Consider the following 136,453-nt stretch of genomic DNA (forward strand, 5'->3'; position numbering starts at 1 on the left):
TGTAAGATTTAGATAACGGCCTTCAATGCACCATCAACTTACTGCATCTCATTTCTCACTGCAGCCCAGTCCTTCGCTCATTCAGAGCTTGTGAGTAATTCTTGATATTACTGGTTTTGATATGCCAACTCTTGCCAAGAATGTTTTACACATTTGCAGCTTTTTTTTTTTTTTTTCCCTGAAGGCCACTTATAATCTCAGTCAAGGTTTTTGAGAGGATTTGGAGGCTGAAGATCATGTTTATTCTCTTGAGCTTCTCCATGTGTGACAATGGTAACATTGTTTCAAATCTATCATCATTTGTCGTAACTGCCTTAATGAACAGTATCCTAAAACAATGCCTAAATTGCTAGTTGCTTATTAGATGACATTATTTCAATATTAAATACAGATTATAAAATTGCAGTGTATATTGTAAAATGTATAATATAAATAATGTTATAATAATTTTGTCTTATATAATTATCTTATTAGAATTCATATATTATACAATTTTTCTTTTCAAGTGGTATGTTTCTCTGAATGTTTTGATTCATGATATACATAGTTTAAAATAAACTACAAAAACATTGTATATATATTTTTTTTATAATAATAATTATGAATGTGTATAATTTATACATAAAATAGTACAAATATACATAATATAAAAAAATTATATTATATAAGATATATAATTACTGCGCTCACATATGTATCTTATACAGTAATTCATATATTGAAATATAGAAAAAATCTAGAATATAGAAAAATTTACTGTGTGTGTGTATATTTATATATATATATATATATATATATATACATAAATACATACATATAACAAATATTTTATATTATAATATATAATTTTTTTCTTTCCAAGTTCGTTTGTCTGCATGATTTGATTCACGTTTGTCATATTTGTATTATTTTTTTTTTCTGAATTAAAAACAAAAATTTCTGTTTAGAAAGTAAATATGGTTATTTTGATTTAATGTTTCCTTTTAAAATCAAACTACTTAAATTATTAAAATATTGCTATCTGTTGATAAAGGAACTTTAAATTCACCCTCTCCTTCTCAAAGGCTTTTTTTTTTGTCCTTTATTTTGAATGGACTTGGAGGGTTAGCTTTGTGTTGTGAATTTCAAAAACAAGAAACAAAACCTTGTTTCATGATATGGCCCTTTAAAAAAATCCCTGGCTGTGTACCTGCCTTAAAAAGTGCAGACTGACATATGGAGTGACTGTTTGACCAACACAAGCTTCACAAAAGTCTTTTCATCCATATTTGATGATAAACAGCAGCAGCAGAGAACTGTACTGTAGTGCTGGTGACAGTTTGTTTGGAGACGGTTTCCATAAAGGAAACTCAGAGAAAGAATGAAAAGGCCTGCAGCATATGTGATTCCCCTCGTGTGGTGCAGGACTGATGTGCTTCTTTCATGATTATGCTGCATGAGCTCAAATGTCCCTGACCGTCTCGCCCTCACACATGCTGCGCTGTTCCACTGCCCATGTGGCCACTCTAGGGTTAATATTTCATGTTTTATTTTTAGATTTCTGCTGTGAGTAGGACATTTCCGCATATTAGCTACATTACCTCTTTGACCATATTACATATTATGTAATATAAAACTGAGATTCTAATTGCGCAGTTTTCTGTCTGTGCTATATTGTCGGTATAGTCATAAAAATGCATTTTTGTTGCAGTTTTTCATTTGAATCTATTACAGTGCAATAATGCATCATGTGCAATGAATTTAAACTTGCAAAATGAGTTTACTCAGTCCATTTGCATTGGGACTGCATTCATAATTGTAATCATATTAATGCATATACAGAAATACATATCCAGAGTGACTCAAACTTATTGGAAATTGATGCAAGTGACAATTTTTAATCTAGCATCATCTGTCCATGTAGTTTATTCAGTTGTAGTACTACACTCTTAAAAATAAAGATTCCAAAACCTTCACAGCAAAAAATAAGCATATGTAAATTTTTTATACACGGGGAAGTTGTAGCCTAATGGTTAGAGAGTTTGACTCCTAACCCTAAGGTTGTGGGTTCGAGTCTCGGGCCAGCAATACCATGACTGAAGTGTCCTTGAGCAAGACACTGAACCCCGAACTGCTCCCCGGGCGCCGCAGCATAAATGGCTGCCCACTGCTCCGGGTGTGTGTTCATGGTGTGTGTGTGTTCACTTCTGTGTGTGTGCACTATGGAGGGTTAAATGCAGAGCGGGAATTCTGAGTATGGGTCACTTTCTTTCACTTTCAAAAAGTTTTCAACACCTGGCTCTTAATACATCGTTTTTCTATACTCTTATTTTGATAAAATAATTAACATTTTGCAGATTCTGCAAGGGGGATGTAAACTTTTGACCTCAACAGTAGTTGGTTAAGTAACTAAAAATGTTATTATTATTATTATTATTTTATATGAATTTATTTTAGTTGTATATTCTATAATTTTATTATTTAATTTAAAATTTTACTATTTAATTTAAAATTTATATATATATACTGTTATATATATATATATATATATATATATATATATATATAAATGACAATAAAGTTGAATCTAATCTAATCTAATCTAATATACACACACACACACACAGTGGGTACGGAAAGTATTCAGACCCCCTTAAATTTTTTAATTTTTTTTATATTGTTTATGTTTGCTAAGATCCCCATATTGACAGAAAAACATATTTTCTTTACCTCTCTCACCAAGGCTCTTCTCCCCCGATAGCTCAGTTTGGCCGGACAGCCAGCTCTAGGAAGGGTTCTGGTCGTCTCAAACGTCTTCCATTTAAGGATTATGGAGGCCACTGTGCTCTTAGGAACCATAAGTGCAGCAGTAACCTTGGCCAGATCTGTGCCTTGCCACAATTCTGTCTCTGAGCTCTTCAGGCAGTACCTTTGACCTCATGATTCTCATTTGCTCTGACATGCACTGTGAGCTGTAAGGTCTTATATAGACAGGTGTGTGGCTTTCCTAATCAAGTCCAATCAGTATAATCAAACACAGCTGGACTTAAAATGAAGGTGTAGAACCATCTCAAGGATGATCAGAAGAAATGGCCAGCACCTGAGTTAAATATATGAGTGTCACAGCAAAGGGTCTGAATACTTAGGACCATGTGATATTTCAGTTTTTCTTTTTTAATAAATCTGCAAAAAATGTCAACAATTCTGTGTTTTTCTGTCAATATGGGGTGCTGTGTGTACATTGAGGAAAAAAAATTAACTTTAATGATTTTAGCAAATGGCTGCAATATAACAAAGAGTGAAAAATTTAAGGGGGTCTGAATACTTTCCTTACCCACTGTATATATATATATATATATATATATATATATATATATATATATATATATATATATATACATATATACACACATACTATATATATATATATATATATATATATATATATATATATATATATATATATACTGGGACTGGATTGATTATTTTTCGTTAATTCTGTTCAGTCGTTTTCATTTTTATTGCATAGTATGTTACTAAATTGAAAATAAATTATTATTAAAATGGTTACTTTATTGCATGCTTATTTAATTTTCGAACCGGAGAGTGAAGTGTTCAGAAGAATTTACTGAAAAAAATCATTATTTTTGCAGCATCGTCTGATGATGCTATATTGGCTCTAAAATGATGATGAAGGTCTCTGAAGTCTTGTCTGATGTCTTCAGCACTTGTTGGCCATGAGCAGATGTGTAATACAGTGCAAACAGACAGTATCAAAGGATTGATGAAGAAAAATGGAGGCAATCATTTGCTTGTCTTCAGCCTGTCACAACGAAATATAACTCAATTATTTCTTGTCAACAGATGAGAAATGTTGAACGTGACATCAGAGTGGAACGGAGCCTGACTTTCACACTGAATGTGCAAAAAATAAGGATGCGTGTTGTGCCAGCTAAGATCTGCTGGTGTGTGTGTTAGGCTGAAATGTGTGGACAGATCGGTCACAAGCTGTTGCTGGAGAGTGTGTCAATGCGGGACTTCCCAATGTGACAAAATGTCATTTGATTCAACATTTGTTTTTGACTTCTTTCTCAGGATGGTTGTCTTTCATTATGTGTTATGTAATATTATATGATTTCTGATTGAAATTTATATATTTGGTGAGTATACTAGCCCCGGTATCCCCCACACATTAAGCACTTGTGGTTAATTAGTTATTGAGTAGCTATGTATGTAAATACACTGTACATGAAGACTTTAATGTCAGTTGTGACCCAGTATCCTTCACCTAATACTGAGCTTGAACAGGCCTTGATTTCCTTAAAGGAACAGTTCACCTTGAATATAAATAATGTCATTCCATTTATTTATTTGTTTATTTATTTTTTTTTAAATATATTTATACACTACTGTTCAATAAACTGGGGTTGGTATTATTTTTTTTATTATTATTATTAATTATGCTCATCAAGGCTGCAGTTATTCAATTGATAATACAATAAAAACAAATAACATTGTGAAATGTTATTATAAGTTAAAATACAGTTTCTCTATTTGAAAATATTTCAAAATGTAATTTATTCCTGTGATGCAAAGCAGTGTCACATGACCATTCAGAAATCATTCTAATATGATTTGCTGCTCAAGAAACATTTTTTCTTATTTTTTAATCAGTGTAACAGTTAAGCAGCATTTATTTGAAATGTATATTGTTTAATAATAATAATGTAAAAGTCATTGCTGTCACTTTTGATCAATTTAAATTCTTACAAAAAAAGAAATAATTTTTTACTAACCCCAAACTTTTGAACATTAGTGCATATACAGTAATAAAGATTTAAAATTAATTTTTTTATGTTTCATATATTTATTAAGAATTTATTTTATTTATTATTTTGTAATATTTAACTGTGTATATAATATTTTCCTTATAGAGTAGTAGTTCATATACCATGATTTGAATTGAATTTTTCATGCTTTGAATTTCAGTCACTTTTTAATTTCATTTTCATGCTTTGATTTTTGGTCGTCTTAAGTTTAATTGAATTGAATTGTTATTCTTTGAATTTCTGTCTTTTTAATTTAATTTAAAATATGCTTTGATCATTTTTATACTTTGATTTTTATTTCTACATTTCAGATTTTATTTTAATTTATTTTTGCTTTTATGAAACCTTAAAATATAGTGCCCGATTTCTTCATTTTATGAAGTAATATTCAGCAATTCATAGACTGTCTGTCAAGCTCAAAAAAGACCAAACAATTCTAAAAAGTAAGAAAAGAATCTGCTTTTAGTGGTGCAGTGAAAAAATAACCCCATATATGTTTACAACATGACGTTAAGTAAATAATGATTTGAACTGTGACCTGACCGTTTACACTTGTATATTTAAATCCAGAACACTTACTGTCTGAACTTAAGGAGGTGATGTTCTCCACCATGTGGACGTGACGTAACCCTGATGCTATTTTAAAATGTGTCTTATACGAAGTGTCTCCAGTCTCCTTTGGACAGACATAACAGAGACGGGAGAGGAAGAGCAGAGGCAAGGAAAGGAAAGGTAAGAGAGGCCTGAGAGATTGGAGTCTTGAGTCACTAGTTTTAAAAATTTACTAGTTTCTTGATTCCTTTTTGCTGCCATCTATAAATAGCTTCTCCTCTTAACCTTACAAAGGAAGCTAACAACATGGGACAACTGTTCAAGAGGACCATGTCTGCATCTCATCTCTGCACTCCCATGAAAGTATTAAACTACACAGCGCATGCTAGTCTTTTCCCGGATGGTCTGAGATCAGCTCCCTTCCAGACGTTCATTACCTACTGTAGTTCATTTCCCTCTCTGAGTTGTGCTAAACATGTTTGCCAGAGGTTCATAATTACGCCTGCATTATTTTTTAATGAGACCGTGAGTAGTGAAAAAAAAACACATCCTGTGATGTTGAAGGCATAGTTCATCTGAAAACGAAGGTTCTGACATCATTTGCTCATCCTGGTGATTTAGTTTCTGTGAAAAATTCAAGGAGATGTTAGGCAGGATGTTGTGGTGCTCTCTTCCATAGTGAAAGTAAATGAGGACTGAGTTTATCAAGCTCTAAAAATGACAAAAGGCACTACAGAAGAACAACAAAAAGAGTCCACACAAGTTGTACACTATATTTCACTTCCTCTGAAGCCATGCAATAGCCAAATGTCATCGGTTCTCGCATATCTTGAGATGTAGTTTTCACCAACCTTTCATGTTTCGCCACTCCATAATTCCACTGGTATTGTGATATTCAAATTTAAACCAATTTATTTTCCATTTAATATCATTTTAATTTAATTTATTTAATTTAAATTTCAGTGTTTTAAATGTATTTTACTTTAATTTTAGGCAAGGCAAGTTTATTTATATAGCACATTTCGTACACAATGGTAATTCAAAGTGCTTTACATAAAAGAAAGTAAAATAATCATGAAGAAAAATAATAACAAAAATAAAAGAAGCAATTTTAAAATATAAAACAAGCAATTTTAAAACATTGGAAATAATTTAAAAATTGACTTATTTAAAATTAATTTAAAACAGTTAAAAATAGAAAATGATTTTACATAGAATACAGTGAATACGTAAAATACAGTGCAAATTTTACCTTAATTTTAACTTTAAATTACTTATTTTTATGCTTTGAATATCACTCTTTTAAATTGAATTGAATTGAATTTTGGGCATCTTAATTTGATTGAACTTAATTTGAATTGAACAGAATTTAATTAAATTTTATACTTTGAATTTGTCATTTTAATTTTATTTTTTACATTTTATTTAATTATTTTATGCCTTGAATTTAGCAATTTTTTTAAATTTAATTTTTAACCTTTTAATTTGAATAGAATAAAATTTTTATACTTTGAATTTCAGTTTCTTTTTTTAAATGAAATAAATTTTTATTTATTTGAATGACTTATTTTATGCTTGGAATTAGTTTTTTTTTTAATTAAATAAATTTTTTATACTTTTCATTTTGGTCTTTTTAATTGGAATTGAATTGAATTGAATTTTTATGCTATTTCTGTCTTTTTAATTCAATTTATTTTAATGTATGTTTTGAATTTCAATTGAATAAATTTTTTATTCTATGAGTTTAATTTTTTTTATTGTTTCAGAAAGCTTTAAATGTAGTGCCTGAGACCTACAGACTATATTCATGGTGCTTTTTTATCGACATCCTTAGTCCCCATTTACTTTGACTGTGAGTAAGCAGCATGAACAGTTTTTAAAATTGCTTATTTTGTGTTATTTTGTATTCTTGAAATAACATGAGGGTATGTAAATGATGACATGAAATACAAATGTGTAAAAAAAAAAAAAAAATCTAATTTCACTTACTCTTCCCACATTTCAGTGTAAACCTCCATCAGGGATGTCTTACAAATGAGTTTTGGTTCCAGCAGCGATTTTGTTTGCTGTGCTCTCCTCCTTTGTCTTTGTGCTCTGGCAGGTGTAGTGTAAAGCTGTAAAAGGATGTATTGATTCTCCTCATCTGAACGTCAGTGTGTAAGAAAATCTGCCGGATGGGACACAGCGTGTCATTGCAGCAGTGTGATAGGACACAGGAAAAGGATGGATTGGATGATGAATCGAGGTACTGTAGGTTTAAATCCGTTCCTGGAGAACTGTTTATCTGAGTCTAAATCAAGAAAGAAGACTAAATCTATCCTGAAACAGCCCCATTTTTTGCAACTGATCCTGTACGTCAGTCCAGAAGAGATAGCGGGAGGCTTTTTCTCCGAGATTTGATATAAAGACAGTCTTAACAGTCACACACAGGTACATTTAGTTGTGCATAAAAGCCAATAAGGTAAAAGTTCAAAGTTCATTTTATGTGGATCACAGGCTCATCTTATGCTGCTTTCCTTTCAAAGTCAGATGTGGGATTTTATATATATATATATATATAGTAGTGCTGTAGTTTGATTAATTTTGATTTATTATTTTAATTGTGAGTTTTTGTTTGCATAATATATGTGTGTGTACTGTGTATATTTATTATGTATATATAAAGACACACACACGCATGTATATATTTAAGAAATATTAAAGAATATTAAATATATTTATATATGATATAATTTATATGAATATAAATATATACATGTAAATATTTTCAAAATATATGCTGTATGTGTGTGTCTTTATATATACATAATAAATATACACAGTACACACACATATATTATGTAAACAAAAACTTTTTTTGGATGCGATAAATCGTTTGACAGCACAAATATATATATGTGTATATATATATATATATGTGTGTGTGTGTGTATATATATATATATATATATATATATATATATATATATATATATATATATATATATATATATATATATATATATATATATATATATATATAAATACAAATCCTGTTAAAATGTATCTAGGAAAATATATATAAATGTATATAGGAAAATTAATTTGTTCATCTCTCAGTCATCATTGTATTCCATTGCATTATGTTTATAAAAGAAAAAAAGATTATTGATTATGAAACTAAACATTTAAATATCATCTTACTAAGGTATATTATTAGGAGCTATAGGGTCACAGCTGATATTTATATGCATTTTATATTAGTTTGCTATACTGCTTTAATGATCTAATTGATTTACATTACAAGCTATCAGAATTTCATCTTACTTTCTGTCCATATAAAAACCAGCATCTGCATCAAATTGCATATTTTTGCTCAGTTTGTCCACAGTTTTCATACATTTTTTCCATATTCTCCTACAGTATATCATGTGCCTTAAAAGCTTGGTGTATCAAATATGATTCAATGGGTTGAATAAACTGCTTCATTTCAAAAACATGGCATTTTCTGACTATAATACATCAGGCTGTATATAATACAACATATAATACAACAGTATATAATACAATATATAATACAATATATGCATACAATATATAATACAATATATGTATACAATATATAATACAATATATAATACAACAGCTTCAAAATAATGTTTATATAACGTTATTAAAAAACATCTCACACTCACAACCTATTCAGTCAAAATACAATAGACCACATTTATGAACATGTTTGTTGAAACTTTTCCTGTTTGCTCCATGATCCAGATGGCGTTTTTTGTGTGGATCCTGTTGGTTAGAAATGGGCCGTTGAGACAAAGACAGCCCGCACACTCACCGTCCAAAATGAATAGCGACAATCTGATTCAGCTTGATCTCTGAAGCCCAAACCCACACGCTCCGTCAGCAGCTCTGGAAGTGTCAGTCTTTGCAGCATCTTCTAATCCTGGCTTTTGTGCACCAGCGGTTAGCTTGCTTGTAGATGCCGCTGTAAGGATGCTGTTGAATGTATTTCGTTCTCTTTACAGTGCTTTGTGAAGGAAGGAGGGCCTCATGGCAGGATGGAATTTCAGCTCTTGGCTTGTCATCTCAGAAGTGGCCAGAGATGATCTGTTTGTTTGGGGTATCGATCAGTCACTTCAGCCCGCTCGGTGGAACTGTCCCATACACGTTCAGATGGGACTTTCACTAGGGTTAATTTCGGACCTCGGAGGCACCCGACAGAACGACGGCCTTTATAACTTAATGACAAGTGTTTCAGAGTCGGTACGGGATGACTAATTCACCTCGATGGTCAATTTTACCACGCAGAAGTGCACTCTTCACTTCTCCTCTCCATGTGGGATGCTCACCCTGTCCAATTCATTAGCTACTCTGGGTGCTTGTAAAACCGTGGCCTAAGATGCACCTGTGCAGAGCTTCTATTGATGGTGACAGTCCATTAAATTCTCCATCAAGAGTCGGTTCGATGCCCAGAAGTCCTCGGTTAAACATAGTACTGTCAGGCCAGAGCAACTGAGCTCTGTTTACCTTTAAACCAAACAGTGTTTTGTAAGGGTGCACTTCTACTATTTTACAAATACCGCTTACATTGCAAAAATAGCTTCTTAATACGTTTTTGATTAGGCTTTTTTTTATTTTTTGATTACAGTTTAAATAACTAATATATCCTTGTAACAAGATGCAAAAGATGTTAAGATTTGTTTTTGGAGAATGTATCTTTAATGCGAGTTTATTTCGTCTTACTGCACTGGCAGATTTTTGCACTTGTTTTACATATAAACAAGTTAAAACAAGTGGAAAAGACCTGCCAGGGCTATAAGTTGCAGTCTGAAAGCAAGTATAACACTTAAAATATTATTTAGATACTGTTATTGTATTTATTAATATTTTGAATTAGCTCTTATTTTAATTTTAGTTTAAAGTAGTTTTTTAAATAAAGATTTAAGTTTCCAAGGAAACATTTCTATTTTTGTTTTTTTATAAAATAAAAAACATCATAAAATTTCAGCTTTTTAGTTAACAAAAATGTTTTTAATAGTTTTAGCTGTAGTTTTAGTTTACAGGGCTTCTTCTTCACTAAAATTGAAACTATAAACATAAAAATGTAATAAATTTAATTGAATTAAATGTCAACTTGATGAGGAGACAGGATTCTCTGTGCAACAGAAATCAGACCATGTGAGTGTTCGGATCTTATGCAAACGGTCATTATTTTTGCATCTCATTTAATGACACTTCAGTATTTCCTCTTTTGGCTCACACTGCGTCCCGGTGCAGTGCTACATTGAAGATCCCTTTGAACAGATTCAAAAAAACATAACCCTTTTTGCATCAAAAAGCAGCAGTGGGAAATTAAATTGCATTGTGGCAGTGGCGGCACACTCAGTCCGTGGCTTCATCCATTATCTATCATCTACTCGAGGCTTAAGAAAGGCTGACATGCCACAGCCAGACATTATAATGAAAGAGATACAGGATCGGTGCTGACAAGAGGTCAGAGAACTGGCCTGAATGGGGTTCATATTGATTTCACCACCAGATCCGCCTTTTCATGCAACATCGTGCCGTCCTGATAAAGCTGATGTCGCACTAGCTTAGACCAAATGTCCAGTGCAAACAAATAAAGCTCACGATTCTTCTTTCAGTCGGATGGATGGATGGATCAGGTCATGCTACTGATGCGCAACTGGATGCTTCAACCCCACTGACATTCATATAATGGACATTATTCCAAAACAAATCATGGCTTGACCAGAAACCGCTCTCAGATTACTAAGCCATTTAAACAATCAAAGTAGCTGATATGTGAGCCTCTACAATACTTGACCCAGCTTCAAATGGCGCTATGAATATGTGCACAGATTTTCCTCCATGCATTGTTGTGTCTAATTGCATCAATGGAAGATTCTGGATGATCCAAAAGGTCTGTGACCTGTTTAAAGGACTGCTATCTTTATATGCGTGTTTAAAGGAGAACCCTCCGTAAATATCCAGAGCTTTTTGTAAACAGTTGTCAGAAAAAATCAAGTAATTGGGCCTGAAACTTCCATACTGGCTGATGTCATGGAGTTGAATTAGCTTTATCTTCTGTGGAGCCTTTAGATTGGTTCATCTCGCAGATAGAAGTGGCTGTTTTTATCTGTTGCCCACTAACAGTCTAAAAAGCTGGCTTTCTCAAACAGAAGGTTTTTCTGCAGATTTCAAAATGATTATTTTTCAATTAATGACTCTGGAATGTGGGTAGATGCTTGCTCGGTTTGGCAAGGCCTTGTTTAACTCTTTATGGTTTGATGTTGCTATATGTTTTATTCACTTTCTCACTCACTATAAAGAACTAAAGGCATAATGCAAAGCCTTTTGTTGTTTTCTATCCCAAGATTTTTGTTTAAACACACACACACACACACACACACACACACACACACACACACACACACAAACACAAGTTTTAAATTGAGATTGTTTTGAAAGTGCTGTGATGCATTTCTTGTTTGTAATTTTTATAGGCAGTGGCATTGACTATATTACTGCAGTTATTTGTTTGGAACTGCTTATAGTAATATGATTGTATTTATGCATAAATGATTTCTGATTTATATTTTATATCTTTAGAAAAGGCCAGAAGACAAGTTGCACAATTGATTCGAATAATGTGGGTGAGTCAGGCTTTTAGGACAATTAATTATAAATAATTGATTATGACTCACTTAGTTTGAGTTTAAAGGAGTTCCAAATTCCAAAAGAGTTTTAAATATATCAGTTAATAAACAAGTGTGAATTTCTGTCTGTCTGTCGGTCCCATCCATCCATCCATCCATCCATCCATCCATCCATCCATCCATCCATCCATCCATCCATCCATCCATCCATCCATCCATCCATCCATCCATCCATCCATCCATCCATCCATCCATCCATCCATCCATCCATCCATCCATCCATCCATCCATCCGTTGTTCTGTCTATATTGTTTGTTCATTCGTTCAATCCTTGTTTCTATCAGTTGATAGTTCATTTGTTTGTTCAGTGTATATATTGGTCTGTCATTTTGTCTTTTCTTTTATGCATGCATGTACTTATTTAGCTTTTTTTTTTTTTTAATTGGGCTTTATATTGTTTCACTGTGAATCCAGCTATAAAAGATATGTTCAGCAAATCAATCGATCCGGTTGCAACCTCTGATTGGTCAATACAATTTTCCCACTAAGCTATATAAAATAAATAAATGCCAAAGTACATATAAAGAAAACATCTGTCACAATGCTTATCTCTTCTAACAACACTGACCTCAGTTAGCATTTCTTCAGAATGAGCTAGGATGTCTATATTTCCCCCTCTACAGAATATTCCTCACCAGTCCAAAAATAGAAGCAACAGGAAAAATAGCAGGACTTCACAGTGGACTATTACCCAACAAACCGTTTTGAGGAGGATTGTGAAGGCAGATAATGGCGTTTGGGACCAGGTAGGATACCTATGATCACCTATTACTGTATATGTCCTATGTCAGATTTACCTAATCCTAAATTTATTAGAACTGTTCTAGATCAATTTACATCCTGCTTTCTGCCTTACTGGGCATTTCTTAGTCAGAATAAGCTGCGATATGGACCAGACCTCATGGTTATACTGTATGATACTGCGCTCTCAAACTCTAGAACTGTCCGCTGTTGCCGCATTGACGTTTTGCTGTAGTGAATAAAAATGATGGAGGAGAAATATAGAGAGGGTAAACGAGAGTGGCCATTAAAAGAAGGCAATCTATGGGGTAATAGGAATCATTATAGAGTCATCATGAATAAATAATGTGTCCTGTTTCTTTCCTTTATATTCAGCTATCTCTCTCTCTCCCTCACTATCTCTCAGTCAATACTCGACTCAGCAGGGTTTCCTCTCGCTAGCTTTATGTCCATCCTGGAAACAGGGGCGAGGGTGGCGTAATTGAAATCTAATCAAGTTGATGAGTCAAGAGAGGAGAACTTGCATGAGGGAAACACTCCTTTGCATGAGAAAAAGATGGGGTTGATGGGAAAGCAGAGTGATTTTTCACTGGAGTCAGTATGGAGGAGTGTGTGTGTTTAAAGCTGCTAATGTACATCATTATAAAAGCATCTGAATCACTGGAGAAGAAATAACCCTTGTTCTCTTAGAAAGATCTGAACTATGGCAACTAGAACCGACATCTTTAGCAGCTTAGTCTGTATACTAAGAATAAATGTGAAGGACCATAATGTCTTATTTTTCTACATTCTCTGAAGATAATTTGCACATTTAGGCGAAGGAATGGAGCTAAAGTTTATGAAGGTTTACTTTCCTAAGTTTTGTTATAATTCTCCCTGGTTGTTGTTGTTTTTTTTTTTTTTTCTAAATGATTTAGTTGAGTTGCACTCAAAGCACTTTCCATTGCTTTGCCATTAACAACGGAAATATTGCTGTCAAATGTTATTAGGCAGGGAGCTTATCTGCGCAATAATCTGTAAAATATCCCAACATCTCAGAATGTACATCATCTCTTATGCTAGCTTATTATGCTTTGTTCATATTATGAGGTATCTTACAACATTGATATTTACATTTACATTTTATCCAAAGCGACTTACAATTGGGGAATACATGAAGCATTTCTTCTTAAAGAGGCAAACAGACACAGGAAGTGCTTGTAATTCCAAGTTGGGTTGTATGGGTTCTACCAAAATGTTGTCTGCAATACAACTGTGTGTGTAAATTAAGTCAAGTTGGTTGCCTGATTTGTGCGTACTTGTAGTGTTAAGGCATTTGAGATCAAATAAAGCAAGGAGTGAATGGAAGTCTGTAGCATAAGGCTTGTCCAGATGAATGTTGAAGTCACCAAAGACTAAAAGTGGACTGCCATCCTCCATGAATGAGGACAGCAGCCCATCCAGCTCCTCTAGGAAGGTGTCTAGAATGTGCCCAGGAGGATGGTAAATTATCATAACCTGGAGTTTTATAGGAGCTGTTACAGTAATCGCATGAGATTCAAATGAGTTATAATTGCATAGGGGGGAGTAGGTTGAGTATTTCCAATTGTTTGAAATGAGCAGACCAGTGCCCCCACCCTGGCCAACCTGACGGGGGGTGTGAGAGAAAGAGAAATTGTTAGATAGAGCAGCTGGGGTTGCTGAGTCTTCTGGACAAATCCAAGTTTCAGTCAATATTATGAGGTATCTGCCAGCATACAAGTTATTGATACCTGTTTTTTTTTTCTTGTTTTTTCAGATCATACAGTTAATACTGAATTTTGCATTTATTGTACCCCACCCTACCCTACACTACCGTTAAAAAGTTTGGAATAATTACAATTACTTTGATGTTTGTGAAAGAAGTCTCTTCTGCTCACTAAAGCTGCATTTATTTAATCCAAACTATAGTAAAAGTAGTAATATTGTGAAATGCTATTACAATTTAAATAAAATAGCACTTTTCTACTTTAATACATTTTAAAATGTAATTTATTCCTGTGATCAAAGTGGAATTTTCAGATTCAGAATAATGATTTTACAATACAATTTCGTCATTACTTTTTTTTTTTTTTAACAAAATGAGATTTAAGACAAATTATAAATGAATATAAATCTAAATGATCTGTGCTCTTTCCATTTATAATTAGAGGCAACCACTGCATTTTAATTACGATCCAAACAAAGATGCTGCACACATATAGCATGAGCAGTTTTTGATTTGAATTCGATTGTATAATTTCTAAATCTGAAGCAAAAAAAAAAAAAGGGTTTAATTTTAGCTTTGTGAAATTATGCTACATAAATCATTTGTCAGAAAATAAAAGCTGCAGAATGAGAACAATAACGCAAATTCACTCTCTGACAGCAGGTGGCACTTATGGAAAAGCAGCAATACAGTGTTTCTTTGGTCAATGCTGTAAACAAAGCAGCGCTGATCTTATAAATTCTACTTTAATATGCATTATACAGAGGCAAGATGAAAATAAAATAACATCTAAACTTTTTTTAAATCAGAGATGCTTTCATATAACCCTCACCCCCAAATATATTGCAGTTTGTTTAATATCTCAACCAACTCAAATTATCAGTTTTTTTTTTTTATGGATATTCAACTGGCTCGGGTTGCATCGTTTTATCTCTACACGTGATCCTCCAGAAATTATGCTCAACATTAAAAAAAATCTTAATTATTAAAAACTTTTGACTGGTAGTATACACACAAATTATCTCAAATTATGTATCATCAAGTAACCATATAGCAACATGGCAACTTACTTAAAACACCTTAACTACCACATGGCAGCCACTAAGAATATGTGGTGTATTTGGAGTTCTGCATAGTTGAACACCCAAATCACATTTTCCACTCACAGAAAATACAGTTAAAATCTGGTAAAATACATACAGTACAAGTTTTATGGAACTCTGGTGACTATGGTAAATTTTGTAGGTGTTCATATGTAATCATGCTCTGTGCTTTAGCAAAGCTTCCTGTGACAAGCAAACAGTGCTTGTGTAAAGAGCCGGCCCTCGAATGAAGAGTCCCTTCAGGGAGGTAAAAATGTGACATGCAAGCGAAAGTTTATGTGTTCCCTTGCTCCCAGAGTCCTCAGTGCTGTCCATCGCTCATTCACAGCACACGATAACAGTCCCTGTAATAACATCAGCAGCGGGCCTGGCACTTTTTATCTGCATAAAAGTGTGAACTACACACATCCATCAATTAGATTGTTTTGGAGGACAGAGAGAAACTCTCCAGCGGCATTGCAGCAGAGATTAAACTTTTATGCACATTCATTGTATTTGTGCCTAAATTTATACTGCCGGTCAAACTCTGAGATTTGTATCTCTGTTTAAGTGCTCGGATCATCATTGCTAATTCTATTTACATAACATTGTATGAGTTCACTATCACATGCTGTTTTATTCAGTCACATTTTTATTCTTTTAGTCTTTATATAAATAATTGTAATAAATAAAAAAGATATAAGACAAAAAAAAAGTAAAAAAAAAAAAGATAAAACATATAAAACCTGGAAAATAATATAAATGTTTGTCATACCCATCCAAAACATGTCATATATTGTTATGCTATAAATATATTATATATTTTTGATGAGTCATACATTGAAAACAATTGACATTTATAAGTTTACTGCTTTTAATCGCTGTATCACATGCCATTTTATACTGTCACATTTTTATTCTTTTAATCTTTATGCAAAGAGTTGTAATAAATAGGATCATATAAAAGATTGTATCAATAAAAAAACACTAAAAATAAAATCAGTGTTATAGGCTATAAATATATTGTTTGTTTTTGATAAGCTGGAAAAAAGTAAAAGTGACAAAAAAAAAGACATTTATACATAAATTTACTGCTATATCACATGCCATTTTATCCTCGTCACATTTTTATTCAGATCTTAGTAAACGGGGCGTGATGCAAACACTGGATCCAGCATTTATCAGGTTTTGGACAAAACTTTTGTAATTTTACTCAATTTGACAACTTGAACCAAAACTAAATGGTCATTCAACAACTTTCAGATATTTTGTCTGAATCCTTGTGCTGAAATCATAAAAACATCAGTAAATGTGAGAATATTTTGCAGACTATTTATAAAGAAGGACTCAATATTTTTAATAATATTTCAGTAGCTGTGGAAAATTATTTTTTGTGAAGGCTTCTGAATAATCTATTGGGTATCCAGCACCAGCTCAGAATGACAAATACATAGTCAAATACAACTGTACCTTGCTTTAAAAGACCAACACACTTCACTGGCATTCATTAAGCTGGGTTTTTTTGCTGGTGCTTCTTCTCATCTCTGTTACTAATATTTATCTTGGCCACGGTGAGGACAGTCTGACTTTTATAGAGTGAGGGTTGAATGTGTATTAGTGGTAGACTTCTGCAGTTGTCGCATAAATGGATCCAGTGTTGTGCTGGTTGTCTTCCCAGAGGACTAGTAGATTTAGAAGGCTGTGCTCTGAATTTTAAGCATACCGTCAAATGCTGCTCAACCACATTCCCGATCCCATATTCAGGGCTTTTAACTGGTAAGTTGGCAGAATTTTTACCCTTTCTGAGTCGTGAGCTTTCACATTTCATTTCTCAATAGTGTCTGCACTGATGCTCTGAATGCCACACAATTATGGACAGTAAACTGGGTTTGAGAAATGGAGGAGAGTATTTGCTTCCCAAAGAGCAATTTTGCTCAACCTTATATACATATTTATTTTATTACACATTTATTTACCCCCCCCCCCCCACACACACACATATATAGTATAAATATATATAATATAATATAGTGTGTATGTGTATGTAGTTAAACTGTTATTATAAATAATTTTTCATTGTGCAACAATTACACACACATCTATATTTTAAGTATATTTGATGAATTATATATTTATATTGTGTTATTATACCTTATTATTTAGCATTTTGCAGCACTTTCTTACAGTGATTATGCAATGAAACATTTTAGGAAGTCACTGGGTATAAAAAATCATAATGTTTATGCATATTTCTTTCAGGGGTGAATTTTAGAAGGTTGCAAAAGGTCATCACTGTTATAATTAAATATTTAATTGCATATGCTTTGATTTTCTTGGTTTAGACTTTAAGGAACCTTCCCAGCTACAGCAGGAGATTGAAATGGATGTATTCACCTGCTTCTCTCTAAAGTCTGACAATCCTGAACTATTCCTGCACCTCACTGACCAATAAGGTATGAAAATGCACATTTACAACACAGCACCGCACCTCTATAAAAGCTTTGCTCTCTTATAAATGTTATTTTCACTCTGCTGTGATGGATTTCAGAGTGTGAGCTGCTGTTATGTGTAGTTTTTAAGCCAAAGTTATTGAAAAATTGGCATTTAAAAAAAGTATTTTGCTATGCAGTGGGTCTCAGAGAGATATATAAACATAACTGTATACTCAGTCATATTTCTAGGTTTGATTTCAGTTGCATTCAGGTACATTTTGGGCACATTTTTAGCGTCTTACAGTATTTTGGCCCATTGTGGAGTGAAGTATTGCAGTAAAGTGCAGAGACCTGCAGGAAAGCTTTTTCCCCATCTTCTTCAATCATTTATAGAAAGACTCCAGAAGTATGACGCAATGGCACTCACTCTCCAACAATAATTCATTTCTCTGTGTGGAGCAAGTGACTCAATGTTGTATTTTTGTTGTTTCTGTTATAAAGAAGTAAATATCCTCATTGCGCAGAAGTCTCGATTTGATATATTTGATGTCATTTGTGGAACATATAAGAAGAAATTAAGTTGGTTGCAGTGAGCCCAACCTGTCTAGTTTCAAAAAGGACTAAATGTGCATTTGTGCTTTTAGTTTGAATATATATGAGATTTGAATTCAATGAATAAAAACATAAATGTTTGTTCTTATTTTCCCACAGATCAATCCAAAGACTTAAGCGCAGTAGTCATTTAGACCACTTTTTGGCGTTGATGGTGTGCTTTTTTGATCTTAAGAGTCCTAGATAAACATTTCTACCTGAATGAATATTTGAATATGAATATATTTCTACCTGGTGAATATTTGATGACAGAATTTTATTTTTGGGTGAGCTGCTACTCTAAGTTTGAGAATCTGTCAGGGTGTGACTGAAAACGCAGAGAAACTGAGTAATTAGAAAAATATACAAAACAAGCCCAATTAATATAGCATTGTCATTCATCAATATGACGTTGAAGGCAGTAATACAGTGCAGTGAATGCATGATCAATCTGTTTGCTTTAGTTAATGCAGACTTTTGACCATTTCAGAGACGTCCCATGCGACTGACAGGAAGTGGAAACTTGTGGAAGTGGAAATTCAAATCTACTCAGTAAAATACAAACAACCCTGAGGTCCTGTTTATGTAATTTCCCCCCTTTTCTTTTTCACCGTTCTTCTGGGTTTCCACCTCATTGCTTTCTTCACACAGAGGATCTTGGTAAAATCAGTGAATTATTGATGTTTTTGTACTGATCTGCTCTTGTACTCCATGCACTACCACTCTTCTGTTCTCAGTGTGTCCCTACGTGAAGCAAAATTTCATCATTTATTCTTTAATAATCTCCTTCTGATGAGGCACAATGTGCAACTCTACATCTGAAAATATCAACATTAAAATAAATTGCATATTTTGCAGTTATTTGTTACTCTAAATAAGACCGCATGAAACTAGATGCACGATAACACTAACACAGCTTTGTTCTCTTTATTTTTAAACTAACCTCTTGCATTGTTGACCTGCTTCGCTCCAAGGATTCCTTTGAAGACTCAGCTGTAACACATCCATTGATTTGAGCATCCAGGAATCAATTCTGCCATCATCTTGGCTTACTTCACTCTATTCCAGTGTCCTGGAGTTCCTCCATGTGAGACTGGTTGTTTTTTCCACTTCATATATATCGAAACGGCAATATTTACACAGAATCGATCATTACGCCCTGAAAACTCCTTTAGTTCAATCCTCATGACAGATGCTATCACTGGGAATTACAGTAGCAACTGTTTCTTCGCTCAAGTTGGCTTTTGAGGTGGCCAAGAGAGTGTTTGATTTTAAAGGATCGACATGCCAAAAAACACTATAAATTTGCCATTGAGTTGATGTGTGTGATTTTTGTGCCACTAGTGGATCCAAATGGAATTGCGCATCCCGTCAATCTGTCCCTAACGTGACACTTTGCTGAGAAATTTAATGCCTGCTGTATAATTGAAACCAGACAATGTTTACGTGCATGTGTGTAGCGTATGCTATTACATTAAATGGTTAATTCCACAGGGTAAACAGGACAGATGTAATCAAATCCCTCTATTTTAGGGGGAGCACAACAAGCCATCGGAGACCCCAGTCGCATGTGTGTTGCATCTGCAAGACAGGAATGGAAAAAGCAGTTGTTATAAATGCTACTTGAATGATTGTCAGGCTTCTGAATTCAGCCTTTGTCCTCATGAATAATACAGTATGTAGACTAAAGAACAGTTTGTGAATGTAAACTATTGGTTGCCTGATATGGGTTTTCAATGGATTATGCCGATACTGATATCTAGAGATCAAGACGGCTGATGGATGATTATATACTACCAATGAAAGGTTTGGACACGCCTCCTCATTTATTGATATTAATGTTCCCATTTCCATTTTTACATTTTAGAGTAATATTAAGTCAACTATGAAATTATACCAATGGAAGTATGAGAATTATGTAATGACACCCCCTAAAAAAACATTCTAGCAATGGACACTCTTTCTTTTTTGTCTAAATTCCAGCTCTGCACTTTCTGAACTTTCATCAGTCAGCTTCATGCTGTGAATGATGGGAAGTTTTGATATGGAATGTATATGGCACACTGCTTTTTCTTCGCTAACCTTAACAATTTGAATTTTAGTTTTGCAAAGAAATATATTTTTAGGAACAATTTATCTCTCATCATAAATGCCAACCCCGAAATACCAAAAAAATGCTATAAGTTTAATTGCAACATTAATAATTGCTAATAGTATAATAATTATAATAATTGCCATAATAATTAAATGTCTTTAATTGATTTTTCTGTACATGTCTACAATATGTACATTAACTGACAGTCACCATTGATAAGCTACTACTAAATATATTGTAGAAACTTAATTTTCTGTAAAGCTGCTTTGCAACGATTTGTATTTTGAAAAGCGCTATACAGATATTTTATAATAATAATTTGTACCTGCTTAATTAGAGCTTGGCCAAAAAAAGAGAGAGTTTTTAAGATTGTTTTGACTTTTCCAAACAAACAAAAAAAATTGTGGCAGAGTGATTTAAAATCTTGATTTTTAGTTGTGTTAGCTTATTTTAATACTTGTTTTATCATAATTTTAATTATTTTAACTCATCTTAAGGGCCTCTTGGGTGTTTACTGAGGCCCCCTAGTGAGCCGGCCTCCTGTTTGAGAACCATTGCTTTACGTCAAAAAATGTAACACAAATTCAATTTAGTGTGCCCACACTTTTGACTGATAATCTACTGTATATAATACAATTTTATGATACCAAACAAGACTTTCCCAATATTGCTGAAATGAAATTGGACAATGCTGTATATCATCAATGTAAACCTCCCAAAGCATCTCCCAGAGGTTTCCCATCTTCGTCAATGATTTTAATACATTCTCCACCTTTCAGAAGTGTGATGGCACCCCATTGTGCTTGGAAGCAGTTGAGGAAATTGAAATAAGAATGAAATTCTCATGCTGCTCCCACTGCCGAGAGAGGTGGAGCAACATGAAACGATCTGTTGAAAGAGGAGAGGATGCGATGTGTCTGAATGCAGTAAGCTGCAACAAAGGGCACAAGAATATTGTGTGATCTAGTATTGTCAGGTTGTGTGAAACCTGAGCTATTGCCTCGTTCTCTATGACCCATTGTAGGGCAGGATGCATTTGCAAGAGATATTAAGCTTTAAATGGATGTGTATAAGTGTAGAGAGAGAGAGTGTGAGAGAGAGAAAGAGGGTGGGGAGGTTGAGCAAGCAAATGAGAGTAAAAGAGAGAGAGAGAGGCAGCGCACGAATGCAACAGAGCAACGGAGGAGAGGAGAGAGAGGCAAGGAGGACTAGGCGTTACGGTCGCTCCTTCACAAGCTGCATGCGAGATGCCAGGACTGCTGCAGAGAGATTGCTGTTTCTTTCCTTTTTGTTTCTTTCATCAGCTTTCCCTCACATTGAACTCTTCCTTCTCTCGTCTGTCTCAGAGGTAACAAGTCTTAAAAAAAAAAAAAAGTCATTACTTATCATTACTGCTGGCAACTTGCTAGACATTTTTTTATGTCATTTTATTTACGACTCTCATTGATTTTGGGAGTCACTTTAGGGATGTGCATTTAAGGAAATTTTAGAAGCACCTACATTTGCGTTTATACTCTCGTCTGATGAAAAATAGGAAGAATAAGTTGGTTGATGTGTTTTGGTCCAGAGCTGCATTAGTGCTAATTTAAACTCAGAATTTACTGTTTGTCTTCTACGTGCATGTTCTTGTGCATGGTGCAGGAGGTGTAGAGTAATACATTATTGATTTTTGATTGCGGGAACGTGTTGTATGCATTATGTTGGGACTGGGCTGGGTCACCTGTCCTCCGACAGTTGTGTGGTTATGTGATGATGCCCTAAAAAGTTTGTGTTGGTTTTAAAATCTGATTCTGGGTTAGGGAGGTTCTTCATACTGAGACATTTAGATGCAACAGGAAGTTGCATTAGCTAAGAAGTGGGGAAACACATTATTGATTGACTTCATACGTTGCATATTGATTGTTGTGAACCTGAAAATTGACTTGTGCAAAATAGTATGATTGCACTGAAAAATGATAGCTCTCTATGCAAACTTTTTATTGTTATTTAAAAAGTAGTATAAATAGATATATATTTATAAGCAATTTATGAATATATCTCTGTCTATCCTATGTAAAGTGTAATGGCACATGTTTTCTGTGTAGCACAAAGTGTGGGAGAGCTCTCATAAACAGACTGTGAAGCTTGTTTATTTTAACAGTCTCTGACGTAAAACAAGCTGGCGAAAGTAGCTACTGTGTTCCATGTTGCTTTAAGACATCATCTAAGGATTTGTTGTGCTGTTTTGTGACAGGTGCATGAAGGGAACAGCCATACTTGGAGTCCAGGTGGCTACGGTTCTGAGATCTCCATTTGAAAATCTTCTTAGCCTCTTGTGAGATTGAGTAGCCACTTGAAGCTCGAAGAAAGAAAAGAAAAATTAAAGGCAAGAGTCTTGAAAGTGCATGAAAAGGAGGGAGAATGCCTTCAAATGAAAGAATGGATGGAGTAGAAGAGAAATAGTCTTCTTGCTAACTTCAAAAAGCCTCATCACAGACTAATAAAAATTTGAAACTGCACAGCGCAGCAACAAATCAGTATTCTCCGGCAGAGCCTGCAAGAAATGGCCAAGAAGGTTAACCCTTTAAATGGCTGAACTGATTGTTTGAACAGCCACAATCTGCAAACAAAAGACTTGAGCTGAGGAATTTGAATGGGTCATTTCAGAATCGTTTTTGATATATGGAGATCCTGAGATTCAAATGGCTTTGACACTCTGACAGCCCCAAATTTTTAGTAGCAGATAATGAAAACATTCGCCTACTTCCATTTACCTCGCAGTGTTCCTTCTTAGCTTATTAAATGTACAGACAAGGCAAGGAACTAGTCTGAGATCCTCAGCTCGGATGATTAGTTTGGAAAAACTCTTTCTGGTCCAAAAAGGTTCAGAAAAGCTTCTCAGGTCTGACTGGTGCTCTCCCCATTGTCATATTTGATTCATTAGCAACGCTTAGCCTCCAAATTAAACATGGCTGCTGGAGTGGCAACATGGCTACCATTTGCCAGGGCAGCGGCCGTCGGCTGGCTTCCTCTGGCCAAGAAAACCATGCCCAAACCGCCCGTTGACAAAAAGAGCCGCAACGACGAGATCCTGTTCGTAAACGTGAGCGGGCTCCGCTTCCAGACATGGAAAAACACGCTGGACCGCTATCCCGACACTCTGCTGGGCAGCTCGGAAAAGGAGTTTTTCTACAACGAGGACACTCAGGAGTATTTCTTCGACAGGGACCCGGAGATGTTTCGCCACATTTTGAACTTCTACCGAACCGGCAAGCTTCACTACCCAAGGCAGGAGTGCATTCAGGCCTTCGACGAGGAGCTGGCGTTTTACGGCATCGTGCCGGACATTATCGGCGACTGCTGCATGGAAGAGTACAGGGACCGCAAGAAAGAGAACCAGGAACGTTTGGCTGAGGACACGGAGGCTGAGAATGCGACAGATACTCCACTTCCGCCACACAGCACATCTCGGGAACGTTTGTGGCGTGCCTTTGAAAACCCCCACACAAGCACCATGGCTCTCGTTTTCTACTACGTCACGGGTTTCTTCATCGCCGTCTCGGTCATAGCGAACGTGGTGGAAACCGTCCCCTGCCGACCCCCCAAAGGCAGCAAGAAAGACTTGCCATGCGGCGAGAAGTACACGCTGGCATTTTTTTGCATGGACACTGCCTGCGTCCTCATCTTCACATTCGAGTACCTCATGAGGCTTTTTGCCGCACCCAGCCGCTGCAAATTCATGCGCTCGGTCATGAGCGTCATCGACGTTGTTGCCATCATGCCCTACTACATCGGCCTGGTTATGCCTGAGAACGAGGACGTGAGTGGCGCATTCGTCACGTTGAGGGTTTTCCGCGTCTTCCGGATCTTCAAGTTCTCGCGTCATTCTCAGGGCCTGCGGATCCTGGGTTATACTCTGAAGAGTTGTGCGTCTGAGTTGGGCTTCCTCCTGTTTTCTCTCACCATGGCCATCATAATATTTGCCACAGTCATGTTCTACGCCGAGAAAGGCACCAAGGGAACCAACTTCACCAGCATCCCAGCCTCCTTCTGGTACACCATAGTCACCATGACAACACTTGGGTAAGTCCATTCCCTTCTATCTGCAGCTCGTGATGTTTTGAATATGCAACAGATTGTTTTTCTATATGCAGAGAGGTTTTCTACGACTGTCAACTGGTGTTTGTTTGGACTGCAGTGAAACTGGTTCCATGGTAGCATTTAAAAAGCTAAGGAAGGCGTAGATGAGGTCCATTAAGAACTTTCTGGAAAATTCCCATGTGATCCAAACCACTTACAGCTTCATTGCACATTAATGATGCTGACAATGTTCTTATATAGAAGTTCAAATGAAACCTTTGCAGTGAAGAATGAGTTTGAATATGAACATGGTTTTGTCGTAAAGTTATAGCTATAGCGTAAGCTATTGTTTTTTTGTTGTTGTTGTTTTTTTTGGATTTTTCGATGTATGATTGATTTTATTTTTATTTTTCAGTTTTATTTTAGATTTTAGTTGTTAATTTCACTGTGTATTCAGATGCATATATATAATAGATATATATATATATATATATATATATATATATATATATATATATATATATATATATATATATATATATATATATATATAATGAAATGAAAGAATTCAAATGAAAATTAAATATAATTACTGTGTTTTATTATTATATCTAAATAGTAAATAAATAAAATAAACACTAATTTATATTATTGAATTATTTTATAATATTAATATTATTATTTCTATGATTTTTTATTTGTGTAAATTTCTTCTTGCTTAAATTTAAGACACCTGCCTATATGTTAAAAAAATGCAAGGTCAGAGAAACTTAAATCATCCCAGGTACAAAACCAGTATATGTGCCTTTGATTTCACCAGTTATAACCTAAAACCTCTTTTATGGTTCTCATAAAACTGAGCTGTGAATGAGTAATGCGCTGTTTCTGCACAATAGTCTTTAGCCACATCTCTGGCCATTGGTTTGCTGTCAGGCTTTAGGGAAGCAGAAATGACAGAGTCCAGTTTTCTCTTGTTCATTGATACAGTTTAATCCCTCAGAGTGATAGATGAAGAGTGGAACGCTGTGACACTATGCTCCAGAGCGGAGGATGAGGAGGATAGATGAAGCTTAATCATTTTATGTGTGTGTTTCTTCTAAAACTTTTTCCTGAAACATTTGGCTGTTTTGCAAAATATCTCAATATGGTTTCTTTTTTTCCATGTTGTTGTTGGGTAGAAAACACCCACACAGATGCAATGAGAATAATTCAGATGTTGCACAGTACTGTGATGCAGATTATAGCACATGTAGGCTGTTTCCAATGTCATAGTATCATACAGTTTTACTATTTTTGTTCAGTATGTAGTAAGTATACTGCACAAAGTGTGATAGTTTTCTGTATGCATTTGGCAAAAAGTGTGGTATATAACCATAGCACACTGTGAAATAATGTACAATGTAATGTGCTCGATTTGACCTTCCATTTCAAGTGTTATGAATAAACTGGCAGCAATATCTATTCATTTGTTTTGTTTTCAAACAGATTTCCCTAAACACTAATGCCAGTGGTTGAGCCAATAATCAGGTTCTGGAAATAAAATCTCCCTTCCTTAGCTTATAAAAACACTTCTATTGAAGCCATCAGTCAGTGTAACTTCAATTTAATGTAAGTTTTGTATTTAAAAGTTTGAATTTAATTGCCGAAATTCCAGGTGAAGACTTCTAATGTGCAACCTAAATTCTACCTATGCATCATATAATACAATAAAAATCTATCTATCTATCTATCTATCTATCTATCTATCTATCTATCTATCTATCTATCTATCTATCTATCTATCTATCTATCTATCTATCTATCTATCTATCTATCTATCTATCTATCTATCCATCTATCCATCTATGCATCCATCCATCCATCTATATAGTCAGTGACTAATATTAAAATGACTGAACTATCAACATGTTTAAATCAAAGTTTATAATGTTATGAGTCACACCTTCAGATTGATTCATGACTTTTTATTCTTTATTAAAGAGCTTTTCAGAATGCCTATGGAGAAAATGTATTGGAAAAATCAGTCTGACGGTTGCACTTTGTATCATAGTGACTTGGGGGTTATGATCCAAACTCATATTTGTAATGTATATTGTTGCATACTGCATATGGTTTCACATACTTTTTTTAGTTGCAGCCAGTATAAGTTGGACACTTTGATACATGGCATTGTTGTAAATTTGGTGCAACTACATTTCTGTTGCTCTTGGTTAGAGGAAAAATGATGGTTTGTAACAACAGTGGACAGGTTTAGATATCAGATTCACATTAGTGTTAATGACAATCTTCCTGTGCGTTATGCAAATGTAGGAAATAGCACCATATTATTCATAATATCTGAGCTTATCGTGCAAATGTCAGGAGCTGCGTATTAACACTCTTTATACATTAATCTTTGGTAAGATGGTAAGAACCATATCTGAGCAGGGTTATTGCAATCTAGAAGTCTACATATTTTATATAAAACTAGGGGTGCACGGTAAATATCGGCCAATAATTAATGCACATCTCATCAGTAAAGCCGGTTTTCTAATCAGCGGTAAATTCCATCAGGTGAGTGATTTCGCTGATAATGAACGTGGATTTGCGCAGCTTGTCAGTTAACAACAGCTCTGTGTAGTAACAGCTGCTCTATGTGAAATGACGCACCTGATGGGATTTACCGCAGATTAGAGAACCGGGTTTACTGACGTGATGTGCATTAATTAAATATATACAATATAATTTAATTAAATATATACGATACATACGATATATACGATAATTATCGTGCACCCCTATATAAAACTGTGTATTGAACTGTGTGTATAATATGATCTCTTCCACTTAAATGTATAATCTGTATTATATTATTATATTTTCCCACTTCATGAAGAGCAGCTCCCAAACAGATGGTTCTCATTAATGTTAGAGGTTCAGATGTTTAATCTAACAGTATCATTGTTTCAGTCTATCTGTATATATGCCATCTAGAAGCCATCTTTAATGTGCTTATTACTACTAATAAGCACATTATAGAAGGAGAATAAGTCTGTGATGCCATCCTGCAACTTTAAAACCTAATCAGTGACATTTCATCCTCAAACTAATTAATTTTACATAGACCCAGCTATGTGACCATTGTATAGTCTCCAAAGAAAATCAAATCTGGAAGCAGTCATGTTGGAACAGCAAAAGTAATGTTCAGTTTTCAAATTCAGTACTTTCTGTTTGCATTTACATGTTAATATGCATGAAAAACAAAGCAAAGAGAAGTATGGCATTATAAACCCTTTAAGCATATTTTCCAAATATAATTATGCACTTCTGTGGTTTGGAAATCCTGGGCAATGAAAAAGCAAATAACTCCATCAGGTTGCATGCTTCAGCGTGCTTATTAATGATGGTTTGAATTGAATAAATGAATATATTTGTGGCTGTTCAGTACAGAGATCACCTGATGCATTAATGTTTTATTCTGGGTTGGGTTGACTGGCCATGTTCCCTCTGGAGGAGCCGGATAAATGCTCTGCTTTAGCCTTACTGTGCAGAAAGAAATGCACGTGTGCAGATCAAAGGAGCAAGCAAAGACACTTAGCGAGTGCAAGATTCGATTGGTCGGTCTGTGGCGGCAGCCGAGTGGAATTCACATTACCAGGACTTAATATCCAACTTTACACTTCCTCTCCTTTGACCTTGACAGGGCAGCGTTTGGAGCAGGAGCTGCTGAATTAAGATGTCTGCTTCATTCCATTTAGATACTGTGTTAAATGTTTAATGCACCCTCTAAGTTTTTATTTAATACAACCTGGGAGAAAGCAGGATACAGTAGCCCAGTGTAAGACATTACGGAAGCTGCTCTTAAATGAGGTGATCTTGGCAAAAGGAGTTACCTTGACTGCTTTGAGTTAAAAATGTGAGGAAGTGAAGAGGAAATGTAATTTGAATTGAGTTGGCAAACAGAATGCAGAATTGCAATTTGAATTTGACACAAATTTGGGAAGTATAATTAAAATAAATTGAAATTCAAAGGAATGAATAGATGGTGACTGTCGTTTTCCATTTAAATGAATTGAGTGTTGAGGTGAAAGTTATTTATTAATTTTTTTTAAATTAAAACAGCTGAAAATTGAATATTTATAGATTAGATGATGGACAGATTGATGGATAGATTGAAGATATTTAGGCAGACAGACAGATGGATAGATAGATCCTATTCTTGTCATTCCAATTCAACGTTATTCAATTAATTAATTAATTAATTATCTTGCTTATACTGAGATTAATAACTATATATAATATTTATTTTTGGCCTTTCATTTTAAGGAAAGTGGAGTGTAGACAAAATAGGAAAATGGTATTGGGACATGACCCAGGTCAAACTTAAACCTGGGTCCCTGTGGGCGAGCGGCTCTTATGTCCTAACATGTGCACAGTGCACTGTACTGCAGCGCAGACTCTAACCGTTATATTTTTCTGCACTGAATATATAGTGTATTTAAACATTTACATTTTTTTTTTTAATTATTGCTTTCAAAGAGCATATTAGGGAAGATATGGAATTGCATTTTTTTTTTCAATAAAATATAGGAAATAAAATCTGTGTAATCCAAAGAAAGATTTACAGATTAATTGGTTCTCAAATGAGTTTCAATCCTACACTTTACGGTACAACCCCAGTACTCCTTACAAATTTTAATAGTTGTTTTATTTTAGTAAAGTGTAGTAACCACGTTTTTTGGCGTACTGATTACTTTTAGCGTAACCAGTTTTACTACAAATACCATGGTTAAACTACGGTTAGTGTAGCAAAACCATGGTTAATTTGTGGTTACCATGTTTTAATTACTGTAACCTTGGTTTTTTAATTTATTTTTTTATTTGCAGTAAAACCATGGTTAATTTTCATATGGGACATTTGTTAATTGTTCTTTGCTTGTTTTAGCATTTATCAATAACAGATCTGATGGGCTGTTCAAAATATTTCCAGTCGGGGAGTAACGTTAATCTGTCCCTTTACAAGAGGACAAAACTTGTTGTCCCAGAGCGTCAGTGTCCCTCTCTAGAGTCCACACTCACCATCTGCTGTTGGCTTATGTAAGTGTCTTGTGGGAAAAGCGTTGTCCTTGAACAATGCTAGACCCAAGAGACCTCACAGTAGCCGTGCTAAGCACTAATGTCTGTGACAGAAACCACTCAACTTATCACTTCATTGAAGCTGTCAGGCTGCATGATGGGATTGGTCCTCTTATTTTATTAATTTATTTATTTTTCTCCTCAGACTGATGATCTGTCAGAATTATGTATTAGTGATGTAATGTGGTTCTGGTCTTGGTTCAGTTCACATAATTTATCTCGTGCTGGAGGCAGCGGGAACCACATGCATTTTTTTTTTTTTTTTTTGGTGTGTAAAGGTTGACCGTGATTGGCTGGGGGATTTGACTGTGGCATAAGAGATAATGCTGGCTGAGAACAGATTGAAATCCGGTGTGGATATGGTGCAGATCAATGAAAGATTTCTGATTTCTACTCTTTTTAACATGATGGGTCAGATACTTTTATAAGTGTGAATCTTGAAAATACCATACCCTAGCAACCATCCAGAACACCTTAGATACCACATATTAACACACTAAAAGCTAAAAAAAACATCCAAAACACCTTATCAACTGCATCACACACACACACACACACACACACACACACACACACACACACACACACACACACACACACACACACACACACACAAACAAATCAAGCAAAAACTTAGAAACAAAAAAGTACAAAAACATAGAAGTAATTGTTTGGGTTTCAGTTTTTGTTGTGGTATATATTTTTGGTATAAAGGGGTGACATAGTGGTGAAGTTTTTATATTGGTTCTTAATGTTTCTAAGGTTGGTTACATGTCTATCTGGTGTTTTTAATATGCTTAAACACAAACCATGTGCAAATTCATCAGTCAGCCTTGCCAAGTATTTTCTCCTTAAAACTGCAGTTTACCACAATCTCAAAAACACAGTTTTCTGTTTGTAACCAATCACATCAACATACAGAACGGGGCTTTTCATATCTTATGTGTTTTTGCAGCATTGAGTACTATAGCCAATCACAGACATGTCTGTTGATATCTTGAACACAATGGCTATTCAGAGGTACTGTACGTGTTTAAGTTAGTTAGAATAAACTCTGCACTCAGATCGCTGGAGTTTTGCTCAGTGCTGAATTCTGCACTCACGGATCCTCTCATTATAACAGACAAGTTGTAGACGCAATGTAAACAAGAGATTCATTGTGCAGTGTACAACTTCATTGATTATAATGGAATGAGACTGCGATGAACTAAGACGAGTGATCACTTTTTTAGTGATTATAAGGAGAGCGCTCTTTGTACACTTTCTAAGCTAAAATCCATTCAGAATTTGAATACATTCACTCAGGGATTCATTCTCGAAAATGTAACGAATGACACAGTGATTACCATTAATTTGCAATTGCCACTACCATTGTGTAGTGTTTACTACTGCGCCTATGTGTTGTACCAGATTTGATGTCAGTGATGCCACACTGCACTGATTTTCACATCGTGCATTGAATATGCAGAAATGCAAATGAGATTTGAGAAGTTCAGCGGAAGGGAAGATTTTAAGTAAATGATGACTTTTGGGTTCCTTCCTCACACAACTATGGCTTGAGAAGGCTTGGTCTTAGACTGTTGCTTTTTGGACAGTATTCTTCTGTATTCTTTCAGTATGTTGTTTAACATCTGCTTTTGTGTTTTGCAGAAAAATCTATGTGAGGATGATGACTAAATGATAACAGAATTTTCATTTTTGGCTGATCTCTAACTTTAACTTAATTCCTCCAAAGATAAGTCTGTTGACCTTTTCGTTGACAGCTGGCACATTGTGTGTTTTATAATTTAGTGCAATGTCACATACTGATGGTTGTTTAAGTAAATTTATTCTGCCATTTAATCAAAGCAAACCAACTTCCTCCCTGCAAATGAATTTGAACTCCTCTGATCTGGAATAAAACCAATATCATCAGCTGTCTGTGGTCTTTCCGTCTGTAATTATGGTCTGCCTGTCAGGAGTCTCAGGCTGTCTGACTTGTAGAGATTGCTCTTAAAAGCACAAGCAGTGTCTCAAATGTTCTGCCAATTCCACCACACTTCCAGGTACTGCTGAAGAAGTGATCAAGGTTAGATACTGTACGCTTTTAATGGCACAGTCTTTGTGTGATGTGTGTGGTTTCTGGATAAAAGTGTTTGGCTGCATGACTGTAAATATAACAGTTTGAATATTTGCAAAAGCTAACAAATGCACAATTGAGTAAGTCACCAAGTCCATCTGTTTTCTAGCCACCCATCTAGAAATATTTTGCCATTTTGTATGTCATTTTATACTGTTTGTCTGTGATTCATAGACTCTAAGGCTATTTTTCCTACTGCCAATCCAATTTAGTCATCAGATCGGATCTTTAGGACTGCACTGTCATTTGCAGTCAGTTAAAATCAGTGCAGTTAATATGCATTTTTTATTTTAGAATTTCTTTATCTTTATATATATACCATTTTTTATATATTAATTTAATTGTGTTATTTATATTTTTCATTAATATTTAGTAATTCATTTTTTATCTTAAGACTAATCAGATTTGATACAAAAACTCCAAAAAAGTCATATTTTTATGATGATGATTGTAATTACAGCAACATTTGAATTATGTATATTTATTTTTTTATTTTATATTGTTATTTATTTATCTCTCTCTTCAGACTAATCATATTTTGAGTTAGACACTCCAAAGATGATTTTTTTTTCTGCCTGCCTGAACAAAGCTTAAAGGACTTGTATTGAACGCTGTAGTTCACACTCATGCTGGCTTCCTGACAGCTCTCAGGGTCCAGACAATAACAGGCAATTCATAATCTTACAGGGAAAAGAGATCACACCTGGATTGGCTGCAGATAAAGAGATTTGTTGAGGTCTAGAGAGTCATATGGTGCTGTATGATGGATTAGAGTGAAAAAGCCTCTCAGCAGTATCCCATGTTGATTATTCAACATTTCATTCAGATGTTTAAAATGATATACAACTTTACAGCATAAGGAATAATGATTCAATGAAATTTAGAGGTCTGATTTTACTTTGCCTATGAGGTTGCAGGTTATCACATACACGAGAACAGAAAATTAAATGTCAAAATGTCATGTGTAAAAATCGTATTTATTGTGGGGAGACAGCAGAGGTAATGACACAAATGCAGATATCCTTGGCAGAAAGGTGCTGAGCATGTATTATCCTTCTAGTTTAGTAAATCATAGGATAAGGGTCAGTGGTCATGAAGAGGGAGATATTTTAAATCCTTTTGACAGTGATAATAATAGCGGGCCCAGGACAGAGCCATGAGGCACTTCCATCAGAACTAGCTTTGTGTTGTAATACTAGGATTGAACGATAGCTTAAATAGAGGTTCCCATTGCCTTTCACATGTTTTATGAAGGACAAGGGATGATGGAGGACTTTCTGAGTCATAGATTTATAGCTGACACATGATTCAGAAGGTTAACTCACAATCAGGAAATCCATCTCTTTGAATTTACAAGATAATTCTCATCAAACACATCTATGAATGTAGAGGTTGGTTATGGTTACAGTGACCTAGCTCAATCTTCACAAGTATATAAACCATTCAAACTGTCATACAGAGAGGCATTGCTTAATCAAAGTGTTCATAAGTAATGATAGCTCTGTGCACAATTCATCTTCATGGTGCCGTTGCAAAAACGCACCCTCCCATTCTCCAGCGCTCCTGACATGATTTGGCCAACTTACACCTCCCTCCTATCCAAAAATAATCGTAGCTGCTCAGTCAGGTGGCCCCTGGCTGTGGTCCTTTTGTGTGCATGAGCCTGACCCATTTACCGCCTTTGTGGAGAAAATTGACAAAGCTGACATCATTTCCTTGCTTGTGCCTCTCGGCGAGGTCCACACCTTTCCCACAGGAGCTTGAGAGAAAGGGAAGACTGCGGCACTAGACTGAAGTGCAGGCACTGTGGAAGCAGCTAGTGCAGAATGCTGTTGCTTTGATAGCACTTTGCATGTCCGTCTGTTGTCATGTTTGGTTCTTAATGAACTACTTACCTTCCAAGCAGGACTTAATGTGTCATTGTGCTGACAGATATGTATTAGTAATGACAAACTTTCACTAAAGGGGTCGTATCATAAATAATCAAATTTACAATTATTTTGAGATGATAAAAAAAATTGATGTACTTTGAAATATAGTTCAGTGAAAACTGCTTTCAGCAATCAAAAATTCCTCTTTGGTCTAAAAAGAGCATTTATTTAAAACAAGCTGAAAAAGTGACTCGTTCTGATTTGGTTTTATTTCCATTTTAATTTAGAAATAAAACCACTAGCACTAATACTACTACTATTACTACTAAAAAAAAATTATTATTAATATTATTTTTTTGTAATAGGAAAAATAATAATAAAAATGTTATTTCTAAAATAAATATTAGTTTTATTGTAAGTTTAATTATTATTTTAAAAATGTGATGTACTATGAAATATTTTTCAGTAGAAATACAGAAAACTTGGCATTTATTTAGAGCATTTATTGAAACTAGGCGAAAATCACTTGTTTTGATCTAAATTTAATTTTAAATTAAAATAGATCTAATAACAATAATAAACTCAAACTATATTAAAAACATTATTATTATTATTATTATTATTATTGCTGTTGTTATGATAAGGACAGTAATGATTAATAATAGTAATAATACAACAGAAGAATAACAAATAATTTTTAATATATATATATTTTTAATATTATGAATTATTAAATAGGTTTGTTTTAGTTGTCTTTTATGAATATATATATATATATATATTACATGTATTCTTGACAGAATACATGGATAATTGTCTCACTGAGAGATGCAGATGACTTCCTGTGTTTTTCTGTTGTAAATTGTTTTTGTCACACAGCATGAATTATCACGACACAAGTGAATCATTCCATTCTGAATCAGAAATTAAATGCAAACTAAAGATTTTAAACTCTTAAATGGATAGGTCACCCAATTTTTTTTTTCATTTTTTTTTTCAAATTCTTTTGGAATGACATGAGCGTAAATGATGACAGAATTTTCATTTTTGTGTGAGCTATACCTTTAAAGTTTTAACAACAAAAATCCTATACGTTTCATGTTTAAAGTTGTTCATTTACTGGGAGCAAGAAGCATCCCATGAATTATCATCATTGTGCCCTTGAGGAAGGCACTTAACCCCAGGTTACTCCAGGGGGATTGTCCTTTTTATAGGGGGATGTCAAATTCATTTTAGGTCAAGAGCTGGATAGGAAAAAAATCATCACTTTATGTGGGCCAATTTTTTAGGACTAAAAAAATTACACTATGGAAGACATTTTAAGGCTCTGGTTGTCTGGCCATGTTCTATTCTATTCTATTCTATTCTATTCTATTCTATTCTATTCTAATACAGTATTTAAAATTTTTATTTATTTTATTTTATAATAATTTATTTTTATAAAGTCCAGTCTGGTCTAGTCTGGTCTGGTCTATAAGCAAGCCCAATGTTCAACTGCCCCTCCCGTTTCTGTTCCTACTTTTTCTCTCATTATTAACTAGTTAGGGCTTATATACACAGTCATTCATTTTCTCTCTGATAGTTAATCACATTAATCATCTAGAGAACTGTTCATTGTTCATTATGCTTTGATTTATAGCCCACTAAACATGTCCAGTTCTGGAGGGAAAACTCAGAGCTCAATGTCACCTATAAGAGAGGCACCTTTACATTGACTTTAATATGGTTTTTAATGTACGTTTGGGCATTTCAATAAAATGTAATGGTATAAAATAGTATAATTTTATAAGAAGCCAAAAATAATATATATATATATATATATATATATTATATATTTTTTTATTATAATACAGTACAGGGCTAGTTGTCTCAGGAAGGTTTTGAATGAAAATATTTTTTATAAAGAATATGTTTGGGCAAGTGCACGTTTATCTTTTATATGTTGTAATTTGAATGAATACATTTCTGCTGACCAAAAGATTTTGATATTTTAGTAAATTTCAAATTTTTGCTGTTTCATCATTTTTCATTTTGCTCTTAAATTGCTTTCACTAAAGAAAAAAACACACCTTTAACTTAACTCAAGTTTTGCTGCTGCTTTAAAAAAAATTTTTTATTTCAACTTAAATTACATGAGACTGAAAAAAAACTAGCTAAATAAAATTAAAGAATGAAATAGAAATGATTGAATTGATTTGATTATTTGAAGTAATGGAAAAACATGATGAAAACTTACCGATCATGTCATTTTTACAATCTTGTTTTATAATTATTTTATTGTTTAATTTTGATGGAAACTTTACAACAGGCTGTTTAATGACAACTTACCCCATTAAGTGAAAAAAAAAAAATCTGTGTATCAGATTTACTGTAAATTAAACTGAAATAACTTTTTGGAGAGAAAAAAAAAGACATTGAAAAATAACCCCACACTGAGAAATATTCACTAGAGTGAAAAAGTGTGACAACCAGACCTGGTCTCCTCTATATCATAACACCAGCAGCCATATTTTTGGGGACAAAGTTATTAGTGTTGACCTGATTATGCAACAATGTGTTATGAATTAAATATACCTTGAGACATTTATATATTTGCTATTTAGGTCTCATGAGCTACAGGGTATTAGAAAAGAGACAAAGTGCTTCTACATGTTCACTTCATCAGCTTTAAAATGAGGTGCACTTTATCATTCTATCCCAAGAGCTCTCATTGTGTTCCAGAAAGAGCAGACATCATGATTTTTTTATATTTTTTCCGATCTTTGCGTAGGAACATGGATTATCTGAGTTTAAACTGTTCATTTTCAGAGGTCTAACACGCTAATAATACTTAAGAGCTGAGTCTAAAAGGCAGGTTGAGCTCTGGTCGCATGTGTGCAGTCCACAGATCTTTAATTAGACGTTTCTACAGCTTCCAATGTGGAGTCAAATTAAGTCCCTGCCATTTCCCCTCATCCCAGAGACCATTATCACCTTTCTGCATGATTGGGAAAGACTTTCATTTACAGCCTCAGCTCTATCTGACAGTAATCATGATGAATGGCAGCCGTGCAACCTTTCTTATTTTGAGCACTTGTATGACTGGGCTGGACTGTGTTCCTGTGATCCTGACCAGCCACTGCAGCTTTAATTTAAAGTGTTGATGCATATGCTTGACTGTCTGCACATAACCAACATTTGAGCTTGAAGAAACCTGACAGATCCATACACCGACACAACAATCCTTTTCAGTTTGGCTTATATGCTCTCTTTAGGTCCCATTATAGCTTTCTATATCAGAAAACAGCTGTATTGTAAATTTTTGTAGCATTTTTCTCCAGATATAATTTTCTTTTTATTTACTGCCTCTAAACCTCAAGCAAATAGTTCCCCCCAAAATGAACATTTGCTAAAAATGTACTCTCCCTCAAGCCAACCAGGATTTGGGTTTGAAGTTAAAAAGTCTTAAAGACAGATTTGTTAATTACATACACACAGCTTGTAGATTGCTTGTGGATTATTGCGATGGTTTTATCATCTGTTTGGCACTCATTCTGATGGCACCCATTCACTGCAGATTTAATCCCATTGTTGAGCAAGTGATATAATGCTGAATGTCTCCAAATTTGTTCTCATGAAGAAACAAACTCATCTACATCCCAATTATCAGGGTTGGGAGATGCATCGTTCAAAGCTTCAAAGCTTTTGAATAAAACAACTCAACAAACCTAACTTTTAATAGTTAAATTCTGCTTTTTATATTTTTGGCATTTTATATTTTTACCTTTTAAATCCTTATTACATTTTTACTGTTTTATAATGGTAAATTCCTATTGTGATTACTTACCCCATAGAGTTTGACAACGTACTTTACTACTGGGGCATGTTGTCACAAATGATCCATGTGTGTTAAATTAATTTTTATTTTAATTTTTTTTTAGTAGTTTTGTGTAAAAAAGACTTTAAGATATTTGCATATAATTGGATTAATTGAATCAGTTCAATTTGTACAACCTTGGAAACACAATGTGAGTTGCATTGCTGTTTTGCACAAACTCACACTGCAGTCTGAAACTGCTTTTTTTGTGCTACTGTACCTTTAAGATATCTGTGGGTAGCTATATGTCTCTTTACATGTGACAAATAATCAAGTTCCTGAAAAAGCATTGTAGCGAATCAGCTCAAATGGGGAATATGATTAATTAATCATAACTAGTTATAATTAATTATAAATATTTAGAAGATCTGCTGAAAGTATTCACTTGACAGCTCAGTGTCAACTCTGTGTCGATTCTAAGAATGTTACTTTCCTGTTTAAGGAAAACAACTTTCTTACTGTACAATACTACTCAGAGCATGTAGTTAAAATTTGCATGATTAGGGACTCCAGTTATGAGCAAACAATGAACAAGTGTGATACAAGTAAGACTTTATTAACTACATAAACTTAAACTAGTCTAACATACACATACACACACACACGCATACAGTAGGCATAGGAAAAAGGGTTAAAGCTTAAGCAGTAAAGAGTAGAGAAATAAAAACATGAAGCTATGTTATCTTTTGATATTCAGCAGATCTACAGCCTGGAGGAAACATCAGTTTCTTAGTTTAAACACACCTTTGTAAAAGGTGCAAATGACACTTAATGCATCAATTAATAAGACTTAGTTTGATATTTGCACGTCTCGCCTGTTTGAAATAGAGTCCTGATGCTCTTTGGGGCTCCAGTAGGTTGGCTGAAGTTAGGTGATGAGAAAGAACCATTTTTGAGTCAGAGGATCTTGATGAATGGAAAGTCAAAGCCGAAGGCCTGGCGCAGACTTAAAGGTTGCAGAAGAGTTTCTAGCTCACATCCTCATTTCCTTTCCATCCTTATCCACCGGATCTAACAGAACTTCGACTGCCTGAGCTAAGTGTTGGGGCCCACCTGGCATGCCCGCACCAGCTCAGGTTCTCCACACGGACACAGAAGACTTAGCAGAAGAAGAAGAAGAACCTGGGCGGAACTGTACATGAGCCTTTTAAAGTCTGAGATGGTTCACGCCTCTCAGGATGGGCTTGTCCAATGAGAAAGGCTGAAATTTCAAGCGGGAGTTTGGAAATACTGGGGAGTTTTACAACCCTTTGTCTGAGAGCATGGCAATTTGCAAAATGGAACTCGAGTTGGGGGGTGATGCAAAAATTACTAAAGGTTCTTAGAACACTAATATGTTGCATAGGTATAAACATATACACCCTCGTTTAGATCATCAGAAGATGAATTCATAGATACTAAACATGATAAGATTACATAAACGAGTGGTTCTATCATAAGCATGCATAAAACAGTCAAATTCAACAGACAATATACAAGAACAGCAATAATATACACAATGACCTGAAGGATATGTGTGTTCATTCAAAGAGAGGTTTTCTTATGAACTTAGAGAAGAGTCCCTTTTTATGGGCATTATGTGTCTGTTTTATGTTGTTTTGGGGTATTGGTTGATTTTTGTTTTTTCCTTTTTGCTTTGAGACTTGTGTTTTGTGTTATTTTGTATTTTGTTTTTGTTTGAACAGAGGTCTGTTCTGCCTTTTTGAGGGGTTAGTTGCATTTCGGGGGAAGGGTCCATACTTGACCCTTTGGTTAGATGAGGGGGCGTTAGATATTATTTGTTAAATATAACAAATAGTTGTGTGTCTGATTGGTCCAAATGCTACATAACTGATGATCGTAGGCTGTGACATAATATTTTATGTGGTTTCCATAAATGAGAATAGACTGAGAGCTTTGTTCAAGAGAAACATATTCAGTTTGTATGTACACCACAAACTATGCAAATTTAAATGTCAGTGTGGAATAGATTACTGTGTAATCACATCATGGTCTGTTCAATCTAAATTAAGGTCTTGTGAATATAATTTAATCATAAACATGTTCCTCTTGACCTGTACCTTTGGCCATCTCTTTGCATTCCAGATGGTCAGAATTGGAAACAGATTTCCAGAAATGAAACTTTGGATATGTTTGTGCTCTTGGCTCATAAACTGAAGCACTGAGATTAGACTTAAGTACAACATATGGATGATACAGATGCCGTAGCTGATCTTGTGTGGCTTTTTATTGGGCAGGTGGTGTAAACAATCAACTATCAGGGGCTGAAGGAGAAACATGATTTCCCAATCCATTCTCTTGCAACTTTTATGTACTTCCCATTAATAAGTCATTACAAAATATTGCATGTACTTGATGAGGTAATGCTTAAACCCAAGAGGCAGCTTTGCATTCATTGAGTTTCTGTGAAGCCAATGTTCAAATGTGCGATTTCATTGTGTTGTTGAACTCATTGATCGTTTCTGTCATATCATTTCTAAGCAATGTTTTCTGTAGTTAATATGTAAAGTACTAGTAGGGCGGGACTGGTAAATTTTGTAGATTTTCTTTTTAAAGTTAAATGAGCAATATAAATACATTTATTATATATTATTCTATATCATTTATATTAAAGAGCTGCATTTATTTAAAATAGAAATCTTTTGTAACAATATACACTACCGTTCAAATGTTTGAGGTCAGTAAAATTATTTTTTGAAAGAAATTAATACTTTTATTAAGCATAGTGATAGTAAAGACTTGAATAAATGCTGTTCTTTTAACTGTTCTCTATCTATCTATCTATCTATCTATCTATCTATCTATCTATCTATCTATCTATCTATCTATCTATCTATCTATCTATCTATCTATCTATCTATCTATCTATCTATCTATCTATCTATCTATCTATCTATCTATCTATCTATCTATCTATATTAGAAATAGTCTTTTCACAACATTTCCTCAAATGCTTGGTTACTTTGGCTTTTGTCTCTCTCTAGGAGTTCAAGCTCCTTTTAGTTCAGCAGTTCTCTGGCCAACTCTTCAATAAAAGGACACTATTTCACTCAATTAAATTTATGTCCATTCTTATATTACAGATGGACGGAGGTCTGATGGTCTGATGACGAAATAGGGTATGATTTTTCATCTATTAAACTGAAACTGCAGGGTATGCTTTGTTACATTTTGGAAGTCTTTAGTCAACATGAAATCAGAACTTACCCTATTTACTTTAATACTTGTTCCCAGTCTTACTGTCGATATTTCATTGGTGCATTTTATTCCAACTAAATCTCAGTTTCTCAAGATAGGATGTTGCTTATCTGAAGGCACAATAGCACACGTATATTTGGATAAATTATCATGATCATCATTTAATTTTTAGTTTTATCAGTGCTTTTCACTACTGAATGAAATATATATAAAAAAGTTTTTTTTATTATCAAAACTTTACATCTTCTCCATCATATTGTCTTAGATTTTTCTTTAGTAAGCCTGTTGCATTTTGAGAGGTCATGCTGCCTTGGCTTAAATGGGGCCTGAGTCTGAAATCACATATTTTTTTTTTGATTGTTATTTTGGATAAGAAATTATTTTGCGGCTGGTAAAAGAGTATGTACTATGTAGTATGAATATGTGCAGTGTAAATATAATCTGGATGTGCTACAGTCGCCTTGTTGTCATTGCCACGTGACCCACCTGCGTCAGCTGCATCACTTCACCTTCACAAATACTGTCCCGTGGCCTCATGGGATAGTAAAGTACGTATGCACTTTTGTCATGTACTGTTTTCACCTACTATATAGTAGGGAATTATGCGATTTTGGATGCAGCCAGGGTGTCAGATGAAACACTGTTTATGTCAGGAACAGTACCATGATGCCTGATAGTATGCAGGGTTATCACAGTTAACTAAAACTAAAGCCATAAAAAGCATTTTTGTCTTTTGAAAAAGAAAAAAAAAACTTACCAAGGCAACATTTCTCATTAATTTTCTGACTGATGTAGGCCTACTAAAATGACAAAAATTTATAAAAGCTATATAGAAATAAAAAACTACTAAAAATTAGAAACAACAAAATGAGAAAATGTAAATATGTAAAATATTATTTTAATGATGCTAAAATAACACTTTGCCAATGTTTTTATGGTGCAGGTACTTGTTGTCGTTTAGATTTTCACTATATCATTTATACTATGACTATATTTCCATATCTCATAACCTAGTAGGTTTAAAATCACAGACTTGATGTTTTGTAGACTGCATAATAAAATCCTGGTTTTATCGAAGAGCACTTTTCTCCTGTTCCTGAGGCCTTTTTTTCTGTACAGGAATAAACCCCAGCTTTGTACTCTCTGTTTTCTACACAATATTTGCGAGCGGGTGGTCCGTTTAACCTGCCGCATATATATCTCACGGACGAGGCCTTTCAGCACACTGGCAGCATCAGTGTCGGCTTTCCATTTATGGAGGTCTGCTGGAAGTCAAGCCTATGATTAGTTCTGTTTGTTTAGCTTCAAAGCTTTGATAAAAAAGGAAAGAATGTGAAACGGCAGATGGATTCTAATTTGTGCTCTGTCAAATGTCTCAATAAGTGGACCGCAAGCAAAGATCAGAAACAGGAGACTGAATCTGGCCTGTAAGCTTTTATAGTAAGTTACTATTTAATGCATACAGAATCCAAAAATAATGACCTTGGGTGATTCTCCAGTCGTTTTCTGCTGATTTGACTTATTCCCTGATGGTTTATTGATGTTGTGGCCACAGAAGGAGCTAAATAAACCCAGTGTCTATTAATAGCTTTAATTTCTGTTGTTCTCCCTGTGAATAGATTAGGTTTCAGAGCAGAACTATCGTTTCTCACATTCTCAGGCGCGTTTGACGCCTCTCTCTGCTGCAGTCGTCTCAGCTGGAGTCTAATCTGCCTGATCACATGATGCACGAAAACCCATCAAAAACCTGTTTTTTAGAATCTGACATCTCCTTATAGCCGTATCCACATCCCCTTCCTGTCTGAAGCTCTCTGGTGAAACAATGTACAGTAGCTGTAATTTGTTGATATCTGGAGCCAAAATATACGTTTTTCCAGATTGGTTGTCTGTGAGAATGTTGTCCTGTTGTTACCTCGCCGTCGTTGTTGTATTGACTTATCAGTGTCTTTATAACAAATGAGCTTCACAGTTCATTTGACCTTCCTTATTTCTGAAAATATCGGCAGAAAAAGAACAGCAACTCACTGGCGTAGTCACTTCATTTGAACATTTTGCCAAACCGACAAATTGCAAATAAATTGTGAAATTTTACTGCCCATAAATCTTCCAGGCTTTGATACTAGTTTTTGTCCCTTTTTGTCACTTTTTGGCTTCTTTGCATATATTTGAGTTTCTAATAAAGTTAATGGCCAGCTTTTATTTATACACCAAAGCCATAATTTTCCTTCTTTGGGTGACTCTTTGTTTTGAACCCTGAAGTTTTGGACCATGACATTAAATTTCAGAGCATATACAATCCAATTTTTTCAATGGTCCTTTTTTTGTGTAATGATTAGTAAATGTTTCTGTTTTACATTTTACATCTATATCGTACATTTTGCAATTAATTTTTTTATTTGTAATTTATTAATTATTTTTATTTTATTTTATTTGTAAAGTTTTCATCATATGCACACTTCAGAATCGTAGTAGGACAAACTACTTTTGTCAGCTGTTTTTCATCTACTATATAGGGAAGTATGCGGTTTTGGATGCAGCTAGGGTGTCAGATGAGGCAGAATATTTAACTTTTGAAACACTGTTTATGTCAGGAACACTCGCATGACACCTCATATTATGCAGGGTTATTATAGTTTATTAAAACCTTAAGTAAAACTAAAGCCATAAAAAAGCATTTTCGTCACTTGAAATAAAATAAACATTAATTCAAATAAAATAAAATTGAAAAAAAAAAAATGTCCAACATTTTCTGACTGATGTACTAAAATAACCTAAAAATAAAGATGAAATAGAAATGAATAACGTCTGTATATACTTAAAAAACTGCTAGAGATGAGTAACAACAAAATTAAAATTTTAAATTTAAAATAAAAATATAAAAAAAAAAAATATCTTTATGCTAAAATAACACTTATGCAGATAATTTAAATTTCATTTTAATTTTTAATTTAATTTTATTTATTTTTATTATTTTATTTTGTATTTTATTTTAATATTACATATTTCTGATGGTGCATTTCAAATATACTTTTCATCACAGCATAGCTTATTAAGTACTATAAAAAGTTGTTTGGGGAAAAAATGGACTTGGTTGTTACTGGACATTATGATTTCAATCCATATAATGTATGGGAAAAACTGTGGTGAAGTGGCATATAGTTTCGTCAGTTGCCATATTGTCATTTGTAAATATAGCAAAAATACAGCTTGGGAAGCAGCTTTTAAAGCAACATTACCAGATGCAAAAATAAAATAGATCTGAGTGCACAGTTTGATGAGTGACATATATGCTTCTCCAATCCCCGCTGAACTGTATGATTATTATTTTCATATACCGCGGTACTACCACAGTTGGTTTAAAGAATATCTGGTATTACATTCATCATACAGTAGTGCGCAAAAGCAAAGGTATTACCATTTTATCATCTGCAGTAAATTCATGGTGGGGCTTTGGTGTAGAAGAACACTTTCTCCTGCTCTGCTCCGATTACGTGAGCATCACCCAGAGGACTAGAGATGCATCAGACAGAAAGCTGTGTACTGGCACCTCTGACTTTCTCTTTACTGGCCTATCCATCCTTGCTATTAGCACAATGGTTGAAGCACTTTTGAACATCAGCTAATTTTCCATTCTTCCTTTCTCTGATCCACAGTCTTCCTCATCTGATCCTTCCATGCCCATTAGCTCATTCATAAGGGAAAACTTTGAGTAGATTTTCTTTTTCTGCTTAATGCCAGCTTAAGTAGTGGTCATTATTATTCTTTCTCAAACTTTTAATGCTTGACTCACCCAACACTTTTTTTCTGTTCATTTATATATATTTTTAAATTTGTATTATTGTCTTGTTTTCCAGTAAAACATACCCGAACATCAAAGATCAGTTCATTTAAAATGCGAAAAGTGTGATTTGTTTTGAATAAATAAATTGGTGAATATTTTTGGTAGGCTAGCACTTAGCCATGAGGAAAGAACAATGTGAAAAAAAAAAAATAGTTGGAGTTGCCATTCTAATCACCTGCCATTTCTCTTCATGATTTATTTCCTTGCTTCGTTCACACCGCCTTTGTTTCTCGCTACAGTCTGCGATCATTTCTCTCTGTCATTGCCACTCTTCGGTGCTCTTTCTCTGCTGTCCTCTGCAGTAGGTGTGATGGCTTTCGGGCCTGATTGAGCTCAGATAATGACTTCAGCTTGTCTCCGAATACTGCCGTTTAACTGTCTTTTATCGACAGGCAGAGGTCAGTCACAGCCAGGGGAGACTTCCAAGACCATCGGAGAGACAGAAAGTAAACAGAAATGTTCAGGGCAAACACCCCTCACCACTGAATAATTACAGTCTCAGGGAAGGACTGGATTTTGCTCAGTACTATAGAGTTCCAAGGGAAGACAAATAGACTAGAACAGTATCAGGTATCCCCAGAATGTGTCTGTGAAATTTCAGCTCAAAATACCCCACAAATAATTTATTATATTATTTTGAAACAGAAACATGCTGTTTTCGTGCATGTCTCTTTAAATGCAAATGATGCTGCTGATACTGCTGCTCCCTGCCCCCTTTTCCAGAATAGGGCTGTGCCTTTACAGCTCGTTCTTCAGATACTCTGCTATAAAAACATCTGTTTGGTTTTGATTATGTTGTCTATTGTGTTGAACTCGTGCATTATTAGTACCATATTAGTTTAAAGGGGTCATATGATGTGATTTCAAATTTTTCTTTCTCTTTGGAGTGTTACAAGCTCTTGGTGAATAAAGAAGATCTGTAAAGTTGCAAATACTAAAGTCTCAAATCCAAAGAGATATTCTTTATAAAAGTTTAGACTCGTCCATGCCCCACTGAAATGGCTCATTCTAACACACACCCACATATCTACGTCAGTATGTGGGAAGATTTACATAACGCCGCCCAGATGTTTACGCAAAGAAAGAAGGCGTACCTTTTATTCTCATTGTAGTATTGTTGTTGCTGCCACTTTATATCCCCCAATGATATGTCTTAGTAAGATGATATTTAAATGCTTATATAATCAAAGCTCTGCGGTTTTAATAGTGAGGAGCAAAATGCAATACAATGATGATTGAGAGATGAACAAATAAACCTTCACCAGAAGCCCTTGTCATATTTGATACCTGCATTTGAACACATTTGTTCTAAAAAATGATGTATGGATAATCAAGATAACCTAAGTTAATTCAGTCCAGAAAATTTTCATCTTGAAAATTAACAATATGCAAGCTATCAATCAAGCTATCAATCAAATGACAAAAGGAGTGTAGAATATTACATACAACAATTTTTTCAGTGCAGTTTTGATCATGTTGATCATTTATAGGCCTTAGAAATTCAGTTATCAAATATGATACAGTATGGTTTTATAGGGTTAGTATGCTGTTAAATAACAAACCATAAGAAATGGTGTGTTGTAGGTAATCTTCTCAGACTATACAAGAATGGCAGAACTTTAAAGGGGTCTTATTATGCTCTTTTACAAAGTCTTGATTTTGTTTTGGGGGTGTATTAGAACATGCTCTCATGCTTGGTGCTTCGAAAAACACATTGTTTTTTACATAATTTAAATTATTACAATACCTTTCTCCCCAACCAAGCACAATTGGCTCGATTAGTTCCGGGTCTTTTCCGAAAAACTAAATGTGTTGTAATTGGTTAGCTGTCCTAGTGGTTGTGATTTGCGAACAGCTTAGACGGTGTTTCAGTACTGTCCAGTACATACATAATTATTCAGGTGCTTATGTAATAACTTGCAAAAACTTGAGGCTACAGCAGCACTTCTTTTTCGCCGTTGTCTTGTCTGATGCACTCAACCAAGCTTTCTAACCACGACCTCGCCCCTCCCCACCCACCAGCCATTTGAATATCTGTAGGTGGGAATTATTTTAATGATTTTCTAATGGGCCGCTTTATGACATCACAAAAGGAAAACAACGCTGTAGTCCAAAGGAGCCGTTCGTTGTAGTTATTGAAAAGGGATTTTTCTAAAAACTAAATGTCTCCCTTTGGAGTGGACTTTGAGATTTGTAACTTTGTAGATCCTTTTTATGCACAAACATACACACTACACACTGACTAAAATTCAAAAAGTGAAAAAGCATAATAGGACACCTTTAAGGATATGAATGGAATTTTCAGGATTTTTAGAATTTTGCTGTGATCCATTAATCCATATATCTTTCACTTTGTTTTGGTTCTTAGTGATGGATTCCAAGGTTTGTCCTGATGGCTGATTGTTGGCCATTACAGGCACTGGCACGGTTTTGACATTGATGTATAGTTTTGTCCTGTCTGAACTCTTTACACCCTGAAGGCACTTTAAAAGTGTTCCTGCCTCAATGACGTACATAATGGCTTATAGTGCTAAAAATAGCGAAGATACTCATTTCCATGGCTTAAATTTTATAGAGAACATTTATGGGTTTGAAAAAAATAATGACTGGGATCAATTATGGGACACCGACAGTGTTATTCAGTGTTATTCAGATACTATTATAAGGTTTTTTAAAAGTATTTTGAATTAGTTTTTTTTCATTCGTGTTTTTCATTTTAGTTCATTTTGTTGTGTAGTTTAGTTATTTTTATTATTAATATTAATATTATTATTTTAAAAATGTCTATATATTATTATTTTTAAAATATGTCTATATATTTTTATTATTTTTTATTTCAGTTTTAGTTATTTTAGTACCATTTTAGTGTCAAGTTAAACTAAATGAAAATAAGAAATGTTGCACTGGCAACTAGCTGAAATTTTTGATCATCAAAAATTTTATTCTGTTTTGAAATGACATATATCTCAGAAAGTAAATAAATTTTGATGAGTGAAAGGTAATCAAATTTTACTGCATTTTGATTTTTAATGTCCAAAAAGTGTCCAAACCCCCTTCATGCAAGTAACTGTGGTGTTTTATTGAGCAGAAAAATTGCTTGTAAATTCAAACATCACAATAAATCACCAAAGTACTTCTAAAAAAATTACAAAGTAATGAAAATTAGTATGAAGTAATACTTTTCCAACTCTGCATGACTTACTTTCTTATAGACTCCAATGATGTTTGTTTCTTTGCATTCTTCAAAATATCTTCTTTTGTGTTCTGCAGAAGTAAGAAAGTCATACAGGTTTAATGTAGACATTAGGGTGAGTAAATGATGACAGATTTTTTATTTTTGGTTTGACTGTCCCTTTAAAACCAACACTGTTGTGTTGGCAGATGTATTGTATTCAACATAAAAGTGTGCATTGCTATTGAATCCTCTTTGACACAGTACAGATGCCCGTCCGTATCATCTGCATTACATCTGATAGCTCCGTTGCACACGTCAGGTGGTTAAACGTCTAACGTGATGCGTAAATGAAACATTAAATCAACCTTAGCATCATGTTGCGTGTGGCATGTTTTTCTTCGTAACTGATGTAAATTGACCTTTCCTCCAAATAGCTTGTCGGAGACGTCTGACAGCGGTGCTGCAGTTACTCCAGCCGTCGGCTCCAGGCCGTTAGCCAAACAGTCGGCATCGTCTTGGGTTGCATTTTCCCCTCCTGAAACAGGGGTACAGTGAAGGGCAAGGCTAAAAGCCACACAAATATGGTTCAGCATTCTGCATCATGTCATCCATTATTCATGATTAGTGGTGCACAAAGAAAATTCATCCGAACTGTTATGGAAGGGATTTTTGTAGAGTGATTACTGGTAAAGCACAGGTAGAGACTCCATTATTCCTTGTCATCTACACAGTTTTCTGCTTCAAGACAGCTGGACAAGCCAGACTAGATTTACTGAACGCTGCTGCCTGTTTACAGTTGATTTCTTTTCCTGTGAGGATAGACGTCACTTTTTTTTTTCAGAAATGTTGGAGAATGCATTTAAGACTGTTTAGACAAATGTGCATTTATAGTACTTTTGACCAGTGTTTGAATGGTAGCTGAGGATAGTCCATTGTATTATTGAAAATTAATGTGCACTTGAGATACTGATGTGGTCATGATGCAAAATGGAGTGGGTGTTACAGCTCTAGTGTGCATTTATTTTCAATAATTTAATAACACGTGAAGTGAGTCAGTTGTTCTTGTACACATCTGTATAATGTGTTTATCTAAAGACATTTTTCATGTTTATATGCCAAAACTAGTATTGTGTGTAGTTTAAAACAGCTTTGTTATTGCAGAGCAGAATGTCACAGAGAGGCTCTTTTGACTTTGGCACATTTGATATTTTATTTTATTTTATTTTATTTTATTTTATTTTATTTTATTTTATTTTATTTTATTTTATTTTATTTTATTTTATTTTATTTTATTTTATTTTGATGTAATTCTGAACTCAAGTTTTAATCCCAAGTTTTAAGACCAATGTACACCATAAAAATGTATCATTTTTTACTTGAAGCAACACTGTAAAATGATAAAACTTGTTTTCAGAGTTTGTATCTATACAGTATTTGTCTTACTGCACTGGCGGATTTTTTTTTTTTTTTTAACTTGTTTTACTCATAACAAGTGAAAAAAATCTGCCAGTGCTGTGAGACAAAGTACATTTACCTATGAAAAAAGTTCAATACGACTAACTTAAACTTTATTGCCATGCAATAATTGTTTAGGAAGATGAATAAGAATCATTGGAAACATGAACAAAAATAGTTAGTGCACCTTTAACGGTAGCTAAAGAATGAGTAAGTAAGACAACATATGTTTCCACACCACAAATATCCTCAGTTCTAGAGTAACCAATCTTTTTGTAAATTATCTATAATGTAAAGTAAGCTGTTATTCATTAAGAGATACTTTAATTCTGTCACTGTATGCAAATGAGCTCTTTCCATGCACTCATAGGAGTTTTGAACGTATGACCTCCAATAGACAGTTTTGCAGGCCCAACCGCCAACATAAACTGTTAATAGATGTTTATGAATCACAATGATCGTCTTGGAGTGTTTCCTGTTCACCCAAGTGTCTTTAGCTCTGCTCATGCAAAATCTCACCAGTAATATATCAAAATTCTTCCTCGCCTTTTTTGCTCTCTATTAAAGTGGGATTTCAACAATCCCCTTCAATCTCATAATATGTAAAACCAGGGAGAAGTAACTTCCTTCTGCTTATCATTTGGCTCATGGGTAGATTGTTACTCCTCACACAGTTCCGGCAATAATATGTATCTCTAGCGCATATCACTTTCATCTTATTAGATAAGGGAGCTTCATATTCCTCCGCCTGCCTGTATCTCTAAGCGGAAAGAGTTCTTCCCAGATGTCAGCAGTCCTACAGGTAACATTCACACTAGCAAAACTCTGTATTTACTCATCTATTCCCCTGGGTAAAGATACCAGAGGTTGGAATTGCAAGCAGTTTTATAGATAGAGGAATATAACACTTTACATTGTGTACATTAGTGTTCATTAGTGGCTTTATAGGATAGATAAATCTCCACTGGTTGCACACTTCTCAGAAGATATAGTACGTCATCAGACTATATTTGACTACTGTATCATGAATCGGATTGTTTATCAGGGAGAAGCGATTAGTCAACAGAAAAAATGGACAGCAGCGCGTGTTTTGGTTAATACTTTGTTTGGAGATATGTTGTTTAAATTATTACTTGCTTCTAGGAAGGAATATTTGGTTGTCTACCTATTTCTACTTTGTATTTTCGTTGTAGTATGTATTTTTGAATGCACTTACTGGTAATTATAATTGTCGTTGCCTGAGAAGGAGCCTATGTTATTTACATTGCTCTCTTCCTGCACTTAAGTGCGAACTGTATTTTCGATTTGAGCAATTGCCCTGCTATAGGCTATTGGCTGTGTTAATTAGAAGGGGGTCACAGCTGTTTTCACTTTAGTCTCTTAGACTGTATATTTCTTTGATGTCTGTGCACTGACGTGGAAGCATCAGTGGAAGCATTTAGCACTCATGCTAAGACCGACAAGTGTAAAAACCTGCGACTTTACCTGTGCGACTTCACCGAGCAACGAAACCAGCAATGCACTTAAGTATAATTTTTTATCTCCCCTTTAGACACTCTCCTTTTCTGTCCTCTCTTTTCCACCTCTATCATGTGTTTCCAAAACATTCCGGTTGTCTATCAACAACGCTTTAACATCACACGCAGACGGCAATGGAATCTTGCTTACTTGCGTTCTATCTCTACATCTTCCACAGCAACTATTTCTTTCTTTCTTTCTCTGTGGGTCTCTGGAAATGTCAGTCAGCTGTCAACAAAACAAAGCTTTTTCTTTATAATCCACACTCAGCATATTGGGCTTGACTGAGACCTGGATTCGTCCAGAAGACTCCGCAACCCCAGCTGCTCTATCTATCTATCTTTTTGAATCTCATGCTATTACTGTAACAGCTCCTGTTAAAACTTCAGGTTATGGTAATTTACCGCCCTTCTGGGCACATTCTAGACACCTTCCTAGAGGAGCTGGATGGGCTGCTGTCCTCATTCACGGAGGATGGCAGTCCACTTTTAGTCTTTGGCGACTTCAACATTCATCTGGACAAGCCTTATGCTACAGACTTCCATTCACTCCTTTTTCATTTGATCTCAAACGCCTTATCACTACAAGCACACACAAATCAGGCAACCAACTTGACAATTTACACACACAATTGTATTGTAGACAACATTTGGGTAGAACCCATACATATCTCCATTTCTTCATTACATTTAAACTACATTTTGCTACCTGTATGCCACCAAACCCCTATACCGGTTACTTTTAGACTAAACCTACGCTCCCTTTCCCCCTCCCATCTTTCCTCTGAAGTATCCTCCTCTCTTCCCTCACCTACCCATTTCTAATCTCTGGATGTGAATGCAGCGACTGACACTATATGCTCTACTTTGATTAGCAATGTTGGAAAGGGCTGTATGTTTTTCTTTCTTTCTTTTTTTAAATAAATTTATATTTTTATTTAGCAAAGATATCTTAAATGGATAAAAAGTAATAATAAAGACATGTGTGGTTAGAAAATATTTATATTTTGAATAAATGCTGCTCTTTAAAAAATGTTATTTATCAAAGTATCCAAAAATAAAAATAAAAATAAAAATAAAATAAAAATAAGTAGACAACTGTTTCCAACATTCCAACATAAAACATTTCCAATTATTATAATAGAAAACTATTATTTTTAATAATTTTTAATTAATAATTAATTTTTAATAATAATAATAATAATATTTAACAGTGTTAGTGTTTTTACTATATTTTTTATCAAATAAATGCAGCTGTGAGCATAAGAAACTTCCTTCTAAACTTTTTAATGGTTGTGTTTGTAATTATTTTTAATAAATTATACTCTCTCTCTCTCTCTCTCTCTCTCTCTTCTAGCCCCTTTCACACTGCGATTCCGGCAAATACACGGGTAATGTGTCCCGGCATTTGTACCCGGGTCGCTAGATTTTGCACTTCCACACTGCCAGTGATTACCCGGAATGTGTGTGTGCGTTCACACACAACCCGTAAAGGTCCCGTAAATACACGTGATATTAGGGTGTGACGTGTAATGTACGAGTCGAAAACGCTAGGCACGTTAACTTTCACTGAAGCTGGTGAACGATCTCAGCTTCAGCGCGGAAAGTAAGGAACTAACTGATCTCTGCTTCGTTACAGTTTGCGCATATTTTTTTGTCGCGAACGTTGATCTGCCTTCAAAACACGCTAAAAGAGTCGCGCGATAACGCGCGTCATCACTACGACACGGCATTAGTTCTGGCTTTTGTTCACACAGCGCTCATTCCGGGACTGAACCCGGCAAAGTTACTAGGTCCCCGACCCGGGATCAATCCCGGAATCAATCCCGGGACGTGTTTGCTTTCACACAGAAGTCGACCCGGCAATGTTCCGGCAATTTGCCGGGTCCGACGTGCAATGTGAAAGGGGCTAGAATATATATATATATATATATATATATATATATATATATATATTTTTTTTTTTCTCTCTCTCTCTCTCTCTCTCTCTCTCTCTCTCTCTCTATATATATATATATATATATTTTTTTATATATATGCAGTAATTGTATTTATTTATTTTTAGCAGCAAATGTTTAACATAACATTTATTATTATTATCTGTTGAAAACAGTGCTGAATATTTATGTAATTCAATTTTTAAGATTTTTTGAATGAATAGAAAGTAAAAAAAAATAAATAAACAGCATCTATTTGCTAATAGAAATCTTTTGTTACATTATAAGTGTCTTTACTGTCACTTTTATTTATCAATTTGATCCGTTTAATCCATGCATGGATGGATGGATTATTCAGCATCCTTGCTAAATAAAAATATCAATTTCTTCAAAAAACAGAACAGAAAAATGTTACTGACTTTTGAACAACGTCTTGATCCCGAAGCAAAACCACTCATCTAAACCGTTACCAACTCATCATAGTTTAATCGATTAGGGATCGTATGACATATCTGAGAGAGTATTTCAACGAATATGGATTTGTAAATGCCACTGAGACATTCCTGTTGATCAAAGCCGGATATATTCTGTGCGTTTCTCTTCTGTTCTGAAATGGTTAATTCATGATTTGTGCGGTAGACAAGAAACATGAGGCTTAGTTGCCAAGGCTGCGTGGTCCAGGAGGGTGGATGATAAATATAGCTCTCAGTCCAATAGGGATGACATCTGACCCCAAACTCTTGGCTCATCACGCTCAGTCTTGCCGAACAGCGCTGCGTAGCTGGCTAATTGAATGTTAACAGTGGCTTTTCACACCAGCAAGGCAAGAGAACTAAACCTGAAGCATGCAGAGAAAAACGGATTGGTTTAATGTAATCTGCCCAAAGGTGTTTTTCCCGTCACACTCGACTGGTGTAATCCAGTGTTTGGTTTCCTTTCTTCCAGAGCCAAAATTGCAAATGAAAGTGCAAAATAATCATGCGCTTAAGAGAGTCTTTTTACCAGCGATGCTGCCTCTAAATATCATATTTATATAATCAGCATATTTTGTTCTTATATTCTGCACATATTGCGCATTCACACTTTTGGTGTTAAAGTAAAATTACCAGATGGATTTAATCTGGTGCTGCACATTGTACAAATGTAGGATCCAGAAAATGCTAATGCAGGCATCACTATTGCTCATATAATTTAACTTCTGTGTAATTTCTGTCTTGCACTTTTTGTAATAATACTTTATTAATCTATGCTTTATGAGTTTATACTTTATTAGATACTCTAGATATATATTATCTGTCTATCTATCCATCTATCATCTATATATACACTTACCTAAAGGATTATTAGGAACACCATAGTAATACTGTGTTTGACCCCTTTTCGCCTTCAGAACTGCCTTAATTCTACGTGCCAATGATTCAACAAGGTGCTGAAAGCATTCTTTAGAAATGTTGGCCCATATTGATAGGATAGCATCTTGCAGTTGATGGAGATTTGTGGGATGCACATCCAGGGCACAAAGCTCCCGTTCCACCACATCCCAAAGATGCTCTATTGGGTTGAGATCTGGTGACTGTGGGGGGCCATTTTAGTACAGTGAACTCATTGTCATGTTCAAGAAACCAATTTGAAATGATTCGAGCTTTGTGACATGGTGCATTATCCTGCTAGAAGTAGCCATCAGAGGATGAGTACATGGTGGTCATAAAGGGATGGACATGGTCAGAAACAATGCCCAGGTAGGCCGTGGCATTTAAACAATGCCCAATTGGCACTAAGGGGCCTAAAGTGTGCCAAGAAAACATCCCCTACACCATTACACCACCACCACCAGCCTTCACAGTGGTAACAAGGCATGATGGATCCATGTTCTCATTCTGTTTACGCCAAATTCTGAATGTCTCAACAGAAATCGAGACTCATCAGACCAGGCAACATTTTTCCAATCGTCAACTGTCCAATTTTGGTGAGCTTGTGCAAATTGTAGCCTCTTTTTCCTATTTGCAGTGAAGATGAGTGGTACCCAGTGGGGTCTTCTGCTGTTGTAGCCCATCCGCCTCAAGGTTGTGCGTGTTGTGGCTTCACAAATGCTTTGCTGCATACCTCGGTTGTAACGAGTGGTTATTTCAGTCAAAGTTGGTCTTCTATCAGCTTGAATCAGTCGGCCCATTCTCCTCTGACCTCTAGCATCAACAAGGCATTTTCGCCCCCACAGGACTGCCGCATACTGGATGTTTTTCCCTTTTCACACCATTCTTTGTAAACCCTAGAAATGGTTGTGCGTGAAAATCCCCAGACCGGCCCTTCTGGCACCAACAACCATGCCACGCTCAAAATTGCTTTCTTTCCCATTCTGACAATCAGTTTGGAGTTCAGGAGATTGTCTTGACCAGGACCACACCCCTAAATGCATTGAAGCAACTGCCATGTGATTGGTTGATTAGATAATTGCATTAATGAGAAATTGAACAGGTGTTCCTAATAATCCTTTAGGTGAGTGTATATATATATATATATATATATATATAATTGAACAGGTGTTCCTAATAATCCATAATATGTGTGTGTGTGTGTTGTGTGTGTGTGTGTATATATATATATATATATGTATATGTATATGTATGTTTAGTATTTTTTTTCCTCCTGCTGTACCGAAACACTACCGAACCATGACGTCAAAACTGAGGTACATACCAAACCATCATGTATATATATATATATGCGCGCTGGGCCGCAGAGTGTTTTCTTTCAGATTGAGAAGAACTGGATATAGAAAGGACAGGCCGATGTGCAGCTCTATGTGTAGTGAACCGTTATTGTTATATATGGATCCATGGTGCAAGAAGTCCAGAGATCAGACGTGAGGGAGACATTCTTGCCTTTCATTTCAGATGCGTTGTCTGCTTTTAGAGAGTTATATTTGTGGCCAATTATTTTCCACAGTGTAGTATTTGATGGAACGGTGTAACTGGGTTCAAAGAAGTTGATAATTCCCCTGAATTCTTCTCCTGAATTCACCAATGCTTCTTTGCTTCGTGGTGTGCGTCTCACTAACATTTGCCTTTGTCATTGGATGATTCGATCGTAGGTGGTAGTACATAGCTGTCGTACTGTTGTTGTATTTTAAAGTAGTCTTACAGAGCTGCCAAATTACAATATTTTTGTCAGCGGTTGAAGTAGTCAATCTCTCGAGTAGTCTATGCAAGCCCTACTACTGTACGTGTACTGTGTTAAGCTTGTTTTTGCACTTGCATATCATTGCTCCTTTGTTTTTGTTGATTTTGATTGCTTCCATTGTCCTCATTTGTAAGTCGCTTTGGATAATATATATGTATATATATATATATATATATATACACAAGCCCGTGTGTATATATATATATATATATATATATATATATATATTCCAAAAAAGTTGGGACACTGTACAAATTGTGAGTAAAAAAGGAATGGAATAATTTACAAATCTCATGAACTTATATTTTATTCACAATAGAATATAGATAACATATCAAATGTTGAAAGTGAGACATTTTGAAAGCTACACATTCCAAAAAAGTTGGGACAGGTAGCAATAAGAGGCCGGTAAAGTTAAATGTACATATAAGGAACAGCTGGAGGACCAATTTGCAACTTATTAGGTCAACTGGCAACATGATTGGGTATAAAAAGAGCCTCTCAGAGTGGCAGTGTCTCTCAGAAGTCAAGATGGGCAGAGGATCACCAATTCCCCTAATGCTGCGGCGAAAAATAGTGGAGCAAGATCAGAAAGGAGTTTCTCAGAGAAAAATTGCAAAGAGTTTGAAGTTATCATCATCTACAGTGCATAATATCATCCAAAGATTCAGAGAATCTGGAACAATCTCTGTGCCTAAGGGTCAAGGCCGGAAAAACCATACTGGATGCCCGTGATCTTCGGGCCCTTAGACGGCACTGCATCACATACAGGAATGCTACTGTAATGGAAATCACAACATGGGCTCAGGAATACTTCCAGAAAACATTGTCGGTGAACACAATCCACCATGCCCTTTGCCGTTGCCGGCTAAAACTCTATAGGTCAAAAAAGAAGCCATATCTAAACATGATCCAGAAGCGCAGGTGTTTTCTCTGGGCCAAGGCTCATTTAAAATGGACTGTGGCAAAGTGGAAAACTGTTCTGTGGTCAGACGAATCAAAATTTGAAGTTCTTTTTGGAAAACTGGGACGTCATGTCATCTGGACTAAAGAGGACAAGGGCAACCCAAGTTGTTATCACCACTCCGTTCAGAAGCCTGCATCTCTGATGGTATGGGGTTGCATGAGTGCATGTGGCATGGGCAGCTTACACATCTGGAAAGGCACCATCAATGCTGAAAGGTATATCCAAGTTCTAGAACAACATATGCTCCCATCCAGATGTCATCTCTTTCAGGGAAGACCTTGCATTTTCCAACATGACAATGCCAGGCCACATACTGCATCAATTACAACATCATGGCTGCGTCGAAGAAGGATCCGGGTACTGAAATGGCCAGCCTGCAGTCCAGATCTTTAACCCATAGAAAACATTTGGCGCATCATAAAGAGGAAGATGCGACAAAGAAGACCTAAGACCACTGAGCAACTAGAAGCCTGTATTAGACAAGAATGGGACAGCATTCTATTCCTATTCCTATTCCTAAACTTGAGCAACTTGTCTCCTCAGTCCCCAGAAGTTTGCAGACTGTTATAAAAAGAAGAGGGGATGTCGCACAGTGGTAAACATGGCCTTGTCCCAACTTTTTTGAGATGTGCTGATGCCATGAAATTTAAAATCAACTTATTTTTCCCTTAAAATTATACATTTTCTCAGTTTAAACATTTGATATGTCATCTGTTTTGTATTCTGAATAAAATATAGAAATTTGAAACTTCCACATCATTGCATTCTGTTTTTATTCACAATTTGTACAGTGTACCAACTTTTTTGGATTCGAGTTTGTACATATATATGTATTTATGTGGGTGGGTGTGTGTGTGTGTGTGTGTGTGTGTGTGTGGTGTATATATATATATATATATATATATACACACACACACACACACACACACACACACACACACACACACACACACACATATATATATATATACACATATACAGTGGGTAAAATAAGTATTGAACAAGTCACCATTTTTCTCAGTAAATATATTTCTAAAGATGCTGTTGACATTAAATATTCACCAGATGTCGGTAACAACCCAATTAATCCATACATACAAAGAAAACAAAACAAATAGGTTCAGAAATTAAGCTACAGTTTGTGTAATAAAATGGAATGACACAGGGAAAAAGTGTTAGACACATGAAGAAAGGGAGGTGCAAAAAAGGCATGGAAAGCCAAGACACCAGCAGAAATCTATCAGTAATTAGAAAGCAATCCTGGCCCTTTTCAGTGGAAATTAATATTAGTTGGTTCAGTCCCAACTGATGGCCTATAAAAAGGTTTCTCATTACCAAGGTGTCACACAAGAAACATCTCATGATGGGTAAAATCAAAGAGCTCTCTGAAGACCTTCGCAACCTTATTGTTGCAAAACATACTGATGGTATTGGTTACAAGAAGGAATTCTAAACTTCTGAATGTTCCAGTGAGCACTGTTGGGGCCATAATCTGGAAAGAACATCATTTCACCATAAACTGGCCACGACCAGGTACTCCTCGCAAGATTTCTGACAGAGGAGTAAAAAGAATTATAAGAAGAGTTGTTCAACAGCTAAGGACCACTTGTGGAGAGACCTGGAATTAATAGGTACAAGTAATGCACTCAACCACCGTGGCCTGTATGCACACTCACCACACAAGACTCCTTTGCTGAAGAAAAAGCATGTTGAAGCTCATTTAAAGTTTGCTGCACAACATTTAGACAAGACTGTAAAATACTGGGGAAATATAGTCTGGTCAGATGAGACCAAATTTGAACTCTTTGAACGCCATAATACGCATCATGTTTGGAGGTCAAGTGGCATATCACCTCAAAAACACCATACCAACAGTGAAGTATGGAGGTGGGAACATCATGGCGTGGGGGTGTTTTTCAGAATATGGTACTGGCAAACTACATATAATTGACATTCTTGATAAAAATCAGTTGCCATCTACCAGGATGATGAAGATGAAACAAGGGTGGACATTTCAGCAAGACTGATCCCAAACACACAGCCAAGGAAACTCAATTGGTTTCAGAGAAAGAAAAATAAAGCTGCTATCATGGCCCAGCCAATCATCTGACTTGAAATCAATAGAAAATCTATGGAAAAAAAATATATATATATGGAAAGAACTAAATATCATACATAGTTCATAGAAGAGGCCCGCAGAACCTTAAAGATTTGAAGACTGTTTGTGTGGAAGAATGCTCTAAAATCACACCTGTTCAATGCATGCGACTAGTCTCTCCATTCAGTAGGGGTGACATGTTCGATACTTATTTTACCCGCTGTTTATACACACACACACACACACACATATACACATATATATATATATATATATGTATATATATATATTACAAAAAGTTTATCTCTGCATCAATAATTAATTATTTATGAAAAAAAATGCAATTAAAATATTTTAACTCAGTTAACGCACTGGCCTGAATGAACTTTAAAGGTATAGTTCACCCCCCAAAAAATTTATTGTCATCATTTACTCAAACCTAAATTACTTGGTTTCTTTTGTGGAACATAAAAGTAGGTTTATTGAAGACGGTTGGTAACAAAGCTGTTTTGGCTACTAATGACTTCCATTGCAATGTTTCTTAAATTATATTCTTTTATGTTCCATAGTTTATGTTAGGCCGTTGTAGCCTAAACGTTTATGTGTAATAAATGTTATGTTTAATTAAACAAAATACTTCTTTCTAAAGCTACTATTTGTAATGTCTACTTAATACTTTCTCATTTAACACAAAAATAGCATTAAATAATCTTTTTTCACAGCCAAATATAATTTGCAGTTAATTAGATTAATTTACATACCATGTAATTAATTCAATTTAAAATTTTAATCGAATGACAGCCCTTATATATATATATATATATACACACACACACACACACACACACACACACACACACACACACACACACACACACACACACATTGTTTACGTCCACTTTTGGATACAAGCGTAACAGCATATACACATGTGAACATTGAAGCAGGTGGATGTTCACCATTTTTCTTGTTTAATGCTCTCATTCAGCCTGCATCAGCGTGACGCTGGGCACAAACTCGTAAATCTGGAGCCGAATGTGAGATACGTGGACACAATCGCTTGGATTTCTCTGTATTCTTTAGGAAGAAATAAATCACGCTTGGCACAGCCGAATGCACTCAGCCAGAAACAGTTCCAGAACGATCATCAAGCCACTGTCAGAGACCCAGAACACCCACCCTATCATTGCCACAAAGAATTACAGTGTAGGAGTCAGTGCACCTCCAGGACATTACAATTGTGAGGGTAACCCACATAGACCAACTGTTTTGTACTTCTTAGCTTGCACTACCTGACAGAATTTGGGACATGTTTGACTAAATTGAGGTTTCTTGTGGTCTTAAGAAAAGCTTATATTCATGCTTTTGCTAGTTTTGTGGACAAATGTAAATTCTGTCTATGTGTAAGATTTATATACATCTTAGAGTTTTTTTGTGATTTTTACAATATGAAATGATTATATTTGTGAGAGATGAAGTCGTATTGTGAGCTATAAAGTCACATTGTGTGAGATTCGAATCGAGTCACATTATGAAATAAAATTGTGATTGTGAGATATATATAGTCCAAATTAAGAGCGATAAAATTAATTTGGGGATTGTAAGATTTAAGTCGCAGTTGTGATATGTAAAGTACCAATTATGAGAAATAAAGTTACAATTGTTATAAATAAGTTTAAGATAATAAGATAACTCTCAATTATAGGATCTAAAGTCCTAATAGAAAAATGAGAGAAAAAAAGTGGGCTGTTAAAATTACCGTTTAAAAAGCATCCTAATTAAGGTAGTCCATGTTTTTGAATGGCAGTGTATGTGTTTACATAATATTCTTTATTCATGATCCAATCAATATCCTTGAATGGTTCTTACTCTAGACTGGGTTCCCAAAATATAATTTCTTTTCTCCGAAACATATGTACCGATGCGGTTACATGGCTTAAATAATCATACAGACAATAGCTACATGATATAGTGCAGAACACTCAATCATCTCAGGTTCATCCAAAGGTAATGGCGATCTGTCCCAGCGGTGAATGATACACGGGCTCTATGAGCATTTAGCATGCTCACGGTGACCAGGTGTTGCTAAGCAGAGATGATTAATGATATTAGCACACTGTGTGGAAACTTCAACACCTCATTTAATTTTCAGCACGCGCTGACAGATGCCCATTCATAATTGAATCAGTAATTACTTAAATGTGATTAAATCTGAGCGGGAAGGATTTTGGAGATCGGCTTTTGAATGGGGAACTTTTGGCATGTCAAGTGGCAATTTTGGACATGTCAGTTGCTAAGCAAGAGCGTGTCAGCTGGGGAAGACTTGTGCTTGATAATCGGGACTGTCAGGCGTAATCGTTGGCCGAATCAAAACACATTCATTTCTGTTTTGCACGGTTTAGCTGTCAGGCCTGACAGCTTATGTATTCAGTCGTGAAGTGTACCAAATGAAGTGTTATGTTTAATCAGAGAGTGTTTCAGAGTTTACAGTACATGTGCATTCTGCTAACGCTGAGTTTTGTAATTGTAGGCGGACTCCTCATGAATATTTTATGTACAATTAAAATGTCTGTGTCAGGCTAACATGGTCTGTGCTTTGTCAACACGGGTGTTATCTTGCTGAGCAAAACTTGTTGTGTGGTTGCCATCATATTAATTATTTGATGTTTATATATTGCCTAGGGAATCAAAACATCAAAGATGCATTAATTTTGACTTGTCGTGCTTGTAAGACTTAACTGAAATCTTTAAGACTGGGTTCCAGTGGTTAAGTAAAACCTGGAAATTTCCAGGGAGAAAGATTTTTTTTTTTTTTAAGTAGCATTTTTATAGCAAATAAACAATGTGTTTATTTTTTTTTCTTTAACAAATGAACACTTTCATTCAGCAAGAGTACATTAAATTAATTAAAAGAAGCATTTATGACAGTAAAGACATTTAAATTGTCACAAAAGATTTATATTTCAAATAAATGCAGTTCTTTTAACTTCCTGTTATTTAAAGAATCCTGGTCTTTGTAAAATTGTTTTTCACAATATTTTTCACAATAGTTTTCACAAAAATATAAAGCTGCATAACTGTTTTCAACACTGATAATAATACAAATGTTTCTTGAGCACCAAATCAGCATATTATAATGATTTCTGAAGGATCATGTGACTCTGAAAACTGGATTTGGCATTACAGTAAAAAAATATATCATTAAAATATATATAAAAAAAATCAAATCCAGCCTTTGTGGAGCATCAGTCTTACCAACCCCAAACTTGTGAATGCTATTTGTTTTGTTGTTGTTTGGTATGTTTAGCTGTAAAGTAGAATTTAGAATTTTATTGTTATTGTTACTATTATTATTATTATTATTATTATTTAGTGTATTCTCTTTAAAATGACTTAAAAATAAGTACAGTGTGGGAACAAGTATGTTATTTATTGACAGCCATTCAAAGTATAGCTATACATTCAGATTATTATTATTTTTTATTTTTAGTTCAAATTTTTCGAAAAATGTTAAATGCAAGTAATTAAAACAATAACCCAATAATCAGAATGCACATATATTTTTATATATAATAGTAGTGTTTTGGAGAGTCTTAAAATCTTTAACATGCCCATATATTTTTCCCTGTTACCTGTATGCGGGAAAACTCTTGTGCAATGACAGCAAAATTAAAATCAGATACTTTCAGGACAGAATGTGCAAGCTAAGGAGATGAATGGAAATTTGGAAAACTCTCTCCATTTATTATAGACCTTCTTGGTTGGTGTTGATGAGCTCTGACTATCTGAATCTATTCAAAATCATACTTTTTGCTATGTACTTAATAATAGCTGACACTTCAATTAAGAATTAAGTCGAAAATGCAATATTGACATATCCACTGTTAGCTTTGCTTGAATTTGAAGCTTTAGATATCTGCTGTCAGAGAATTTGCATATTGTCAGAGCGTTGATTTCATCAGTAGCATAGCTGTAAATGCAATCAGACGTGTGTATTTGTACACAAACTAGCTACAGAGGGAATGTGAAGACAGGGCTAAATGAGAGTAAAAAAAAAAAAAAAAAAAGACGGAGATTGATGGCTAGTGAAATGTAAAAAAAAAAAAAAAAACTGCACGGCTGGAATCCATGAAATGGTGTTTCCACATGTAATCTCTGCTTGAGCCTCCTTGATTTCCACCAGCAGATGAAAACCACCCATTCACTGGTTAACCCTTGACCTCCCACTGCTGGTCAGGTATATGTTTGTGTTTGTGTTTGTGCGTGTTCAGAGTAGCATACTACCATTCTGCAATATGTACTGTATACTGTGCATTGTGTGCAAATGTTTGGGTTGCTTGGAATATATATTACATTTGGAGTGTATAGAGGAATATAGATGAGTAAAACCCCCTTGTGAATTTTTTTTTTTTACTTAGACAATATTAGACATCGTTGGTTTAAAGGTGCTCAACATTTTTTGCTTGCATTATGTTGCACCGGTAGTTGTCATGGATATCAACACCTAGTGGTGTTAATGCATCATCATGCAAAACCAAACTTTCAGTTATAGATTCCATTATAGAAATGCACGATTTGTTATTCGCAATCATGATTAATTGTCAAATGTCTAATAACATAAAATTAACTTATGCATGTAGAATAAAGCAGCTTTTACATACTTCATATTTAACATATCATATAACATATCATATATATATATTTTTATTTTTGTAAATCCTTTTTAATCAAATCGAATTATTAAGCGCACCTTCAGCATGGTGAAATAAGCTCTTAAAAATAATGCATCCAAAAGGGGTTTTTCGCAGCTGTACGACTGATGAACCATTTTGGTTCCCCAATGAACCTTTCAGTGGTCAGTTCTTAAAAGCACCATTTTTGAAGTACATTTTAAAAATGTGAAATGGAAAGGTTCCATGGATGTTAAAGGTTCTTTATGGAACCATCAATGCCAATAAAGAACCTTTTTTTAAGAGTGTAAAGGAACATTTTTTGGGTTTCACAAGAAAACTTTCAGTGACCAGTTCTCAAAAGTACAATATTTCTTAGTGTAAAGAACATTTTAATAAACTAACCTTAATCTAATCTAATCCCCCCCCCCCACTATATGATCCTTCTGTCAAATGGAAAGGTTCCATGGGTGTTAAATGTTCTTCTACTTGGTGTAGAACAACCAAGTATGGATTCCACAAATAACCTTTTTTATCTTAGTGTAAAGAATATTTGAATAATCTAACGAACATTTTTTTCCCACTTTAAGAACCTTTTGTCCAATGGAAATTTTCCATGGATGTTAAAGGTTCTTTATGGAACCATCAAAGCCAATAAGGAACCTTTATTTTTAAGAGTGTAGAAGAACCATTTTTGGGTTCCACAAGTAGCCTTTCAGTGAACAGTTCTGAAAAGTACAATCTTTCTTAGTGTAAAGAACATTTTAATGATCTTAATAACCTTTTTTTCCACTATAAGAAAATTTTGTCCAATGGAAAGGTTCCATGGATGTTAAATGTTCTTCATGGAACCATCAATGCCAATAAGGAACCTTTATTTTTAAGAGTGCAGAAGAACCATTTTTGGGTTCCACAAGAAGCCTTTCAGTGAACAGTTATCAAAAGTACCATATTTCTTGGTGTAAAGAACATTTTAATTTAAAGATCCTTTATACTACTGTATAAGAACCTTTTGTCCAGTGGGAATGTTCCATTGATGTTAAAGGTTCTTTATGGAACTTTGGATGCCAATAAAGAACCCTTATTTTTAAGAGTGTGCTGTTTTTTTTTAATAGCATGTATGCAGAATGTATTTACCATGCCACAAGCAGTACATCAGCTGTCATTTCTGCACGTTGCCCTTGTGTGTTACGCCATGATGGTTTACTCGTCATGCTGTGAAGGACTTCAGGATGACATGCTCCTAATTGCGATTGTGCAACCGCTGCTATTCATAGCTGAGTTTTGCTGAATTTAAAGTGATGTCATGTTTCAAGGCCAGGGAAACAGGATTGTATCAGATTCGCAGGGAAAAAAATAGACATGTTTGAGGAAGCTTTATTTTGGGAACTTTATTTTATTCTGTCCTCCTGTACCTAATCGTCCTTTTTTATCTCCAGCAAGATTTCCGCGAGAGAGTGTAAGCGTGATGTCCCAGCGCTGGCGCCTCAGGAGGGGAGGAAAATCTCAGCATCAGCAGTCATGAAAACAACTGTTTGCTGTTTTCCCTCTGATATTTTCCATGCTGTCGCCATTTAATATTCCGTCCCATTTCTGCTCAATGTTCTCCGTGAACTTCTGGCAAACCTCCTTGACCCCTTTCCAGACCGGCATCTAGGCCAGGCAGCCTTGTTCTTGCCCAGGGGACATCTGTCTAAGACTTTCTATTATGGGAAAATTAAAGGGATAGTGAGCTCTCCTGGATAATGCCTGAATGATATGCATGAATTTGCGCTGCGTAATAAAAAAATATGATGCGGCCCTGTTACATTACCTGTCCTTTTCGGAGCAACTTTTACTGTTTATGTAGCAGTTTTATGGTTTCATGTTTCAAAGTTATCAGCATTCACCTCATGTAGGTAATGAGGTTTTTGCTCTTGCAAATGTTTTTTTTTTTCCCCTTCACTAACTGCTGATCTCTGCTTTATAGCTGAATTACAATAGTAAACAACAGAATGAATGTTCAGAGATCAAGAAAACGAAGAATCATCGGAGAGATAATAGGCATTGTCATCGTACAAATCTATATCTGCTTCTTGCCCTCCTCGTGCACTCAGGGCCATCTGCAGATGCCAAAATTTGGACGTTTACCAGTTGGAAACAAGATTAGGGGGCCGGGCCAATGTAGATTAGTCCTGGGAGAGTGGTGTGTACTGAGGGCCTGAAAAATGAGGAATGCTGGAAAGGGTTTGGGGGTAGTAAGTGTGTGTTTGAGTCTTATCTGATCAGGCTCTTATGAGAAATCTCATATCGGTCTGATGTGTCAATAAAACATAATAGAGAGCCCTGGTCTGATTTAGGTGACAGGCCTGGATGTGACGGCTTTTACTGGAGGCTTTCTGAGGAGATGATTTCTTGTTCCTGATCTCTGGAGAGACTGTAAATAACATGTTCACGTGGATATGGCATATGATTACTACTGTTTAGAAGGGAGATGATTTTTTTGTCTGTAAATATCACTTAAAGGGATAAAAATGTAAAATTTTAACGACTCTCATGCGTTTGACTTCAGTATTGTTTTTCTTCTTCTGTGAAGGAAATGTTTTAGTCTTGGAATTACTTGGTTTATGCAACAAAAGACGCATGAGAACTGATACTGTATCTTTTGACTTTTTTTAATTTAACACAAATGTGAGAGATATATATTTTTTTTTTTAAGTAATAAATGAACATAATTAGTAAAACTAAATTTCACATTTTAATTAGTATTTTTTTTTAGTTATTAAAGGTTCTTTATTATAATTTTTTTAAATTAATAATTTATGCATCATTTAGTATATTTAAATGCAGCCCCTAACAAGAAAAAATATAATACAAGGGTTATTTTATTATTATTTTTTTTTTCAATGCTTTTCATTAATTGTTTTGCATTCCTCCAAGAAATTCCACGAAACCTTTACTATCCTTCTTCTGTAAAGCACTAAAGGACATTTTTGGTCTTGGAGAGTCTTTGCTTTGTTTGCAAAAGGATTTATGAGAGAGAAAAAATTTTTCTATAAATAAACATAATTACTTATATTTATTTAAAAAATAACAACTAATTTAAATTCATATTTATTAACAATTAATTTTTTTATTATATTTAAATGGAGCTCCTAATGAGACATGGTGATTTTAATGAGAGGAAAGATTTTCTAGTCCCTTTGCTAATGTTTTGCTTTAAATAAGCATAATTAGTAGCCTAAAGATTTAAATTTATTTAATGTATAATTTTATTTAATTCATTATTCATTCATAATTTAGCATATTTATACAGAGCCCTTAAAGAGAGATGAAGATAGAAAAAATATATATAACATGGGTGGAAAAATATATATTTAAATTAAGTTCTCTCACAGATATTTTGCGTTCCCCTAAGAAACTTTGCATTTGCAAAAAAACGGTACTGCAAACAAGGGCAACATTTTGTCGCAACTAAAATTCAAATCTAGTGGGTGTGGCCAGTTTAAATTCCAACTCATTAAATGAACGGGAATCCATTCTTAAATTCAGAATTATACCTGATTCTACTGACCACACATTTTAACCGTGGTCAAATTTCTATAATGCACAACCTTGAGTGGCTAATATAGTGTTCCTGTAGCTCAGAGAGTAGATCACTGTGCTAGCAACATCAAGGTCATGGGTTTGAATCCCAGGGAATGCTTGAACTGATCAAATGTAAAGTTTAACTGCAATAGTGCAGGTCACTTCAGCTAAAAGTCTTATGTCACTACTCCAAAAAAATGTTTTCGAGTTTTGAATTGCATATACTCTCCGTATTATTGAAGAAAAGTGTTCAGACAGTTTTGTTCTGGTGATGCTGTAGACAGGATATAAGTGCAGAACATCAACACTGCTGTAAAAACAAATATTGGTTTAATTTACACCACCTGCAGATCGGTCTCCTGTGAAGGGATGGAACATGATGTGAATATGAATGTGCCGTATGATGATTGCGTTCTCTCTCTCTCTATTTCTCTTTTGTTGTGTTGTCAGTGACTGATCCAAAATGCAGAGTACACCTCAGAGAAATGTTTATCGCACCAGGAACCTTTCAGAAACATCAGAAAATGACATTTCAAAAGTGTTGCTGTCTGCTTGTAAAGCTGTGAATAATTGTGCTTTGGCGGTTTCATTCCTCACCATCCAAAAACTGTATGCAGTTATGGATGTTATTGGTGTAGTGGGCTGCATTTTTTGCATATTTTTCTTGCTTGTTTGAGTTATAAAAAAGATTGATGCACCTGCTATGAAAAATACAATAACTTTCAGCTTTCAGAACTTACTTAATCCAGAATGAGTATTTATTGAATTTCTTGATTTGATTTTAACTGAAAAACTAGGTGGTTTAATTATGTCATACATGACTAAGTAAGTAAAAATAAGTCATTAAGAAAAAGGGCTGGCTTAAATTTATTTCAGAAAGTAATAAGCAATTTATTTGGGAAATAAATTACAGTTTTAATGTAGTATGTGAAGCAGTAGGATTTATTTTAAGGTTAGTGTTTTTAATTTTATGTAGCACATCCTGAAAATGAGACACTTTATTCTTTTTATGTATGTATGTCCAAGAAGGAATTTAGTCTAGTCATTTAATTTGAATTAAAATTGAAATTATAATTTCATATATATTTTTTTTCATAATATTTTCCCATTAAAATATTGTTTGTAATATTTTAGTAAATAATTTAAGGAAATAATATTTACTGAAATATTATTGTATATTACTTGTATATGTATGTATATATAAACAATAATTTAATCTTTGAACACTAGTAATGTTCTAATAAATTCTGTTTTAATTAAACTCTTTATTCGATCATTAAATTTCCATTTGTCATTGACCAATCTAACTATAAATATATGATTTAAGTACATTTACTTGTATTCTCTTTATATGGCATATTAATAATAGTATGAATAGTATGGTAGTGTGTAGTTATGAATGAGCTAGTGGATTTTAATCCAATTTTGTGTTAGCAAACAGATCAGATAATAAACAAGAATGTAAAGAAATCACAGTTGTTTGAAATGCAGTGTCAAACTGAGTGCATTGCATTGTGGGATATAGTATTTCACAGTGTGCTCTGGTTGTAAACTGTATACCTTTGCAAATGTCATCCAGGAATTGCATGCATGTAGAAAGTGTGCATATTGTACACAGTATGCGTACCGTAAAAAATAATATGAGTAATATCATACTATGCCATTCCAAACATACCTATAGTGTTTCTTTCCACTCAGAGATGTATGAGTTACATCTTAACCATGACCACCCCTGTAAATTAGTTAACCCTCATGCAGTGTGTAGGAAGACAGCGCTGATTATGGCTGCTGCAGTGTTGTGGTGTGTGTAAGTGTTTATGAGAAGCACATCACCTTAATAGCATTCTGCAATTCTATGATGATATATTTTGCTATTAAACATGGGTAATGGGATGTGTTAGGGGTCTTTTAGAGCCCCAGGGGCCTCAGAGATGAGCTTTGGAGCCTTGCGAATTGAAATACGCGCGCACTTTTCCAAACTAATTTACACAATTACATTAAATGTGACTGCAAAATAGATTCTGAGCAAGCATTTGTCATTAAATAAGCGTAATCATATTCACACACATTGTCATTCTCTTTTACACACACACACACACACACACACACACACACACACACACATATAGAGCTGTTAAGTGTTTGACTGACGTTGGTGTTTGTTGCAGGTATGGAGACATGGTTCCAAACACCATCGCTGGAAAGATCTTCGGCTCTATCTGCTCTCTCAGTGGTGTGCTGGTTATCGCCCTTCCTGTACCCGTCATCGTGTCCAACTTCAGCCGAATCTACCATCAGAACCAGAGAGCGGACAAGATGCGAGCCCAGCAGGTACTACATAACCGCTTTATCTCAGTCTGGGTTTGTTCTGGATATTCTTTTGGTTTTAAGAACTAGTTCTTCCAAAAATAAGTCTTTGCAAAATAGGTTTTTCTATTACAAATATATGATAGAGGATGCTATGCCAAATCAAGAATAACGTGATTGGATGCTTTATTTGAACCTCTTAACTTCTTTTAATTTAGAGTTACATTTTAGGGTTAAAGGGTTAGTTCACCCAAAAATGAAACTTCTGTCATTAATTACTCACCCTCATGTCGTTCCAAACCTGTTAGACCTTTGTTCATCTTCAGTACACAAATTAAGATATTTTTGATGCATTCCGGGTGCTTTATGTTTTTTTATATTTTGCAAGGATTCTTACACGATCAAGGCTTAGAAACATAGCTAGGAGATTGTTAAAATAATCCATGAGACATCATTGGTTCAGCCATAATTTTATGACGCTACGAGAATACTTCTTGTGTGCAAAGAAAACAAAAATAACAACTTAATTACACAATTTGTCTCCTCCGCATCACCCTATAGTGCCCTTTTGGAGAGTATCACATACGTAAACAATGTATGCAACATATGAAGATCACGGCGTAAACAACGGTGCTGCTGACACAAAACAGCATACGTTGTATATGTATGTGATACTCTCCAAAATGGCGCTACAGGGTGACACGGAGGAGACTAATTTTTAATTAAGACTATTTACGTTTTTTTTTTTTTTTTTTTTTTTTTCGCACAAAAAGTATTCTCACTACGGTTGAACCACTGATGTCACATGGATTATTTTAATGATTTTCTTGCTACATTTCTGAGCCTTGATCATGTAAGGACCCTTGCTGTCTATGGGAGGGTCAGAGAGCTCTCGGAATATCTTAATTTGTGTTCTGAAGATGAACAAAGGTCTTACAGGTTTGGAACGATATGAGGGTGAGTAATTAATGACAGAATGTTCAGTTTTGGGTGAACTATCCCTTTAAAACACATTGTAAACTGTTTTTGTCCAAGGAAGATTTTAGTAATTTAGTTTAGACATTTAATTTTTCAGTCATTTAAAAGGGGTTGGCTCTTTATTTATAAAATATTTTCATAATATTTTCACACATTATTTCATTTGCATTTATACTATATATATTACAAAAAGGAAAAAAAAATGCATATTTGCAAAAGTTTTGAGTTTTACTAGTTACTGGGAGAGTTCACCCCAAAATAAAAATTCTGTTATAATTTACTCATCCTCAAGTTTTTCCAGACCTGTATTAGTTTCATTCTTCTATTGAAATAAAATAAGTTATTTTGAAGAGTGTTGGTAACCATAAAGTTAACGGTAGCCATTGACTATTTTACTGTGGAAGTCAATGGCTACCGTCAACTTTTTGGTTACCAACATTCTTCAGAATATCTTCTTTTGTGCTTGAAAGAAAACATAAACTCATACAAGTTTGGAACAACTTGGGGATGAGTAAATTATACCAGAATTTTCATTTTGGGGTGAACTATCTCTTTAAGTGTCCCTTCGCTCTGCTGTCATCCTAAAATAGCATTAAACAAACCATGACGTAACTAAACAGTCTTACTGGAATCATTGCTACTCTGAGTCGCTGCAGTTGTGTGTGAAGCAAGTGCTGACACAATCAATTCAGATAAATTCTGTTTTGTTTTACAGAAAGTCCGACTTGCCAGGATACGCTTGGCCAAGAAGGGAACCACCAATGCCTTCCTACAATACAAAGAAGAAGGAGGATTTCAGGTGAGATTTTTTCATGAGTAGTCTAAAAGCAATGTGACCATGTACTCGCCCCCATGTTACTCCTTCAGGTATGACTGCCTTGCTTCAAAATAAAAGAGGAAATTTTGAGGACAGCAGTGATCAGGAGCTGTCATGAATGCAATAAAAAATAGTCTGTGCTACCTGTGGCTTTGAGAACACACTAAAAATGAAGTCATTTTAACTTCTCAAATTTCTTTTGTGTGTATGCAGACTTCATGCACACTATCATTCAAAAGCTTGGGTCGGTAAGTTTTTAATGCTTCTGAAAGTCTCTAATTCTTGCACAAATGCTCTCTTATGCTGCATTTATTTGATCAAAAATACAGTAAAATGGCAGCAATATTGTAAAATGTTATGATTTAAAATAACTCTTTTCTATTTGGATATATTTTAAAATCTAATTTTGCACTAAAATAAAAAAAAAGTCTGTTATGCATCATTTACATCAAAGCAAGCTTGTAAAATAAACAGACAAAGTTTGAAGAAAGTTTAAGTCTGTTCTCAACACAAGGTTATCTTATAACTTTAGAAGACTTTAATTATAGCACAAATCATGTGGATTAATTTTATGATACTTTTTATGCTTCTAGTTAAAATTCTTCAGAGTGTCTCTTTTTATGTTCCTTGTAAGAAAGGAAGTCATACAAGTTTTTGTACAATATGAGGGTGAGTAAATGATGACAGAACTTTGCTTTTGCTGTGAACTATATTTTGAAATGATCTGAAGAACAATACAAAGTCTGTGTCAGTCTCCCCGGCTGCCTCACTGAGCACATCCAAGAAGAGCTAGTTAAGGATATGACTATGTTTGCCTGACATCAAATCATTAAAAGATACACAGAGTTTTTTAGCATAAAGGGAATCTTTCAGAACAAACATCAAACATCTGACTGTATGAGTCTATGAAGATACAGACAGTAATATTTGTGTGTATTCTGGGAAGTTGTATTGTTGAAAAAGAATCGTTAAGTGTTCTCTCAACTACAGTTAGTATTGTGTCTGCTTACATAGAGTGTAATAGATGCTGCAATGATTCTCCAGCAGAAATGTTTGATATTGGATCTTCCATAATAAGATGGTTTTCTGTTTAGAGGCTAACAGGAGCATCTCGCCTGACAGCAAATTCAAGATTGAAAAATCGCACAACAATTCATACATGTTACTGGCCAAGCTGTAATGTTCATACATACATTTTGCTCAATATACTCAAAGGGACAGTTCACCTGAAGATGATAATTTTGTCATTATTTAATCACCCTCATGTTGATCCAAACCTGTATGACTTTATAGACTTTACACCTCGTGCCTACAGCCGAATCACAGTCGTGCTGATATACAGCCATATCTATCTATCTATCTATCTATCTATCTATCTATCTATCTATCTATCTATCTATCTATCTATCTATCTATCTATCTATCTATCTATCTATCTATCTATCCTCTCTCTCTCTGTCTCTCTATCTCTATCTGTATATTATTATTATTATTTTATTTCTTATTTTCACCTTCATGTTGATTCAAACCTTTCTTTCTTTCTTTCTTTCTTTCTTTCTTTCTTTCTTTCTTTCTTTCTTTCTTTCTTTCTTTCTTTCTTTCTTTCTTTGTGAGCTCTGGTAAAAAGTAGCTTGGTTATGGATTATAAGTATTATGAATTGGTGAATGATACTGAATGTTTCTTTTCTTTATGGGGTGTTGGAAATATTTTGTATCAACCCACTGAAGAGGGAGGTTGTGAAATATTGTTATAAAAGAAGCTGTTTTAATTCATTTTAAATAATTTGATTTAAGTATGTATTTATGAAGTAATGGTTTGTGTTTAATAATGTATGTTTTTTTTTTGTTAATGGATTGTAATTAAAGAGAGGTTTTGCTTTCTTTCTTTCTTTCTTTCTTTCTTTCTTTCTTTCTTTCTTTCTGTGGAACACGAATGAAGATTTTGTGTGTGTTTTTTTGACCCAAAGTTCTTCAAAATATCTTTTTTGTTTATGTGTTCTGCAGAAAAAATACAGGTTTGGAGTAGTATTAGGGTAAATTAATTCTTATTACTGGACATAACTGGCCAAGTTTAAGTGTTTTTTTTTTTTTTTTTCTTGAATACATATATTTTCACAAATTCACCCGAAGTTGACAATTCTGACTTTCTGTGGAACACAAAAGAAGATATTTTGAAAAATGTTTTTTCATCCATACAATGAAAGTCAATGGGGACCAGTGTTGATGCATTCCAAATTTCCACTTTTGTTTTTTTGTTTTTTTTTTTTTTTTGTTTTGTTTTGTTTTTGTTTTGCTTTGCTTTGCTTTGTGTGTTCTACATAAAAATTCATATAGGTTTGGAGCGACAATACAACGAAAGTGAATGGGGTCCAATGTTGCTTACGCACCCAAATATCCCCAGATATTCCCCCACGTTACACAGAAAAACAAAGTCCTACGGATTTGGAAAAACATGAGGGTAAATTTATTTTCATTCTGTTTAAAAATTGCCAAAGCTCAGTCATAAAATATGAATCAAAATGTATTTGTCCATTAATACATTCCCAGCACAGAACTGCAACACAAATCTAATTCCTCAGATTTTAAAAGCATAAAACTATAAAAAGTTAAATACAACACATTAAATCACAGTGGAACTCAGCAACAAGAGAATCTCAGCTCCAGCATCAAAGTATTCATATTCACAGCATGACACGAACGGTCATTAAAGCATAACACACCAGCTCGTAAAAAGTACAGTATATTATTCGGCTGCCAGCATGCTGCTAAGCACAGAACAGATTTCTGAGATATTAACGATCATACGGTCTTTCAGATCTCATCAAACAGTGTTACAGTATGTGTAAAGGTCAGTCATTTGGCCTCTGAGAATGCATCAGTCCCACAAGTGCCTTGTAATAACAGCTTTTTCATATGGCCGCTGACATTCAGAGTCAGCTAAATGTGGTTTGAGGGCTGTGCCCGGGGTGTCGTGTCCTTGCTGTGAGGAAATAGCAATTAACAACAGGGAATGAAAGGCAGGTGATGCCGGACAGGTGGGATGCACGGCAGTAATTACAGAGATCCTTTAAGGCGAATCGGTTCACTTGACACTCATCTTGGTAATAATCCTTGGGCTGCTTTTTTTCAAGGGGTCAGGTTCAGGTTAGCACGGTTCGGTTAGCATCCTGCTGGTAGATGCCGTAACTACACCATCTGGAGACCTGTAAGAATTGGCAATCTAGGAAAATGTAGTTTTGACCTGGTTCTCCTTCCTGGGTCATGTTATGAGGCTCTTTAGGCTCTTTGAAGTTATTTATCACAGTATGATTCAGCAGTTTGAAAAGTATTTCAACTGGTTTTCTTTCTCCTTCCGGCATGTTGGTATGCTATGAGAAAATGAAAATTCTGTCATCATTTACCCACCCTCATGTCATTGAGAGAACTTCATGGCTTACTTTCTTCTGCTGAACACAAAGGAATTTATTTTGTTTGTTGTTTGTTGATGTTTGTTTTGGTTTTCTTTTATTTTTGGTCCATACAGTGAGCCAAAACTGTTGCCAACATTCTGCAAAATATCTTCTTTTGTGTTCATGTATGCATTTATTTTCTTCTGCCCCGCCCCCCCACCAACATTCTTCAGCATATCTTATTTTGTGTTCCTGTATGCATTTCTTTTTTTTTCTGCTGAATACAAAAGATGATTTTTTGAAGGATGTTGATTATCAAAAAGTTTCAGTTCCTATTGACGTCCAAAGTATTTTCTTTCCATGCAATATGAGTCAGTGTAAACCAAAATTGTTTAGTTATAAACATTCTTTAAAATATCTTCTTTTGTGTTCCTGTAAAAAAAAAAAAGACAATATTTTGTAGAATTTTGGTTACCAAACAATTTTAGTTGACATAGTATATTACTATGTATACATAGTAGTCAAAAGTCAAAAAGTCAAGTCAAAAGGAACCACAAAAGTTCATTCTTCAAAATATCTTCTTTTGTGTTCCTGTATGCATTTCTATGCATTTCAGAACAAAAATCCTGATATTTTGAAGAATGTTGGTAACCAAATAATTATGGTTCTTATTCCATAGTATTTTACAAAGGAAGTCAATGGGAACTGGAACTGAAATCAACATTCTTCAAAATGTCTTATTTTATGTTCCACAAAAGAGAATACTTTCTTTCTTTTGTGGAACACCAGGTTTGGAATGACATGAGTGTGAGTAAATGATGGCAGAATTTTCATTTTGGGGTGAACTATCCCCTTAAAATTCTCAAATGGCATTTTCACCTCTATATTAAGTGATATTAAGTACAATGTTTATTTCAACAGAAACAATCTCTTGCCCATGAGGAAGCCCTGGTTATCATTATTCTGCAGTAATTGCCATCCCAGGGAAAACAAACCTGTTTAAATATCTGTGTCTCTCTGTGGTTTTATGTAATTATTGCACTCGTTGCAGTTCCTCTTGCTCCAGGGTGTGTTTACTGCGCTTGTCGTTGATCGTGTTGCTCTTGTAATACATTCTGAATATAGAGTCTGCTTCACAGTTAAGAGCGGAAAATGAAGATACACAGTGTAAATAACAATGTATGGATTTTCCCATTTGTTTAACATAAATTCAAAGGTACTTAAAGACTAAGAAAGAATAAAAGCAAACTTTATGATTAGCCTATGCTTTCTGAAGAAAATATGGGGACTGATCATGCCAGCATGATGTTGTGGGTGGTTGCTAAGGTGTTCTATTTTTTTATTTTTTGGTGGTGGTGGTGGTGGGGGGGGGGTTGCTAGTAACAACCTCTAATAAAACCAAATAAAACAAGTTTAACCTAAAAAGTACTATTTTACTTACTTAAAAGTTTAAAGGGATAGCGTATGACTTAATTTTTTTGAATGATTGTCCCATCTTCTTTTCCATAAAATGAAAGTGAATGTTGACAGATAACTAAGCTAGATAAATTGTTTTATGTTCTTCTGTTTCTTAAAAGCAGGATTTACAGCTTGCAGGATTTTTTGAAGTGTGTTGTGGTGTGTCGGTCTTGAAATCGTATCTGCCGCAGACTCGTGGCCTGTCAGTTTATCAGATCATAACTGCAGGGATTAAAGTGGAGCTCTATTCCATCAACACACCTTTTCCCACTGCTGAAATCCATCTTCACCACGCAGGAAAAGTAGCTGTATTCAAAGCGAGAGTGAGATTCAATTCGTGTCTTTACTAATGCGGCAGGTAGAGTTCTCCAGAATCTTCTCAGGTTGTGAAACCCACAATAATCCAATATTTACAATCCCCAAGTGAGGGCGTATTTTTTTTTCAGCTTGGATCTATAAACCCATTACTAACAGGCCTGCAGTGCTATTTATAAACCAGACGAAGGCTTTTTTCAACTCTTCAGCCTGTTCTGGCTTTGAATTTCGACTTAGGTCTTACTTTTGTCTCTGCACGATTTTATTCAGCACTCAAGAGTCTGTGCGAGTCTTGACCTTTGATAAAAGGTCACTAGGAAAAGTTTATGCAATCTATTTATAATTAACCTGTTATAAATAAGTTATAATTGCCTAAGTAAGTGGCACTACATTTAATAGTGTATTTCAATAATAATAATAATAATAATAATAATGTATTGACGAAAATGTTCAAAGGAATTTTAAATAAAATTATACATCAAAATAACTCGTCATGCAAAATACAGCATTTTATGTAGTTGTGGTTAAGATATTATTATTATTAACAAAAATGAATATAAAATTATTAATAAAATACATATATAATATATAATGATAACAACAACAATAATAATAGTTTAATTATTTTTAAGTAAATTATACTCGCCTTAGTAATCACCACTAAATATAATGTTGTATATTATTCTGTAATAATAATAATGATAATAATAAGTACAATTTATTATGATTATTATTAGTGAACAACCAAGCAATCACCCTGAAAATTCCAGCATTGTCATCATCATTAAAAGCATCTTTTTTAAAAGTTTGTGTTATGATTTACAAAAGCCAGTGACCTGCTAGATTTCTTGATCTTATCTAACCTTGGAGCTTTTAGAATCCTGCATTGTGATGCATAGGTGTTTTTTTTTTTTTTTTTTTTTTTTACACCAGTACAGTCTGCACAGAATGCTAATCACAGGTAGTTCTGTCATCCAGTGGCTGTATATCTTGTCTCCACTGAGAAAATTGTGTCGTTAATGTGACGTCCCTATCAGCGCTTTTTTAACAATGGAATTGTCAGTGATTGATGGTTTAATACCCTCTGAGGTTCCTCCACAGGGAGGCAAATCTCTTCTCCTGATGGAGTGTTCGGGAAGAGAGTATTGCTGCCTGTGGATTTGACTGAAATGTATTTATTTGGGATTTATTGCTGGTGTACCTGCGATTGTGTGGCAAGGAAATTCACTTTGGGTTCCTCGGTCAAACAGGAAACAGATTAAGACAAATTGAGATTCTTTAATTTTCTCATTTCGCGCCGCACCGAAGGACGTATCGCATTGTTGCGAGTCAAGATAACGTAGTGGATCCTTTATTGAAACAGCTCTCTAGAATTTGTTTGCTCACACACTTGCGCTTTGGGAAGTTTTTAAATGTAGTTCCCGTGTTGAATTAGATGGGATTGAAATGCTTTGTATTATGTTCCTGGTTGTATCAGTTCTGGTGGGCCACAAACGGATTGCTGAGAACAGGAATTGCTTTGTGCTCCCACACTCACGTCCTACAGTACGTGAAAAAACTTTCTCGAATGTTTTCGCCGGTGTAGCTGCGTCATGCCATTCTACTTGGGACTTTTAGTTTAGCAAAAACAAACCTAATTGTGCTTAGGTCCAGATATTGGTGATCTTATCTGCCCCGACTCCATCAGTCATCCTTGGTTTCAGCTGACGGGGCATTTCCTGCGTGGCGGACAGAGCCGTCCTTGCTCTTTCCTGGGTGTCAGAGCCACTCCGAACGGCCCGTCCTCTGTTTTCTCGATAAGATCGGCTGCATTAAAGGCCTCCGATGGGCTGCATCTATAGATGGCGATAAACCACCTTGCCTTGAGCTACAAAGAGCTCAGGGGCCAGATGGTATCAGGAGGCATAAAAGGGAGATGCTGGGAATGATGTTTTCTTGAGAGACTTGTTCTTCAGGACACAACATCCTCGCGTGTGATCGTTTTACAAACAGAGGTTATAGAGGTTACCGGATACGTGCGCGTGGCATCAGGGACAGCGGTCTGTCTCGAGAGGTAGATGAGTGGTGAAGCAAGGTCAGATCAAAGGTGACGTGAAGGCAATGATGCTTTTAACCCTCAGTGAGCCAGTGCCATATTCAAAGCAGTTAAATAATGTGTTTTTCCAGTAATTATGGGATAAAAGTGCACAGAACAGCAGCTCACATTCTGAAATGTATCATAGCAACAAGTTTGGCAGTAACAGAAATTGCAGAAATTAAATCTCCCAGCATGCCAAAGTCACACAACATGGTCACTGCCTACTCACTACATTGCTGACTGTTTTGGATCATATTTAGCAGTCTTTCATGTACATATTTGGTCAGTATTATTATTTTTTTTTTACTGTAGTTATATAAAAATGGCAACTTTTTTTCCTCAATGATATTGTGTGGTTGTTTCACATCTACTTAAAAAAAAAAAAAAAAAACAAAAACAATATTGTTGGGGTGGTGTTATGTCTGTATTTCAAATTGCCATTTTACAGATAAAAAGACACTTAGTAAATACACTTAGAATATTACTAAATGTTCTTTTGAACTTATATTAAAATCCATATTTAAATAGAATACAATAAAACTATAATTTAAAATATATATGAAGTACAGGATTAATATTAATACAAATGATCATCATAATGCATTAATATTATTATGTGCCAGTTGCTATGGTAAGTATAACTGATTAATAATAATTCTACATTATTTTAACTTTTTATGTTAATTCTTATTATACTGTACTTGCCTTAGTATGTAAATAAATAAAATAGTGTATTTCTCTCTCTCTCTCTCTCTCTCTCTATATATATATATATATATATATATATATATATAAACATATTTAACATTTATATTTATACAGAATTTGTTGTTGTTGTTATTTTTGTTGCTATTATAGAAAATAAAGTATTATATTTTATTTATTTTAATTATTTGGATAAAAATAGACCACACTTGGAGTTGTGACTAATTCCCATAAGTGTTTATAATAACAATAACAAGAGTTCATAATAATAATAAGGCCGAATTTTAACCAAAAGGTTGAATTTTGCTCTGAGGACAATATTGTTTGTGGAATTAATCAATAGCAATACTGCTGTAGGAGATGACAGTGAAAAAAATGTTAAGTGAACTTTTGTTCTTTAACAAAAATAAACCTGAAGTCATGCTGATGTTAACATCTTCTGAAGGCTGTGAATAGTCGTGGTCTCTTTAAATAGATTTGTGTGCACTTAAGGTGAGTTGCTGGTATCTAAAGACATGGTTTTTATGGATCGTCCTAAATAAACTCTTTTGGTGTTTTTATCTCTCAGGGTCGAGGCAGTGACAATGCTCTGTGTCTGAAGAACAGATCTTCCTTTGAGCACCAACACCATCACCTGCTGCATTGTCTGGAAAAGACAACAGTAAGTACAGCTCAGTCTGTTACTGGACACAAAATATGTTTCTTGTTCAAAAATATCCTAAATGCAGCATTTCATGAAGTATTTCCTCCTGTATTTCCATCAGAACCATGAGTTCACAGACGAGCTGACGTTCAGTGAGATGTGTATGACTGAGTCGGTGGGCTATCGCACGAGCCGCAGCACTTCCATCTCCAGCCAGCAGGGGGTGGCGACGTCCTGCTGCCCCCGCAGAGCTAAGAGAAGAGCCATCCGCCTCGCCAACTCCACCGTATCCGTCAGCCGGGGCAGCGTACAGGAGCTGGACACTCTGCAAGTGCACAAAACCTCTGCTGGACCCCAAAGGTACGACATCATACAGACCCTGATGATTTATTCACATAAAGAAAAGGAAAAGTATTATTAAAGCCATTATGAATTTTTGCATTATTACAAAATAAAAAAAGTTCTCATTACTGCAATAGAACATAGAATTTACAGATTGATCAGTCTAGACACAATTATATTTTTGCTTATGCTACCAATAATCTATACTTACAATAAATTATAGTGATTTATCCTTTATATAATATAATAGTGAATCATATAAATGCATAGTTATGGAATAAATATATAATCATTTATAAAATAAAAATAAAAATTGTATGTATACAGTATATATATATATAGCTATATATATATATATATATATATATATATATATATATATCACTACAGTAACGGTTACAGTATTACTATTTTAGAATTAAATCATTATTTCATTTGTTTCCTATTTATTTAAAAATATATATTTTATTTTACTAATACTACCAAAATGTATATCTGCAATTGTTACTTACTACAAGTAATTAATATTTACTTTAAATATTATATATAAATTAACATGGTATATTATGAATTTAAAATAATTAAATATTATTAGAATTATTATGATAGTGATATCATAATGAATTATTATGATATATTAATAGTTTAGAATTCAAAATAATTATAATTTGAAATATGTAATTATTTTATAAAATGTATAACACACAATTATATAGTAAAACAATAATTAGAAATATATAATAATTTCATGAAAATGTTCACACAGTTATAAAGAAGGAAATTATAATTAAAAATATGTAATTATGTCGTGAAAATGTATACACACAATTATAAAGTAGTTGTAAAATAATTTATATTGATTTGTCATTTATATATAATTTAGGGTAAGCTATATAAATACATAAATAAATAATTCAAATATAACTTATTAAATTTTTTATATTTCATAATTGTTTATTTTAAATAATTATAAATATTTTATTTTCATATTTATTCATACAGTAATAAATAAATATGAGATTTGTTTTTTTTTATTTTTTTTTTTTATGAGTTAGTTAATTTCTTTTTTTTTATTTATTTATTTTTATTTCTTTTTCTTAAGGTTTGTCAAGATGATAAATGATTATTTTTTGTCATATAACATAATTTATACAAAAATGAAGTTTGCAATATTTAATACAAAATTAACAATAAATTCTAAAGAAAATGATACTCTGAGTAAAGCTTGTTAGACTAATACCACAGTTTAATTTTTAGTAATTTTTATACTAAACAAAAATTGTGGTTGAACAATAATTCCTGTAACACTTAGGATTATATATCATATAACCAATAACTTTTTCTTGTGTTGTGTTGTGTGTGTGTGTGTGTGTGTGTGTGTGTGTGTGTGTGTGTGTGTGTGTGTGTGTGTGTGTGTGTGTGTGTTGTGTGTGTGTATTGTGTGTAGCATAGCAATTGTGTGTGTGTGTGTGTATGTATGTGTGTGTGTGCGTACGTGCGTGCATGCGTGCGTGTGCATGTGTGCGCGCACGTGTGCATCCTAGCAGCCGCTCCAGTCTCAACGCCCGGACAGAAGACCTGAAGCTAAACTGTGAGGATCGGGATTTCACTGCGGCTATAATCAGTATACCCACCCCACCCGCCAACACCCCTGACGAGAGTCTGCCGCCCTCTCCTGCCATTCCCGGAATCTTACGCAACTCTCGCCCTACTTCCTTCACCCATGAGACAGTGAAGATCTCCTCCTTATAACCACCACAAGCACACAAGCATCCCCTACTGCACAAAAGGAAAGGAAGCGATGCAGGCTTCTTCCAGGAAAGATCGCAAACGCCACAGAAAAGACAAAGTGCATCTCGTAACAAATCTGCTTTATTCCAAAATCGACAATTTGACATGGACTCGCATGAGCTGACATGCTTTTTGCGACCCTGGACAATTCACGCAAGACTGACTGACGGTATGCGTGTTGGGGAGATTGAAAATATGAACTCAATCGCATTTTACGATAAATCAGCAGTTGTAGTGGCACAGAAGGCCTTTTACTTTTAAAGATATGCAATGTTTCAACAAGCAGGAATTATGCCTATATGTCCACTGCGTAATACAGTTGCAGGAGAGATTACAAAAGGCGGAAATTATCGTAAAGTACATCGATATATCAAACTCGTAGATCTTTGCAGGGAAAAATACAACGGCCGAGATAAAGAAGGTGGTGTATATGTATCAATATTTGTATCATACCTCTTTAGATCACATGCATCTTCAAAACCCCACAAAAAAAGACGAGACTTCTGATCCAAACATGCATGTTGTTGTATAGTAGATACCATGGCAGAGAATGGAGCCGCCCAACATGCTACTCTCACATACTTTTGCATGGTACTTCTTTTACCTCCGTTTTGTTTGTCCTGTTTTCTTTCTTGACATTGATGAAAAAAGACGATATTTACAGAGTATTAATGATCAAACGTGTTGCACCAGATTAGAAAAAAAGAACGATAAACGTTAAAAAACATTCAGGCATGTTTTTTGCAAAAATCTGAGGTCGGCAATGAGAGTGTGTGTGTGTGTGTGTGTGTGTGTGTGTGTGTGTGTGTGACTGGAAAGGACTTGTGTTATTTGATCACAGATATGCATGGATACCGTTGTAGGTATTTTTATGTGTTTTCTCCCATGGGAAAATGAAAGGTTTCTCTAGCATTTTAAAGCAAATGGAGGGCGTTTACCACTGTCATCAAGTTTTACTCCAGTAATTAGAGTCACTTCAACTTATTTTTCATTTGGCTTGGTAATTAAGTGTAAACTTTAAAACCTAGCTAGCTATTTTTATACAATAGCTTATGCATCGAACACGGCTATGTAACGATCCAGTAAAGCATTTCTCTAATTTGTTTTTAAAGCTCATCTGTTAATGTTTATTTAAAAACCATAAGCAGCAATGAGACAGGCAATAATAGTGTAATTATTTTTTACTACAGAACAGAAGTGAAAGATACAATTATATCTGGAAATTAGTACAAAAAAGGAGGAATGCAAATTTGCACTTGACTGTGATGAAAATATATTTGTTACTCTGTTTACAAGCATTGTTCCTAAGTTATTTTTACGTTCGTTTTGGTTCTGTCTGTTTCTCTCTCTCTCTCTCTCTCTCCAGCTTCATAAAGCAGTGTGAAGTGGTAAATTTAGTAATTGGTCAGGCACCTGCTTATTTTGGGCAGGGGGTGTTGGATGAAACGGCTCCCGGTAGGAGATTAAAGAGTTAGATATCAAAAGCACAGAGGTGTAAAGTCTATTCCACAAATAAAGTGAACAGAACTCAGAAACATGGTGTGTGTCGGCTCTCAATCACATCTAAACATATGCATCAGTTAATTTGTTTGAAATGTGTCATTATTGAATATCAACAGTGGCCCCAAAAATGTCTGAATGTCAGTGGATTATGGTCTTTTTCTTCAGATTTGCTGACACCATCTGATATTTTATAGAGCTAATCTTGGTTGATGTTCACTTAAAAGTCTCATGGCTAATTGTTTTCTGGTCTTCTCCTGAGAGAGCACTGTGTAATTGGCTATCAATTTGCATAATGTGAGAATTTGCCATTAAATCATAATAATTTAGCTGAGTGTAATTACCCACACTGCAGCCAATGATTTACTGTTAAGTCAACAAGAAATGGCATTAAAAACCCATTTAACTTCTAAAATGTGATATTTCAGAGAGGAATAGAATGCTAAAAATATGTAGGGTGGGGCTTGGTGTTATCTTCTGAGAATCAATGAATGAAATGTGGTGAGGAAATGGAAGATGTTTTTATGTTGACTTGAAAGTTGCGCTGAAACTTAAGTATCAAAACATATTTCCTTCCATATTGTGATGTACATCCGAGTGTAATGGATTACTGGAAAAGAAAAATGAAGGGTGGGGACTTGGTTCTTTGCATCAGTTGTTGATTTGATTTGGAGATGTAGCCTATGCACTGCACTCAAAAATGGAGGCAGATGAACATGACTTCGCATAGGCAGGATTTAAACGGAACAAATGATTAAAGAAAGTCCCCATAAGGTATGGAGGACCGAGAGTGCCACATAAAAATAAAATGAATTTATTGATTTAATAATTCAAACATGAAAATGTATATAAATAAACCCCTTTTTTAAGCGGACAAATTAATAGACCTATTTAAAGATGTTTATTTAATTTTGTGTTTTTAATTATAGTTTAATAAAACAATAAATTATTTTTGTATATAAATAAATAGACAAATTTAAAACTGTTAATTTAATTCATGTTTTAAAATGTGGATTAATAAAACAATAAAAAAGTAAATTAATAAATCTTTTTAAATGCACATTTTAAATTGCGTTTTAAAAATGCATTTGGCAATTTATTTTCTCTCTCTATTTGCTTGTCTTTATCCATTTGTCAATTGAGTTAAAAAACGCCATTGGACAGTACACACGTGGGAGCAACCAATCAACTTTCGCCTCGATCTGAAGAGCCAACCCCTCTCTCGCTTGTAAATGTAACACGCACTGTCATTGGACAGTAAGAAGAGCTTTACGTCATTACAGCGGGAGTATGAAGACCGATTCAAGCACACAAAATGTCAGGGGAATCTGAACGTGTTTGGAGAGGGATTGTGGATGATTTGTTAGCTTTAGCTGATTTCTGCGAAAAAAAAAAAAAAAAAAAATTCTTTCTGTTATCAGGCACTGGCTCAAAATGTGGCATTGGCATCTCCAGCAGTATGGACTTTCTTCGCTGGCCAATATAATTTGTTATAATACTTTTATTTTAAAAACTACATTTCAACCACAGGACTGTCATTTGTCTGCATTTATCATGATGTTTGTTAATATGTAAACAAAGGTTTATGTTTGATATTCACTGCATAACCATCTTGGCTGCTTTAGGGACCATCTGCAAATTTATCTCACAGTACAAAACAAAGTTCAATAATTCAATCAAATTAATGTTTGCACTGCAGGGCTATAGTAGAAACAATAGTAACACAAGCTTTACAGTTCTCCAATGTGTTTTATTTTAAATGTTCTATTTAACTGTTAAAGTCATGAAGGCGGTGTCATGTTGATATTAAGTGTTGCATACTGTTAAAACTGACTGGTAGTTAAATCTTTAGGACTGTCAACTGTATAGAACAGTGTCAAGCAAAAGTGAATGTCTGGCGACTTAAAACCTAAACCTAAAACTTTATAACATTACTGCACAAGTTCACCACTACATAAGAGCAGGGGTGCAATTGCACATTCGCCGAGGGGTATGCAAGATCAGTGTTGGCGCCCCCCTGAATTCTAGTAGCCCCTAACACTAACTCCTGCAGAAAACTTTCTGCAAGTCATTGACCAAAAGCCCATTACTAGCTTGTGCATGGAAGGATACAAACTCATCAGGAGTGAAAAAAGTGACAAAGGTTTGATATATATATATATTTATATAACTTCAACATAATTTCACCATCCAGTTAGGCACATCAACTATAACTCCTTCAAAAACAGCCAGAAACCTTGGAGTTATGATTGATAATCAGCTGACTTTCTCAGACCACACTGCTAAAACTGTCCGGTCCTGCAGATTTGCTTTATTCAACATCAAGAAGATCAGGACCTTTCTTTCGAAACATGCTTCACAACTCCTTGTTCAAGCTCTTGTTCTGTCTAGGCTTGAACATTGCAATGCTCTCTTGGCAGGTCTTCCAGCCAGTTTTATCAAACCTTTACAATTAATCCAGAAAAGATTCATCTTTAATGAGCCGAAAAGAACACACATCACACCTCTGTTTATCAATTTGCACTGGCTACCAATAGCTGCTCACATAAAATTCAAGGCATTGATGTTTGCCTATAAAACTACCACTGGCTCTGCACCCCTTTACCTAAATTCATTACTTCAGACTTATGTGCCCTCTAGAAGCTTGCGTTCTGCAAGTGAACGTTGCTTTATTTTGCCATCCCAAAGAGACACTAAATCACTTTCAAAGACTTTTTCATTAAATGTTCCCTCCTGGTGGAATGACCTGCCCAACTCAATCCAATCAGCTGAGTTCTTAGCCATATTCAAATAGCTAAAAACACATCTCTATCCATCCTTTTTGACCCTCTAGCACTCTCTATTCTAATTCTATTCTTTATAAAAAAAAATTTTTTTAAAACTGGCTCCCTTTAGACTTGCACTCTATTTATTTATTAACTGCTTGTTTACTTAAAAAAAACTAACACTTGCTTCTCTAATCCAGGTGTTCCCTGTTTGTGTTCGTTAGTCCCAGGTGTTCCTCGTCCTCCCCTTATCTAGTTATACCTTTAAATAGTGTTCTCAGTTTCTAGTTCTCTGTCTGGTATTGTTTATGTCATCCCCTATATTTGATTCCCCGCTATGTCAATTAAACTCCTTGGATCTGAATTCCTGGTCTCCTCGTTTCTTGCGCTGTAGCAGCCCGTGACAGCGTTAAGCTAACTGAGACTTGTTATAGCACTTGCATATCATTGCTCTTTTGCTGATTTTTGATTGCTTCCATTGTCCTCATTTGTAAGTCGCTTTGGATAAAAGTAAATGTAAATTAATTTGCCTCAAAGTTACTCATATTTTTCACATTTTTATAGAGTAAAATTTATTTTAAAGAACAACTGGGTGGTGATTCCTTTTCCGGGGTTTTTATTTTACTTTTTTTATTTATTTTTTTGTTCTTCTTTACATATAGAGATAATTCATAGAAAATTTGCCATGCTAAGTGGAAGACTACCTGGTAGAAAAACAAATACTATTAATATGAATGTCATAATTCCCACTATGGCCACTAGATGGCAGCAGATGATCACTTATTGTCTCAGCATTTAAACTTTTTTTTTTTTTTTTTTTTTTGTCAAAGTTCAGCGTTGTTTTGTATCGAAGTATGAAGTAACGAGAGTTTGCAACTCATTGGATCTACTGGAATCACATGGCCTTTGAATTCAGAACTACAATTTTCAGTGAAAGGTGGCCAGTTTGTAACCTTGTCTACGATCTTCTCTGTTTCTTTCAAATCTAAATCAAATGCCCATTCACGAACATGTGTTTTTTTCCCCTGAGCAATAGAGATACTCAGAAATGAACTGATATGAATCACTTTGCCCTCTTAGGCAGTGGCGGAGCCAGGATGTTTTCATAGGGGTGGTCAGGTAGGGGCCAGCAACCAGTCTGGGGTGGCACAGAAATCTTCATTATTTCTATATAGAAATGGATTTAACTATAAAGTACTGGGAAGTTTTAACTGAATACAGTTAATTTGTTTGAGATAGTTTTTGCATTTAAGATAGAATTACACCAAGTAATACTGAGTGAATGACAAATTTTGTGTTATTTTTGTATTACCTAGGCTCCATGTATTTTAATAAAAGGGCTCACTATAGCTTTATTGCTTAGTCAGCTTGGTTCTGGGCCTTAAAACCACCATAATCTTGTTCTCCATCATTGCATAGGCCTACTCATTGATGAGACATGCAGATAACCATAGGCTTGGGAAGTGGGGGTGCTGAGGGTGCAAGTTTTTTTTTTTTTTTTTTTCTGTGGGCGACTGTTTAACTGATGAAAAAAAAAAAAATTGGCGTCTATTTTACACACACAAAAAAAGTGCAAGTACCTGGTATTGTTGGTGGACTGTGGTTGTGCTAGTCAGCATTATAAAAGACAGCTTCCAACTGTCAAATTCGGTGGTGTAGATGGTAAAGCATGTGTTATTCTATTCCTTTTGACGTGACTGACTTGGGTTCGAATCTGCCTTTTGGCTTTTTTTTAACTTTTCAAATTTCAAATCTACGGAGCCCCGCACATGTCATGCAGGAAAAAATAGTAGGCTAAATCGTGTGCACGATTTACTAATACGTTCCCACAATTTGCTAAATCGTGCACACGATTTAGAAAATTGAGGGAACGCAATAGTAATCGTGTGCACATTTTAGTACATTGAGGGAACAAATTAGTTAATTGTGCGCACAATTTATTTATTTATTTTTGCATGTCATGTGCGGGGCTCCATACAAATCACATCAGAAAAGCATTTATTTTTAATAAAATTGAAGAAAATCATCAAAAAGTTGAAAATAATGTATTGGTTAGGGTAGGTGTAGGGAGGGCTTTGTGGCATCCATTTAATAATTTGAATTAAATTTTACACTCAACTCATACTGATTTATAATGTATTACAATGGTGAGGTGCATATAATTGCAACTATTTGCAATAAGTAATTAGCAATATATCCTACTATTTTCAATCGCTGCCCCCCAACGATTGAAAGATTTAACTAAATATGTGTTAATTAATAATGTTTTCAACTCAGAAGTAAATATGCATATATTGTAGTTATTTTAATATATTTTACTGTTATTTATTTTAAGTAAATGAATAAATAAAATCAGACTTACTAGTAATAGGCTTTGCCAATCTTATTTGCGTAAGAAGTTGGCGCGTGACGAATCTGCATTTTGGCGGATCAGAATATAAAGTGCTCAATCTGCCATTTTCAGTAAGATTTAACGTTACTAAATGTGTTTGTGTGCCTGTGCGTTTAACATGAATAATGTCCAAAAAATATCTGTTTTAAACCAGTGGGTAATTTACTCATTGATTTGCTTGAAATATACTGCGATTCTGTTGGCGAACATGTTTATGGTGCATTCTATTCAACCTGTTTATTGCTAGAGCAGTAGAAATAGACAGCGCAGCCTTTACAAGTAATTCGCGTGCAATGTATCTGGTTATCTGGTTAATGTATCTAACCAAATCGACTGGCTTGTTTGTCGCTTGAATCTGTCTTCATACTCCCGCTGTAATGACGTAAAGCTTTTCTCACTGTCCAATGACAGGGCGTTACATTTACAAGCGAGAGAGGGGTTGGCTCTTCAGATCGAGGCGAAAGTTGATTGGTTGCTCCCACGTGTGTACTGTCCAATGGCATTTTTTAACTCAATTGACAAATGGATAAAGAAAAGCAATTGGCAAAAGGAAAAAGAAAAGCAACTGGCTAATAGAGAGAGAAAAGCAATTGCCAAATGCATTTTTAAAAAAGCGATTTAAAATGTGCATTTAAAAAGATGTATTAATTTACTTTTTTATTGTTTTATTAATCCACGTTTTACAACATGAATTCAATTAACAGTTTTAAATTTCTATATTTATTTATACATTAAAACTCTTTTTTTAATTTATTGTTCTATTAAACTATAATTAAAAACACAAATGAAACATCTTTAAATATGTCTATTAATTTGTCCATTTAAAAAGTCATTTATTTATATACATTTTTACACTGTTTTTGCCCCCATTTTTCATGAGCTGAACCTTTGTACCTTTGTATCATTTGCCTCACGCAATGCAGCACATCTCCTTCGCACAGAGTTGATCAAGTTGTTGATTGTGACCTGTGGAATGTAGGTCCACTACTCTTCTATGGCTGTGCGAAGTTGCTGGATATTGGCAGGAACTGGATTTACTGTATAACACAGAATGTCAGGGAATTTGTCAAAGTTTAGATGAATTACATTTACATTTACATTTAGTCATTTAGCAGATGCTCAGTTAGCTTAATGTAGTACACGTAGCAAGGTTTTTTTTATTATATAATAAATAAAAAGAAAACAGATAGAATAGAAAAAAGAATAGAACAAGCTAGTGATAGAGGCCCTTTTTTTGCTTTTGTTAAAAGTATAATAAATAAAAAGAAAACAGATAGAATACAAAAAGATTTTAAAAAGCTAGTGTAATTTTTTTTAAAGAAACAAGCAGCAAATTAATAGAGTTCAAGTCTAAAAAGGGACAAGTGTATTTTTTTAAAGAATAGAATTAGAATAGAGAGTGCTAGAGTTAGAGCGTCAAATAAAGATGGAAGAGATGTGTTTTTAGCCAATTCTTGAGGATGGCTAAGGACTCAGCTGCTCGGATTGAGCTGGGCAGGTCATTCCACCAGGAGGGAACATTTAATTTAAAAGTCTGTGAAAGTGATTTTGTGCTTCTTTGGGATGGCACAATCTACTTTACTTGAAGAAGCAAGTTTCTAGAGGGCACATAAGTCTGAATTAATCAAAGGAAGGTCATTACACATACTCACTTATGTAATGATAGCGAATGTCTATGTGCTTAGTCCGTGAATGGTCAGCTGGATTCTTTGCGATTGCAATAGCTCCTTGGTTGTCCTCCAGAATCACCACAGGTGTAACATGCATTCCAAGATCACTCAGTAGTCTTCTAAGCCATGCACATTCCTGAGCTGCTTGACTAAGTGCAACGTACTCAGCCTCTGCTGTCGAAAGAGCAACATTTGACTGTTTCTTGCTGAGCCAACTCACTGCTCCTCCACCCAGTAAGAACACATTTCCAGTTGTCGAGCGACGATCGTCCTGGTCACCAGCTCAGTCAGCATCTGAGTATCCGATCAAAGTTCCAGAATCTGACCGCTCATATTTGAGAGCAAGATTCAGGGTACCCTTCAAGTACCGTAGAATCAACTTCACCGCCATCAAATGCACAGCACTTGGATTGGCATTGAATTTGATACAACACTCACTGCTTGTGCTATGTCAGGTCGTGTTGCCATTGCAACATACAGTAGGCTACCTACCATGGACTGGTAAGTACCTGATTTCACAGGCTTGCTTACACCGTCATTCTTTTTTAGCTTCACATTTGCATCAGTTGGAGTTGCAATAGGATTGGCATCATGCATTGCTTTAAATTTGTTTCTTTTGGAGTTGTTATAGGATTGGGGTCTCCCAATCGAAGGGTTGTGAGTTCGAGTCTCGGGCCGGCAGGAATTGTGGGTGGGGGGAGTGCATGTACAGTTCTCTCTCCACCTTCAATACCACGACTTAGGTGCCCTTGAGCAAGGCATCGAACCCCCAACTGCTCCCCGGGCGCCGCAGCATAAAATGGCTGCCCACTGCTCCGGGTGTGTGTTTCACAGTGTGTGTGTGTGTTCACTGCTCTGTGTGTGTGCACTTCGGATGGGTTAAATGCAGAGCACTAATTCTGAGTATGGGTCACCATACTTGCTGAATGTCACGTCACTTCACTTCACATCATGCATGCCATATTTTTGAAGAATGGCTTCGATGTAATGCTTCTGATGAGGAAACACACAGTTTCTCTCCTTGTCCCGGATGACTGAGATACCCAAGATATAGGACAGATCTGCCATGTCATTCATCTTGTAGTGCTTCTTTAGAGCAAGTTTCAGCGCTTTCATGCTTTCCATCGACTCTGTGATCAGGATCAGATCATCAACATATACAGCCAATATCTCCAGCTCCTGTTGAAATCTCATGAACACACATGGGTCAGATGTACTCTGTTTGAAACCAATGTTCTTTATGAAGTCTGTGAAAGTTTTGCTCCAGCAGCGAGGAGACTGTTTCAGCCCATATATTGACTTTTTCAGTTTGCATACCAAATGTTCCTCCCCTGGTTTGACAAATACCTCTGGTTGCTCCACATAGATTTCCTCGTCCAGGTGTCCATTTAGAAATGCAGTTACTACATCCATCCGATGCACATGTAGATTATTCTGGACGGCGAAGGACAGCAACGTACAAATTGAGCTAAATTTTACCAGTTTCATCCACAGTAACATCAATTGATGTTTTCTCATCAGCTTTCATGATAACTAACGTTCTCAGAGCAAGAAATGTCCACTTCTTGTTTCAAGTCAAAGTCTGACTTATTGAAGATAACATTCCAATGAATTAGTATCCTTCTTTTTTCTTCATCAAACAAGTGGTAGCCCTTTGGATTATTGCCATATCCCACGAAACAGAGCTTCACAGTCTTCTTGTCCAGTTTTCTTCTTTCCGCATCTGGAACATGTCCGTAAGCTACGCAACCAAACACTTTCATGTGACTCACATTTGGCTGTTTGTCGCACCATCTCTGGTAGGGCGTTGCTTGTTTCAGAACAGATGTGGGCAGCCTGTTCTGTATGTAAACTGCTGTCGCTACCGCCTCCACCCAGTATGTCTTTGGCAATTTAGCATGGTTCTTGCTGCTTCAATTAATGTCCTATTCTTTCTTTCTGCAACACCATTTTGCTGAGATGTGTGTGGTACAGTTGTCTCATGATGGATACATTGAACCTTCAAGTATTCTTGAAATTCTTCGGATGTGTATTCCCCACCATTGTCCATTCTTAGTTTTGTCACTTTTTGTCCGCATTCATTGGAGAATGTTTTCTCAAACTCCTTGAATTTGCAAATAACTTTACTCTTCTGCTTCATAAAGTATACCTTGCAACATCTAGAATAGTCATCGATAAAAGTCACAAAATACTTGGACCCTCCTATAGATTCAGTCTGCATGGGACCACAGACGTCACTATGGACCAACTGCAGTTTGCGTTTAGAACGGATTTCTCCCACTGGCTTATGAGGCTTCCTAGACAACTTCCCTTCCACACAGGCTTCACAGAAGGAAACGTCTTTCTCTGAAGGAAGATCCACTACATTAACCAGATTTTTAAGTTCCTTCAATTTGGTGGTGTGCCCCAGTCACTGGTGCCACAAACTGGTTGCTACTAAAACAGCTGACGCACAGTGACAGTTGGGCGAACTTCCCTCGACATCCAGCTGATACAACCCATCAGATCTTTGTGTTCCCATTGCTTGGAGATCTCCATCTTTACTACGGATGTAACAGTGAGACTTCTTGAACTGCACTGTATTTCACGTTTAATGTATTTAATGTTACCAAATCCTAGGGCATTCATTTCGTTGCATCATTTTATCCTGGTTTGCCTCTTTAGCGATAAAAACACTCTCAGATGAGTCTTCTGCATCTTCATATGTTACATTTTTGGCCTTTTGGGTTTTATTCCTTTTTTTTTCCACTTGGACAGTCACGCTTGATATGTCCCTCTTTCCCACACTTGTAACATCTCCATGAGCTGGGTTTGTCAGCTTTCACTGCCTTAGAGTTAGACTGCATATCACCGCGAACTTGCGTTGACATTGCTGACGCGCCACCAGACACAGCTCCACTTGATATACCACTGCCATAGTTACCATCAGCAGACACTTGCTTTTGTTCTTCATTTATTAATGCTTGCTGAACAAACTTCAGTGTTAAATTGTCCAACTTAGTTTCCAGTGCAGTGACAATTGTAGCATAGCTTGATGGCAAACTACTCACCAGTGTTACAATTTAATCCTCCTCTTCAATTACAGCACCTTCAATTACTATATGAAAACATCCTGCATGTTCTGTGTCTGTGTGAATGAATGATGCAGGCACGTGGTTTTGTTTACTACACACACACACACACTGAAGCGCGTGTGATGCTAGCGTGTTTTTAGCCTCAGCCGTCTCACTAAATAGGGCATAAATACGTGAACAACATCCCCAGAATACCTCTGAGAGTGAGAAATATATTACTATTGTTCAGTAGAATGTGCATACAACCAGGGCTCGAATTGAGGGGGGATGCGGGGGATGGCATCCCCCGGTTGAAAAAAAAGACAAAAAGCATCCCCTTGGTAAAACCACCATCCCCCCTAGATTAATAATGTGTATTATGTAAAACTTATCATGCAAATGGAATGTTAAAATTATCTACTTATGATAATTCACAAACTAAATGGGGGCGATTGGCCAGTCAGAACTCGGTACTGTAACAAGCTGGAAGTGGAAGCAAGTTTTCATAATTTTTCATGCAAAATGGTTCAAGGACAACTTTTGAAGTTGTTTAAAAAGAAGACAACAGAAAAGGTATGATTTTTCCTTGATTATAATTTAAAGACATTCCCCGACATTATGTTATTGTGTTACATGTGTGACTGTGAGGGACTGAGAGACGATAGTAGAGCTGACCTGATTCACCAACTTTGCAAAAACCAAACAAAAACACGTCTTGAGAGTCCAAAAGCATTCACTGCACGATGAAGCATGTTAGAATACAGTTAGAATGCCCTTATAATTAAAGCAATTATAGCGTTTGATTTGAATGATTCAATAAATCATTTATTAAAACATGGACTTGCTGCCACCTACTGAAGGTTTTATTTTCATGATTTTTTATCCATGACAGACAAGGTGCCAGCACTACCAGCACAAAAACGCATTTAGCAAAATATTGACCAAAATTCCCCAATATTTCAGGCACCAGAAGGAAAAAAGCTTATAAATAATAGTTAATTTAATAAGGCTATTTCTTCATTAAATAAAAATCTTTTTAAAAATAACACAAATGTTTTAATCATTATGTAAAATTAGCTACAGGAACATTTCAAAATAGAACATTTCATAAGACCATAAACTTAATTTTTGTTGAACTTTTCAATAGATTGATGTTGAATTGTATACGTTTCATGATTTAAATTAATTAGACATGCTTTTGATTAATACAATTTAATTTAACCATTTAAAAAGGAGTTTAGAAAAAAAAAAAAAAAACCTTAATCCAGAAAATTTTAAACGAAATTTTGGAAAAAATCAAATGGATTTCATAGGTCCCTATAGCTTAGTTATTTATCTTTTGTGATAATTTGAATGTCTTTCAAAAAGTTGTTGGTCTAGAATAGATAGCTGTATAGTGTACGTTTGACTTGTGTACGATAATTTTCCTCCAAATGCGATCATTTTGAGCTTCTGGTACGATTTCCAATCTGGCAACACTATTCAGTTTTAATGAGGTAAGATGAAAGTAGTAAAACATTTAGTAGTTATTTGACTACTGTTTCATGATAGAAATGTTAAAATACTATCAGGGCCATAGCCAGGGTTTTAAATTTACACAAATGGTCGATTGATATTTATGTTTTATGACTCATTTTATTAAACAAGTTACTTTACTGAAGGCTACCCAGAAAGCTAATAAATAAAAGTTAAATAAACTCACAATATGTACCCATTTATTATTAATCATATGCCTAATGGACCTTTTTCACATTTCCGGGTTTCTCAGATAGTGTTCTCTCCACGATAGTGTTTTCATGACTTTCAATAAAAGGAAAAAAATTGAAAGAGACTGATAACGGGCGGGTGGACAAAATTTGGGCTGGTTTGGGATCAGTTTGGTGGTTTTCAAAAATATAAATTGCATAATTGTTTAACAAATAAGCCCAACTATGCCATTGCTGCATCCTATCAGTCACATCCTACACACACACACACATACACACACTGTGTAGGTGCTGGTGTAAACGTCGACAGCCGCAAAGCCCGCACTTATCACAACTCATGAGGGCTCAGCAGACAGATGTTATGATTCATGAGTGACAAGTTTTTAGTGTGATAAGTTAAAACGATTTTGAATGTAGTATAACTGTATTCAAGTAATCACAATGCCTTAATATAAGTTAAAGAGTGGGAGAGTGACTTATGTATCAAAACATGAATTATTGTGGAGTGAGATTAGACATGAAGGCTCTATCTCTGCAACTCCGAAATCAGAGCACATTTGAATAAATTAATCAAACTGAAACTAAATATGTCGGTTTAAACAATCTAGTCTTTTATCTTTTAAACGGTCCAGACTGATAAATCCTTGAAAACTGCTAGACTTGATCAGTTTTTGACTGTGCAAAGTTTGCATGTATTCTTCGTCCCACAGTCAGCAGATGTGAGAAAAAAAAAATGTTTATTAAGTTTGAAATCTGGATATTTATCTTACAAAAACACTTGGATTCGCTACAGTGGGCCTTTATTCACCCCCTGAAGTCATGTGAGGGACGCTTTATTACAGATGCACACACTTTATTTCACGTCTTCTGAACTGTTGGCAACAAACACCCGCTTCCCATTTGAAAGGCTTGGAAGAGCAAGGACAATTTTTAATATAACTCTGATTGGATTTGTCTGAAAGAAGAAAGTCACATAGGCTACACCTAGGATGCTTTGAGGGTGAGTAAAACATGGACGAATTTTCATTTTTGGGTGAACTAACCCTTTAACCTAAAAGTTCACCCAAAAGTTTAAAATGTGTCATTAATTATCCACACGTATGTAAACTTGCACACATGATAACCAGTGCCAATTATGCATTTTTTTTAAATGTGAGACATCCCAGGTGAATAGGATAAAAAAGTTACTAATAAATATACTTCCCCAGTTGATTGATTATATTAAGAATTGCAAACATTTTTTTGTATTACAAGTTTTCTGAAATGTCATGTTTAAATATGCAAATGAGGCTTTATCTAATTAAATATCTTCAGGTTCAAAATTCATGTTTTATTTTGCTGACTTCATGTGGACGTCTGTAAAAATACATTTACATATCACCTCAGTGATATAACTCATGGATTCGGATGGCGATCTTTTCACAGAGGAGTGAGTTCTGTAATCCTAAACCTGGGAACGCGCTGCTCACGTGACCAGTCACACAACTGTCTACTGTAAATACAATGAATTTTATTTACAAAATGTATTCTTATTATTGTGTAAAATGCATTTTAAAAATACTTATTATTATGTAAAATGTATTCTTATTATTCCAAGCATATATTATAACATATAACCCTACTAATTATTTGATTATTTAAATCTCCTGTTTAAAAAGACGTGCTATAGTTGTATATAATTATACGCGATAGTTATGTAGCCTATAGTATATCCGTTTATAATACACATTTTAAAACTGTATTGCATACCTGCTGTTGCCATAATAAAGACCCATTTCGAATGTTTGCGTGCTATTATTCTTTTTCTGCCCCCAGTCGCTGTGAGCAGTTATGAAGTATTGTTCTTTTAAATACTTTCCAGCATTTCAGAAATAAATATGTATGCAAATTACACCGAAGTTCAACAGTTAACGTACCTTACAGTGTTCGGGAGAGCTCAAAAAGGGTTTAAGCACTGAATTTTGAATCGATTTCTTCTTGTAAACTCAGAGATGTGGATTCGGACGGCAATTAAATCACCGACTACCCACTGTAAATTGTGAAAATTACTGACGTCCCCCTGAGAAACATTTACCGTCCGAATAGGTCAAACATTTCTACAAAGGGTATTTTGGATATCTGTTTTTATCACTCCATAAATCAGAAAATACTGTCAACAACCAGGAAAATAATAATAATAATATATATATATATATATATATATATATATATATATATATATATATATATATATATATATATTTTTTTTTTTTTTTTTTTAGTAAAAAAAATGTATAAAATCAGGCAAATTATATATGAACAAACCCTCTGCAAAAATCTCCAGGATACAGATAGGAATAAAACTGTAATGTTTGGTGTATTTATGTATTATAACCGAATTCTACAGATGCAAATAGATAAAGTGCTATGAAAGAAACACTTAAAAGTGTAAAATAAAATAAGATCAAATAAAATGGAAAGCCCAAAACCCCCAAATCTCAAAATTGACAGGTGTATGATTTTTTTTTCTTTTTGCCTGTAGTGTCTCACCTTAAATCTGGACGTGACAAGATTATCAATAAATAATTGCTTAAATTAAACGCAAAGCTTTTTTATCAAGTGAAATGCGGATGAATGGTCTCAGGTGAAGAAAGTGAACAGGATGTTGAAAAAAAAAAAAAATGATGTAACATCACAGAGCCCTTAAAAGCAGGTACAATATTTGCCCTGTCCTGCTCCTCTGTCCTCCACCCTCTTTCTGCGATCATGTGGTTCCTGCTCCTGTATTTTCAAGTATCAGCTATTCAAGGCAAGTGAAATTGTATTTAATAAATAAAACAAATTCCATATTCTGAACCTGTTTACATGCATTGTGTTCCGTTCTGCTGTTAATGGGGCATTATGGAATTAATTTATTTGGCATACTTGTGTTTAATGTGAGACAGCTAATAAAAATGCTTATATTTTGTAATTCAGTGCAACATTTCTAATTATGTATCATTAATTAATTTATGTTGTCAAAAAAATAATAATGAAAAGAGGAAAAGCAGCTTAGTATGTGAAGACATATAAAGTTGATATTATTTAAAAAGTGAGGATGATGATGTTCTCCAGTTTGATTTAAGATTTTCAACAGAGCATCTTGTGTATCAAAAATGAACCAAAAAATAAATAAATAAACAAATAAATAAATATGACCATCTATGGCATAATCACTGTGATAAAATGGCAAATTAGTCACCTACAAATAATGTAACTATCCATTGTTTTAACATTTTAACATTGTAACTTTATTTGGAGGAAATCAAATACACTACACTATACTTTTACTATATACAAAAAATTAATAATTTATAGCTAGTAAAACTTACCAAAAGTCATCATTTAAATGTGCTTACTGGTGGGAATGTTTTTAAAACTAGACTGCCTCAAAACTGCTTTAGTTATTTAAATAACCTTTATTTTGGACATGATACTGTATATTTCACACAGAGAAATGAACAAACAAATTACAGTAGCTGTACAACTACAGTCTCCTTATTAATGTGTTTGTGTATTTTTGTTATTAATTTTATGTATGTTTATTGTATGTTATTAATTACAATTTTATGCATTGACAATACTTTTGTAATGCAAATAATCATTTTAATAATTTTATTATTTATAAAAATGTGGTTTTAATGCTACTATCAAATACTTGAGAACAATTTGAATGTGTTAATTTAGAAAATAAATTGAAAATTAATTAATGAATAAATAAATAAAAACTTGATAATTTTTATAGTATCTTGAAATATGTCTCCTCCTTAATTTATAATTAATTTGCTTATAAATGAATTAATAAATAAAACTAAATAAATAAAACTAGTTTTGGTTATACATACGCATACATACTATAACATATAAATACATCTTTTTTTTTTCCTTGTCTCCTTTAAGTATAAATTAACAAATTTAATACTGCAAGATCAAAGCCAATTGCATTAATTCTAAATGAAAACAGCTACAGTGATTAATATATATGTTAGTACATGATAATGTACTTTATCTTTGTGATATAATATTTACTCATTTATTTATTTATTTATTTAATCTACCCGGTGGAATGAAAATGGTAAGAATAAATGAATATTCATGCATATTAAAACACATTACATGAGTAATGATTCCATCTTCAGATGTAGATGATCAGTGTATTAATTTCTAATTAACATTCTAGACACGAAGAGACCAAAATCAAGATCACGCTGTGGTCTGTGTGTCAAGCGTATGTTCTTCATAACCCTGTGTGGAAAGGCACAGTTATACCTGTGGTTAACTTAGCTTATGTGAAGCGGGTTTATCTCAGAATCTGCATAAACATGCAACTTGCCAGAGTTTCAGAGCTGAAACCCACGGGCAGATAAGAGACCACAGCAGTTTCTGCAGAGTATGTGGCTCATCTGTTCTCAGAACTCAAAGCCACATTTTTCCAATGACCATGTATGGTTAAAAGAGGCACCTTGACCCTCATATTATATTATATTATATCTTTTCATTTATAAATATAACTTCTGTACTCTTTATGTGTCGTTGTATGTTTTTGTTTATGAAAACGTAAATTCAAGATGTCTGATAAAAGCAATGATGTACTGTTCTCCTTATATTGCATTCTAAAGATGCGTAGCTATTTCAAAATAAATTATTTTTGCTGGAAAAAAAAAATATTTTTTTATTTTATTTCATTTAATCTAATTAATTTACATTTCTTGCAGGTCTCAATGTGACTCTGCGCGGATCCGACAGTCCTTGTAAAGGCCGGCTGGAGGTGTATCATGGCGATAAGAAGCAGTGGGGCTTGGTGTGTCATTTCGGGTGGAAAAAAGAAAATGGAGAGGTTGTGTGTAAATCAATAGGGTGTGGGAATCATAAACACTCTGATCGAGAATTGACCCTCTACAAAGATTCACCTCTACCACAACAATACTGGATGGATGAAGTGAAATGCACATCTAAAGAAGAGAGCCTTTGGAAATGCCCATATGTTGACATAACTAAAAAAGAGCAGTGTGATGAAAGTAGTTTTGTTGCTGTTGAATGCTCTGGTAGGTAGTATTCCTTTAAGTATATTAAAAAATATAAATGTTTTATGTTTGTATTCCTGTCATCTAAGTTCAGATGTGAATCTACACATTGTTGATGCCAAGCTTTTTACCACAGGAGAAGTTACACTGAGTTTGAATCTGAATGGACAGCAAGATGTGCAAGTATGTGCTGGTGTGGTGGAGTTCACAACAGCCAACGGCATCATTGGGGTCTGTAATAAAAACTGGGGTAAGTGGACAAAAACAAGAAGTTTATTTTATTTGCTATTGCTTCTTTATTGACCAAAATATGAGAGAAAATGTCTAAATGTCATTGCATTACAAAAAAAATAAAAATAAATTAATCTCAAAGCAAATAACAGCACTTTTCAGAGCCATTTTTGCAATGACTTTAAATCATTTAAAAGTGATAACAACTAATCTTCAGCTGCTGTTGAAGAATGTAGTATCTGTAAAATTATTATTTATTTTGTGAAATGTAAATATTAATTATTTATATGTTGATATATTCATTTTAATATGTAATTGTTAATAAATAATGGTACATTAATTCAAATGGAGTAATATGCAGTTCGAAAATGTAATTCTCGTACAGTGTTCTATATTCTAATGCAAACAATGTGCTTAAGTGTAAATAAATTGTTTCATCTCAAATTAACAAATCAAACCAAGTTAAATGTGCAAGCAAATGTTACTCTAGAACTAATGGCACTTTTCTGAGAGCTTTTTTTTTTTAATCAAATGATCATTTAGTGGACTGAAGTCAGTTCTCCTCAAGACCACAGAACCTTTTCTGCCAAGCTTTCAGACACAATAAACTAAACTTAATAAACTTTTTTTTTTTTTTGTGATTGATATATATATATATATATATATATACGCTACCAGTCAAAAGTTTTTGAACAGTAAGATTTTTAATGTTTTTTAAAGAATTATCTTCTGCTCACCAAGCCTGCATTAATTTTATCCAAAAGCAAAAGTATTAATATTAAAATTTACTATTTAAAGTAACTGCATTATATTTGAATTTATTTTAAAATGCAATTTATTCCTGTGAGCAAAGATGAATTTTCAGCTAGAAATTGCTTCAGCTAGAAATTAATTCTCTTAAGTATTAAGAAATTAATAATTTTATTTAGCAAGGATGCGGTAAATTGATCAAAAGTGATGATAAAGGCATTTAGAATGTTAATACTGAAATAGAAAAGATTTATATTTCAAATAAATGCTTCTTCTGAACTTTCCATTCATCAAAGAAAGCTGAAAAATTATACTCAGCTGTTTCCAACATAATAATAATAATAATAATAATAATAATAATAATAATAATAATAATAATAATAATAATAATAATAATAATAAATGTTTTTGAGCAGCAAATCAGAATATTAGAATTATTTCTGTGGGATCATGTGACTGGAGTAATAATGCTTAAAAATTCAGCTTTGAAATCACAGGAACAAATTGCATTTGAAAATATATTTAAATAGAAAACAGTTATTTTAAATATTTCAAATATTTGACTGTTTTTGCTGTACTTTGGATCAAATAAATGTCGGCTTGGTGAGGAGACTATCTATCTATCTATCTATCTATCTATCTATCTATCTATCTATCTATCTATCTATCTATCTATATATATATATATATATATATATATATATATATATGCACACACACACACACTTACATACACACCCACACTCAGTATGATACTGTACAGTAAAACAAATGGGAAAATGCAGAGTTTGATGTTTTATACAGTGATACATACAATATTTTATTAGAAATAATGTGTTTAATTGGTTTTTCTCAGTTTAAAAAATCAAACCAAATAGCATGTGCAAGCAAATTATACTCTAGAACTCAGAGCCATTTTTGCGATCACTTTAAATCAACTAGTTAGAACTTTTCTTTCAAGCATCTAAACGTTTTTTTTTTTTATGCAAGGACAAACAAAGTTAAGACAGACTACAATTCTACAATACAAGGACAATTCATGTCCTTTAATAATGGTTTCTTCTACGTTTGTGATGTCATTTTTACATTTGTAAATAATTTTTTGACAGTAGATTATTTGAGAAAAGCTTTAGTATTCACAGTAATGCTGAAACTTTATGCATGTATTTTCTTTGTTATGTGTATTTATTTTTTCATCTTGGCCAGATAGAACTAAAGCAAACAAGATATGTCAGGAGCTTGGTTGTGGAGATCATCATTACATCCCCAAGCCTGGAATGTTCAAAGAACAAACGAGCAAAAAAAATGTATTGCTTAATTGTGTTAGCGATGAGAAGTTCTCTTGGCAGTGTATGGAGTGGGCAGAGTGCCAGGAACGAGCCAGTGTGATCTGCAGCAGTAAGTGTTTACTATTATTAAACAGCTCTATGGAGTATGTTGCCCTGATTGGGGTAAATGAAATGGTGCTGAAACCCCTTCTGGGTGATGCAATACTTCTCAGTATTTCCATGGTTTGTGTGAGAGGTAAAATTCACATTTACACAGAAATACATGTACTACACAGATCACAAGAGGTTCAGTCTACGAGATGGCAGCAATGCTTGCTCTGGGTTGGTGGAAGAGTACAGTTCCAAAAAAAAATCATGGGATCTTCAGCAGACAAATGTGAGGCCTGAAGTCATCTGTACGCAACTGAACTGTGGTTCCACTGGAAGCTTTACAAAGGCTAATGGAAATAACAGACTGACATGCTCAGGTGATGCTGAGTTTCTTGCTTTAAATAATATTACATCAATAAATATAAGTAATCACTATTAATAGATTTCATATATGAATAATTTTTTTATTATAAATAAATGTTGCATTAATAAGTTAAGAATTACACAAGTTTTTTGTACAGTGGTTTAATGTTAATATATTGTGTTGTTCTATCTCAAGTTAAATGAATGTGTTTTAATGTGTGTTGAAATTTAATAATAGGATTATTATTATTATTACAGTAATAGGGTTGACATTGTGTGTTGACATTACAAGATCAAAGTTAAACTAATGTGAATATAATTCTTCTGATATATCTATATTTATTTTTATATATTTATTATATGCACATACAGTATATTGTGGTATAGACCATTAATAGACTATTTATTTAACAAATCTTATTCAAAAATATAAAACCTTTTAATAATGCATCGCATGACCAAAATCAAATCCTTTTTATGTGTGGATAGATAATAAAGACAACTTTATTTGAAAATTATTTTTAATAGTAATAATAATTACATTTTTAAAATGTTCCAATTTTCTAATCTTGCAAGAAGCTTAAAAAAGACATCCTTCTGTCACTGAATTTTTGCTGATATTTTTTTTTTTTTTTTTTTTTTACACATCTAGTTTAACATATTTATTCTTATCTTATAAAACTTTTAATTATAACTAAAAATATTTTATTACAATGTATTAGAATTTTGTCCTTTTTTATTAGGAATTTTAACAATTACATTTGCTGTGTTCACAGACAGCGTGAAACTCCACAACTTCACAACAGAGTGTTTTGGAGATGTTTCCATTGATGTGAATGGTACTTACTATGGAGTGTGCTACAGTAATCTGGATTCGATTCAGTCCCGTGAAAAGATGGGGGCGGTGGTCTGTCGAGAGCTTGGCTGTGGTGACATAGTGCGTGTGAAACAGGGTTCCTCTGATTCTAATGGTTTGCTGAGTAATGTTGATTGTCAGGGCGATGAGCGGTCACTGTGGCATTGCCTGGCAATTCGTGAGAAAAAACAATGCTTGGGAACCAAAGTTATATGTTCAGGTAACTAAGACAGCTTTGCAGTCAATAATAATGAACTCAAAATCTAGGACAACCAGAATCACCCATAACTGATAAAGTCTATGTCATACTAATATTTTTTTTTTTTTGTTTATTTTACTATAAATGGCAGGCAGCTTGGATGTACGTTTGAGAGATGGTCTGGGTCGCTGTTCTGGACGAGTAGAGGTGAAATGGGAAGGCTCATGGAGGTCCATTCACTCTGACAGTGCCACTCTGATTTCAGACATGGTGTGTCAACATCTTAACTGTGGTGCACCCTCAGAAATTAGTAGAGAACTTTTCATTGAAGGAGAAAAGGACCGACTGGAATGGCTGTGGAATGTCAGATGTAGAAGTTCTTCAGCAAAGCTTCATGAGTGTTTCTACAATACTGACTTGAGGTCACCAGATCAAAGCGAGAAAAACATAGAAATCATTTGCAAAAGTAAGATAATATAATATGCACCAGGCATACTGGTCAAAAGCTTGGAATACGTGAAATTTATAATGTTTTTTTAAGTCTTTTATTGAGGTTACATTTATTTGATACAGTAAAATGAGTAATATTGTGAAATATAATCACAATTTAAAATAAGTGTTTTCTATTTGAATACATTTGAAAATGTAATTTATTTATATAATGGCATAGCTGAATTTTCAGCACTCCAGTCTTCAGTGTCACATGATCCTTCAGAGATCATTCTAATATGCTGATTTTCTGCTCAAGAAACATTTTTTCTTCTTCTTCTTCTTCTTTTTCTGCTTCTTCTTCTTCTTCTTCTTCTTCTTCTTCTTCTTCTTCTTATTATTATTATTATTAATCTTAGACACATTTGTGCTGCTTTTTTTCTGGAAACTGCAATACACTACTATTTAAAAAAGAAAAAAAAGGTAAGAATTTATACTTTTATAATGAATGCTTTTATTTAGGACACATTAAATTAAAAAAATGTGACAGTAAAAACATTTATAATTTTACAAAAGATTTATATTAATTTTTTTTAATTCATTTATTTATTTTACTTTGTATCCATCTAATCGAATCTTAAAAAATGTCACTAAAGCACTAAACTGTTTTCAACATTAATAATATTAAGAACCATTATTAATAATTGAGCACCAATTATAACTGACGATAGCTGAACACCGAATTAGCATTTTAGAATGATATCTATAGGATCATGTGACACTGAAAACTAGAGTAATTGCTGTTTTGCATCACAGGAATAAATTACATTTTAAAATATATTCAAGAAGAAAAGCTATTTTAAATTGCAATAACAAATATTTCATTATATAACAATATTATTGTTGTGCTGTATTTTATAATAAACACATCTTTGAGCATAATAAACTTCTTTCTAAAACATCTTAATTATTCCAAATGTTTAACCTGTAATGTAATATAATACCAATCATGTTTTGATGTTTTGTTATGTTTGATGTTAAACTTTTTTGTTTGCATAATTTTTAAACATGCTTTGAATGATCCCAGTAGTTTTTAGTTTTGTTTATTAAGTTAATAAGTCTAAGGTGTTACTCTGATTATATTGCAACATGCAGTAACCACAAATCTGTTTTATTTGTTCTCAGAGGAAGAACTTAAATTCTTTGAAGGCAATTCTCCATGCAAGGGAAAAGTGTGCATCGAGAAATTTGATGGTAATAAGCCTGACTGGCTGCCTGCAAAACCAGTGGAAGAGAATAAGAAAAAAGCCACTGACATATGCAGTGCAATGCAGTGTGGATCTCTGGTCTCCTTTGAAACGGAGCAAAACACCACATATGCCAAAGTCACATGTTCAGGTATAGTACATGTGGCACCAAAATGCCTTATTGTTTTTAACCTACTCTTATAAAACTACAAAAAAAAAAAAAAAAAAAGCCTCCGGTTCAGTTTAATTATTTTAAATGATATAAACTAAATAACATGATTTTTGAACATTTTGTGTCAACTTAATTTTATTGTGTTCACTCTACCTAATATATTTATAATTGAAGTTTGCATAATTAATTTGTGTTAAAACTACATAAATCATTTTTGTTGACATAACTAACTGGGTAGTGGATCTTTAGTTTCCAGCATGCTTTGCAAGGGACTGCATTAGAAGAGTAAATGTTTAATGTTCAGTAATGTTGGACATTTAGAAGTTTCTGTAATGTTTTTGTATTTTGTTGTTGCCATTGTGCAAAAGAATGTCGCCTGTGCTTAGGCTGTGGGTACTCAGTGAGTAATCGCAATTGTAATGTCAGTACTTGTCTTTTATAATTTGTTCATTATATGCATTGTATATAATGATAAATGCAATAGATTGTTTAAACATAAGAAAATTAAATGAACCTCATTAAATTAATACATAAAAAAATATGGTCCCATATAAAAATGTAGTTTGACAAACCTAAACCACTTAAATTGTGTTTTAAAAACTAAATAGATTTATTTTAAATGAATTTAATTAAATTGTGTGTATAAATGTTCTTCAGTGGCATTGAGGTTAGTGAATTCTTTTTTTTTTTTTTTAATTCGTTTTAAAAAAAAATTTTTTAGTGTAGTACATACAGTAACTACAGTTTCCTGAAAACATATTATCTTCTGCAAGATGCATGTACTTTTATTTTTCTAGAGGGCCAAAAGTTACATAGTGTAGCTTAAACAGTTCTGTGTAAAATGCCTGTATTCTTACTGATGTCACATGTAGGGTCAAAGAGAGTGGAGCCTCGAGTGGCACTTCAAAACCCGTTTGGAGAAAAATGCTGGGGAATGGTGAAGGTCTGCGGAGATGGCAAGTGTGGAGGGGTTTGCAGCAACACTTGGAGAACAAATGACTCCAAAACGATCTGTGAGAACCTAGACTGTGGAAATCCAATTCGGGCCCAGTTACCACTTCAGATAAATAATCTACCTGCCACTTACCGTAGTGTGTACTGCTCAGAAAAAGTACAAAATATGAACATGTGCAATTTTATTCCCAACAAAAACTCCACCTGCAAACCCCTAGCCCAAGTGATATGCACAGGTAATGTAAACAGTCCCTTTATTCAGGACCAAATCTTCACATTAACTCCTGCTTTATTTATCAGAACAGTCAAAATTGTTAAGGCTTAGAATGTGCTCTGTTCCATGTTTTACACATACTTTAGTTTGGCTTTGTAATTAATCCTGAGTATTCAGGGGCCTGTTTCATAAAACAAGTTTACCAAATAAGTCAGACTTATTTGAGTTAGTCTGACTTATTATTGTCCATTTATTTGGTTCCAAATAAGTCAGACTTACTGAAATAAGCCTGGCATGTTTGGTAAACTTGTTTCATGAAACAGCCCCCAGGTCTACTTGTTTACCTTCGGTTAGTGTTATTATTTTATTATTTGCATATTTAAAAGGTTACATACTTGATTCGACAAGTACAGCACATTGTGAACATGTAGGGTAGAGTGGGGACCCCCCCCCCCACCAAGGACTGTATAATTATTTTCTGTGAAACAAAAGTTAAATGTTCTCAGAAAGGTGTGTTCATAGTTTTAGTGACAATGATATCAATTATAAGCAAAGTATGTCCATAAAAATCTCCAGAGTTTTCATGTTATTATAGAATTTTTACAAAAATAAAATTTTGTACCAAGGGGGAGTTTTACCACACCTATGGGGTATAAATAAATAACACATGCTCCCTATCTACAGGCCCTACTGTTCTCATATCATACATAACTGATGTTCTACAAAACAACAAGCTTTAAAACACCTTTTTTCTTACTGCTGAAAATTAGAACATTTACTGTGAAATCCGTTTTCTATCCGGTACATCACCAGTGTAAACTTCTACATCACTCTCGTCAACGTAGTCCATATTTACAATAAAAATCTTATCTTATGGTTATTTTGGGAAAAACAGTAGGGGGATGTTTTCCCCCACTCTACCCTAACATGTGTGAAAATGGCAATGTTTCAAAAAACTTACCACGTAAACCAAATATTTGCAATCGATATGTCACTATTCAACAGTTTCTCTGAGACGCTGAAACTAAACTGTGTGTGAAGGTTTTTTCAACTGTTCAGAGCGCATTAATATTTGATGTGTCAACTGTTGTTTAGTTTAAGACTGGTTGTCAAAAGATGCTCCTTACCCTTTCTACAGAAATTTTGCTGAAAATGTACTCACCCTCAGCCCATCAAAGATTAGATGAGTTGTTTTTTCCTAGAACAGTTTGTAGAAATGTACCATTATTACATCACTTGCTCACAAGTGGATCCTCTGCACTGAATGGGTGCCGTCAGAATGAGAATTCAAACAGGTGATAAAAACATCACAATATTCCACGGCACCCATTCACTCCAGAGGATCCATTGGTGATGTAATGTAAAATTTCTCCAGATCTGTTCCCATGAAGAAACTATTCCTTTATTACACTACCCAGGTGAAAAAATAGTATACTTGAATGCTATACTTGTAAACTAGAACAATACTTAAATACCAGCAAGTACATTTATAGTACGTTCTTATTTTTTATGCTAAATAAAATTGTAAAAGTTATACACTATAAATTCACTAATTAAAAATCTATTTCTACTTCAGTAGAACTTCAGTGAAATTGCAAAAGTATACCAAATACCACTGATTTTTAAAAAGATTTTTAGTGCATTGAAATAAAGTATACTACCGCATTTGTATTTCTAAAAAGCGTGCTTTGAATGATTTAAAAATTAGTTAACTTTTATATAGTTATCGTTTAAATTAAATTGATTTTATTTAACATATATTAGTAAAGTAATAGTTATAAGTACACTTTCCCAACTGTTCTACTTAAGTACACTTAATTTAAATACACTTTTTTGTACATGTGGTAAGGAAATACATTTTTTTAGAGAGAGAAAGTATTTTAAAAGCACATTTTAGTTCATATTCATGGTGTCCCAAAGTAGCACAGTTGAGTACACTTAGATGTTCTTAATCTTTATTTTCTTCTTAGATTATCTTAAGAAGTACTAAAGAAGAATTTTTAGTATATTAAGTACAACATTAGTGTGTGGAAATAGAACATTTTAAGTATATTATGAAAGTGTACTAAATAAAGTGACTTAAATAAAGGTCTATGGACACCTTGGCAATTGAATCGCCATTGGCTAGTAAATTTTTTAGTTTACTCGCCAGACTTATATATATATATATATATATATATTATATATATATATATATCTATATATATATATATATATATATGTACAGTACAGACCAAAAGTTTGGAAAACATTACTATTTTAATGTTTTTGAAAGAAGTTTCTTCTGCTCATCAAGCCTGCATTTATTTGATCAAAAATACAGAAAAAAATGTAATATTGTGATATATTATTACAATTTTTAAAATAATTGTTTTTAAATTTATTATACTTTAAATTATCATTTATTTCTGTGATGCAAAGCTGAATTTTTAGGATCATTATCACATGATCCTTTAAAATCATTCTAATATGATGATTCATTATCAAAGTTGGAAACAGTTCTGCTGCTTAATATTTTTTCTGAACATGTGATACTTTTAAGGATACTTTGATGAATAAAAAGTAAAAAAAAGAAGAAGAAGCTATGTTTTTAAAATATAAATATTTTGTAATAACAATATACACTACTGGTCAGTAATTTGGGGTCAGTAATTTTTTTTCTTTCTTTTTTTTAAATAAAATCAATACTTTTATTCAGCAAGGATGTGTTAAATTGATAAAAAGTGATGGTAAAGAAAATATATTATTAGAATATATATTATTAGAGTTTTTTTTTTTTTTGAATAAATGCCGTTCTTTTTAACCTTTTATTCATCAAATATATTAGAGAGCAGAACTGTTTCCAACACTCATAAAATCAGAATATTAGAATGATTTCTAAATGATCATGTGATAGACTGGATGTTACATGTGACACTGAAGGCTGGAGTAATGATGCTGAAAATTCAGCTTTGCATCACAGGAATAAATTATTTTTTTAAAGTATATTCAAATAGAAAACTATTAATTTAAGTTGTAATAATATTTCACAATATTACTGTTTTTTCTGTATTTTTGATCAAATAAATGCAGGCTTGATGTGCAGAAGAGACTTCTTTCAAAAACATTAAAAATAGTAATGTTTCCAAACTTTTGACCTGTACTGCATATATATATAGTAATATATATATATATATATATATATATATATATATATGTTTGTAAAATGGCACAGTTTTTTAACATTTGAAAATACACTCTTAACATCAGTCATTCAAGCATTATAAAAATCAAGTATTATTTAATAATACAATTTTCAATAATAGAAATTTGATAACCATGTTTGACTGCATATTAGTCCTTTTAACTGAACATTTTAACTGGATTGGTGGTGGTGCTTTTTTGGTCATTCAGTGTTTCTGTAAAAAAAAAAAAAAAATTGGGGAAAAAAGCTAACAAAAATACTGATAAGATAATATTGATACGAATTCTACTAATAAGAACTATAAAACGCACTAAGGATTAATGAGCTGCTGGATTCATGAATATTAATCAGGTTTTGTGCGTTTGCTCGAACTAATTTGCTGAAATCAAAACAGGGACGATAATAGGTGAGCGCCAGCCAATGAGCCTGCCGTTTGCGCATTAGCTCCGCCCACTACCGGAAAACCCGGCGAGTTGTGCGCTTTCACACTAGAGTTTACGGTATGCCAAATACAGGTGCGTTGCACATCCATTTAGATGAACTGAAAAATAGCAGAGATCGCTTGATGGACAGTGAAACTCTGAAGCGCTCAGTTAGTGTGTTCGGCGAGTAAAAATATATAGGTTCTAAACTTATACTTAGCCTCCAACTCACTCACTGGCGAGTAAAATCTGAGAATTTATTAGCCATTGGCTAATATTAGACATCATTTAGTCGCCCAGAATGGAGATATAGTCGCATATGCGAGTGATTTACTCGTAATGTAGAGCAGTGGTTCCCAACATTTTTCAACTCGCGGCCCACACAACCAAACACATATGTTTGCGTGGCCCACTGCAAAAAAATTAACTTACCCCGCTATTTTTGGGTTAATAACTTAGTACTCAGAAGCTAGATTGTTAACTGTATTTATTGAATGATCTAGGGCTGTGCGATATGGACAAAAAAAAAAAAAACCTATCGCGATTTCTTTGATCAATTTTGCGATTTCGATTTTAATCACAGTTTTGACACACACAGATATGCTTTACAGTCATAAATGCATTCAGGATGAATTTGAAACATATTTCCAAAAGAAACCCAATTAGAGCTTTATCAAAAAGTTGTAACGTCTCTAGAACAGACATAAGTCAAAATAATCACTATAGTAAAGGTGTAACAAAATTTCTAAAATATAAATAAATAAATCCTGTGTCCAGGGACTTTTTTTCTTTTTTGCCATACATTGTTCATAGAGCTCATTAATTGTAGCGGTGCCTCAGATGTTGAAATAGATTTGTTATACATTATATACAGGTTCACACGTAGGCCTACTCCGTCTGCAGTGCGTATACAGTATGTGTATGCGGTGCAGAAGCAGCAGCGAGAGCGCATTAATGTAACGCGAAAGCACATTAAATTAATGCGCGAGCGCGAATCTGTCCGCACGCAAGCACATTTCTTTTGCTCTGTCACAAAACCAGACGTGCTTCCTCAGATACACGCTGCTCTCGCCCGGAAAAAGTGCGCGCACTTAAAACGTGTCTTCTCTCGCTCAAACTGCGTCCTGTGCAGTCACAACTGTCTCTATGCTCATGTGCTAGATATTAATTCTTTTCGCACGTTTTTATTTTTAGCCTTTTACCGCGTGCAGTGTGAACACTCTGATCCGTTAACATGGGCTCGGAAAAAAGGCGCATCACATCTGTTCTCGCGCTAGGCGCGTTGCATTCTGATTAGATCGGATGGCATACTGCGGGAGGTCAGGGCCGCGGAAAATCGTGCTTTAAAGCGATTTAGAAATCGCGCACGCTCAAATCGTGATTTTATGACAATGACTGGCAATGAACAGAAAATAACTCGGGCTTATTTAATTATATATATGAAATGATGTTATTATGTTATGACATTTTTACATATATTAACAATATTATTATTTATTTTAATAGTAGGCCTAATTGGCGGCCCACCTTCAATACCATCGCGACCCACTAGGGGGCCGCGGCCCACAGGTTGAAAACCACTGATGTAGAGGGTTGTAAAGTGAATTTTACTATACTTTTTTTTCACCCGGGTACAGTATGTATAATGTACTGTATAACATTGGAATAAATGCTCAATTATCCATTTAGTTTCCACCCATTTTCTGGGTCAATATTAAGACAAATGTTAGAATGTAAAAATACATTTAGTTCATCCACATTTTGGATGGCCTGAGGGTGAGTTAATTCTCAGCAAATTTTCATTTTGGGGTGAACTATTCCTTAAACACAATTTAAATGCCATTTAATGAACATTTATTCGATACACTTTTCACAGACAGCGTCAAAGCTAAACTGGAGGATCCAAGAGACAAATGCGCTGGAAAAGCATTACTGTTTTACGGTGGGAAGTGGACACCCATCTGCCAAGACAGTCTTGATGCAAACCTTAAAAATGTAATCTGCAAGGAACTATTTTGTGGCGAGAGCATAAATGACCAACATGATTTGAAATCTGAATCCACAGGACTATCAAAAATTAAATGTCCAGCTAGTGCCAACTCTGTTTCCAAATGTGACCTCAAAGAGGTTTCAGAGAAAGAATGTATTGTTGGCTATCTGAAATGCACAGGTACTCACTTTTTTTATTTTTGTGCAGACTTGAAGACATTTCTCTTGTGAAGGAAATGTTTGTGATCTCAACTAAGTTTTCTCTTTCTTGCAGTCTGATTTGTATCCATTTGGGAACAAAAAGTACTAGCATTTTAGCCAAAGTTAGTTAGCGTGTTACCATAAAAGATGCATATGGACAAGCTGACTGTATGTCTGAATAACCGTAATAACATCTGAATGTAATAATAACCGTAACATCCCATGACTTGAGTAACAACCTGAAGTAATCAGAAATCAGATTTGCTTTACCTATGGGTTTTCCTGAATTGCACATGAAGAACCAATTATTTTAGAGATTAATTATGTAATAATGTTATCTTTGCCAAAAAGGCTTGATTCTCCATTGTAGTCATATATCACCCGAGGGTAATTTAACTTTTAAGGTTTGTCAGGTGCATAGGGGAATTTTTACCACTCTCTCTAGGTGAGGTGTGTAGTTTCTGCAACTCCTCTGACCTTTGACCTCTGCTCCTGCACATGTTAAACAAGGTCTTTGATATTTCTGCCCTTCATGTAACAGAATGGGAACGATTGCTCCTCTATAATAAGAAAAGCGCATGCAGTGGTCCAGTATATGGTCTGCGAGATGGCAAAACACAGCTAGTCGGCAGCAGTGGATGGGGCAGAGAGGAAGGACAAATTCTGTGCAAGTATCTACAGTGTGGAAATTACATATCACACTCCAATATAACCAAAAACACAGATGAGTGGTGGAAGAAGACCTATGATTGCTCAGGGAAGAAGAATATTTGGGAATGCGAGACCAATGATCAGTCCAACCAGACTCAGCAGTTAAACATCCAATGTGACAGTAGGAATGATCTCTTTCTTACTTTTGTTAGCATCCCTAACACTGTCAACTCTAATTAAATTAGATGAACAGAATAGATATATAGATTAAAAAAGACATTGCCAATTTAATTCTGAATCATAAATACTATTACAGTTTTTATTAATCTTTTGAATTAGTTTTTATTTTTATATGTTCTTTATGTTTCATAAAAATTTCAACTTTTTTTTATTTCAGCCAGTTGCCAAGACAAAATTTCTCATTTTCGTTGTTTAACTTGTACTGTACTAAAATTACTAAAAAATTGCAAAAATGCACCTCAATGAAACTAAAATCACACGTGCACATATAGTTTAATAAATAAGTTGACTTTTATGGACCATAGTGGAGGAACACTTATTTATTTATTTATTGCGAAATAATTATACATTTATATGGAGACATTTCAAGAAACTTTACTAGTTTTTGAAACTAATATAATAAAACAATAAATAATAAGTAAATTAAAAAAAAATCGTATAAATACATATTTTTATTTAATAAATTAATTCTAAATTAACTGATTATTTTTACAGAAACATTAATAGAAGAACACGTCTTTTCCCAAAATGTTCTCAAAGTGTTTAAAATGGACCCTAACAACATGGCAGCATTTTGCCCATTTATTTGAATATCCTTGGTTGCAGTTCAGTCATTCCCTTTTAAGATCCTGCAGGCCTGCTAAACTGAACTGAAACAAACAGGAGTCAATTTTAATTGCTGAGTTTTTCTCAATGCTGTGCAAAGAGTAATACTAAACTTATAGTACAGAAATATCTGATTGTCTGATTTAACTCCTGTCCAGGTAAACCTCGAAAAATTTTGCTCTCAGACAACTGCACAGGTTATGTGTTCATAAATAAAGAACATGTTTGTGCATCCTGGTGGGATGATGGGATGTCCAACAAGTTATGTGACAGCCTCAATTGTGGTAAGGCACTCCACAGCTGGGTCACAGAGTCTGTTATTAAAACAAATACCTGGCATTTCAGCTGCACTGGCAAGGAGACACTGATGTGGCAGTGTGGCTCTAGAAGTGACAGCTGTAAGAAAATCCTCTCTGTGGCCTGCAAAGGTGAGTTATACATGTATTGTTGGACTGTAATTAGGACTGTAATTACGACTGTAAATAATAAATTGATGTTGAAATGTAGTTCAAGTTCCCTTTTAAACATCCCACAAGTTTTGTGGCTGTTAGTCAATTTTTGTTTGCTCATATGCATGTGTCCTCCTATTGCAGATAGATGCACGTTATGAAATATTAAAAAGATTAGTCATATGCTTAGAATATACTAAGTTGTGCTATACTTCCAATGACAGAAGTTATGTATATTTGTATTGCAGGTAGTGTTGAATTCAGCTCTACTGAGAAGTGTGGCGGGAAGCTTGGGATCAGGTATAAAGGGCAATGGGAATATGTCTGTGGAGAACTGGCTGAAGCTGATACCAAGAAGGTTTGTGATGTGCTTAATTGCAACAATCAAGAACTGCTGGATGAAGAGAAAATTGCAAAGGAAATAAAGGTGAAAATTGAATGCCCAAAAAACCATTACAACATTTTTCAGTGCATGCACCATCTCGGAAACAATACATGCAGTAATCGACCTGCTGAAATCAAATGTGAAGGTAAAAAAAAAAAACACAGATGCCATACACTTTAATATAGGAAAATCATTTTTATTGTTCTGGGATTTGTTTTGCCGCTGCTTGCCTTCTTGCATGAAGTAAAGTAGCTGTGAGTTTACTTTAATAAAGGTTAATGAACATTCTAACCTGTGAAACTGTTTCATTAAAACTGCAGGTTATACTCCAAAAGGAGGTAATTCTTCAGTGGGTCTGATATTGGGTCTGTTAGGAGTTGTGCTGGGGTTGCTGATTTTGTTTTTAATGTGGAGAAATCGGAAACGCCTACTTTTAACCTGTGAGTATCATATTCACAATGCAGAAAGACATTTTTCTAATTTGCTGATAAACATTATTTTTACATAATGAAGTTACACAGAGATATTTGAAAGGCCTTCATCTTTTTAGCCTGTTGGTGGCAGTCTTTCCCACTTCTTGTCTCACTACACACACTCCACATCAAACAATAACCGGTAGAATTAATAGAAAGCATACTTTTCTGCCTGTTTCTGTTTTTGCAGTAACTCATTACAGAAATAAAAATGGCAAAGACGTCAACCCTGATGTGAATGAAATGGATCAGATGGATACAGAGGACAGAGGTATACTGTTTAATTTAATTATTATTACTTTGAACATTGTGAATACTGAGACATAAGCTAATGCTTTCCTTAATTGCAAAATGTTATTATTATTATTTATTTATTTATTTTACTTTTGTATCTAATAAGACAAAAGACAAAATCATTCAAACACACAGATAGATAGATAGATAGATAGATAGATAGATAGATAGATAGATAGATAGATAGATAGATAGATAGATAGATAGATAGATAGATAGATAGAGGAAGATGTAAAAAAAAATCAGTAAACTATATATTGATTATATGTATGCATAATGTTTTAAAATATTTCCTTAAGCAAAGATATATATATATATATATATATATATATATATTATGTAAAAATAATGTTTATGTTTATGTGGATTCTCTCATGGACAAGTCAGGTGAGATATTCAAATATTAGGCTTATAATAGCTTATAATAGCAGATCATTTTGATTTTTCAGTTTCATTCATTTCAACACAATGTATGTCAGTCAATCAATCTTTTACTTAGTCTGTTCATTTGAGTTTGTTGCCTGACTGCCTACACATTTGTCCATCCAAATAAATAAACTATACTAATATTATACAAACCAAACTATACAAGAAGTCTGTTAATCTCAACAAATTTTTATCAACAAAATTGCTGGTTCTTTTTTATGTTTGGTATCCATGTTTGGTTTATGTTTCCATCCAAATATTCAAATTTAACTTATGTGCAAAACTGGAATATCGCATAAAATTAATGGAAACAATTTAAAGGGCACATTCAGGAAAAAATAAAATAAAAACAAATATATAATATATAAATAAATGCATATAAATGTATATCTATTTATGTAAGAATAAATCATGTTTGGTTTCTCCAACAGGAGAAGAGGATGAAGATGACAGAAAGAGAGGTTCTTCTGGGACAGAATATGATGACATTGAGGAACAAGCCAGTGGAATCTTTCCTTCTCAAACCCACCATGATGAAGACCTCGACCTCCCTCTCCTTCCCAAGAGACCCGAGAACATTCTTGGTACATCACTCAAATTTACACCTCACTCTGTGTGTGTGTTACTTTATGGAAATGGTGCTGACCTTTTCCTTTGTTTTCTCATCAGATCAGGACACCTATGAAGTGGAGACAGAGAAACAGGAGGACTATGATGATGTCATTCCTGTCGTGGCTGCAGCCAATGAAAATGCAGGGATGACAGGCACACGAGCACATGTAGATGTAGATGTGGATGAAGGTGCAGATTCAGATTTAGATGCAGGTTCAGTTGCAGATGTGGTATTGGTGACCACAGAGGTAGAGGTTCATGCTCAAGCAGAGTAATGAAGCAGCCACGTGACCAAATTGTTCTTTTGAGTTAATATTAATAAGAGATAAGATTGTATGTTCTTATAACAGTAGAATATTAGGAAGAAAATCTGGACAAACAAATGCTGTTTAATGATGCTAGCTCTAAAGATTTCTCTCAAGATGTATTAAAGAAGGGACACATACACAAAACTGATTTGGAATAACAAAATCTTTAATTATCGTCACAACAGTGTATGAACTGATGAAAAGAGCTAATTTTTGAGCCGACAAACCAGTCAAACATTTTGTCATTCTTTAGGGTTTGATGTATAGTTTTGATCTGTTTGCTTCTGTTTTGCTTTTTTGTTTTTTAGTCTGTTAAAGCTCATGAGCAGGCCCACATGAACTCAGCAGAAAACCTTGAAATTCAAATGTAATAGGTTACCGCTATCTTGTTCATTTGATTTGATAATATTTTTTAAACATTTACAAGATCAATGCTTTTAACATTTTCAAGACCAGGTAACACAATGTAATCACAAACAGGAGGCCAGAGTTCACTTGGTTCACCCAACAACTAAAATTTGCTGAATTTTTCCTACGCAAGTTTGGTCACTACAGATTTGACAAAACAAAAAAACAATAGCATTACGTCACTTCACCAATGGATCCTCTGCTGTGAATGAATGCCATCAGAATCCACAAGTAATCCACTCGACTCCATCAGTTAATGTCTTCGGAAGTGAAACGATTCGTGTTTATAAGAAACATATCCATCAAGACATTTTTAACTTCGAACAAAAATACAAGTCCACATATTTTAATGTTTTGGAGTTGCATATTTCTCTTCTGATTCAGACTTTTTCACTGAAAAAAAAAAAGAAATATTATGGATAGAGGACTTGTATTTTAGCTGGAAGCAGCACTTGGATGGCATTTTCAGCAAATTTTAATTTTGGGGTGAGCTATTTCTTTAATACACAATGTATATATGGACAGATAAATGTTTAACTGTCCATTTAGTTTCCATTCATCCTCTGGAACAATAATAAGGCAAATGTTAGCATGTAAAAATATATCTAGTTATGCAAAAAAATCAATTCATCTGCAACCACTAATTTCTTTAATGCTCCATAATAGTACCGAAAAAATGTAAAGATGATGCTCTCAGACTCACCAAAATTGAAAATGTACAGTAGGTGCTATTTTGGCAAAAAAAAAATAAAAAAATACACAATATATTTTACTAATTGTGGTCTACTCATGAGCATGCGTATTCATTTTTTAAAGAGATGTTACTTATTTTAAAAGGAAGTATAGTTTTACAAAATTTTGCAATAAGAATCTTATTTTCTGTTTTTGTTTATACAGTGTTTTGAAAGATAAAGTCAAATAATAGATTGTTTAGAAATTTTGCAGCAATTTTGTTTGATCTGCCTTTTTTTTGGCTTGTTTTGAATTATTTCATATTAAAGTTATTGATAGTTTTGACTCTTTTGTACACTATTATGAAATTTAAAGGTGTCAGTTTCATGTATCTCAGTAAATCTCAGAAGAACCCGAGGTGAAACGGTGTCAATGGAGACATGCTCTGGTGCTGTGTGTTAAACTGTATTGTTCTATAACACCTATAGTTTGATTCATAGCACAAGAGTTAGCTCTCCTTGCTTCATCAGGAATTCTCCTTCTAATTGCAAACATGTCTGATTACATTTGGCATTTACTCACACATGTCCAGCTGTAAACACAGTAACAGCTGCCCTGTACTATAACTAGTAGTACTAGTGTTACTGTAATTTAGTGACGTCTTTCTGTGGCCAGGGAAGTTCACATGTCATCTGCTTTAATCTGGGGGACTCGTTTATAAGTGGTTTGTGTAAACAGAACATGTTTTTTTTTTTATAAGTGAACTAACCATGTGTCTTTAGGAGCCGGAATCTTTGAATAGAACATTCCAAAATTCAAATGAGGATTATCCAGGATTTATTTAACATTCAATACAGTTCCATGAAGAGCTTTTCTATCACAGTCTGTTTAAAAAGATTAAACGTGGCTGTGCTGATTTTAACTAATGAATGTGACGCTAACTGTTCCCCCAATTAAATAATGGGTGGATATTTTTTGCCTTTTGTTTATATTGTTGTTTTGACCTTGTATAATTTATTCTAGCAGTTGGTTTGCTAAATATATTCAGGTGACGACCCAAACATGCTCACAATACTAGCCAATTCATCAGTTTGCAGGCAAGATCTGAAAGCTTGGTTGTGGACAATGCATCTCAATTGTGTATCAGGTCAAATTTTTTTATATTTTTTACATTATATATATATATATATATATATATATATATATATATATATATATATATATATATATATATATATATATATTTTACTTTCACAAAGCGGAACATTCTATAATGGGCCTCATTTGCATATATATATATATATATATATATATATATATATATATATATATATATATATATATATATATATATATATAGTTATATTAACTTTAATAGTTGTAGGGTTCTCCTCCCTAGAGTTTGTTTTTCTATCTGAGGTAAATGAGGCATTTTGTGACATTGTTTAGAAGCTGTTATATTGACATCTTTCCATGGTTGAAACACTGATTGAGAGATTACAGGATACAGATTTCGTAAATATGAGAATTGATTAAAATCGAGAAATCTATATTTTTTACCCAGCCTTGCCTAAATGTCCTAAATATACTGTAATTATAATGTCATTTCTCTTGGTACCTGTAGGCCTATGTGGCATATTTAAATACAGTATGTTTGTGTATTTTAAATACACGTTTGTAATCATGAAGTTGCATTTTTGTACATTTAAACACTAACACCAAATCTCTGCCAGTTGTAAATGATCATCTTTATAATCCTGTAAAGATTTATATTTAGCTCTTTACTAATTGTTTATTAGCATATTAGAAGTATTTTCTCAACATCATAAACAGCCTCCATGTACTGTATAATAGCATGAGTGAGTGACGCTCAGAAATTAAACAGCCTTATCAAGCTGTCATCTCATATGATGCTTTCCTCAATGTTTCCATGAGTCTAGACATACAACTGTGCTGTACTGTGGGAGCTGATATAACCTTCACAAACATGCCTGTGGATTGCTGATATAAGAAGCTGTTGGCTGTGAGATTGTGATTTTCCATAACAGCAAAGATTTATTAGTAGTAGTGCTGCATGAGCCACTGGCAGGAACACAAAGCCCATCGGTTCCTCAGCCGTCCATTCATGACATCTGTTCCTCAAAGCATTGTGGGATACTAGACAGAGTGATGTCATGTGGAGGGGTTACAAGTCATAATCGATTTAGATTTTTGCACATTATATGATAAATTGTGATTTGCTGGACCTCTTAAACGTGACAGCAAATATTTAATAAGATGCCATTATACTGTATGCAATTTGTATAAAATATAAAACTAAAAATAATATAAAAACATAACTAATTTAATGTAAGCATATTCATAAATACAGGAGAAATTGTTTTTGTAGTTTTAAACAACTTTCTATTTTGTTTTCTATTTGAAAATATGTTAAAATGTAATTTATTCCTGTGATCAAAGCTGAATTTTCAGCATCATTACTTCAGTCTTCAGTGTCACATGATCATTCAGAAATCATTCTAATATGCTGATTTGCTGTGCAAGAAACATTTATTATTATTATCAATGTAAAAAAAAAAAACAGTTGTGCTGCTTCATATGTTTGTAGAAACAGTGATTTTTTCAGAACTCTGGGAGGAATAGAAACTTTAAAAGAACTTTCATTTAAAATTTAAATATATTACAAATGTCTTCACTGTCACTTTTTATTTATCCTTGCTAAATAACAGTATTTTTGAAAGAAAGAAAGAAAGAAAGGAATGTGCTGACACCAAACACACACACACAAACACATATACATGGTATTTCAATTTCAATGCATAATCCAGAAGCATTTTCCCAAAAATATAGAAATAAGATTAAATCTAATCTAAAATGAAATCTGAATGAGATACTTTTTTGATACATTTGGACAAAAAATATTTTAAAACTTTGTCAATTAGCTATAGTATAGCTAGTAATATAGCTAGAATATAGCGAGCGTATATGATTTACTTTCTGATGCATTTATGGGAGAAAAATACAGCTGTAAAACATAGTTGTGACTGGTTTTACTACAGCCACTGTGGTGTATTTTAGTGTCGTCGTAAAACACATAAAAGTCAAGTTGTCGAGTCTGTCAACAAAGTCCGAAAGCTCAAAGAGCATTTTCAACATATGTTGCATGACGGTTAGTTTAAAGCACTAAAAGGGGTTCACCTGTGCTCGGCTGTGCTGCACTACATGTTGCAGAAATGATCTGAGTGGCATTTATTACATATATCAGGCAATTAGAGCCTCATATTCATGCGGTGCAGTGTGATGACTTCATTTCCATTCTAGCAGGTGTCAGAGTTCCAGGAACTGACACTGTACCAACATGTTTACTATTGTTGTTGCTCTAATGGGCCCAAAAAAGGTGTTTAGACACTTAAAATGTCTGGATGTGATTGCATAATTTGAGAATATAAAACCGAGTGCTCTCTTCACTTACTTTTCATCAGTTTGACCAATGTTTTGGATATTTTAAGTGGACATATGAAGTCAGTTCCCCTTGAGTTCACACAAGTTTAGTTCATTACATTAACTGGCAACCATAAAGTGTCCCGTTTCCACAAAGTAACCAGTGAAAGGGCTGTTATTGTTGTACACTTTGTAAGAAGAATCTGGCTTAAAGTAACAACCGAAACAGATTATGAGTCATTGCTGAGGAGTCGAGCTTCAGTGAAAGCTGTTAAACCCTTTACCCCATGATGGGCTTTTGGCTGCCTTAGAGGATTTAGTAATGAGGCCTTTGATTGGAGCAGCTCATAGGGACTGTGGTAACATTATCCCGGTTAGTGTAACGCTCTAAATATGCTGCAAAGTGAAGGGAGCTGCTGGGCTCAGAACTGCTGTCAAATCACCAGTGTGACGACACCCCACCGGGACGGTTTCTCTAGAGCTGGGCCTAAACAAACACCAGCCCAGAATCCATCAATACCACACCAGCTGCTACAGATGCCAGGAGATCTCTGAATGTTTAACAGAGAAGGTTGTAGTGCTTTCGGTGTTTGTATGTAATAAATTACTGGGGTTACAAGCAAAGGCCACCAGTGACTTGGAAGCGATTTCAAAGCACATTTTGACATGATAACATCTATGTATTTGTCTAAAAGAACAGGATATTTGTGTAATGAAGTTTGGAAGGAGCTTGTTTGCTTGATCCACTGAATCATGTTTATACCGTAAGCAGCCGCTTACTTCACTCCAGCAAGTCCACCTTTATTTTTAAACACATGTATCATATAGTCTTATTATCTATTTTTATTTTTTTGTTTGTTTGTTTCGTTAGTCAAGTAGTCAAGTTTAGTATAGAGCTCTGTGCTCATCTGTTATGAGCAGCATGTCAAATCTATTTGTGACCCTGGACCATAAAATCAGTCATAAGTGTCAATTTTTCAAAATTTAGATTTATACATCATATGAAAGCTAAATAAATAAGCTTTCAATTTATGTATGGTTTGTTAGGATAGGACATTATTTGGCCGAGATACAACTATTTGAAAATCTGGAATCTGAGGGTGCAAAAAAAATCTAAATATTAAGTAAATCGCCTTTAAAGTTGTCCAAATCAAATTCTTAGCAATGCATATTACTTATCAAAAATGAAGTTTTGATATATTTACAGTAGGAAATTAACAAAATATCTTCATGGAACATGATCTTTACGTAATATCCTAATGATTTTTGGCATAAAAGAAACATCAATAATTTTGACCCGTACAATGTATTTTTGGCTATTGCTACAAATATACCCCAGTGACTTAAGACTGGTTTTGTGCTCCAGGGTCACATATTTTTCTGACAGGCTAGAAAATTATATGAAGTATTGAATCAATTAGTTGGTTTGACATTTGAGGGCAGTTTTATGGCTGCTTTTTAGTGCAGATTTTAATCCATTAAATTACTAGAATTACATTTTTAAAGTAACAGGCAAAAATCTTGTGTATTATTTTGCCTTTCTGTGTGTGTTCTGCTGTTTTATTTATTTAGAAAATGTTTAGCACTGGCAGAAAATTACCAGTACATCTTTCAGTAAATTTACGGACGTTTCCTTCAACACTAAACACTAATGCAATGCATAGTTCAAAATATGGATAAAACACCTGTCAGAAATCGATACGGAAAATTCTGGAGCACTTTATTTTGCAGCAGTGTTCCACATGTACATACTAGGTACTTATTATAGTAATTACAATAACTGGGTGATAGGAACCCTGAACCTACCCCTAAACCTAAGCTTAACTTATGTAGTTATACTTAGTACTTCCTTAGATAAGTACACTTTAAGTTCACCTAAAGTGCATGTACTGTAAAATAAAGTCCAGCCGAAAATTCCTTCATATTAACAGTACACTGAATGAATGAATGAATGAATGAATGAATGAATGAATGAATGAATGAATGAATGAACAGTTGACTGCAGCCATTCTTTTCCATAGTATTTTTTTCATTTTTTTCTCCATACTATGGAAGTCAACGGGGACCATACACTCTTTGGTTAAAATCATTCTTCAAAATATTTTATTTTCTGTTCAAAAACACAGGATTGTGTAATTTTTTTATGGTAAAATTTCAAATTTTTACATCAGTAAAAATATGTCAATCACTTTCTCAAGCACTAGATTTATCCTTCGATAATGTGTCTTTAATAGTGACATGGTCAAATCATAAGCACACAGCAAACAAGACAGTTGATATGGAAAATATACACATTTTATACAAATATACAAAACATAATACAATAAATGTGGATAAAAACATTAGTAAAATACAACAGTAGTTTAAAATGTACCCCTCATCTACATTACAGTTATGGGAAATGTATGCATTCTGTGTATTTTCTATGCACTGGACCCTCATTTATGCTAGAAACAGAAGTGATTTGAAAATCATATAATAATACAATATAGATAATTAGTGAAAACCTTATTTTGGGTGGAGGTAGAGGATTCTGCACTTTCATTAATTTATATCAGAGACAAAGGGCAGGAGATGGTCCACTCCCAACCTTCTGGGCAATAATCCAACCGCTAAGTCAAAAAAATCCATATTTTACCCAGTGCTAGGTTGTATTTAACCCAGCTCAATATGGCAGCTGTAGTCTTGCAGTTAAAAGAGCCAAAAGAGGCATGGCTTGTTTGTTTAATCTATGCACTGTATGGTCCAGCCTGAAAAATAAAGCAATTTGAGCTAAAGAAGCATAATTTATAACACTGACCTTTTTTTTTTTTTTTTTTTTTTTTTTTTTTTTTTTGAGATTTTGGTCAGACTGTGTCCTCTGCCCCTACTTTTGGTATAAAAAGGGTTGTTTTAAAAACAATACAGATTTCAAGGACATTATACTAAAATTCACATAAATCACAATTTCTAACTATGTTTGTATCAGATAGAAACCCTTTGCTAACAAACTCAAAGCTGTATTTTCAAATAAACATACAGTATAAATTACATGTATTTTTTATGTTGTTTAAAGCTGAATCTTAATAATATCCTAATAACAGACATATATTAATTATTTAATTTGAAAAATATTTACCTTTACCTTTTTGTTATTTCTATATTTTAGACATTTTGTATTTACTAATAAACTAATAAAATAAAACTTCAATTTGATAATATGTACGGGATAATCAACGGCTTGCCATGCATTAATAAAATGCACGCCGTGGAGTGCGAAGTGCATTTAAAATTCTTTAATGCATGGCAAGCCATTGATTATCCCGCTTATTCCATGGTCATTTGCCAAGTTATAGACAAGTTAAAACTAGTATTATTATTTTAGTATTAGTTACTTTCGTCAGTTACGGATCGTCAGCTCTAGCATTCTGCCAGCTTTAAATCAGACACAGATATGAAATAGTGCAAGATGCTTGCCATGCATTAACCTAAGAATTTTAAATGCACTCCATGGAGGCAACCGCCCTCCATGTCATGGATTTAAAATCCTTTAATGCACAATACATACACACACACACACACACACACACACACACACACACACACACACACACACACACATATATATATATATATCTATATATATATATGTATATAGTATATAGATATAGATTTTACCTGCTATTAAGTGAATTATTTAAAAAAACACACATATATATATATATATATATATATATATATACCTATATATATATATATAATATATATTATTTTTTTTTTTTTTTTTTTTTTTTTTTTTTTGGTAATTATAGCATGCCACAATTGCTGTTAATGAAGTATAAATTGTATTTACCAATAATATGACCTGCAAATTGAGGTGTCTTCCTCATAACTTTTTAAGAAATCAACACCTCTAATGATATAAATTAATTTCACCAACCAGCTCTCTGCATTGTAATTGGCACCACATTCTGCTCATTTGTCAGATAACACTATCAGTATTCATCGCTGCAGCTGCCTCTGCAGGGACTCGGTGTGGACTTGCTGACCTCCCCATTTTCTCCCACCCATCCGTTGACGTCCTTTGCTCGCACCCAGTCTTTACCCACGTAACCTTTGACCTCTCCTACAGAGCACCTCTCACTGGGATCCAGTGCTAACATCCTTCTGAACATCTGCATGCACACAGGCGTGAATCTTTTAACTTAGTTGGTGCGGGGGGGCGTGAATCTTTTCCACTGAGATGGCACGGGGGTTTTCTTCGGTGATCTGTGCCAGTCTGCAAACTCCTCGTAGAAATCGTCGCTGAGGATACAGAAAAGAAGCACTGCAAAGGCAAAGGTGTCTAGAGTGGGCTCTACGCGGAGCGGAGGGACTTTCACCTCCTTCTGACCTTCCTCCAAGACCATGGTGCACAGCTCTGGAGCCATATATGGCAGCGTGCCCGATATGAAGCGGATGAAGGTTCCTCGTCTCTGGGTGAGGCCAAAGTCGGCCAGTTTGACGCGCCGGCACTGGGTGTCCAGCAGCAGTACGTTCTCAGGCTTGATGTCGCGGTGGACCAGACCACGCTGGTGGATGAACTCTAGAGCACAAGAGATCTGAACCGCACAGCGCTTCACTGCACATTCAGGGATGCCCACCTGGACGAAAAAAAAAAGAAATGCAGTATAGTAAGTTGTTGATTTATAACAAATATATATTAACATCATTCCATCGTTTGGAGCATGAGAAACAAATTGTGAAAAAAGGAAATATTTCTTTATTAATATTTTATGATATGTCCAGTGTAGAGGACACCAAGTCTCAGTTAATAAGAAAATGAAAACAAGACTCTATAACCAAAAGTGTTCTTTATATTCAATTTTTATATTCAATATACCAGTCAATTTTTAGGTTCCAGGGTATTTTGTTTTCAGTAACTTTTTTTAGATGTTGATTTTAATATTATAAATAATATATTAAAGTATTTCAATAATATATTATAAATAAACGACTAATAAACTAATAAAACTTAAATCATTCTTCAATAATAAAATATGAAAGTACAGAATATCTTAATATATCATATATTAAACATCTTAATATAAAAAATATCTTATATATAAAATTACAAAAAACTTTAACAAAATGAATATATACATATATAGTTTTATATATAGTTTATGTAGTTTGTACTTTTTTATAGTTATATATATATATATATATATACTATAGATATATATATTACATATTTAGTGTGTGTGTGTATATATATATATATATATATATATATATATATAGTATATAATATATATATATATAGTTTCACTTTTTATAAATATCTAAAATATCTTAAAATATTTTAACTTTATATAGCTTTATGTATTCATTTTAGATTATTTTAATATATTTTATATATTTTATATAATATATAAAATATATTTTATTAGTTGTTTCTAATTTACTTCATATTCATAACAATTATTAACTGAAATAAAAAAGTGAACTGATGTGTGGCCAAGTATGTTGACCCATACCCAGAATTTGTGCTCTGCATTTAACCCATCCAAGTGCACACACACAGCAGTGAACACACAAACACACACACGCACGCACACACACACCGTGACCACACACTCGGAGCAGTGGGCAGCCATATTACTGCGGCGCCCGGGGAGCAGTTGGGGGTATTGAAGGTGGATAGCCGGACCTGAGACTCTAACCTGCAACCCTTGGGTTACAAGTCCGACTCTCTATCCATTAGGCCACGACTGCCCCATAAATGGGCCATTATGCTCAGTAATTTATTTTGGTAATAATAGTCTCGACTGTTTAATAGACTCAACAGTATACTGACACTTATGTGCACAAAATTCTCTCAAGACAACATCATTGCACAATAAATTAAAATCTAAGGTTGCATGAGTTTAGGAGCCCCTGCGGCGTTATTGCCTCTTTAAATCTTTCCAGGCTTGGTACGGCTGGCTTAAGGTTTCACTGGATATGCTGAAGTAACAGAGACTCATGTGATGACAGAGAAAAACAGCTGCTCCGCTCTTTTACTCACACATTACACCCTCCAAGATTTCCTGAGAGGACATGTGAACATTACCGAAATATGTCAAGCGTACGTCCTGCTCCAAGTGAACATGCTTAGCGTGTGAACGAGCCTGTAGTACATATTGGTGCAGGGCAAGCCTGGAGCTACTTGAACGATCTGGAGCTTTATTTACCATGTAGACATAATAAAATAAGCTTAAACACTCTTTTCTCACTAATTTCTAATAATGCCCTAACAGTAATACTGTACTAATAATAGGCCAAAAGTAAATATGCATGTATCTGATCCAACCAATCTGAAGTTCACCATTCCAGCATCTCAAATTATGGATTATTTTAAACATTTTGTTAAAAAAAAAAAAAGCTTATTTTATCGCTAACATTTTCTTGAAGAATCGTCATTTATGGAAGCTCTCAGAGGCTGTGTATATTATTTTTTCTGTTTTGTTTTCTTTTTATCCTGACACACAAATACTCATCATTTCTCTGCGATGCATTTAATCAGCATCTGTCAAACATCATTCTGTAAGCATGCAGACATCCCGGTCCCTTGGGATAAAATATACTGTACCACATCTAGAGTCACTATAGTGTATGTGACGATACAGCCGTAACCTTCTCAAGTGTCAGACACTGATTTAGAACTTGTCTGCCAATGACAGACATAAAGTGACAGACTTACTTTAAAGTGAATGGCTGGCTTTTTTGTATACAAATAAATAAATATCTAAATATAGTAATATGTATATGAATAGTAGTCTCAACAGGTTTTTATTATTTTTTTTTTTTTTTTTAATTGACCCTTATGACTGGTTTTGTGGTCCTGGGTCACATATTTGAAGAAATCTGTGAATTTGCTGTGCTTTAGCATAACTACATGTGAATAAAGGAAAGATCTCATGATGTTTGAGGACCCACCCGTGGCTGGATGATGGCGAACAGGTCCCGTCCTGTCACAAGCTCCTGGGCGAATCCGTAGTGCTCGTTGGACTGGAAGGCGATTCCAAACAATCCCACGATGCAGGGGTGGCAAGACAGATGCAAGGAGATGCAGTATTCTCTCAGGAAGCCCTGCAGCTTGGTTGAAGCCTTGGGCAGCACTTTGAGAGCCATTGGAGTCCCTGAGACACAATCAGCAGTGAAAGAGAAACAAGATCAGAGGACATTCAGCTTTCTTAAAAGGTGCTCTGGAGACACATAACATGACATACAGTCTTTAGTTTGTAGTGGAAAGTATTTTCACAGCTGTTCGGATGATATCTTGGCATTACAATCTGTGGGAGTGTAAAAGAGGACGTAGTGTTTCATTTAAATAGCATTATCTCATTCCTGCACACTGATCAAACTGTTCCCTGCAATACTGACACACACACCACAGTAATGATTCCCACCTTCATGTGATACAGTATTTACATACTTAAAGAATAGCCTACATTAAGAATACATACAAACTAATACCATGTTTTTGATCATTATGTGTCTCACTGTTAATGAAATCATTTCCCCTGTGCTTTTGTTACACCTACACAAATTAACTAATGTAATAGGCCTAATCTTTTGTCACATGACCTAAAAAATTGGATTTAAATGGTAAATTCTAAATTTTTTTATGTTTAATTATTAATTAACTGTCATGTATTTTAGCATTTCAAAGAGGCCTTGACTTGTCCGAAACATTGCGGAATGGGCAGTCCTACACGAGATCTGCGTGTGGCATACACAGGCCGTTTATGGTAATGAATATGTCCGAGGTTTATAGGGGCCAAGCACCCAAAGTGCGTAGGCACCTATTATATCCGTTGGAGTTCCTCTTTTTCTTTCGCTATTGAGTCTATGGCAGCCCATAGAACCAATTACAGGAAAGTTGTGAAATTTGGCACACTGATAGAGGACAGTCAGAACAGTCACCATAACAAATTTGGAGTATCTAACTCAAACTCTTTAGCGCCAACACTTGTCCAAAATTTCACTCATGTTTATACTAATAACTTCTGAACCGTCAGGCACAGAAGAAACATCTTTGGCTCATGCCGAGTCAAATGAAGTCCAAAATTTGAAAATTGTAAGGTTTAGTTTTTTCGCTATTTTAAATTGTTTGAAAAACCTACTTTTTCGAACTCGTCGTAGACGGTTTGTCTGATTTTCACCAAAATTGGCTCAGATCATCTTCAGACCATGCTGGCAAAAAAGTTATGGAATTCAAGTTGATTAGTCAAACTGTTCTCGAATAACGCACAAACGAATTCAACAAAAAGCACGCAAAAAATGGATCTGAGGCTGTATTTCTGCAACAGTTTGGCATATTGAGACCAAACTTGGCGCGTGTTAATGAAATGGACTGTAGACTATTAAAAGCTTAAAAATATACAGGTAAAATGATTTGACAGGCCTATTTAATATTTGGTCCATAATAATTATAACAGTCAATAATTATAATAGTCAGCCATTCATTATCTTAAAATAAATCCCTTCAGGGTGATACAAGATCCTCAAATGCTTAGTTAGAATGCTGTTGTTTTAATGTATGAAGAAAAAACTTATATTTATAACTGGACAATGAACTAAAGAGTAGAAATTGCTAAACATATTAACTGTGTATGTATTGTTTCAGAAAATTTGTGGAACTTGCTTTTAAAAAAACAAAATGAGTGGCTTCCTAAGACTAATACATATCTGTCTGGCTGACATACCCTTGCAGCGGTGGGTGACCAGCAGCACACGGCCATACTTTCCACGGCCGATCTCTTTAATGATGTTGAAGTGTTCTTTAATCTCGAGCTTACATAAGCTCTGAGATGTCAACTCCATCAGCTCGTCTATCAGACTGCTGCCCTCCTCCACTGAGCCCAGTTCAATCATTGCACTGCCTGTCCTGGAAATATTAAAATAATATAAATTGTATTATATATATACTTTTCTGAAATTCAGAAACTCTTATACTGGAAATGACATCACAGTAGACCCTGTAGACCCTCATGACTGTTCAACAATTTTAGCAGGCCCATAAAAACAAATATTATTTTTTCTAAAAAAAAAAAAAAAAAGAAAAGAAAAAAAGAAAGAAAACTGGTGAAATATCTTGGAGAAAAAGTAATTGGCTCTCGTACCAAAACATTATTTTTACAAAATGACAGTTGGTAATAACATAGACAGAAAGATATTCATCTGTAAAATTGATGATTAGCTTTTGAAACCATTGTATCGTACATACACATTTCGATAGCTTAGTTCTGTTTGTCCTCGTCACTCATCACTGAACAATCAACACATTCCTCCTCAGCGTCCGAACACTCACTACATACATTCCAGCTCTTGTAAAGCTCATGTGCTTTTTTGAACTCTGATACTCTGATACCTGATGCCGCATCAGGAGAATGAATACAGAATGTATGTGTTGCATGTGAGATTATGAGTGTGGTTTTTGCATATATGAGCTCTTTTCCTTGCTTTTCCATTTTTTTTATTTTTACTTGTTTTTGTGGGTTTTTGTGAGTTACTGTTTGTTTATTGTTTGTTATTTAATGGTTGATTGTTTTTTGATGCTTACTGAAGAAGAAAAATATGAAAACATGATTCCATGTATGATGCTATTAATTTCTTTGCTTTTAATATTTAACCATTTTTTGCAATTTATCAGACCTATATTATTTATACTTCATTAAAACGCACTCATAGTAAATTAATCACACAATATGTTTGTGCAGCTTTTTTGTTGTTGTTGTTGTTTGTTTTTTTGCAGAAACCATTTTAAATACTTTAAAATAAGTCCCATTTATAGACAACAAAGATGCATTTTTCCATTAATATTATCAATGCCTTTCAAATGCATTGTAAATTTGAGAAAAAAATTTTTACGCCATATTTCTTTACAAATCACTGTTTCTGTCTAAAAAGCAATACAAATGTTTTATTTTGCTCCATGCAAAACTGTAAATTCAGATTAGCACAAAAGATGCATGCACAATAATGCACAGGATTTAATTTTATCGACAAATCTGCCATTGTTAGCTGTGTAATAATGGCTCTCTCTCTGCCCTTCTCTCACCTCTCTGCAGCTGTGCAAAGGATCAGGGCACCCAGACGCGCAGCAATAGCAGCAGTGCTTCAGCCAAAGCCGATGCAGAGCACTGTGAGTGAGGACTCCTGTTCTTTGAGCTCCTGGATTGCTTTATATGGATGAAACACCCTCTCTGGAAAGAGTTACGCTTCTGAGGTGTTGACTCCACCCGCATGGGCAGCACACGTAAACACATGTTCACTCACATATTTCAGACACATAAAGCTGAGACGTCATATCATATTTCCCTAAATATGTTTATGTACATTCAGACACAAACTGAGTTGGCCTAGTTATGACAAAAACACTGGATTCATAATTTTAGAACTGGCTTTTTAGATATAGAGTAGTTAATTATCAGACACCTGAAACACATGCATTTTTTTGTATGAGGAATATGGTCATATATGTGCATTTATGCATGTATGTACTGTGTCTAGCTTTTTAAAGAACAGTTTATCATTGTGATCAAAGGTGACATACTCCCACAGCACCATCAGATTCTATTCTTATCGCCATTCAGCAGTGCTTTTATCAAACAGACAGTGTTTTTTTTTTATAAGAACAGCACATCATAACCAAAAAAATGCTTTGATTAGTTTGTAGTCAATGAATAGAGTTTCAGAATAAATTGTTTTACAAAAAGAAATTAATGTATTTTTTTAAAATTAAATTCCTCACACTGTCTATAAAATCATTTCAATTGAATTTAATTTCAGAAATTAGTTTCTATAATTATCAGTATTCAACTAAGTTAATTTAAATTCCTTTTTTTTTTTGCCTTAAATTTAAGGATGTTTTTTAACTATACTCTAAAATGATTGGTGTAGAAACAATTTTCACTCAGAAATTGCAAGTGAATTTCACAATTACAAAGAAACAACAAATAACACACTGCATTAAACATCAAATTTTGATGTAGTAAAACTAAAATAGTATTTTCTTGTAAAATTCACTTTTACAACTTATTAAAAATATTTTTTACACTATAGATTGAAGGGGGGGGGGTATTAAAACTATTTTTTTTTTTCTTTTGTTCAATTCATTTGAAAATGATCTTGGAAACATTTTAACATATCTTCATTATTACTTTATCATTTATTAGTTTTTTTGTTTGTTTGTTTGTTTGTTTGTTTTGTATTCCTGCAAATTTCCTGAAACTTGTGTCCCAGATCCAGACTTTTAATCCTGTTTCACTGTAGATTCAAGATCATGAGCAGGAAGGTCATCAGTTTTCACTTAATCAGTCATATTAGCGTCTACTTTGACACTGAGTTATGTCACGGTGGCTGAGATCTCTTAGACACTGGGGCAGCGTTAAGGGCGCCAGTGACTTTCCCAAGAGGCCAGTGGGAATGGAATTACAGTTCAGTGTGGACAGACACTCAGCCAAACCCTGCTGCTGCATATTTCATATTATCCTAAATATTCATCACACGCAACATGCTACTCGTCTTCAGTGACCTAGAATGTTCTTACAAAATTAAGAGGAAAAACAAAAGCAGTGAACAGAATTACTATAATGGTTTCAGCGAGATAATCTAAGTTCATTGCCACGGGAATGCTAATTTGGGGTGAAAATCACTGCCTGGATTTGAAAGCGATCACACTGCAGTGTGGGAGTGATTTAGAGTGATTTTGTTTCTTACGTGTTTTGTTAATGGGGGTGGTTGATCGTGTTTTTTTTAACATGTTGTGAAAGGATTGGTTTGGATTGAAAATTTTATTAGATTTTATATATAGTTTTATAGTGTGCGCCACTGTGTTTTGTGTGACTCACTTGGCATTTGCAATCACATTTATACTGTAAATTACACTACCATAGTTGAAAAAGGAATTCTGCCTTTGAAGATCATCAAATTTCTCATTTGTAGATGCCCATTTTATTGTATTTGGACACTTAAAGGAATGTTCTGGGTTTAATATAAGTTCCTTCAAAAGCTTTTGTGGCATTAATGTTAATTACCAAAAATAATTACAAATAATGTTAACATGCCCCCATTTGATTAAAACCAACAAACAACTTACTGTACTAACTGACCAAAAAAAAAAAAAATGGCAAATTATGTGTAGGATTGTAAAGAATAGACGTTATGCATATCTTTTTAAATTTAATTTAATTTAATTTAATTTAAAAGCTGTTATTTATAATTTAATTTAAATAATGTAAATAATTTAAATTTAAAATAGGTAAAATAGGTAAACCTGTTCAAATCATTGTCGTTTAGGGTTTCATAGTTTGTATTGTTCTGTTGTTGTGGCAACAAAGTTGTACAATTGCATATAACTACACAGAATAGGTTAATAAGTGATTTTTTGCAGACTGAAATCATGGCTATACATTTAAAAGTGAATATTTTAGTGTTTATGGATTGGTTCCATTCATTTTCATTGTAAGTACCTGAATTGATTTTTTATTTAAATTGTGGTAATCAATGTTAGGCCATAAATGCCTTTGATTTACACTAAAGAAACATAAAAGAAGATATTCTGAAGCATGTTGGTAACCAAACAGCTATTGATTTTATAATATTTTTCTCCATCCTGTGGAAGTCAGTGGCTACCAGCAACTGTTTAGATACTAACATTCTTTAAAATATCTTCTTTTGTGCTTAACAGAAGAAAGACACTCATACAGTTTTGGAACAACTTGAGGGTGAGTAAATAATAACAGTATATTCATTTTTGGGTGAACGATCCCTTTAAACTGTACTGAATTGAATTGAATATTCCTTTAAGTATATACTGTAAATAGCATTGATTAAAACCACTTGGTGGCTTTTATCATCTTAGTGCTTGAAACAGACAGGAACATGAAAATGGATGACAGACATGATGTTTAATCTTAAAACCAGTGCAAGTTCAAGTTCTTTGATTGTGTGACCTGTTTGTGACCGGCCTGAGGTCTTTATGCCAGTGAGTACACTGTAAAAAAAAAAAGTTTTTTCACAGAAATATACTGTATTATTTTACAGATATTTTCAGTTTTTTTTAACATTACGTGTAAAGGTCATTAAAATACAGAAAAAAACTTTTATTAAAACTTAACATTAAATAAATAAAAGTAATAATCTGTAAATTCATATAATGAGAAATTATAGGCTTTTTTACAGGATTATTCTTTTTGTTTAATTGGCTTGAATGTTTAAATTACATTAAATTCTATGTAAAAAAGACAAGAAAATTCACATATATTACAATTAAGACAACTATGTGTTTTTTTACTGTGAAACCTTAAATTTAAGGTAAATGCATGTAAAAAAACAATCGTAAAAAAATGGTAAAATGTCTGGCAGCAAAGTTGCCAAACACTTACCGTCAAATTACAGTAAAAAACCTTAAGTTATTCTACGGAATAATTCTGTTTTTTAAATACAGATATTACTGTAAACATTTTCTGTTTTTTTACCGTTCCACTGCTGAAGAATGAAAGAAAATCTCATTAAAAAAATGTCTGTAGAATGTTAAACAAATGAATAAATCTGCATATAAACTGGAGATTATTGTAGAAATACCTTAAAATTATACATTAAATTAAAGTCTTCTGTTTTTTACACAGTATTCTTTTGGTAAATTCATAACATTATCAATTACGATCCACAAGAATTCCGCCGTCAAAGTACAGATTATTAGATGTAAAACACGACAAAAATTACATAACATTACTTAAAATACCGTATTTTAAAAGCTTTAGGTTTTTATTTTATGGGATTATCAAATATATTATATTAAATTCCCTGTTAAATTTAGTTTTTGAATTGTAGAAAAAATAAGATCACATTATAATAGTTGGCAAAAGCCATATTTTTTATAGTCTTACTTTATATAACAATATTTGACAGTAATTACAAGCATTTATCCAATATATCTACCTATACTTTTCCCCATTAAATGTATGGGGTTACTTTGAATAAACATACTTTTATAGTAATTAAAAGCAACTATCCAATACTTTATTTACAGACTTTCTCTATTAATGTATGGGGTTTATTTGAATAAACTCACTTTTGTAGATAATTGAAAAACGCAACTATCCAATTTATATACATTCTCTTCCATTAATGTATCGGTGTACTTTATATATAAACATTGTTTTATAATACTTAAAAGCAACTATCCAATATATCTACATACTGTTTCCATAAATTCATGGAGTTCACTTTATATAAAAAATTTTTTTTATAGTAATTAAAAGCAATTATCCAATACATTTACACACCTTTCCCATTAGTTTATGGAGTTCACTTATATAAACTTTGTTTTATAAGACTAAAAAGCAACTATCCAATATATCTACATACTTTTATCCCAATAATTCATAGTTCACTTTATATATTAAACTTTTGTTTTAATTTAAAGCAGCTATCCGATATAATCTACAGGACTGTTTCCTATTACTGTATGGAGTTACATAGTTTTTCTTGTTATTAACTTAATCAACAACTGTATACCATAGGCTCTTATAGCTTTGCCATTCATGTAGTGAGGTCATATTGTCCAAGTAACGATTTTTG

The 136,453-nt window shown here is 34.2% G+C and overlaps 2 protein-coding genes and 1 pseudogene across 3 annotated transcripts; 2 read left to right on the top strand and 1 right to left on the bottom strand.

Annotated features, from left to right (window-relative positions):
- The first annotated feature begins 21,720 nt into the window (after positions 1-21,720).
- LOC109101196 (potassium voltage-gated channel subfamily D member 1-like) lies at positions 21,721-83,713 on the top strand. Of its 2 annotated transcripts, none has more exons than XM_042729361.1 (7): positions 21,721-22,082; positions 22,968-24,796; positions 69,525-69,687; positions 71,357-71,440; positions 79,971-80,063; positions 80,167-80,405; positions 81,932-83,713. In XM_042729361.1, the coding sequence occupies exons 2-7, from the start codon at positions 23,682-23,684 to the stop codon at positions 82,137-82,139; spliced, it is 1,902 nt and encodes a 633-aa protein (XP_042585295.1). In that variant the 5' UTR covers positions 21,721-22,082; positions 22,968-23,681; the 3' UTR covers positions 82,140-83,713. The 2 variants fall into 2 exon arrangements, with proteins under 2 accessions (XP_042585295.1, XP_042585296.1); XM_042729362.1 differs by having other exon boundaries at positions 21,722-22,082; positions 81,935-83,713.
- Positions 83,714-100,005: 16,292 nt separating this feature from the next.
- LOC109053728 (antigen WC1.1-like) lies at positions 100,006-117,560 on the top strand. Its single transcript, XM_042730403.1, has 17 exons — positions 100,006-100,327; positions 100,443-100,556; positions 102,494-102,685; positions 102,852-103,043; positions 103,806-104,105; positions 104,236-104,550; positions 105,699-105,911; positions 106,805-107,122; positions 112,583-112,876; positions 113,438-113,728; positions 114,552-114,821; positions 115,091-115,372; positions 115,548-115,667; positions 115,891-116,009; positions 116,378-116,381; positions 116,852-117,004; positions 117,090-117,560. The coding sequence occupies exons 1-17, from the start codon at positions 100,213-100,215 to the stop codon at positions 117,305-117,307; spliced, it is 3,510 nt and encodes a 1,169-aa protein (XP_042586337.1). The 5' UTR covers positions 100,006-100,212; the 3' UTR covers positions 117,308-117,560.
- An 8,102-nt stretch (positions 117,561-125,662) lies between these two features.
- Positions 125,663-132,079, bottom strand: LOC109068504 (annotated as a pseudogene).
- Between the last annotated feature and the right edge of the window lie 4,374 nt (positions 132,080-136,453).

Source organism: Cyprinus carpio, chromosome B8 (assembly GCF_018340385.1).
Source record: "Cyprinus carpio isolate SPL01 chromosome B8, ASM1834038v1, whole genome shotgun sequence".
NCBI classification, from domain to species: Eukaryota; Metazoa; Chordata; class Actinopteri; order Cypriniformes; family Cyprinidae; genus Cyprinus; species Cyprinus carpio.

Excerpts from the sequence above, each read along its gene's own strand:
- LOC109101196 (XM_042729361.1), top strand. The coding sequence starts at position 23,682 with ATGGCTGCTGGAGTGGCAACATGGCTACCATTTGCCAGGGCAGCGGCC. Across the intron at positions 24,797-69,524 it reads GTCACCATGACAACACTTGG|GTATGGAGACATGGTTCCAA; the intron begins GTAAGTCCATTC and ends TGTTTGTTGCAG. Across the intron at positions 69,688-71,356 it reads ACAAGATGCGAGCCCAGCAG|AAAGTCCGACTTGCCAGGAT; the intron begins GTACTACATAAC and ends TTTGTTTTACAG.
- LOC109053728 (XM_042730403.1), top strand. The coding sequence starts at position 100,213 with ATGGATGAAGTGAAATGCACATCTAAAGAAGAGAGCCTTTGGAAATGC. Across the intron at positions 105,912-106,804 it reads TGCCAAAGTCACATGTTCAG|GGTCAAAGAGAGTGGAGCCT; the intron begins GTATAGTACATG and ends TGTCACATGTAG. Across the intron at positions 115,668-115,890 it reads GAAACGCCTACTTTTAACCT|TAACTCATTACAGAAATAAA; the intron begins GTGAGTATCATA and ends CTGTTTTTGCAG.